The sequence below is a fragment of the Bactrocera tryoni genome, chromosome 1, assembly GCF_016617805.1.
Source record: "Bactrocera tryoni isolate S06 chromosome 1, CSIRO_BtryS06_freeze2, whole genome shotgun sequence".
In the NCBI taxonomy this organism is placed as follows: Eukaryota; Metazoa; Arthropoda; class Insecta; order Diptera; family Tephritidae; genus Bactrocera; species Bactrocera tryoni.
In genome coordinates, this window is record NC_052499.1 from 34,841,447 (window position 1) to 34,963,342 (window position 121,896).

The following is a 121,896-nucleotide window of genomic DNA, read 5'->3' on the forward strand; positions in this document are numbered from 1 at the left end:
TAGTATCGCTTTTATAACAGCCTAAACTTGTAAATGAATTTGTGAAGATATGAAATCAAGACAAAGAACACAGAACAAAATTAGAACAAGCGTTGCTCTGATATACATATGTATTTGTATTTAAAGAGATTAAGTAAACGTATTTAATTTCGATTACATATGCATATAAAATGTGGCTTTAAAATTGATTTTTGACTTTTTTTCGTTCAACGTTGTGGCAATAACGAATAAAACACAGTCAGATTCTCACATAACAACGGAAATTATGCCAAATGGAATATTTGCTTGCATAATACACAAAAGTGGCGGTAATCACGCTTGCCGTAAAATTTAAGAAGCTACAAAAGTCAATACCAAACACGTTAACACTAAAACGAAGGCAGACACTTTTCACAGCTTTAATGAAATAATAAATTTCTGGCTGGTATTTCAAGCTCAAGTAAATAAGTGTGTAAATGCTTCGCGTTTAAATGTATTTGTGTATGAGTACATATGTGAATAAGTGGTCTAAGCGTAAATGTTTTTGCGCATCCGCGCTTGTGCTCACTACACACAACATTCACTCTCATTTCGCATTGATTCATTTCTGTTTGGTATCTGTGGCATGGCATCCAAGTCAAGCTATGTGAAGCAGCAGTTGAAGAAACAAGAAAAATAATAACAACTCCAACATCAATCTTTATAGCAGCAGTAAGCAGTTAGTTGGCAGCTTTAACAGCTTTGGCTTCGTCAGCGAATAGTGAAAGGAATCTTCGAAACTTGAAGCAATTGGTGTTGCGATCACATGAGCGTTCAGCGTTGGCAATATTATGCCACACTATGCGTGCTGTATGAGTATGTGTGTTTGCATTTACCGTGGATTCCTAATTGCTGAGATATTCCATAGCTTTTAATCGTAAAATATACATAACTATTTAGATAGATGTAAGGTGGAAATATATCCAGCTACATTTTCTCTAAGACTGAGCTGTACAGACCTTGACTTCGAAGCAAAGGCCGGGGAAGGTTCTTAATAAAGTTCTCGCATTGAATTCTGAATTTTCAAAAGAATACTATTTATCTTATTATATATCATTACTTTATAAAATCTTTCAGTAAATATATCTTGAGCAATTGTTTATTTATAAAAAGAAAAAATATCGAACCTCAACCCAAAAATAGAATTTCTTTTAACACATTTTCTTGGAGTGATATGGTTTCCTCATTGACATTCTATTAAATTATCACAAACAATTGTTTATTTCAGATGAAGTGTAATTGTTTTTCAAGCCATTAACATTTCAACTTCACTCCATTGTATAAGTGTTGGCCAGAACAGTACATTAAAATTTTAAATCTAAAAATTAAACACTTTCGCAGTTTTTATGCAAAACTTTGTCAGAATCAGTGAAACAAACAAAGTCACGGCTCGAACTTTCAGCGAATTTTGGTTCTTTCGATTTCGGTTCATTTTTGGAGCATCATTCGCTAGATTCTTAGACATAAATCCACGTTTCCTCACTAGTAATTGTGTGTTTGCAGAATGCAGGATTCTCAGCTACTCTTTCCTGACCTCTATTCGTTATTGCAAAAGACTTGAGACTTTCGGTACGACTATATGCAAATCCATAAGGGATGTTGAAATCCTCTCTATTACCAACATGAAGAGTTTCCAGTACCGTCCCTTTAACTTTTTCGATATCATTGTCATTATGAGAGGATGTGAAATGGACGTCAAGCATGAAGCAAGTATTGATTGATTTCACGATCTTCAATGAATACTTTGTGCCACTTAACTACTTTCGTTTGTGATAAAATAGACTCCCCAAAAAGCTTTTGTGCTATTTTCAATGATTCCGTAGCCGGTGATTGCTTCGGAAATGCGAAATTGCAACCAAACTCGTTGTTAAATAGCCACCAACCGCACACTCATTGACATGTGAATATCAAAAGTCAGGCAAATACTGTACAAATTCCTGAACAATTTTTTATTGAAAATGCGTGGAGATATATTGACCAGAATATGTGTTTACAAGTAGTTTCAGAATAGTTTTTCCAAACTATTCGCATTTAACAATAGTTACATAAGTAGAGTTTTTCAATTAACAAAGGCGTCAATTGAATGCGCAGGAGTTCAAAAAATTACATAATTTAATGCGTAAATGGCGTGCATAGTTGGTTTCTCGCAACCCTCAACCTCCTGACAGCTCCATTCTAGCTTCTGGCAGCAGGTGCGTAGAGTATTCTGATTATTCTAAAAAAGTCAAGGTGGTTTACCTGGTCAACAAGTAAGATTGGCTTTCTATTTAGGAGGTACACATAGCAAAATTTATTTATATACACTTATCTATGTATGTGTGTTTAGTTTTTATACCCTGGACAGGGTATGAACAGGCTTCGAAGTTTGTAACATCTAGAAGGAAACGTCGGAGACTTTATAAAATTTATATATAAATGATCAGTATTAGTCTATTTAGTCATGCCCGTCTGTATATACCCGAAGTTTCTCACCTTTTGAGAAATCGATCTGAAATTTTGCGAACGTCCTTTTCTTGCCATGAAGCTGTTTATTTGTCGAAACCGATATCGGACCACTATATCATATATCTGTCTTACAAATCAAATTAACGGAATCTAGTTCTTATAAAGAATCTTTTGTATTTGTGAAGGGTATAACAGCATTGGTACAACCGAATTTGAGGTTTTTTTGTTGTTATGGTATTTGCTCGCTTTGCTGCAAAAGTACATTAGCAGAGTTGGCATTAATAATTTATTGACAATTTTGGGTTGCGGCCGCTGCTAATGATTGTTAAAACAGTATTTGAAAGAACGGCATTTTGTCAGCTGCCAGCATGTTTGCTAGCGTTTCAGCATAACATATTCGCCATAGGCCATGCTATAAGTCGTAATTTAAGTTATCACCTACTGTGCCTTACCATTGTAAAGACATGTACATACATATGGATGTGTGTGGTGCTTAAGAACAACCAGGCGCTCGAATTTATGTGAACTCTATTGCGAGCTCAAATTCTGAAATCTTTGAAGCTTATGTTCTAATTAAAATCAGCAATATAAGCTGGTTGATTAGCTTGCAACGGCGAGACCGCTTTACATAGTCGAGTTTACATTTGGATAGGTATCATTTCAAAGTAGTATGGTGTTGTGTACAATATGAATGGCAAATATTAATGATTTTAAATAATAGCTCCTGCTATAATGGGAGATTTGAATGATATTTTAGATAATTTTAAAGGATTCTTTAATTGTGAATTGTACTTTTATGATTCGTGAATTAGAGTAATAATTTCTGAAGGCTACTTTAAGACGCTGGCCTTATTTATAGAGCTTTTGGATCACAGTTTCTCGGTTGGATGTACCTCTCCTGTTTTTATCTTTAAAAATTTTGCAACACATGTAAAATTCTTATGGCATATGACATTATGAGAAAAATATTTTGAGAGACTGCGGGAGAAAGATTCCATTGGAAGCACTACATTTCAAACAAGCAAAATTAAGATAATTTTAAATATAATATTCGTATTAAAATTGTAATTTTGAAGTGTATTCAGTCTCAGAAAAATATGTGGAAATATATGGACCAGGCAGGTGTTTCTATTTAGCTACAGATTCATATTAGTGCGCAAATGGCATACACGATTGGCTTTTCGTAAACCTTATTCCTTCTTCTGGAAATAGGCGCATAAAGAATTCTGATTACTTATCAATACAATCCCATGACAAACTCCAGCACAGTACACAACTGCAAGAGAGCACTAAGCGCAATAAAAGACAAGCTCCAACTAAACTTAATCTGGGTTCCCGGCCACAGGAACATTTTCGGTAACGAAAAAGCAGACGAGTTGGCAAGGGCAGGAGCTTTCTTCAACGAATCCGAGGCGCAGATAATACCAAGTCCGCTAGGATCAATCAAAGGAGAGACCAATAGACAATTTCAGCAAATTGCAAACAACAGGTGGAAAAACATCACAAAATGCGTCATAACTAAACAATTATGGCCAACATATGACAGGAAAAGAACCAACGACTTACTAAATAGGTCAAGGAAAAGTATTTACAGAGTAACAGCTACCACAACAGGGCACTGGCCATTTGGGGAACACGCATCCAAAATGGGTATGCCCTACAACGACATCTGCCGTGGCTGCGGAGTAGCAGGGAACAAGGAAACAATCTTCCACTTTCTCTGTGAATGCCCAGCTCTAGCACAGATCTGACACAAAACACTTGGAATCCATCTAGCACCAAACCTTGAATAGATTTCCACTAAAAGCATATCGGACATAAGTAGTTTCATCGAAACCTCAAAATGGTTTGAAAGAGAAGGTGAAACGTAATAGCAGATACAGGAGGTTCTACGAACAGTGCATCAAAATGGCACATCAAGTGTTAATTGAGCCCGATAGGGCTGCACTCCTACCTACCTACCCTATCAATACAATATTTTCGAAAACAGATCCCTCTAAATATCAAAAATATAGTTCTTAAATTATGAATATTTTAGGGAAAGTGTCAGTCATAGGCAATTTGGTCCACATATACGGTATGTTGGGACAAATTTTAGATTTGAGGTGGCATACCTCAAAGACATCACTTGTGCAAAGAAAAAGTTTATCCCGTTACATGCGTTTGTGTTTGATTTAAATACTGTAAAGTGAAACAAACATATGGAATTTAAAACTGTGATATATGGGATATTTTCATACTGTGACACAAAAAATTTGAAATAATTTTAGGAACCAAATTTGGTGGAAATTTGTTAAGTAATTCCTGAGGCAATATTATTCCTAAAGTTGGACGGTATTTTATTGTTAACTTTTAACACGGCCTTCTATGGAATCCTCTCTTACCATCTCGGCTGTAAAATTGTTCTGTTTCTGATACATTTACATTTTATATTTCGGGATTTTATGCACTTTTGCATTCGTTTGAACCAATTGTTGAGACATTTTGCCACTCTCAATGAGGAATCTGCAAAATATGTATTTTTAACGCATCAACTGCCTCTTCAAGTGTCAAAAAACGCTGACCTCTGAATTTATTGCAGTTGTGTGAGAGCTAGCATTGTTGTAGTGAAGAGTCCGTCCTTGGTGGTTCATAGGTGATTTCTTGAAAGAAAACTGGCAACAAATGGTACCACTCAAAATTTATAGTTCTGCCTTGTTCCACATTTTTTTCGACCAAACGACACGAGACTTTTTTTGAGCGATCGACAAATTATGTGGGCTCAAACGAGAACAAATATTTCTTACAGTCAAATGTCCATGCAATATTGAGTGCAAGCTAGTCGCACTAATGCCCGTAGTTGTCTCCATCCCACGATAGGTCACTTGACGGTCTTGCAATATAAATTTAAACACAGCATTAATAGTTTCCGGAACAACGACAAATTTTAAACGACCTTCACGATATTCGTCTTGGAGTGATCTACGACTTCGATAGAATTCACCACATCATCAATAAATACTAGCCTTTGATGAAGTTTCATCGCCAAAAGTTTAATTAAGTTCGTCGATTCGTTCGAAGATGTATTGTTACGGAGTTAATCCACGTCGAAAGTTGTAAACAAAAATTGGTATATATCATTAGATGTATGTACTTCTATATCTATGTATCTAGATCAGTTTTAAATGTTAGAAAAAGCCGTTAGGCAAACCAAACTATTATACTCTGAAACAATATTTTGCGAGATCTTAAGAATTATATATTAGTGCCGATTTATACATAATAACTCCGGAAAACACCGCGAAATTTGGTAAATTGTTGAAATTAGCTTTGTTATCTCAGGGTACGTTAGTGTCTTTCTCTTCAAGTTTCTTTCAATCCACAAGAGTTTATACGCAATATATGCCTGTGTTTTGGATATTTGTTTGCTCATTCAGTTTATGAAACGACTGAACTTGAAGAAATTACGCTATAAGCTACTCTTCATCAACCATCTTCCCCAATTTTGGTCCATAAAGACCACTTTTTTTCGCTTACTCAAAAATATTTTAATTATGGAAGGAGGTTGGATATGAAAATAACCTAGTTTGAAGTCCTTGACTACTCACACTATTTAACCAGTATCGAAATATTGGAAGACTGTTACATGAAATGCATTACTTTAACCAGATTTTTCTCCTAAGAATTTTCATTCAAATAATGTTCTTTCATTATTATGCTCATATAGTAATTTAAGTATGTACTATGAACAATAAACACTGATAAGAAGTTCAAATTTTTACGGATAGTAGAAAAAGATTTGCACCCACATACGCACGCCTTCATAACAAACAATAACAGTAATATATGAATGCGGCTGCCACACCCTACAAACTTTCAAAACAACGACTCTTTAGCAATTTACTTCTAAATAGCCAATAACTATAATCTGCCGTTACTGCTGCGGCGTTTCGGGCCAAAATAAAAACTCGTTTTTTGCAGCTAATTTACAGACAAATCGCTTGAGCCTACAGCTTGTAATTGGATACGCGCGTTCTCTGTAATAAGAGCGAAGGCAACAGAATCGGAAAAGTTTAATCGCTGTGGAGCGTACTCAAACGAACGTTGCGCTGCTTACAAACCGCTTCACTTCTGGCTTTTCTATATGCAACGCAGCATAATCGAAAACGAGAACTTATTAATCATACCAATCACCTGAATTGACACTATGTCACCATGTCGACCCAGCGCAATTGGGCTTGAGCTTTTGGTCGGCAATGTGTTGGGATTTTTATCTTTCGCGCTATTAATTTTATGTATGTATGGACATAATCACAAACGAATATACTTTTATAATTCTTTGATCGCAGCATTCGCCGCCCGAATGCATTCGGATTTAAACAACTTAAGGCTCAGTACACATTTTTACTCCCCTCCAGATAAAAATACACAACGACCGAATAAATCACATATTCATTTGAATATTTGGACTTATCTTTGCCAATATTTTTCTGTTTTTTTTTACGTTGAATTTTCATGCTCATGCTATGGCTACTTTATAGGCTGAACGCACTTATTGTGAGGCTGTGACAATACGTGGAGAACGCCATGGTTAACTGTCTTGATTAAAGCTGTACTCTTGTTATTGCCGTTTCATTCGGGGCTATGCAAATTTATGCAGAAAATATGCAAAAACATTACAAATTTTCAACTGCAGCCTTGTTTTTATTCAACACGCATGTCTTTTAGGCGACTCCCATAGCGTTTGCGCACATTTGTGGTCAGTTTAAAGCATATTTATTCTTGTAATTTGAACTTCTTTATATTTATACCCTAAATAGGGTGTATTAAGTTTGTCACGATGTTTGTAACATCCGAACGCAGTAGACCCTGTAAAATGTATGTATGTATATACAAATGATCAGGATGACTAACTGAGTCCATTTCGTCATGTTTGTCTGTCTGTCCGTCTGTATATACGCGAACTATTTAGTCTCTCAGTTTTTGAGATACCGTTCCGAAATTTTGCACACGTTCTTTTTTCTCAAGAAGCATCTCATATAGGACTACTGTAGAATATATTTGTCATACAAATTGATCCATCAAACTCAAGTCGATGTATTAAAAACTTTTTTATTTGACATGAAATTGGGCATAGATTATTGTCTAAGGCAGCGCTACAATCTACTGTGAAGGGTGTTATAGCTTCGATGCAGCCGCACTTGACGTTTTTATTTGTTTTCTTGTAAAACCACCTTAAGAAGGCGTCACCGACACAGAAGCCAACAGTTGCTTTCAGCAAATGTGCGCAAACTATTTCACTTTATGCACTCGGAAATTTGTCCAGCCACACGCACGTTCATCTACATAAATGTGTTAATATATTGGTTTGTCCATTCACACAACCATTCAACGATACGCTCACTCAATCCACCTAAGTAGGTCAAAGTATTTTGCATGCGTATGTACATATGTATATGTATATGGTATAGTACATAAGTAAAATATATATTTAGCTTGTCTATGGATTTTGCGTCCGTCAGCGTCTTTGCCGTCGCACCTGCCCCTGTCGACTGCCACTCGCAGTTGCAGCATTTGAAAACGCTTTTTTGCATAAATCTGTACAGACATAAGGTAGGTATGCAGTGCAAATAAGTGAGATGAAGACATCAATCTGCGAAAAGCGTGAGGCAAATACAAACAGCTTAAACAAAAAGCTAAAACACAAAACCGAACTAAGGTTCTCATTTTGTGGTAAGATCGGCAACGCTCTTTATTCGAATAAAATTTGAATTGGATGTATGATCTTTTGCTAAGAGTTATTGTTCATACTAACTGAATATTTTTTAATTAATACTTTCAGAATGATCCCGTATTGTGAGCGTGGTTATCATTCGACCGTTCCTTTACAAATCTTTCTTCTGTACAAATTGTTATATCATTTTCCGAGAGGATTTTCAACAAAACACGCTCCTCAAAATACAATCGTGAATGTCATTCTAAAAATTTTAAATAATCATGGTTATTAAAGTTAAGCCCAGAAAACGACTCCACTCCTTCTATCGCTTTTATGAAAATTTATAGTATTTTCCCCAGCCGCATGAAATTAAGGAAATATTTAATGCATAGCAATACCAATTAAGTCTCATGAGTATGTTTAATAATCGGTGCACCTTATTTAATGTAAAACTTGAAACGAATTGTAACTTTTCCATAACACTTCCATAAAAAATGTGTCCACCGTAATGCAGTTACCTAATCATTGATTGATATCTCGTGCCAATCATTTGTCGATTTCTGACACATTTAAATGTTAACTGTATTATGCGCAAATAAACATACATTTTTGTTTGTGTTGCATACAATTTGTTGAGCATTATCATTTTGTCGACTTAAACTCACCCTACGAATTTAAGGCAACAAACAAGCGCTCTAATGACCTTCTTGGAGTGCTTTGCAGACTTTCGACACAATTTTACAATTCTAATTTTGCTGCCAATGCGTAACGTTATTCGTATGTATGTACATATGTAGGGCAACAGCTAACTTGCATCGTGACTAAGACAAATGTCAAATGTGAACACGCGTAATGTGGGGAACAATACAATATTTCAATGCACTACATATTCACAAATATTTGCTATGTAGATTTATATTAGAAACAAGTAAGGAAGGGCTAAGTTCGGGTGTCACCGAACATTTTATACTCTCGCATGATAAAGTGATAATCGAGATTTCATTATACGTCATTTACTTATTTTTCAAATACCGTATTTTTGTAAAGTTTTATTCCGCTATCATCATTGGTTCCTAATGTATATACTCGTATAATACAGAAAAGGCATCAGATGGAATTCAAAATAACGTTATATTGGAAGAAGGCGTGGTTGTGAACCGATTTCACCCATATTTCGTACATGTCATCAGGGTGTTAAGAAAATATTATATACCGAATTTCATTGAAATCGGTCTAGTAGTTCCTGAGATATGGTTCTTGGCCCATAAGTGGGCGAGGCCACGCCCATTTTCAATTTTAAAAAAAAACCTGGGTGCAGCTTCCTTCTGCAATTTCTTCCGTAAAATTTAGTGTTTCTGACGTTTTTGTTAGTCCGTTAACGCACTTTTAGTGATTTTCAACATAACCTTTGTATGGGAGGTGGGCGTGGTTATTATCCGATTTCTTCCATTTTTGAACTGTTTATGGAAATACCTGAAGGAAACGACTTTATAGAGTTTGGTTGACATAGCTATAGTAGTTTCCGAGATACGTACAAAAAACTTAGTAGGGGGCGGGGCTACGCCCACTTTTCGAAAAAAATTACGTCCAAATATGCCCCTCCCTAATGCGATCCCTTGTGCCAAATTTCATTTTAATATCTTTATTTATGGCTTAGTTATGACACTTTATAGGTTTTCGGTTTCCGCCATTTTGTGGGCGTGGCAGTGGGCCGATTTTGCCCATCTTCGAACTTAACCTTCTTATGGAGCCAAGGAATACGTGTACCAAGTTTCATCATGATATCTCAATTTTTACTCAAGTTACAGCTTGCACGGACGGACGGACAGACGGACGGACAGACGGACGGACGGACGGACAGACGGACAGACAGACATCCGGATTTCGACTCTACTCGTCACCCTGATCACTTTGGTATATATAACCCTATATCTGACTCTTTTAGTTTTAGGACTTACAAACAACCGTTATGTGAACAAAACTATAATACTCTCCTTAGCAACATTGTTGCGAGAGTTTAAAAATCACCTTTCAATGGGATCACAGTAGTATAACTCGTACAGCTTATCGTTCCATCGAATGCGATATTCACCGTTGGAAATGCGCAAAAAACCATACATCTTCCGCAGAATTTTCTCTTGAAAACTCGTAAGGTCGACTCATAAGATGTTGTCATTGTCCATGCCTCTGCACCATTTAGCAGGACGGGAACCCAATGCCTATAGTTGACTTTTTACTGAAAATATCGGTCAATGTGTGAGATATATAATTGAAATTGAGAGAATCCTTTCTTCATAATATAATAGTATGTCTAAATATCAAAAATTGGTTGCATCGGGTAAATACTTCCTTAACCGCATATCCCTAATATATACACTTTCGAACTTCTGGGTGACTTTATACCGCATATATCGCCCAATATGTGAGTTATATCAATGAAAATATGAAAGCATATTTTACGAACAACAGTGTATCTTTGTGCCTAAAATGGATAAAATAGAGAGAAAACTTGACCTAGTCCCTACATATATATGTAACTCATATCAGAATTTTCGAAGTTTCGGCTGACTGTACTCCAAATAGACTGGTGATAGTTAGTGAGGTACGTTAACGAGTAAGTTCGAAACTTCTCGAAAATACCTCTTGCGAAGAGGGGTATAGATGTTATGTTTCACTAGCGGAAATAGTTCTTCATTTTAATTTCGTTCGTTGTCGAATGTCAGGAATAAGGAGAATACTAATTATTTACTTAACTGGCTTTTAGACTAATTGGTGAAAATGAAATCCTATAACTGCTTTGTTTGGTTTTTTTTTTTTAATTTGAGGCAGTTTAAGACATCAAATTACATCTTCTTTTTAAATTAACCCTAAGTTGTGCTAAGTGCAGAACCTGATCCTGATATCCATACACAAGGAATATAACAAGTTTCTTCGTTTATGGAGTTGTTCTCACAATATTCTTTGTTGTCATTTTTATAAGTTGTAAATACTTCCAGAAATAAAGTATATATTGGGCATCTGCGATAGTTTTAATGATAATGTTGCAAGATGGTAAATGATATCTCCGCCAAGCCGTTAGTCCCAGAAAATAATATTGTACAGATAATATTTAATTATATTAAGCCAAGATCAATTTAATTTAGAAAGTACAAATCGAAAAATATGCTCAATTACGATCCAAATGTAATGTTGTCACAGTTCCTTTCGAAAATATTTGTGAACCAAATACAAAAGAAGTAGCCCATCACAAATTTGTAAAAGTACGAGATACTCTAAGTACACATATACATACTTACGTACTTATTTTTATACATAATAATCACACATTGTTGGGACTTTCACTTCGACACCTCCAATTCAATTAATCTCTGTTCAATTGCATTTAATTGCCCCACAAAGCACTCAGAAATAGCCCATGGCGTAAACCTAAGACCTCCAAATTGTTTTTGTTATGGCAAAATTGAAGGTGAACGTGTTTGAAAAATCTTTGGGCATTTCTTTTCCAAGTGGTCTTCAACAACTGGTATTCACTGTTACTTATCAGCATGAACACACACCGACACATTGAAAAGCTTATTGGCCCTAATAAGCCTTCGACATGCTGTCAAGCAATAAATATTGGGTGAATTCGAATAGCGACCGGAGTATGGCTAGTACCAGCTCAGTATCCGTCAACAACAGGGTGTAACTACCAAGCCAAATACAAAATTGTACTCATTTTTCTAGAGAAAAAAAAAACAAGTTAAAGTAAATATTTGCAGAAATATCGCTTTGAATGACAGCGAATGTTAAATTTCGACAGCTAAAAATGATTAATCACCATCGTCACGCTTGGGTTGATCACATATATCCAATCGATTGGGAAGTAAGTCACTATGAATGAGCGTTTATAAATTGCGCCGTAGATTGTCGGTAAAACAAATGAAGTAGTGACTTCGAGGCAGCAAAAAGTGTATGTGCGTTGCTCTACTTCGCACGTCTGGAAGCCGTGAGAATCGGTTTGAACCGATTTGCGGATATGCATAACAATTTTATATGCCAGAGAAATTTAAACTATTACAAAGCATTGCTTACAACTGTATTTTTTTCTTACAGACTATTATTATTCACCGCGGCCATATTAGCGCCATGTCTCAACACATTTGCACAATTTAACCACTTTGGTGAGCACCTCAACACACATACCGGCAGCGAATGCGCATTGATACTCTCGGGACCCGGACGCTCATCAGTCTATGATTACAATGTGAATCTTTTCCGTGGCACAATGTAAGTTAACTAATACTTTTCCAAATCATTACTGCATATACTTGGTTGTGCTGTGTCCACCTAAAGGTTGATGTATATATAAACGTACCTTTACAAATACAGGTTAATTTTGAGTCAGCGAAATTGATTTCAGTATTCAAACAATTAGAAAATCTGGTCGAGAATATAATATCCACATAACTTTATTGGATAAAGAAAAAGTAAAAATAAAGGCATTGTCATGTTACTTCAAAGCCACAAAAGTGTTAAAGATTTACTTTCTTGTTGAACATATTTTGATAGAAAATGTAATACGCTGATTGTCACAAATATTTATTAAGTGCGATACATAATTTATTATGAGTGGGCGCGTGTTCACAAACTAAAACACAAAAGTCGTAAGACGCTGGTCGCCTCGTGCCTCGGCTTCCAATTGCAGTTTATAACTACTTGTACACTACTGTGCAATAATCCTCTTCCTTAGAACATAGAACATATGTATATATTTATGTTGTTCGCACCCTGCCTGTTTCGGCAGGGCAAGAGTCATTGAGTAATTGCAATTGCCGGCCGCAAATAATGCCAACAAAACTGCCATAAATATGTATGTATTTATTTAATTTTTATTTATTTATTTATTTATTATAATTGTTGTAGCTATAGCGAATGGTGAAAGAGGCTTCTTCAGCAATTCGCCACTGATCAAAGATCCAATTATCTAAATATGTGAACTCCAAATGACCGGCATGGATTTTATGCAAATAATTTACTTTAATAAAGTATGTTGAAAGAAATCTGCCTTTATATATAATATTCGTCTTTCAAAAATTATAACAATCATGGGGGGTTGAGTTCACTGTGACAATGTAAATGTTGTTTGTTTAGACATGGGTTTTTCAAGAAGAAATAAAACGCATATAATTCAACATTTTGGTCAAGAATTGAGGTTTGTTATAAAGATAAGGGTTTGCCATTATTTTTGAAATATGGTGAAGTGACCGCCGCGGCTGGTTCGAATTAATTCCAGCAGAGAGGCCCGATCACTTTCTTCAGCAATTGGGGCCCTATGTCAGCTATAACGCGCCGAATATTCTCTTCCAAGATATCAATCGCATTGGCATTATGTGCGTAGGCAAACGATTTCACGTAACCATAAAAAACAGTCCAGTGGTGTTTAATCACAAGATCTTGGCCACTCCACAGTCCCACAATGCGAAATGCGCTCACCAGAATTTTCCTTCAATAAATGTATCGTTTCACTAGCTTCGTGCTATGTCATCCACACGTCTATAGAGTTCCCCATTGACTGTAATAATACCACATGTGCGGTTGTATTTTTGAAGAAACATGGAACTGCCCATAAGTTAAACTAATTAGTGACTTTTTGGGGATTTAACGATTTCTACAATGGCTTGTGGATTATAATCACTGCAAATGGGATAGTTTTGTTACCCACTCCACCAAAAAAGCAGAGCGCCTACCGAATTATTACTTTGGCAATAAATTTGCGCGATTGTTGTTCCGGAGTAAGTCTGTTTATTAAGAAATGGCAAATCAAATTGAGCATAAATCAATTAACAAAAATATCAACTTCGAACTTTGTCATTGAAAACCACACAGCTGCCCCGTTACTTACTTGAAAATCGCAAAGGGATTCTCGAAAGCAACTGCTTATTATTTTTTCCTGCTCGAATAAACTAAGCTCTACTTAATCACAAGTGTAGACATATACCAAATTGTTACCTATACATATATACAATCTTTTCAAGGATTTCTGTAATTACTTTACCACAATTTTCGCAAACAAATAAAATATCAAGACGATTGTACCTATGTATGTAGTATGTTTAACCGCCAACGAAAGTAAGTGAACTCATTTGCATGTAATGTTCCATATATGTATGTATGTAAAGTGATGTGTAATGAATATTCGAACAGCAATAAAACTTGTAACAAACTAATTTTCTGCTTGATTTTGCACGCTATTAAAACAAATGGAGCGGCAGCTTGTTGGTGTCGTGCAAAAACAAAAGAAACCCATAAGAACTGACAACATGTTCAGGTGTCAGCAGTGCGGCAAGTGCACTAAGTGCTTACTATTGCAATGTGAGCTGATATGAGAGGCGCCGCAAGCAGACGAACAAAATTGAGTGAGTAATTTGAAATAAATACCGTCCTACCAGTTAACATATGTACATGCTCAAGTAAAACCATCATATGACCAAAAACATCTTCGAATGTAACGGCATTGTTGTTGCCGCGGCTGCGCCACAGCCCGCAAACGACGAGATCAGTTTTAAAAGGTATACCGATGCGACGTTCTCATACTGCCACAAGCCATCGCAGATTGCATTGTAAACCGAAGATTCGCTGGTGAATTTCATGCCACGGCAGCTCGCCCCACAGCTTGGCAGATTCAGTTGTATTTGGTTATGTATGAAAGGCGACGGATGCACTATTGCATCATCGCCTGTAACAGCTGTGGCATTCGCTCACCAACCAGACACCAAAGAAACGGCGAATCATAAGACCAAATTATAGCTGCAGCTGGCAGTTCGCTCTAACGACTTTTCGGTAACCACAGAGTCGTGGCACAAATGTATAATGTGCAAAAGGTGACTACTCGGCTAAGTTAGAAAGCGTGTGTTCAGTGGAACTATTTCGAAAATGTCTGCATTTTAACCAATTCTTTTATGATCATTATTATTTAGAGTGAGAAAAAGTTTGGTGTACAGAGTTAACATTTGTTTGTCATCGGATCAGAAGTCGGTGCTTCCTCAACTATTTATCCGATGGAAGTTGTAAGGATTTTTATTACTTTTACGGATTATTCAAGTCGTCATTTTGTAAAGTTAAATTACTTACGCACTCATATATAGTAGCTGTCTATCGCTGCGTATCAAGCAATGAACTTTCTATTAAAACGGAAGTCTCAATTGTGGTTTTGCAATGAGTAGTCCAACTTTAAAGTTGTGTGGGTGCTTTTGAAAACATTCAAAATAAAGATATTGCATAATAGTGTCCACTGTACTTCAAAATTTTAAAACAATTTCGTTTCAATTGGTGCCCTAAGTGGTTTAGTGATTTGCACTTTCACCAATTTCTATCTTTTTTAATTTTGTTTTTTGAAGTCATAGATTTGATCTACTTTTGCATTAGACATTTCACTTTTTCGGAAGCAACTTAACCACTGCTTGGAGCGCTCATACACATTTGAAAGGATTCGGATACATTCAGGTTCATTAGCATTACATTTCTACATATGTACAATAGAGTAGCGATGAGTTCATACATAATTAAGTGAATGTGGGTATTTATACCTAAAGTGGAAATCAATTATTGTCTTTTTTTTACTTTTGCGGAATTATGCACTCATAGTAAACGCCCACACTTATTGTTTCTCGCCAACTAAATGAGGGCATTCATCAGTGAAATCAAGTGGAAAGTGAAGGTATTGAAATGTGTTTTGCTTCGTTGGTAGGGATTTAGGACCGATTTCTACAACTGAATCTGGATTTATTCCGAGCATAACCAAAATATAGCTAAATATTAATTTTCAAAGTTAATTTTAAAGTTAAATGCAATTGGAACTAATGTAAATTATTAATATTTCGGTCAAATTAGAAACAAAATATGTAAAAGGAAGTTACATAAAAATACAACAACTTACATTTAAGGTACACAACATCTATAAGTTGGTAATAAAAATAATCGTAAACATTCAAAAACTTGTAAAAATCCTCAATGCACACTTTATTGTATTAACATTATACCTCAATAATTCCACAATATTCTTAGAAAAAAGGATAAACACATTTTTTTATACTCCTGTTCACCTAATCAGGATAAATATAGAGTTATATATATAGTAAATATATAAATGATCAGCATCGTCTCATCATGAATTTCGCGTGGCTCAGCGATAAAAATTGAGGGGTCTTGATGAAACTTGGAACACATATTTATTGGCATTCCAGATCTCATTACATAGTTTGGGTCTAAAATCGGCTGAAAACTGAACACTTGGCTGACTTTACTCCACATAGATTAATTATGGTATGTGAGGTAATCCAACGAAACCCAGGGAGCATTTAATTAGAAAGCGGCATGTTAATAGCTTGCGGTAATGGCTAAAACAGACTAAACCGCTTCAGGACGATTTAGTGTAATTTTCGCTTTGATTTTGTCAAGCAATGAAGGTGAATCCTTTCGAAGGTATTTAGCCGGCGGTGATTCTTGCGCTTCCTAACTATTATTGACGGATTTTCTCTAAAAAGTCAACTATAGGTACTAGGGTCCGCATAGTCGGTACCCAGGGGCTTGAACAGTTTTGATTGGATTTAGACAATTTTTGGTCACAAAGTGGCATACTCTAAACGCATTATTCGTGCAAAGTTTTATCATGTTATATTAATTGCTTCTTGATTTGTGCAGTGGAAAATGAAAGAACCAAATAAAATTTAAAATTGTGCTATATGGGAATTCGTCGCCGTAGTCCGATTTCGTCCACTTTTGCACTGTGACATAGGGACATGAGATGAATGTCATGGACTAAAAATAGTTGAAATCGGTTCCGCGGGTCCTTAGATATGGTATTTAGCCTAAAATTAGGCGGTGCCGTTCCCATAGTCCAGTGCTTACCTCGGCTCCTATAAAATTCACTCATACCATCTGGTGTAAAATTGTATTCCTCTTACTGTACACAGTACTGTTAAATGGACGGGCTTATATCGAGCATATCGATAGGGATGCTAAAGGTATTTGTCGTGAACGAATTGGTTATTGGAAGCGATTTAAGAGGTATGTTCAGTAAACCAAATAAAGGCCGGGTTACGCCCCCTTTTTCAAAATTTTTAGTCCACTGGTGCCCTTTGCTAATACGATCCCCTGTGCTAAATTACAGTTCTATATCATAATTTCTTAGCGTTCTTCTTTACTGGTTTTGGTACCGCTTACGCGGTTATAGCGAGTTAAGCCAGTCGTTTCTTCTTTTCGATATTTGGCGCCAATTCAAGATACCAAGTGCAGCCAGGCCTTTTCTACCTCAACTTTTCAACGGAGACCTTCTTCCTCTTCCTCTGCTTCCACCGGCGTCTACTGAATCGAAGGCCTTAAAAGTTGGAGTATTCTTTTTCATCCGGGCAACGTGACCTAGCCAGCGCTGTGACCGCTGTCTCTTATCTCGTACAACTCATCGTCCCTTCAACTGCGGTACTCGAAGTTGCCAATGCGCCAAGAGCCATAAACCTTCCGCTAAGAAAAATACTCCTAAGGGGGACTTATCAGATCCATGATACAGTATGCTAAATTTGACTAAAATCGTTTAATGTGATTAATGAATCAGTAAACCTTTAAGAAGATTGGCAAACTTTCTAAAAAAAAACTTTTTTCCGAGATATTGCTATACCTATCGTATTTTACGCATCCCTAACGAATAGAGGCACAAATAAGAGTGTATTCACCTCTACGGTTCAGTTTTAATACTCGTATTTTTGTCTTTTCTCGTGGTCAAGTCGTTGTTTTGCTGCAATGGCGGCTTGTTGCCAACCGGCACGAAGTCACATGACGCACTTGCTGTTTTTACTTGTTTCATTGTATTTTTATTTATATCACTCATTTTGTCTAAGCGAATAGAGCCAAAAGGGAAGTCTAAAAATGAATTTTCCAAGTAAATGTGGTGGAAGACTAGTTTTCCTAGTTTGAAATTCAGTGACTGCAAACGAAAGTGCGAAGCGAGTGCGTGACTACAGAGTCAAATCGCCAAAATTCACTCCGCATTTAATATTTTCAGCAATTACGCACATAACTTTTTAATAGGAAGAGTATAACTAAGCAATCTGTTGATTAAAGATATACAAACTGTGCCAAAGATGTACGAAATGAAGCTGCGATTTAAATCTAGTCGGTATGCCACATTGTAGAGCGAAGAAGTGGGTGCCGGAATTGCTTCGTAACGGTACACAGCGTTTGGTAGGCCCATCTTCCCAGTCCATTGATCAGAAATTCATTTCCACATTGCTCTTAATATCGGCTATATTTGCAATGGTGCAAGGTAACATTCGGACCTTCAAAACGTCCTTCTCTTTCAATTTGAAATGATTCACAACAGCGATGATGTATGCGGTAACCTGCAGGTCGTTTTATTCATCTGACGGAGGCTGGTTAGGTGAGTAATACCTACTTAAAATGTTCTTCTTCTTTTTCACTGGCGTAGAAACCGGTTACGTAGTTATAGCCGAGTTTTTCAATTCGCTGAACTATGTCAATGTCGTGGTATATCTCATGCAGCTCATCGTTCCATCGAATGCGATATTCGCTGTGGCCAACGCGCAAAGGACCAAACATTTCTCTCGACGTCGACTCATCAGTTGTTGTCATCGTCTAAGCCTCTGCACCATATAGCAGGACGGGAATAATGAGTGATTTCTAAAGCTTTGTTTAATCCAATGTCGCAGATGTCAACGGTTTAAAATATATGTATATTCTAAAGTTGTTATTTTGGGTGTGAAGTGAATGGACTTGGGTGCATTCTGCAGCTGCTCCAGAAACCACAAAATTTCTCAAATTGAAATCTATGATTGTCGCTTTGGCAATGATTTTAGTACAAAATGGAATTATGGAGTTTGAACTTGAATTGGATTTAAAATGGCGAGTGCTGTGACTAAGCTATAATTTAAAACGAAAAAGTGATATAAATCCAAACGATTATCTTTCGTTCACATTTAATAATAATATGGAGTTTACTTTTACCCAAGCCTACATAATAGGTGTTCGCTATGTTTATCGTTGTCTCATCATAGTCTGTTGCATAAGTAATCGCATTATCCAATTACTATTACATGCTAACAGTAACGAAATATATTATAAAACATGCATATTTATATGCATGCATGTAAACACACAACTACAAATTTGGTTTCGCGTCGCACACTTATGGACCACATTATAGTAATTACACCGTTGACTGGGACAACAAAACGCGTGAGGCATTTGCTAAAATTTAATTCAACAAGTTACTGGCAAATTTTTATTGCCGACTTTGGCCGTTTTAAATTTTCTCTAACTTTGCGAAGTGTTGCCACGTGACTCTTTAGAAATAACCAGTCCATACCAACAAGGCCTAGACCGAGCAGCGAGGATGTACTTACGCAATGAAAAGTGTAACTTAGAGATTACCGAAAGCGAGCGTTGTAATATTACTTATCTTTCGCCTGGTTGCTATTGCAAGATAGCTTTCTTCGTATCTGCAATGAGATACGAGTACGAACATATGTGTATGTATATAAAATTTTCAGTTCACCAGATTGGTCTGGAAGTGCCACCAGCTGGCTTGGCTGGTCGGCTGGTCGGCTGGTCATGTGGCAGTGCAAAAATGTCGCCTTGCAGACAAAAAAAGTACTCTTGATCCAAAATCAATGGCTAGTTGTTTAACGGCATTTCAAGTCACCTTCAACCAGCCGACACCATTTATGTTGAAATCTCCAGCGAGTTTTTTTTTTAGTTCGCAGATACTTGAATTGAATTAGGGTCTGCGTACTGATGTAAAATTGCACTTAATAAAGTTCAATGCGCGCCTGGAAAAAATGCCGTAATTGACGAGGCTAAAACTAGTTCGAATGAGTAAATCATGATTGCAAATGAGAAATAAATATCGAATACCTCAAAAAATTAATATAATTATCGCGTACTAAAATAGTTTTTTATGCAAATATTATCAATTAGATATTGTTTTATATATACATAATATAAGTCTTGTAGAGGTATTTAATTTATGCAAGTCTTATAGTATAGTTAGATTTAGTATGAAAGCTTTGATTTCCGAGGTATTAACAAGTTATAAAGCTTGCACTTTGTTCATCATTCAACCTCTGTGGTCTTATTCTGGGTAGACGATATTCGTAGTTGAATTTAGTATTGTAATGGGCTGATCTATGAGGCATAAAAAGTATTTTTGTTCCCATGTTTTTGTATGCACTTCTACAAGAAGTACTTCATAACTTAATTTACATAAATAAAATCAGAATGAGTTCCACGACTTAAAAATATCTTGAAATTTTGATTGCAAGAAGTTAAAAGGGTCAATGGCAAGTTGATTGCTCCCAAGCCCAGATACTCATGTACTTGAAGAAATGACCTGGTTTTTAGATAACTTAGATTATGTTTTGAGGAATATGAAATATTATGTTTTACTTTTCATTTATTCATTTTTGGTAGCCGAGTTCAAACCGGATAGTATTTAAAGAGCTTGATATGACTTTTCTACAGTGTATGGTACGTCTTGCTAAAGTATTTTACTGTAGTAACTGCTTTTAAGAAAAATATATACTAATTTATATTGAGTTATTTTTCTTTAACTTAAATATAATATTAGAAATAAATTTTATTTAAAATCAAGCTCATGATTCTCGAAAATGTTTACATGGAACATTCGACATTAATTAGTCATACTCAGCTCCAATGGTAAGACTGATTTCCCCCGGTTGCACGAACGTCTGGTGGTACCACTTATTGGTATCTAAAACAACTAAGAAGATAATAAATATTTTTTAAAATATACCTTTACCTAGGAAAAAAACTTACTTATGTCCCCCTTTCGAACGATGGTGTCGAAGCGTTTACATTTGAAGTAGCATTCCGGTGGAGGTGCGAGTAGCCATCGTTTACTGCCCGACAGCTGTGCTTGCCACGATGGTAGACGCACATTGTCGATCTATGGCAAGTACATTAAAATACTATTTACGAGCTTGCTTCATTTATACTTACATGCATGTGTGCACCCAGTCCAGCTGTGCCGATGAAGAACCAATCTACTGCGTTGTTTTCGGATGTGGGTGGAAGAAAGTAGGGACGCCCATAATGCTTACGAAATTCTTCAGCTGTCTCGGGATTACAATTACTCCAGCCAAAATACCACGGCTGATAGCCAGGCTGTAGCTCCACGCGTTCTTTAGGCATATCCAAGGCTTTGTAAAGATTCTTGAAACCTGTCTGGTAGGGCAGAAACTGGCAATCGAGTATTTTTTGTTTGCGTTTTGCATTGACATAAATGTCACGGAAGTACCAGTAATTGAATTTCTACAAAAAAAATAAATACTCTTAGTCATTTGAAATAAATAAGTCATATCTGAAATAGTACGAAACATAAATATCTGAGAAAAGGTGCGCTCTAATCTTAAAAAAGTACTCACAGTTAGTGCTGTCCAATTTTTTGTGGCATCCTCCACTATGACTGGCCCTCCTCCATAGGCATATCTCGATGCGAATTCCTCACTTGTTATGCCACGTAAACGTATTGCATTTTCTATTTTATCACAAAAGCTGCAGTCTTCAGAAGGTCGAAAAGCATATCGAAGTGCTCTTGGCAACTCTAGTAGACAGCGCTGCAATAATTACTTTATTATATCTTTGGTATTTTAAGGGTTTTCAACAGTTTTTTCTTGGCCACCTTTATTAAAATCATAGTTGATTGATTAACCAAAAGTACCAGTGAACACACTAAGGATACAAACTTGAGAAATGCATACATAACTATATGAATAAGAGATTATCTAATGTATAAAAAAATATTCCCATTCTTTCATTTATTGTGCTGATTTTCAATGTAATACGTTGGTTGCTATATATATTTCTGGCCTTTATAATGTAAATAGGCATATTTATTAACGAAAATGGTAATTTTTTAATTTTTTTTTACTTTTATTTTTTTTTGTCGATTGCTGTTTTGTTTCGGGCTCATACGAATAGATCCATGATTCGTTACCTGTGACGATCTTATAAACGTCTTTTGAAGCACCGCGATCGTATTTTTTCAGCATTTCTTTACACGAGCCTTTTTTTGAGCGATTGTGAAATTGTGCGGGATCCAACGAGAACAAACCTTTTTTACGGCCAGGTGTTCATGCAATATCGAATGTATGCTGTTGGGAGAAATGCATAGGCATGCCTCTATCTGAAGGTATGTTACATGACGGTCTTGCATTATCAGTTCACGTACGGCATCGATGTTTTCTGGCACAACGGCTGTTTTTGGACGACCTTCACGGAATTCGTCTTTGAGCGAGCGTCGGCCACGATTGAATTCGTTATACCAGTTTTTCACAGTGCTATAGAATGGTGTTTCATAGCCATACAAAGATTTTAGTTAATCGATGCACTCTTGTCGTGATAATCCACGTCGAAAGTTGTGAAAAATGATCGCACGAAAATGTTCACGAGTTAATTCCACTTTTTGGCCGAGATGAATTTTTTAATTCCCTGTAAATAAAACAATTCACGATTAAATGACAAAACGTTCTGAGTGATGTTATGCTAAAAAATGTCAAACTTTCCAATGGAAATGTCAGATTGCACCTGGCAACACTTAGTGTTGCCCTAGGCCAGAATATATATAGCAGCCCTCGTACATTTGAAGAATCATCTTCATAGTTGTGCGGCGTGTGTTGAGAAATGGCGGTCATTTTGTGCCTCAAAGAACCAACGTCAGCCTTACAATTTCGCGTACTTATGGTATACGCTGCGTTGACAGTTCCGCAGTCAGTAGGGGGTTTCTTTAGCTATTGCAAGATTGCATGAAGCTCAAAAATCCTAAACAAAAATTTGCAAGAACACGAATACACCTAATTGTAAAAACGGAAATATCAGCGAGATGTATGTGGGCATGTGACAGCTAACACATGAAAGTGAGTTTTGAATTGTCATATTATGCAGCCATTGCATATTTTGTTGTGAGCGTGTTTTGTTGATGTGCCGTTGCACGAATTGGAAAACTTTGCAGAATTCCCGTTTTATACTTTTTATAAGGGTCTCCATTCCATTGGCAATATTGCTAGCAATCCATATTTTTAGCAATCTTAAATTGGCTGCCTAGGTGTCCCTTAAGGAATGTTATAATAGAGATAATAAATATATGTATTAAAATATAATTTTGCATATTTTCGGTATTAAACTATAGTATACTACTATGAGTAAAAAATAGTAAGACTTTGTTTATATTTTTAAAATTCTTAATTTATTTTTCAAAATCTATGGCGTCAAAGTAATCCCACATGGCTCCAACACACTTTTACCAAGGTTTTTCCAATCCTCAAAACAGTTATTAAAGTCAATTACCAGAATAACCTTCAATGATATTAGTTTAAAATTTGGCAAAGAAAACTCATGATGAATCAATGCAGTGCCGGTGCCTTACGTGGTGCAAAAGCAAAAAGTTGTCGGCCCTTGTTAACTTTGCCACGATATTCCGCAGACTGATCGTTCGTTTCCGAGTCGTAAGCATAGATCTAATACTCATCGGTAATAATATTGGTCTACAACTTTGCTTCCGCCGTTTTCCAATAGATGTCTTTAGGGTCAAGCACTGGGCGATTAAATCGATTTAATCGTTTTATATCGATCGTGGACATTTGTGTCAACACTAACCCAACAAAATATTTGTAGAGATCTGTTTGCATCCAAAATTTATTCTCAACTGAAAATGTCACTTTTTGAGCCGAATTCTCGACTTGCGGGAAATTTTGCTTTTATTTTTTTAATTCCAAGAAAAATGAGGCTGAGGCTCATCGAAGGCTTTCGGATACATACGGTGAGGCTGTCCTAAGTGCAAGAACATGTCGCGAATGGTTTCAACGTTTTAAGAATGGTGATAATGAAGTCGAAGACCGGGATGGTGGTGGAAGGGAGAAGATTTTCGAAGATTCTGAATTGGAAGCATTACTCGATCAAGATGCGTTTCAAACCCAAGAGGAATTGGCCGAATCGTTGCAAGTGAGACAGCAAGCCGTATCAAAACGCCTCAAAGCCATGGGGATGATTCAGAAACAAGGAAACTGGGTTCCTTACGACGTGAAACCAAGAGATGTCTTTGCATGTGAACAGCTGCTTCAAAGGCACAACCGAAAGGTATTTTTACATCGCATTGTAACTGGCGACGAAAAATGGCTCCACTACGATAATCCTAAGCGAAGAAAGTCATGGGGAAAGCCTGGACATGCCTCCACGTCGACGGCAAAACCGAACATTCATGGCGCCAAGGTTATGCTCTGCAATTGGTGGGACTAGCTGGGGGTGATATATTATGAGCTGATAAAGCCAAGTGAAACCATCACAGGAGATCGATACCGAACGCAACTGATGCGTTTGCGCCGAGCACTAAAAAAAAACGGCCACAGTACGAGGAAAGACACGATAAAGTCATTCTCCAGCATGACAATGCTCGGCCTCACGTCGCAAAGGTGGTCTGGTATTCTTAAGACGTTGCTCCATCTGACTACCACTTGTTCCGATCGATGGCACACGGTCTAGCTAACAAGCACCTCAGTTTTTATGAAGAAGTCAAAAATTGGATTGATAAGGAGTTCATTCGTCACGGAATACGCATGCTGCCAGAAAGATGGTTAAAAGTAGTAGCTAGCGACGGCCAATATTTTGAATAACATTTTTCTAACCTTTTTTATACAATAAAGCCTTAAATTTACAAAAAAAAAAACGGCGGAAGCAAAGTTGTAGACCAATATGTTTCACAACATTCCGGTAGTCGGAAAGCATTGTTTCACAGACGTTTACTCGACGCTGTTTTTCGAATAAAATTTAGTGTTTTGGACACCATCGTGCTTTCTATTTTCTTAGGGCCATATGATTTTTAAAATAGTTTTCACTGATCCTTCCGTTACTCCAACGATGTCAGTAAAATCTCTGATAGTAAATTGTCGATACTTAAGCACCAATTCCTTTATTTTATCGACGTGGTAATCATGAGCTGATGTTGATGGCCTTTCGTCGGCTCATTATGCACAACATTGTTGATCGTGACAATTACCGACCAGCGTCAACTGATTTGATGCAACACGAACAATCTATGGCCGCCTTTGGTTCAACTCAAATAATATCAGCTTAGTTTCTTCAATTGAACCAATCAATTATTCGAGTAGTGTAGTATTGATTCCAATCAAGTGAGTCATACTCGGGTGAAAATGTATGAACTTTGAGAATGAGCGGTTAGTTTCATGGACATGAATGTTAGAAATGAATTATTCGAAGTATTGCCCATCGCTAATCATGACTTTTTCGATGTCGTCTTGTGAGTGGAACTGCTTTTGAGCCATACCAGATTTGGCAACGTGAGGCTGAGCGTTGTAATGCAGCAGAATCACTTTTTCGGGCCTCACCCGGTATTGAGGTTATAAGGTTATGTAAAGAATCATTCCCTATGAATCTAGTCGCTTTAAAATAGCACAGATTCTCATCGAGCAATATCTCCAATTCTCCTTCTTCGAAGTTGTTTGTGATGTCTTTACGTGTACGGTTGTAATATCGAATTCCGTAAAGTTTTTGGATTTCCCGCTGTGCTTTAACCGCCGATTTCTTTGACTGAAAGATGAGAATCAACACTTCCCGCAAGTGACGATTATTTGGCATAAAATTGGACATATTCGTACAAACAAAAGTATATGACACATAAACAAAGTCACTGTGGAAGCACAGTTTTTTCAAATGTTTAGGTTAAGTTTATCACGATTTCAATTTTTGGATATATCGAAATCGATCACCACTAACGGCTGGAGCCATCTATTGACAAACATCGAGAACTTAGTTGCGCTCCTAATAGATCTCACATACTGACACATGTTTTTGGTAAAAACTTAGCTGTAGGCATTAGAGTCCATAGTTTCGGTATATGACGCAGTTTTAGATCGATCTCGCACTGTAACATAGTAATGCCTGTATAATGTTACCTACCGAATTTACTTGAAATTGGTTGAGTAGATCCTAAGATATTGGTTTTCACTTAAAGATGAGCCTATGTCCCGCTTCTATAAAATTTTGTTTATCATCTCGGCTGCAAAACTTAATGTCTCTGAAGAATTTTTTTAATGAGTTATCGCGCTTTTAGTGCTTTTTCCCATAACCGTTATAGGGCGAGTTTCGATTTCACCCATTTTAACACTGTTGGAGGAGGAGGTTTTGAGCAATTTTGATTGCTTTAGCTAAAGTGGTTTAGGAGATCTGTATTGACGTGGCACGACCAACCAGGACGTGGTTATGGACTGATTCAGTGTACAAAAATATTTTAAACTACAGGTGCCAACGCATCCGTGATCTTCAGTACCAAACTCACTTTGTGACATTATTTGTGACTTAGTTTAAGCAATAGTAATTCTATTTACGATACTTATATATAATATCTCAATATTTACTTAGGTGAATGTTTCCAATGGCATATGCATGGACGATTACCCAGATATCCCGGAGTTACTTCGGTTGATCTCTTTGATTGGTATTTTAAAAAATCATAGGTTGAAAATGGCGATTATACTGTATACCAGGTTATTGGATAAAATTCAATTGGCGGAATTTAAGATTTTTAGATAATGCACAATTGTACGGAATTTTCTATCTCTGCATTGTACCATAAGTATAAAAAAGCGTGTTCTTTCGTTTGAACATTTACATTGCCTACCCAATACTTCGGCATACCTTTGAAGACATTTCCTTGCAGAAATAATTGTATCCATAAGCCGAGAGAATAAAAATCAAGCAAAAATTTAAGAATTTCCATCGTTTACTCGCATTTTCACTTTCAGTTTCACACAAAACTTTCTCTACACAACTGAATGCTTTCGGATCCAGACACCTTTCTTTGCACTTTACTGCCAACTGCTGCAACTTCAACTTTGCGTCGACTTTACCGCAAAACATTTCGCACATAAGCTCTAGATAGCGATACAACCGAAGCGCTACAATACCAAAGGACTACTGTGATCAGGATTACGGCATTTTTACGCAATAGTGCAATAGATTGTCTTACTACTTGCTCCATATGCGAGTGTCGGCATTTACGCCTTCAAACGGCAATAATGTGATTATCAGCTTCCTTACAGTCCTTCTGGCATACGCCTCTTTGTTTGCTCCACAATGGGAGGCATATGGGTATGCACAATTGTATGTGTCCTGACGTAATTTGTATTTTCGTCAGTCTGTTGTTGTTCAAGACATGCTGACGCAGGCATTGAACTCTCCTACGCTCATGTGATATATAGTATACTCGTTTTTATGATGTGTTTCCCGCCGTTTTGTGCTGTGGGCGCTGAGAGTGTCCTTAAACGATAAGCAAGCAACAAGTTGATTGGGTAATAAAGAATAGATGAAGTGGGTTACTAAAGCATGTGATGAAATGCAATTATTAGTCGATTTGTTCGCGGCTATACATGTTGGTGGATGAATGAAATAAAGTGGGTATTTTAACACCCTCGATAGACTTTATTTTACTTGGAAACCGTTGGTATAATGTATATATGTATTTCTAAACATGGATATATTTACATATGTATTTGTGACTTTGTTTTTAACTCAGCTCTAATTATTTATTTTAACTATTTTGCAGAAATCCCTACACAGCAGATAGCACCTGCATTACCTATGATGCAGTGAACGCCGCCTATTTGGATGCTCGAAAGCGAATCCGTATGTATCGTACTTAAACAATTGTAATCATTAACGCTCCCATACATTTATATGTAAAAGTATATATGTATATCTAATATCAATATAGAGGAAGAGTACACAGATCTAGTTATTAGTTATCTACTGCAATTCAATATAAGCTAATGAAACTTAAAATAACGTTATACATATTTATAATAAGTAGGTATAGCTGTAATCCCATTATTTACACATCAAAATTGAGATGTCATCTAAAAGTGAACGGTGTCGGGAAATTTATCTAATTATAAAAAATGCACTAAGCACGCTAGATAATTAAGTCCGAAGCTTTTGTTTAGAAGTTACTAAAGGACCCGTCCACGCTTCACTGTGGCTGATACATAGATAATACTACTACTAACATCTATATGATTTCTATTAGTTGGATTATAACTATTAGTTAATGCGATATAGCATTTTCGTAAAGCTACTTGTGTTAGTATACAAAAAATGGATCATAAAGCATTTCGTGTGTTAATAAAGCATTGCTTTTTTTGGGGAAAATACTGTTGAATTTGGGCTCAGGGAAATCCACCGATGAAAAGATACATATTTGCTAAGCTTAAAGTGGCGAAAGCACTGTGCAAAGTGGGCGCTTCGCAAGTTCGTAATTCAACAAAAACAACGAATAACTGATTCTGAGAAGTATTTGAGTGCTCTTTAATTGTAATAAAACCAAAATTGTTCGTCAGTGATAGAAACATAGCTCCATCATTTCCCACTGGAGCCCAATCGACAGTCATTCCAGTGGACTCCTCAAGCGTGGCAACGAAAAAGGCGGCTGGAAAGGTTATGACATCAGTCTTTTGGGATGCACGTGCTATAATACATACTCAACGACTGATTATTGAGCCAGTTATACTCTATTTCACTGCGTAGTTGGTTGCAGTTCTTTTCTTCTATTCCAAATATTTAGCAATTGTATTATTTTTAAGAAGACTCTGTTTAAAATTGTACGCATATATTCAAATAATTCCTACAAACATGAATTTTGTACAAATGCTTATGATTTAAAATATAATTTTTGTATTTATGAGTTGTATTAAATTTTGACATAAAGAGATAAAAGGTATCCTATGTCCTTACCCTGGTTCTAAGCTACCTTCCCTCCAATTTTCAGCCAAATCGGTTTAGCCGTTCCTCAGTTATAAATCAGAATTGTCGTCTTACCGTTTAGACCTACCCTGGACTACGACAAAGATTTTAAAACCAAAATCAGCCGTTCTCGAGTTTTAATCAGACTAACGAACAACAATTCATTTTCATTTATATAGATTATGTTCAACATTTTGAAAATCTTTGTTCTTAACCATTTCATTCTTTGTAATATGATTGAAATTCGACTAATCCATTCACTATCAAATGTAATGTTACAAAAATAAAACAAGTTTAACTTTGCAGAATATATTTTAAGAGTACAAAAGTAGAAAAACAATATTTGAATATGTTTCCATATTTGGATACTGGAAATAAGGTATACGAAGGTTAAGGAAGGAAAAGTGGGCAATTATTTTACGTGAAGGTACTGCACACTTTTTGAATTCCTTTTCCTTCATTATTAAAAGTACTTGAGACTGAATTCATTGCTAATTTAACATTAATCGTTCATACGAAGCTGTAAAATATGAAGCAAGTTATTCTAACATGCCCAGATAGTTACATAGATATCTACTTTTATTATTGTAAAAAGTAGCCGTTATAAAGTTGTATAAGCGATTTTAATTTGTATGGTTATTAGTTTATATAATTCGCTCATTTTTAATACACACTTCTCTCAGAAGCTTTTCGTGTATTTCGTTTTGTTAATTGAAATGTTGAAAACGGATAACATCGGTTCAAATTAGTTAGACGTATTATCTTGGCTGTATAGGTACCAAAATGGGTGAAATATGACATGCAATGTTTTTCGTTACTCCTAATTATATACCGATTATATCGGTCTATATTGTTTTCGTCCTTCCTTAATTGTTTGTAGTGCAGTTTTGCCAAATTGATGACATTTCATCCCTACGAGATCATTGCAATAATTTCCCATCAACTCGTAAAGTTCCCCCTCGTATGGATAAAAGTGAAATATTTGTTGTCTTGTAAACTGGCACATATTTCTTTATATTCAATTCAACTTGCTGTTGCTAGAGTTGTATATTTGATAAAGCGAATTGACTGGCCTTACTTTATCCAATATAACCACAAGGCCAAACTGTAGTACAATAAACTCAAGAAAAGTAGTTCTGGTAAGAAAGAGAACAAGATTAAAAGCGAATTAGAAATTCTGGATAAAAAGACTAGATTCAAATATGGAGTTTTTCTGTCAGAGGAAAAAGTTTAAAACAGTTTTTTCGACGAGTTAATTTTAATAAAAAGAAAATAGTTGATGAGATAACTGCTGGCGGGGTCAAATCGTAAACAATCTGTTCGTTTCCAAATACTGACTTTGTGTAGTACTAAAAAGCTTTAGTTGGCGTTAATTTCAAAATACTTGTCTTATTTGCTCGTGTTAATGACAAAATCAATTCTTGATACTATATTTTAAATCTTTTTGACTTTTTTACACCAACGCATGTTATGATAAGACTAAAAGTATGCATATACATATACATAGATCAACGTAACTGTATATTCTAAAATACTTTGGAATTTCAGATGTGGCGCAGCCGAAAGGTGATTGGAAAACGGAAGAATTGGCTACAGTCGGTGAGCTGCTGCTGGACATTTCGATACAGTTAGCGAGGACGTAAGTAGAAAATATTCGTAGCTATTTTACTTATATATAAATATTTCTCAGTACTCTTACAAAATGCATTTGTCATTAACGAGTGGGAGCATAACACCAAAAACTTGAACACAAACCCAATTTTTTGCGTATATTCAATTCACAACAAATGTTACAGAGGAACAGAAATGGCATTGTAAGGTAGTTAAAAGAGAAGTAAATGAACGTGCAGCTCTCTAAACAATTAGTATTACATTATTTGTGTATAAATTTAATTGTTTATATACACTGAATTTTCACTTTTGGGTTACTCGAAAATTCATAAATAAAAATACATAAATTGCTTGAAAATGTTTTGAAACAAATTGTCCATCATTTATACTCTAACATTTTAAATAAAATAATTTGCCATCTTTTTGTCAATACTGACACTGGACGACGGCGATTATTAAATACTCGTAGTTATCCGAATATGTACAGTTGTTCATTGATCTATTAAACGTTTTAAGTAAAAGCTAAAAAATAATTGTGAGTAGAGTAATCGAATTTCTCAATTAAGCTCCAAACGTATTTGTTTTTAGCAAATAACGCATATTGGCAGCTGAGATACATATTTTCTGTTTAATTATTCTCTATGTTATTCTCGTTTCCTTTTCATATTGCCATATAAGGATTTGGTTAATTGCATATTTTATACTTAACGGTCAGCTGCCGGCCACACTTCAAACTAGGTTAATTTGATAATTTTGCAACATTTACAGTTAGGCAGCAGTTCTGCGTGTGCGAACGGAAGAATAACTTGGCTCGACACTGCTATTATCATTTTCCAAAAAGAGTCAGCGCGAAAAATTCGCATGAATTAGAAGCGTAAAGGTTTAGCGATTGGCATTAAGTTGTTAACTTGGAGGCTCAACAGATGTTGGTTGAAATGAAAAGAGTAAATAGCCATTAATGTGGGTGGCATTTCAATATATTTGTATTGATATACATATGCTGTAATTTCTGACAAATTGTCGGCGCGCAATACTGCGTCTAATAATGCTATTGGCAATTATTGGTAATAAATACAGCTGTGGCCAAAATGTTAGAAATAGCGCGTCTGTTCATACTATAACTATGTACTATACTATAACAAACATACCTCGCTTCGATTTATATGGTTGCTTAATTATGCTTATATATTAAACTGTATGATAATCATTTTACTTGGTTTACTCGGTGTGTAGAATTAATTACCACAATAAAATGAAAACACAAGAAAAACATGTTTCGCTAAGGGGGCTTACTAGTTTGTGGTCCTTTTAATAAGGGCCAGTTGCAATTGAAAAATTTAACTTCCCAGCATTGACTTGGCATGCTTGAAATCTCCAAGCTAAAGCGTGTATTGAGTGGGTCCAATTTTTCGTGTATTTTTCGGAATAATTTAGATGATTGCCTTCAGATAAAACCATTTTAACACAGCACGGTAACACAGTGAAATTTCACCTTATATTCACTACTACGTAAAGACTACTTAAAGACTGCAAAAGAATTAACTTTTGAATTGCCCCAAAGCATTAGACGCCTTTGAACGTTTGCTCTAAAAGCATCATCTACGTTATGTGATTTCGATTTTTTTTCTTTTCAATACAACATTTCTTTGCGACTTGTCCGAAGCTCTTATTTAGGAGAGTGTTTTATAGGTAGACCGTTTGTGGAACGTTTATCGGTTTCAGTGAAAAACATATGCAGTGCTTACAGTTTGCGCATGTGTCTATTACTTTATAAACATATAAGTTTGTTCATACTACACTATATTACCATGTAGGCTTGACCCATTGCATTCGTTTGGTAATTTGCTGCTTATGCACTATTGGTATCATTCGCCCTTTATGTCATCCAGGTGCATAATGAGCATGATACATTGTATGTATGTATTATATATTAAACGTATATATGAACTTTTTTCTATATTAGTTACGGCCTGTCTTATGAAGAAATTGAAAAAGGTCTGCCCACTATTGACACATCGAAAACCCTCATTCGAGATGTGTGCCCACCTTTTTTTGCGGGAGTTGAGTGCCGACCGGGAAAATATCGCCGCTTCGATGGGCTGTGCAATAACATCGATCATCCCACTTGGGGTGCCACCATGGCGCCGTTCCAGCGTCTGATTGGTCCACTATATGCGGATGGTATAAATGCACCACGCATTTCAGTGACCGGACATGATTTACCAATTTCTCGTATTGTTTCGCGTACAATGCATCCGGATGATGGTTACCACGACCACGCTGGCACTGTCATGGTGATCGCTTGGGGACAATTCATGGATCACGATTTCACACTTACGGGTACACCGCTGGGTGGGTTTCCTGTTTATACTTCTTGTTGTGCTTTAGATTTTATTGATCTTCGTTTTTCTCACAGATCCTATCAATCGAAATGATCCGGAAGAGTGCTGCAAACGTCCACTACACCTTAAGCATCCATATTGCAATGAGATTCGGGTTCCAGACGATGACTATTTCTATCGGCTCTTTAATGTGAAATGCATTGATTTTGTACGCGCTTTCCCATCACCACGGCCCGGCTGTCGGCTAGGTAAGCATTCGTTACGATTTAAAGCTACAATGTTCTCATGACGAGAGAAGTTTTATGAAATAGCTAAATTAGGGAAGGGAAATACAAAAATTTTTATTCTTATATTTGTTAAAAAACAGAATTATCTTGTGAATTTCTTGAGCACTTTTGAAGTCCGATTAGGCAAATATTCCACTATCTCAAAAAGTTATGCTATAACAACTAAATTCTACTAAACGAAAATTTGAATACTAAAATTACCAACACATTAATCTAATAAATATTCTATTTTCAGGGTCGCGCCAACAATTCAATACACTCACTGGTGTGATTGACGCCAACACTGTATACGGCGTTACGGAAAAGTTCGCTCGAAAGCTTCGAACTGGCTATGGTGGCTTAATGCGTATGAATCCCGTCTTCCAAGAATATGGGCTTAAGGATTTGTTGCCATTGAAGCTCGACATACCCGATGAGGGATGCACGCGCCCGAACAAAAGCATGTTTTGCTTTGAAGGAGGTGAGATTCGGGTGAACGAACAGCTGGTGCTAACGTGCATGCACACATTGATGGCGCGCGAACATAATCGCATAGCGACCGCATTAGGCCAAATCAATAAACATTGGGACGATGAAACGATTTTCCAAGAAGCACGTCGCATCAATATTGCTATTGTGCAACATGTGACGTATAACGAGTTCTTACCGATATTATTGGGCAAAGAGGTGATGGAGAAGTTCGGTTTGGTGCTACAGAAGGATGGCTACTGGGATGGCTATGACTCCAAAGTCAATCCTGGTATTATTGATGCTTTTGCTGGTGCTGCATTTCGTTTTGGACACTCTTTACTACCCACCGCCGTGGAGCGTTGGTCTAAAGCACATAAATTTATAGCCTCGAAACGTTTATCGGATTTAATTCGTCGCCCGTATGACTTGTATCGTGCTGGTGTGCTAGATGAATATTTTATGGGTTTGATGAATCAAGTGGCGCAAGCGATGGATGACTCAATTACACAGGAGGTAACGAATCATCTCTTCAAAAAAGAGGGTGCGCGATACGGATTGGATTTAGTGGCGTTTAATATGCAGCGTGGCCGTGAATTCGGTTTGCCTGGTTATATGGAATTTAGAAAGTTCTGTGGCCTGCCCACCTCGACATCGTGGGAGGAAATGTTTGGTTCAATGCCAAACGACACAATTGTTCGTTACGAAAGCATTTTTGAGTAAGTGCGAATTTCTGTTTTTTTTTTTTTGATTTTGATTTTAATTTTTTTTTTATGTTTTGCTTAAAGACATCCAGCTGATATTGATCTTTGGTCGGGCGGTGTTTCAGAGAAGCCTTTACCGGGTTCTATGCTGGGACCCACCTTTGCATGCGTTATCGCAACTCAGATGAGTTACTCTCGCCGGGGCGACCGTTTCTGGTATGAGCTTCCGAACCAACCATCATCATTCACTCCAGAGCAGTTACAAGAACTGCGAAAGGCCAAGCTATCACGCCTTATATGTGATAACACCGATCTTATCGACACCGTACAGATATACCCTATGGTGTTGCCAGATCATGAAATGTAAGTTTTTATTGAACACATGAAAAGAAGAGTAAATGTCTGTTACTCTCCAAATTATTTACACATTTTTAGCCCTTAAAGGGGTATTCTAGTCTACATAGAAGCATAAATTTCAGGTAATTTTTAAAGTGTCGTAAAAAAAAGGCAATTAATATTTTTATTATCCATTTTTTATTAATTATTTGTTAATTTTAGAAGAGTACAGAAAAACAAACCGAAATTTAAAAATTTCAAAAATTATGAGCTGACGAATTGGGGGGTCTCTAAAAATTCCCAAGTGACCATGCCCATGATTTCAACCCTCCTAGTTTTTTGAAACCAATAAAAAAAAGGAAAAGTGGAAAATTTTTTTTTTTAAAAATGGCGACTGCCTGAAAAAAAAATTTTTTTTTGATCACTTTTTCTGACTATTTCGAATTTTTTAAAAATAATAAAAATAAAAATTTGGGGATGGGGCTAGTTACAACCATAGACAAGCCTATAAAGAAGACTCTATAAAAATTTCAAGTAAATCGGTTCAGTAGCACCTGAGAAATCGTGGGTATCGCGTTTAAAGTTTCGCGTAAAGTCTTTTGTTCGATTAGTTCCGGCCGAACCAGGATGCCGGGTCAGAAAAATGCCTATATCTCCGAAAACAATTTGAATTTGGAAAAATCCTATTGTACACATATTCTTGAATAGTTAAATTTTGGAAATATAAAAAAAAAATCGATTTTTTAAAATTTCGAGACTAGAATACCCCCTTAAGGTATGCCGACCTTATAACGTATTGTTCTATTAATTAACACCGTCCTTCAATTGCACACTTTTCTAAATATATTCCAATTGTTTTAGTAATCCAAGGGTGCCTTGCAAGAGCGGCATAATTCCATCAATTGATCTGACAAAATGGGCCGACTACTCCAGTCCCGAAGTAGGACATCAGCCAGTATACGTAAGAAAAAATGAAATTAATATTTTATTTACTAATCTGATATTTAAACACTTTTTTCAGAACTTTATTAATGAAATACCTGACACATTGCTGAATTTTAAGAAAAAATAGACTGGATAGCTGGATCATGAACAAGATGAGGCAAACGTCTTTTTAATTTGTTGATTTAATTTTGAAATTTAACGTTAAGTATTAAACTTTGGGCGTTAAAACAACTAAAGTATAGAGATTTGGAACGAATAGCGCTATTACATTTACTTTCTTCAATTTCTACATTCAAAAGCAAATACTCACTATTTATGTACAATACATACTTACATTGATAGGTACTAACCTCTCTAAGTCACTTTGTTGCCTTCCACTAGAAAATAAGTGTCAAAATGTTTATCATATTCATACATTTATTGCTTATATAGCAGCTTTATGATTTTCTCACATCAATAGCCTACAATTTTAGGACTATTTTGACCACGTGCATTTGCAAAAATTTTCAACACGCATTTCGTCTGCTCGATACATACATACATATATGTACATAATTATTAATTTTATGGTTATTGTTTTCTCAAATTTCCTTCGTACATGAATGTTTGTGTAAATGTTTTTGTTTTTGTAATAACCATGTACATATTTAGTATAAATAGTGAAATTTAAGCGAACACACATACACATTGCATAAAGATTGTTCTTCGTTTACAAGTACGTATAAAGTGAAATTTAAGATATGATGAATTTGTTATAATCTGCGTAAAAAATAAATGAATATTTTGTATAATTATTATTACAATTGGTAGTATATATGCAAACTAGCTGCGCCAGTTCGTATTGATCTTTAAATGACGTACTAAATTTTTCTCTTCCTTAATAAGAGTGAACATAGAGCTATTGAATTTCAATTGCTGCATTTATGCGCTTCCTCTCAGCGCCAGCTGTTGTTATGTAGCGACCGTTCGACTCATAGGCAATAGATGGCGCTGCTAATTTGTTCACTGTGGTAGAATAAAAGGTGTATTTCCGTTTTGGCGGGTATACAGTGTATCAAATATTGCGGCGCTTTGGGGAAGGTGACGCATCGTCAGTCAATTCGTCGAGAAAGTTTTCAGAGGTTCGATTATTTACTAACCAACAAATGTTTTCTTTTTATTTATTGTAGATAAACAGTTCATCAAAACTCACCATCACTACTTGGACACCAAGCTAAACAAAACTAAGTATTAGGTGAACAAAAAATGTTCCTCAAAAGTAAAAAATCTGGACACAATGTGTACTTCCTATCCCAATTTATTAGAATACTTCATTTTATCCCTACGATACGGTGCGTGTTAATACTCAATGACAGTTCTGGTTTCAAAATCAAAGTAAATTATTTTTAGGTTGCAATTTGAGCGTATTTTATTAATTTAGCCAATGAATATTATACATACAGCTGTTGTCAGATAATTAGAATCAATTTATTCCTGAGATAAGAAAGGAATGTGTTAGACACTCTGTTCAAAAATAATTGGGCTTGCGAAAACGAAGAACGATCGGTCCTTTATATAAGGAGACAGTAGTTAGTGTGGGGGAAGTATGGAACTGAGCGAGACTCGGAGGAAAGATAAAGTGCAGCTTCTGCTGTGTCCCCGAGCTCATGTCTGATATATAAGTATTTATTATATATGATTATATTTTATGGTGTATTCCTTTGGTCGAGGATATTCGGAAAAGCGATGCTTGCTAAGAAGCTTAAACGTGTTTAAAAAGTGGTTCTCTAATAGCACAGAATGCCTTTTCACACATATCATCCTTCCATATAGGCGCCAGGTGCATTTCTGCCAAGGTCGCTGTAACGCTCAGGGAAGGTGGGTACATGAAATAGCCGTAGGATGATAGTCTTTCACAAATGCGTCCAAGCTTAGAAGGAAATTTGGTGGGAAACTCTTCCTCCAGCAGAGTTTTAGGCTGTCTAACCACTTTAGCGTTTTCCTGATTGCATCGGATTGGGAACGAGTTTAGTTTCAGTTGTGCCCTTGCGTTCTAGCTCCGGTCCTTTGGACTTCTAGTGAACTTGAAGCTGGCGAATCTGCCGAAATAGCTGGAATTGATATACGCCGCCTCTTCTAATTTGTGGCAGGCTCAAAGCAATTTGCCAATTTTTGAGAGTTTTTTCGATCAATACTTTGTATTATTTAGCAGTATTGAGAATTGACAGGTGGATATTTCCTTGTCAGGTGCCTACTTATTCCCAATGTATACATACATACAAATTTTGCGCTTTAATTAATTGGATTTTGAAAATTACACTTTTATTTGTTTAATCTTTTTATGATATTCCGTTGCAAGTTTTACAATATTTCTGTTTACTCTATAATATCCAAAGAAGTAAGCACATGCACACATTTATGCGTTTATATTTGTATAAATAGAACTACAAATTGGGACTACTAAACTACATTTGTAAATATAATACCACAAATTATTTACTTAGGAACTTTCTGATACCGCGTGTCTCAGGACTATTTCAGTGGGTCATGCTTATATCCTTTTGTAGTTGTATGGATCACCGTGGATCCACATGAAGTCGTCAGAGCTTTCGACCATATTAATTATTTTCGATGAGTTCATTTCGCATATGAAATAACTTCAATAAAATATGCAAATCACAATAAAATAAAAATAAATAAGCGAATTTATGTTCGGTGAGCGTGTGGTAAAAGTAGCGCGGTTGCTGACGGTCACATTGGCAATGACCTAAATTAGACGAGTACGTCACGCAAACGATTCAAGTCAAAGTTCAATACACACAAAATTATATACAAAAATACTTTAAACACGCAGTCAAGCTCATGATTTTAACGCTAAACAGTGTGGGTGTGAGGTGAGCAGTGGCGGCGCGCAGCACAGAAGTCAGATGCTTAGAGAGTCTCACTCTTTATTCGAGTGCGTTGAGGAAGGGTGCAATAGAGCCGATGTCCTCGCAGTCTGGAATGGCTTTGCCCTTGAATTTAAGGCAGGACTCGGCACAGGTCTGACCTTGAAAGTAGTCACCAAACATTTTCTTACATTGCGCGCAGTTGTTGAGGCAGATCTGAATGAAATCGATGCCGGACATGGTGTCTGCGGAGAGAGAGCGTAATATTATAGTAAGCAAAATAAATTAGTATGTATGTATGCTTGTAAACTACCAAAGCGTTTGCCGTAGTGTCCAATGGATGGTATGCCCTCAACGGTCGACGAAAACATCGAGATCAGAACAACAGCGATGGCAGCAAAGGCAACGGTCGATTTGTTGATGGAGAACATTTTGTTTTTAGAAAGCTGGTGGAAAAAGAATTAGTCGTTTTTAAGTTTTATGGATGCCAATCTTTTTTATTATTTTCACATTATATGCTTTTATTTACTATTATTATATTTATATTGCACTAAATCCGCTTACATATGATAGTTTCGTCCAAATATTGGTCTATTACCAGACTATATGCATAAAAAAATATTATATCAACCGTTGGTGGATGCTGAGGTGTCTGTTACACCTGCACAGTTTTCAATCAAATAATTTTGAATTGAGCTTGGCGTTTGCTTTTAATCTCTCACACGAATGAATTCGATCTCCCGATTGACGTGCAGATTTAACGAGTTAACAGCAGCTTTACGCGCGTTCGCGCCAAATTTACACGAGCCAATCGAAAAACAAAAGCATAAGAAATACGCACCAGCAACAGACAACAAAGCGAAAAAGCACCGAATCACAATCACTTAACTCGTGCAGGCGCAGGGGCGGCCTTTTTTTGTATTTCAGTCAACACGCTTGTTTGAAGAACTATCATATCTAAGTGAACAATCAGCCATGCGGATCAAATATTATCTAGAAAGCATAATGACGTTCTTCGGATGAAGAACATATCACTATCATATGTATTCCATTCCTGTTGTACCATCCATTCGAAACCGTTTAGATATCAAAGAGAGATATGTACATAAGAAACTTATCGGTTTCACCATTTAAAATCATTGAACAGTCACAGTTTAATACTAACTTATTTAACGCGGTCATGATTCCAACCCGCAACCCTCCAAATAGTTTCGAAAATGTGTTCTTTCCAAACCCGCCACTGAGTCTGTTCGCCAGGTAAGAAACGGGGGTTTTCCTAAATTTAGAGGAAAGAAATGTTTTCGCTAAAAGAAGGAAGTGTATGTTATTTGTATGGAATATTTTCTGTTGTCTAAAACGGTACATTTTCTGTCGGTAGAAGGGAATTTCCATACAAGCGAAACCGAAAAAAGAGTCAGGAAAAAATTAATTAAGCGCCACAAGCTTCTCGCCATAAGCGCACTTTATCAACGCTTTGTAGTCAAGTACTTCTACGAGTATGTCTGTCCGCTCGTGCTTCGCTGAAGAAATGTGTTGTAGTAGCAACAAATGAAACCGGCAATTGAGCAGGAAGTGTAAAATGCCGGCAACAAATTGACAGCTTCTTGTTGCGAATAAATTCATAATTTGCATTCACACTTACAAACGGCACATACTTACACACACGCATGCATCTTTTAACGTGTGCTTTGTACTCATACGTATTTTGTGCATACCTTTGTACACACATTTGATACGGGCAGCTGTAGGAGTAGATAATAACAACGGATGGTTACGCGAGATGCCAATGTAAGTATGTCGATAGGTGCATACTTAAATGCTTTGCGGCTCTCATTCGCGACTGGCACTTTTGCGCATGCCCCCAGGGCGTTTTTTAAACTTCACGAGTTGTTATCGCTACGCACGCATATTCGGTTTCTGCAATGGCGCTAAAGGCAATTTAAGAGGCGCGTCACAACATTAACATGCAGTAATTAAGACACTTTAAAGCGGATATATGCGCAGCATCTTTCACAAGCTGTGGCTGGAGCTTTTGTTCATCTCGAGCATACGCGGAATATTTTGACGTATGAATCATAAAAAATATGTATATATACTTATATATATTTCCATAAACGAATTTACTTACATCACGAGTAGTGTGCGTAACACAATTGTTAATTTAAAGATGTGTACGTCACAACGCATGCGCTAAAATTGCTTCGGTATTTACAGGCGAAATATTTTAAAAATAACTTAATTATTATGCGCATTTCATTAGCACATTTATTTATTAGAATCAAGAAATACTGTCGTTTCTGAATGCGAGTGTATGAGGCACATGGCTACTACTCAGCATGTAGTGATTTCATCCCCTAAGTGGTGAAGGGGGGAAGTTGCTGCTGTGCAAGCAATACTAAATGTAACTGTTAACATATCATTCGACGTCAGCTAGCTTGCTTTTTGTGGCGTGCGTCTAGCAAATGGGTGGTTATGACGTTTTAAGCCATTTTCGTATGGTTGGTAGTGTATGTTTTTCTTTGATAGGTATTAGCCAGAGATTGACAAATAAGCGTGGTTCTGCGGAGTATGATTATATTGGCGCCTTGGACAAAGTTCTACTCAACGCCGATCTAAAGGTACTAAAATTTAAAAAAAATTATTTTTCAATGCAAAAATCAATCTATCTAAAAGCTTGGCCAAATACCTGACAGTAACAAGTGCCGTTTAATTATGGTTGTTATTTTAACATTGTACGTTTCGATCTGGTTTTTCAAGAAGGTGAGAGATCCAAATGTTTATTTTAAAGTTGTGTACACGTTCAATATAAATATACATTCTACACCAGATCAGATTCTGTCGTGACTTAAATTTCATATAACTCTAAAAGAAGGGGACGTCGCGTATTTGTGACATATACATATATACATGTTTATACATATGTACATGAATAAACTTTTTTGTTCGCAATCATTTTATATCATATTTTATATCAATGGGAATGATATATGTACGTGTACATATCGTACACTAACTACAAAAGTGACAAAACTCAAAAATTTTCAAAACGAATTTTTTTGGGGGCATTTTCTTGAAAAGAGTCAACAACAGATTTTACAAGTGGTTAGGATATCCGATGTTTATTTAAGACTGAGAGACTTGGGCTCTTTACGAAGTTGCGCCAAGTGGCGAAATGTCTTTTTATATTTTGAGCTTGCAGTTGTTTGATTTCATGGCACCGGTTATTTGGATTTTCATCCACTCTTTTAAACACTTGCACTCCGGCATATTTATAACCATAAAACACACACAAACACGCTTATATTTATATATTATAAAAATAGCAGTGACTGCATCTTTGACGTCAGCCCTGCAACGATCACATCTTTCTCTTTTACTGACTTTATTCAATTTCGAATTCAAATTCGCAAGCAGTTGGCAGCCAGCCTTTACTTACTTGACTTGAGACTGGATCCAAAGTAATCACAAATATTTGGTGCAGTTCGGAGCGAACGCTAACAAGTGCTTGATAAAATCTCGCGTTGACGACTGTTGTCAGTGTTATTTAGTGTTCTGGTATTTATACAAAATCTCAGCAATTTGAAAAATAGTCAAATTACAATTTTATTACATTACTCGATTTAGTCTGCTAAGTGTAAAGAGATTTGCATCGGTTAATTGCCTTTACTTCCGTTGCCGACAGCGTTTGGCTGTAGCTTTTTAAGTGAAATTCTCGGCAGGACAAGAAGGGTGCATTTGAGCAATTATTTGATAAAACATTAGCGTACAGGATATGCTGAAAACCCTGTTAAGTAAATGTTGGTGCATTACACTTTTACATATAAAGCTTATTTATTAATTCTCATATGTCATGTGCACAACACAAAGTTTGGCAGCATATATGGGAAAAAGGTAAGCACTACTTATGCATATAGCTCCGCTACGTTAAATAGAAACATGTATGTGGGTAGTGCCTGAACAGTAAACTTTTATTATACTAAATACCCTTGTTTGTGCCAGGTCCGATTCTACCTCTTCTGGCGGGCCTCAGTAAACACTCCTCTTCGACCGATACATACTATAAAGAATTTAAAATCAGTTTAATAAGGTATAAAACAGAAATTTATGCTTTCGGAAGATCATAGTGAAATCTTACAATAAAATTTTTGCCTCAGAAAGCTTTTGCTTATTAAAAACTTCTTCAATAGTAAATACTTTTTCATCTGTACAAAAGAGACTTCAATGGCCATGACACTGAAGAAGCCGCTTTCATCCAGTGGCGTAGCTGCTTAGGGACTAGGCGGGGCAGTGCCCTGAGGCCATCAAGCTCAGGGAGTCCTCGAATCCTTACCAGAAATTTCGATCGAACTGAACTTTTGGAAATTTCTCTAATTTTCAAAATAAATATGACTGGTTACAATCCCACTTTAATCATCAGAGAGAAATTTAAAAGTTATTTCTAGGGGATTCCCCTAAATTCTTTCTGTAGGTTGGTAGTTGGTAGTTGTCAACTTGACGGATAGTGATATGTGCGTTTTATTGTGAATTCGAGTCAAACTTTTTTTTTAGAACGGTTAAAAAATTAATGCTGTACCAGGAGTAAGTAAGGTAATGTGAATGAATATTTTTGTAATAGTCAATATTGTGGTTCAATTTTATTTGATTCTACCACTCATATTGCGTCCGTTAAGCCTATAAATCGTGTCATATCTATAGATTTCGGCTACAGTTCTTGTAGTATAATGCGAAATATCGCAAACAAATGCAAGTCACCTGCAGTAGGTACATTAATTCAGATCCGCGGGTAGGAGATCGTTCATGGTCTCCACCGTTAAATGTGGTAACACTAACAGTGATAATTTTTTTCGGGAATTCCCTAACGACACTTGTAGCGGTTCATTGTGTTTCTATTTCCTTTATTTTACTTTACGTCGTCAGTGGACAGTGAGTACCTACCTATTTGAGCACAATCTAATATTGTATTGTTTAAATAAATTAGAAAACTAAAATTATGAATAAAAACCAGAGACTCAGTGGTCCATTTAAACGCAAACAACGCCAAGACAGAGAAGATAATAAACAATAATTGCCCAAAATTGACAAGTTTTTAATCAGCTTTCAACAAGCAAGTACATCTGGCCAAAATATTTCTATTGACAGTGACTCAAATCATGTGGTAACTGCAGTGTTGGTTGAGAAGCCTACTGAACAAGATTCGACAATTATTGCAGTTGGAGATGTGTACCTTCGCCGCCGATCATATGAAGGTGGATAATGTTTGCATGACTTACATAAGAGCGGGGGTTTGGAGGAACCAGAGACCTCTACATTTTTCGCAAATGTCTACCGTAAATCTTCTTATGACTTGAGAAACTTTGCGAACAAAGTATTAAGTGATAACGGAAAACGTCAAATTCTTTATATAGAGCCTTTACAGCCTTCAGGACCTTTTCCAACAAACATCAACCAGAGCAATATGTGTTTTTCAAAAACACACCATGTTCCGTGTTCTAAATATGGGCCAATTAATTTGTTTTGGTTCTGCTATTCCAAAATACTAGACGCTGCCTATTGTCAACCCTGCTGGTTATTTGCTTTACAAAGGAATAATGTTTGTTAAGAATTTTGAAAATGAAATATATGATATTCGATATCATTCTTACCCCAGCAAACAGTTCTTTGGTTTTGAGAGAACATCAAGAGGACTAAAATCAGGAAGGACACCACGCAAATTTAGTGTCCTTTGTAGGGCTTGTCGTCCGATATGACCACATTTTGTGGCAAGTTTTGGATATGCCCAAAGGTAATAATAATTATTTGTAAGTTTTTTATCGTTTAATTTTGTTTATAATTATTAACTGTTTAATATCAGAACATTTTTGAAATTGTGTTTTTTATGTTTTTAGGATCTACAAGATATCTGAGAGTAACAATTCAAAATGAAAGTATTGAGAGCTTGGGGACCAAACTCGAAACCCATTTACTACAACAAATTCGTGCGTCACCGTTTTTTGCCATCATAATGGATACGACACAGGACATGTCAAAGGTAGATCAGCTAAGCATTGTGTTAAGGTATGCAGGAAAATGGACAGCCAATTGATAAAATTATTTATCGAAAAAAATATTGATTTAAAAAAATGTGTGTGACAAAGCTATTATAGAGACAGTGTGATGAGTGGTTTGTGTAATGCTGTACAAAAACATATTAAGGATATCCACCCTAAGGCAGAGTAATTTAAATTTGGTGATAAATGACGTCGTTAGCAGTTATGTGGAAATACAGATTTTTTCGCAACGTTGCAAGATTTGTAAAACTTTACGGAAACAGCGTCAAACGTTTGGATCTACAGTCAAAATTCACGGGCGAATAGGACACCACTCTAAAGAAACTAAATAGGGCTAGTATCGACCCGATTTTATCTATTAACTATTATCATGCCACATACTTAAATTATGTTTTCTTGCGTTTTATTAATGTACTTCACCTACAATCAACCGGATGTTCGAAAATACTGATATCCATTATATGAGGGCTAGGTCGAGGTCTACTTTAGGCACAAAGATACATTGTTATGACTAAAACACGCCCTGTAGTTTTCATTGAGATATCTTCAGGTACCCGGAAATTCGAAATTGATATTAGGTAAATGTGGGCTGAGGGAAGTATTGAACCGATCTAACCCATTTTCTATACACTGAGTTACTATTGTCAGAAAGATTTCTCTTTCCTTTACATTTCAATGCGAAATTTCAAGATATTGGGGCCCACAGTTTCTGTTAGTTTTAGAATTTTTGGTTACAAGGTTGCATACTTTAAAAGAATTATTAGTACAAAGTTTCATTCCGTTATATCAATTGATTCCTCATTTGTATATTGGAAAGCGAAAGAATCAAATGGAATTTAAAATTGTGCTACATGGGAAGTAGCTACTTTCGCACTATGTTATAGGAATATGAGAAGAATGTACAAAATTTGGTCGAAATCGGTCGGTCGGGTCCCGAGATATGTGATTTCGCCAAAAAGGAGGTGGTGTCACGCTCATCGTTCAATTTTCATATGGGCTGCTATACAGCCCTCTCATACCATTTCGGGTGTAAAATTTAATGTCTCCGGAGTATTTAGTTAATGATTTATTGCGCTTGTGCTTATGCCAAAGTTCTACAATATCTTTATTTAGTGCTTAGTTATGACACTTATACACTTTTGACTTATAGCGTTTTGTGCGGTGCCAGTAGTCAGATTACACCCTTTTTTGCCAAGGAACACGTCTATCAAGGTTCATCAAGATTTCTTAATTTTTACACAAGATACAGCTTGCGCGGTAGGACGGACGGACGTACAGACAGACAGTCAATCTCGTCACCCTGATCATTTATATATATACGTATATAACCCCATATCTATCTCGATTAGTTTTAGTTCAAACATGCAACCGTCAGGTGAACAAAACTGTTATACACTGTAGCAACATGTTCCAATAAAGTCGGAAAACATTAAATAGGTTACATTAGGGAAAGAAAAGGTCTGGACTGATTGCACAAACTTTTTACATTACTTACGGACTAGGTACACACCACACAAATACACTATTAATCATACGGAATTTAAAATTGAGCTACATGGGAAGTAGGCGTGGTTGTGGTACTATTCCGCAAGTTTTTGCACTGTAATTTAGGAATATCACGGTAATATTATGCACCAAATTAGGTTAAAATCGGTTTATTAGGTCCGGAGACCGTATATTTTGACCGCGGCTCCTACTCCTGATTTATGCAATTTTAGTATTTTTTTTACAAAGTCGTGATATGGGGAGTGATTTCTTTATTATAGCTTCATTGGTTTAGGAGATATGAACATACAAGCTTTTAAAAGAGCGGACACACCCAGTTTTTCATAATTTTTAAAACTATATTGTGAACGTGACATGAACCTATTCCGCTCTTCTGCAATACCTACTTTTCTTATGGTGCCAACAAAAATAGAAAAATGTGTACCAAGTTATATGTACTCGTATGTTCTTGTAGATATCTTAATTTTTACTCAATTTACAGCTTGCACAGATAGACTGACGGACTGCCATACTTCCGTCTCGTCATCGTGATTATTTGTATATGTTAACATGGCAAATGTTAACAATTGCTAAACAAAAGTAATAATGCGTAATCAGCAATAATGAGTAAAGCATAGCGGAAATGCATCTTTAGTTGCACAATATTTAACACAGCAAAAGCCAGACGCTTTCATTAGCATAAAAGCTCATTTTTCGGTGTGAAGCGGAAGTCCACCACGCGCAACCCAAATAGGTCAATTCAGAGAATTGGCAACAACATGAAGTCAGCAGTTGGCCAGTGCAACTTTGCTTAGCTTTTAAGTAAACTAATTTTTAAGTTTTAGTCTTAGCTCTGTAATCAAACAAAGAAGAACTAAATAAAATTTTTAAAAGAAATTCACTTAAAATTTCTTAACTTATACATATAATCCTATATCTAACACGATGGTGGTACAAACAACCGTAAGGTGAACAAAACAATTTTTTTCGCGAATTCGAACCCTTCAATGCAATTTAAGCTTTGTAACAGAATTTATGGCAGGACTATGTAGTAACTGCAGAGAATGTTAATAACAGTCTCTAACTACGCCCACCCATAGCAGAGAATGTTAAAGCAATGTTAATATTCATTAACATTCTATGAATAACCATTTTAAAATAAAGCGCTGTGGCCGGAAGTTCCGTTCATGTGGCATCTACTGGTAGAAGTGCAAAAATGAGCAAAGCTTTTTGTATCAAGAAGAATTTTTACGTTATGTTCAAGTTTAACTGGCTTTGGAACCAACTACTGTGGTAAGCCAACCAACTATATTGTTTTGTAAAAGTTAGGTTTGCAGCTTCAAAGGGGGAAATATATTGTAGATAAAAAACTTTTTTGGTTTATTTATAACGTTTAAAAAAAATTGCTGTTAGTTCATTGATGAGGGTTGGTATATCTCTGAAGGGTATGCTTGGTGCAACCCACTATATGAAAACTGAAAGAACCAAAACTAAATGAGCAGAATTGGGCTGGAAGATAACATTACATAACGTGAACGGTTGCAATTTCAAACTGAGCAATTGAATTGATTTGAACTAAGACTCTTCGTGTACTGTTACCAGATGAAGTTTTTCCAAACATTTTATTCTTTTGCAACTTGCAAGGATCAAAGGCGGGGAAATACCTTCAGGTGTTAGGTTTGTTAGTTATATGTAGACTGTGGTAAGTTTTCACCCGATTTCTTACATTTTTGCCACAAAGTTATACCGTTATTAGAAAAAAAACGCTCTTTAGTTTTATTAAGATAATTCATATATTTCCCGATATATGAAACTTCGAAACTCTTTTTATTGTATACTAGCTGCCCCGCAGCCGAAAATGAAAATGAAATGAAAACAAAGTTGAATTTAACGTTTCATTTCTTTTTTCCAATGCAACGCAGCTTGATAAACAACATTTTTTGGTTTCTGTTCCGGTGTACAAAAAAAATGGGTTTCCAACTCGTGACCCCGCCACGTATACCTGGACGTGTGAAAAACATAGCATTTCCAAATTTATGCCACACACTCTGCGACTATCCTTGTGTCCTGTTGATTGTCATCTCAATTGCAATTTTCACTGGAAACGGAAGACGTTGGAACTGAAATGGTAAATCGTTAGAACTCAAATCGTAGAATCAAGCATTCTGCCACTTGTATTCGATAGCTACGTCACAATCAGTCGGGTTCCATTACACAGTTTTGGCGCATGAAAATTGCGAAACAACTTTGAGACGTAAATGATGCGGTGGCATACCAAGCCTCTCCAAAGAATTTATAAGTTCCACTGGATAATTCACTGTTAATAAACGGCAGATGGAATTGATTTCCAATTTCCAATGCTTAGCGAATACGATATAGTATGTCTTCGGCAATGTAATTTTTGTTGGTATCCCATAATTGACGCGGGTTTGAAGGCTGATATGTCAAAATGATCATCGCGAAAAGTGTGCGACCTTCATTTGCATTCGAAGTAGCTATCGCATCGTACATCGTTTGATTCCAGTAATTATCATGTTCCAGCAATTGTATTTGCTGTCTTACTTCTCCAAACTGCACACACCGTACCATTCACAATACGCAATGAATCAAATAAAGTTGAACCGCGTACATACATTAATCAGTAGCAACCGAAGGTAGAAACAATAGTCGTTTTTCGGATGGATTGTGTTAATTCGTCCTAATGCATTAGTTGAGAACATACTTGGATGTCCATCTACTGCTGCGACGAAGCACTCCATGTATAATATCAAGGTAGTTCCGAATAGAGCAATGTTCCTGCCTCAGTATATACAGTAATAAACCCTTTCTTTGTTTACATACATATACTCACCTCTAGAAAATCTTAGGGAGTTGTGTTACACTGTTTTTTCTACTTTCATGGTATTCGGGGTGTTGTGTTAGCATTTAAACTACATATAAATTTTAAATTTTGATGACCGAGATATTAAATAATGCAAGTGTTTCCGTTATTTAAGTGATTATATTGAATTACTTCGCATATCTGTTCAATTTTATTGGTTTGTTAAATCAGTTGTTTTTTTGTTCAATTTTTAAACACGCTTCAAGTATTTCCAAATTTTTGCATGCAGTAGGATACAATCCTGGGTGGTAATTTGTCGTTTGACATATACAAATTGACAACTCCTTAGCCGTTATAGGAAAACATCAATTGGAAATTGAGTTTGAAAAGAAAGATATGTCGAAGTTTTTAATAAGAATACATATTAGTATTAATAACAAAGTTTATATTAAAAATTCTAGAGCCTTTTTATTTCTGCGAAAATTCACAACCCGACGTTTTAAAATACTTTTTATAAGAATTAGAACATATTTTTCTTTAAGAATTTTTTCATAGGCAGGCAGCCAGCCCTCATTTTCGGCGCATAAAATTTTTGTGCATTTCACATAGGTAACTACCTCCCCGTCTAAAAGTTAGCTTCTGTATTTTAATATATTTAATAGAGTTGTAGGATTTTGGATTCATCTATTGTGAGAGCTTAGAAATCTTTACTAATTATTAAATTATTTTGTGCAATATTTTTATTTAAATTTTTATGTAAATTATTAATTATGTTTATTTTAAGTTGAAAAGGTGAAAATAGGCCTACCGGGGAACCGAACACCTAAAAAAAGTCTGTAACGCGCTTTATTGCAAACCTCTGGGGTGGTGTGGAAAATGCAAAACTTAAATATTGAAAAATAAATTATCAAAAATAGTATACAGATGAGAATTAGAACGATGTATTAAAAATTCAGCTTCAAATGCCTAAATATCTTCTTTCTAAATTAAAATTATTGGTAATAATATTTCAAAAACTTACGAATACAAACCGTTTTATGTTTTCTGTCTGTCAATTGAACACAAATACATTCAGAAGAAAACTCACCACCGAGAAATCTAAAAACAGGGCTGCTTTTTATTAATAAGAACTCACTACATAAAGAATATCTGACTATCAGTAAATGATATTTTTATGGGCGAAACATGACACACTATGGCGTTTTAATCAAATATTAGTAAATATATGTCATTAATAAATAATTTCCTTTTATATTAAGCAACAATATTTATAGTTTTTGTTATTTAATAGAATAAATTTGCTAAGTATTTACTGCCTCAATATATACAGCACTGCGTTGCTACCTCTGAAAATCCCAGATGACCGCTATTCACCCCTCAGAAAGCTACCACGAAAAGGTTATCTACTGTATATACTGTGGTTCCTGCAAACGGACAACTGACGAAAGTTGAGAAAAACTCGTCTAGGTCGAATTTGTTGTTGGCGGTGTTTCCGTTGTACGTTACTGTACTGTATTCTCTGGGTTGAAATTCACTCTTTGGCCATTCTCCAAATTAACTGCGAGAAGCACAACAGTCGGAAAACGTTCATGAATTGCAAAAGTAAATACTCGTATCCTACAAAGCGCTTTATTGCAGTTCACGTATCGACCGTATCGTTCAGGACCAATATCGCCATGTTGCTTCCTTTGGTGACGTACTTACAAACGTATTTTATCGATTTCACCAAACCGCAATACTCAACATTGATATGAGTTTTGAATGCGAACTCTTCTAAATTGAATGCTGAATGTTCTGCCATTGTCGTCTGGTGAGCGACGCCGATAGAGGGGATATCCATCATTTCCAGTTTGTGTTTCCGAAAGAAACCTGAATTGTGTTTGGTGCATTTATTGTCAGACATACAAACCGAAGTGGGATTGTGGCGTCCGCAAGGTCTATGAATACGTTTTCATCAGTTCGTATAATACTGAATCTTTATCTGCATCAGAAATTTCCGCAGAAATGATTTCATCAATTTGAGTTGGTGTAACCACAATCCACCATCTATAGAAGAATATATGCGTGCGGCAAACCTCTTTTTTGCAACTCAACAGAGTACATCCAGCATCTATACCATACGTTGCTTCAAGATAAAGTCCATCAAATATCGTAGCTGTTGTTTGAAAAGACCTGCTGTGACATTGTGACGATCGCTTGCTGATTGACCGCGATCCATAATTCTGCACGTACATATGTCATCGCATCCTTGGAGTACTCGTTCATGTGGCTTGGGCTGCCATACGTTGATGGCAAAACGAACGCCGACGGATATTAGCGCGACCTCTTCGTGGTATCGTAACAAATTTCAATCTGTAATTGATTACTTTGTGTGAAGCACACATAATGTTTTCACTGAATAATTATACTCTCGCAACAAAGTTGCTAAGGAGAGTATTATAGTTTTGTTCACATAACGGTTGTTTGTAAGTCCTAAAACTAAAAGCGTCAGATATAGAGTTATATATACCAAAGTGATCAGGGTGACGAGTAGAGTTGAAATCCGAATGTCTGTCTGTCCGTCCGTCCGTCTGTCCGTCCGTCTGTCCGTCCGTCTGTCTGTCCGAGATATTAAAGTGAAATTTGGCACAAGGGATCGCATTAGGGAAGGGTATATTTGGACGTAATTTTTTTTGGAAAAGTGGGCGTGGCCCCGCCCCCTTCTAAGTTTTTTGTACATATCTCGGAAACTACTATAGATATGTCAACCAAACTCTACAGAGTCGTTTCCTTCAGGCATTTCCATATACAGTTCAAAAATGGAAGAAATCGGATAATAACCATGCCCACCTCCCATACAAAGGTTATGTTGAAAATCACTAAAAGTGCGTTAATCGACTAACAAAAAACGTCAGAAACACTAAATTTTACGGAAGAAATGGCAGAAGGAAGCTGCACCCAGGCTTTTTAAAAATTGAAAATGGGCGTGGCGCCGCCCACTTATGGACCAAGAACCATATCTCAGGAACTACTAGACCGATTTCAATGAAATTCGGTATATAATGTTTTTTTAACACCCTGATGACATGTACGAAATATGGGTGAAATCGGTTCACAACCTCGCCTTCTTCCAATATAACGCTATTTTGAATTCCATCTGATGGCTTCTCTGTATAATACGAGTATATACATTAGGAAATGAAAATACAATTAGCTTAGATAGCGGAATAAAACTTTACTCAAATACGGTATTTCAAAAATATGTAAATGACGGATAATGAAATCTCCATTATCACTTTATCATGCGAGAGTATAAAATGTTCGGTGACACCCGAACTTAGCCCTTCCTTACTTGTTTTTTTTTATTTTTAGCCCACAAGTGCTCCTGTACTTGCGGTCCCCTATGCCAAATAATAGCCCTGATAATTTATAAATATAACCCTGTATCTATCTCGATTAGTTTTAAGTGATACAAACAATCATCAGGTAAACAACACTATTGTACTCTGTAGCCTAGTGTAAAAGACAAATTAAAAATCCATTCGTTTACTTTTCTCTGATATTCTACTTTATTGGATGATTGGGGTAATATTTTAGGTTTCATATAAGTACGTTTAGAAATGAGTATAATTTTGTAGAAGTGTTTCAATATACATATAATACAAATAATATGAATTTTAAAAGTTTCGAACACACATGAATGTGAAAAATGCTGTAAGGTTTTGAATTATTTCAGGTTTTATTAATAAGTTCAACTTTGTATATGTCATGGTGTAACAGTAATATCTAAAGAGAAATATTGGGAATATTACGTTTACTATCATTTCCAATCCTCGAAATATTTACTTACTGTTTTTAACAACTCAGTCAAATTATTAGCTTTTCTACGAAATTTAGCAAGGATTGCATTCCAATTATTTACTCACGCACAGGAATATTTATGAGGTGGAATTTAACTGGTATTATTGCTAAGTAAACAAGGGAGGTGTGATAATCCCGCCGAGGTTAATATAATAAATAGTACCTAACTTTAACAAAGGAGCAATTTAACCTGCGTTTTCGTTGTGTTATTCGCATTCTCTGTGTGGCATATAAATGAGTTTGGGGGTGAAAAGTCGACGACGCCAGTTAACGAAACCGCATAAATGAGTGCCGACCGCCTGTTTTCGCGCTAAATGTTTAAAATATGAATTATGTATGTGTGCTCGGCTCCACATGTTTGTGTAGAGGTGTGGTGAGGTTGATAGAGACTTTGCGCAACAAGTGCTCACAGCTTTCACAATTGCGCGCTGTTGTGGAGTACAGTTATGGCATTTAAGAATTGCTAAGCAGCAAAATTCGCATTATTACATGAGCAATAGACAAATGTGTATGGTGTTGAGTGAAAACGAGTGAAACTTTTGTTCATATTTTCACCTGCTTTACTTTAAAATTTAAATCCCTGAGGTGCTTTCCAAAATTTCAGCGATTATTTAAGAAAAACATATACAACACTATTATTAAAAGTATTGTTCATCTGAAGCTATAACATTTTCCATTTTTCTGGTAATTTGGGGACTCCATCCCATAATAACTGCGACGGCTCAAGCCAACTTCTGACTCTCTGTACTTATGTGATACGCTTTTCAGTGAGTGCGACAAAACAAATGATAATCAGAAGAAAGAAGATCGGGGCTATAATATGGGTGAGGCAAACCTTCCCAGCTTCGGCTGGTCTTGATACATGAGGTCGACCGTTATTACGATTGGAAACTATTGGCTGGTGCCTAGTCGCAAATTCTGTCTTTTTTCGGCAATCGCTCGTTTGATGATTTTGGAAGGACATAATACAGCACGTATTTGTTGTTGATTTGGCTGGTTGGCGAAAATCGTCTTCAATATCTCTTGGCTTTGATTCATATGACACCCTGAATTTATATGGCTGTTTTAAAAAGTCTTGAATTTGCTGCTTGAGTGACTCCCAAAGATACTGAGAGCTCTTCTTGTGCTTCGCAAAAATCTTGATCGAATAATTGAGTAAATCATGCAAAAATATGATGTCTTTCGGCTGAGGTTTTTCTTGTATTGAAGTAATGAGGAACAACTCCTGCAAAAACAAAGTTTCACACACAATGTCGACATTTATACAGACTGATCAAAAAAGGCTAACAGAGTGGAAAACGCCTGAGGATACGACATAAAGAAGATCAATATATAGTACTTGACGGCAATTAGGCAATAATCTGACAACGCATTATCTAAGGGAATTTTCGTAGTGGCAGAGGGTAGTTATTGTATGTACTGGAGTTCCTGTCCACAAAGGAGTTCCGGAAAACGAAATAGCTGATGAGATTGCCAAACTTACTTAGTATCGTCCGACTGGATACTGAACCAGTACAGGAAATACGGAAATACGAAAGGGCGGACATATGGATCAGGGTGAGATGGAATGCCCAAAAGATATGTAGGATCGCCCCAAATTACGTCAACTCTGGGCAAGCCGCAACCTAGTTATAGACCCAATATTTATACTTTGAACAGGATATAGTTTATATAAATTTTGAATCACCTAGAAGTGAACGTCGGCGACCCTAAAGAGTATATATAATCGTCCTGACAATATTAGTCGATTTTGCCGTGTCCATCTATATGTATATTTATGTATACTTGAACAAGTTCCTCAGTTTTTGAGATATCAAATTAAAATTTTAACACGTCTCTTTCTCCACAAGAAGCTGTCGGAACCGCCGATATCAGGCTATTATAGGATATATTTTACTTAAAAGTGATTTATAGCAAACAACGTGAAAGAACTAGCAAAACAAAACAGGGTACCACTGTGTTGCCGAAGTTTACGTTTTTTGTTTTAATAATTAATTTTAAGACTCCTCCAGTTAGCCAAAGATTATAAATTTCGAGTGACTGACTACTATTTTATTGTTTTCTTAAAGTTATGTGTTTTTTTTAAATTTCTCCACTTTTACTAAAGTTAACGCTTGCTTGTAGACAGATCACCGACGGACAGATATCGCGAAATTAATTAGTTTTGTCCTCTGTCTGAAATCCTGTGTAATTATTTTTCGCCTCTTACCTCAAAACACTTCTCGAAAAGCCTTAAACTAGATGTAAGTTGTTTCAGTAATTACTATTAATATGTATAACAATAACGTGCTTGATCAAAATCCACTCAGCATAGGACTCCCAGCCAACTTCTGCGGGGCATCAGCAGAAAACAACAAAAATCTCTATGAAAGTTGTGGTGGCATGCGTCTCATTATCGTTACCACAAATCTGTGGTGTGACTGCGCCCCGCACACGACGCTCGCACCAATTTACTCAGCACCACATAACAATATGGATGTATGTATGAGTAAACACACAAAAAGCATTGTGCGAGTGTACGAGTATGGCATAACGTGGCTTGGAAGATATTTCACCAGGAAAAGTGAAAAAGTTTTGAAGGCGCCAAAAAGCGTACTAATTAAGTAAACTGAGAAAAGTGTATAGAGACGCGTGGTGTGACATGACGCCGCAGAACAGAATAACACGAATGCGTTTGACAGTGAAATTTCTCGTTCGGCAGGTGCAGCTAGCAATTAGCTGCGGGTACTTTGCAAACTATTCAAGAGGTGACAAATTAATGAGGTGTCAAAATGAGTCTTTCTTACGACAACCTTGTTTTGGAATTTAGTGCCCGTGTACAAAAGTAAGGAGTAAACCCGTGCTCAGCTGTTGGAGCACTCGTCGGTGGTGCTTAGGCTGTGGTAATTTTAAAATGTCAAACGAAAATTTACACTTTATCTCCTTTGTGAAAATGATGTACTTAATACCTTTTGTTTCTTCATTCGCTGCTATCTCTCCTTACTACCAAGCCTAATTTAAAATAATAAACAATTTACTTAGCACCTACACTTTTTTCTATATTCATTATAACCAATTTCAAATTGATGACTGCATTAAATAACAAATCTATTAAGACGGATGACTACTAAAACTCAACTTTAAATGATCTATAACATTCTTCGTAAGAAAATATTCTGCTTAACTTTAAACTAATGGGCTGACGAACTTTAATATATTAGATAGTATTCTCAACTAAGTACTGTAATTATCAAAGTAATATATATTACTGTGCACCAGATAAGCCTAACGTCAATGTTAAAGTGAAATTAAATGTCTCAAGTCGGACGAAAAACTTAGATCAGCATGTTGCATGCCGCTAATATTTTAACCAAAGCTTGGACAATTAGATTGAAGCTGATGTAAATCCATATCAGATACTCTTACTTGCGGATACATTCTTGATTGATTCTTGACATCAAGAGAAGAAGAGCTAGTAGCTGAGTTACTGCCAAGTATTAATGATGCTGAGTAGTTTAGTCCTATCAGTTATATACATATGTATATATAAATGATAGAAAAATTTAAACCCGGTTGACTGTCTGTCTCGCTGTCCGTCCGTCCGTCCGTGCAAGCTGTAACTTGAGTAAAAATTGAATATCTCGATGAAACTTGGTATGTGGCTTCCTTAGAACAAAAATAAAATTACGAGTTCGTAGATGGGCGTAATCGAACCACAGCTACGCCCACAAATCGTCATTAATGGAAACATATAAAGTGCCATAACTAAGCACCTAATTAAGATATAAAGCTGTAATTTGGTACAGAGAATCGCAGTGGCAAGGGGCACCTGTGGACAACAATTTTTGGAAATTACACAATTGGCATGGCACCGCCATCTTTTTGGTGAAATCCCATATCTCATGACCCTACTAACCGATTTCGACAAAATTTTGTACGTGGCATTCTAATTGCATTGTGTCACATTGAACGAAATCGGACAACAAACACGCCTACTTCCCATATACCAGGTTGTTCAATAAGTTTTGTCGTTTGATAATAATAATAATAATAATACCCAAGATTACCCTCCTCCCGCCCAACCGACGCGAGGGGCGCAATCCGCGAACGAGCGGAATTAGCCGAGTCATAAAAGGCAAGAGAGTTTTAAGCGTTGCGATCTTAAGCTGCTCAGCTACAGAAACAAAAATTTCAACAGCCGAAATTAAGAATTAGATTAAAGTTTATAATTATTAAATGTTGCTTGTTAAGAGTAGATAAAATAATTTTTTAATGGTAAAGAGGGAATCTGTTAGATCAAATGTGCTGGAATGAAAATCGAAATCATGACATATACGGCGGAATGGTTCGTTTAACTCAAAATTTGTTCTAGAAAATTTTAAAAGTAAGGGTCTAAACTGCCTGGTAGGGCGAGCGGGAACGTTAAAATTAATATCAGATAAGAGAGATGGGCTACAGACTGACCCATTCATGAGTTTTACAAGAAATATTATACCAAGCATCTCCCTACGACTAGCGAGTGTCGGGAGATTTATAAGTTTTAAACGGTTAATATAAGGGGGAAGATTTAAACTGGAATCCCAATGCAAATGATTTAAGGCAAAAAGTAAAAAATGTTTTTGAACGGACTCTAACTTATCCGAATGGACTTGGTAACTAGGGTTCCAAACCACAGAAGCATACTCCAATATAGGCCTCACCAGAGATGTAAAAATAATTTTTGTGGTAAGCGGATCTCTAAATTCTTTAGACCAACGTTTAACAAAACTAAGAGCGCCTTAAGCTTTAAAAACCGTGGAAGATACGTGAAGATTAAAATTGAGTTTGGGGTCCATAGTTACTCCCAGATCAACAAAACTGCATACTTGCTCCAACCTAAAGTTTTGTATTGCGTATGAGGTAGGGTCTACAGCTCTACGTGAAAAGCACATCGTTTTACATTTTTTAAGGTTCAATGGCATGTCATTTCTATCACACCAAGAAACTAGGTTGTTTAAGTCTGTTTGCAACTGACATCTTTCGCTGTTTGAAGTATATGTTTTAAAAAGTTTTACATCGTCAGAATATAATAAAACTTTTGAAAACTTAACAACAGATGATATGTCGATAATAAATAACAAGAACAGAATTGGACCAAGATGGCTACCTTGAGGAACGCCTGAAGGAACATTGATTATGTCAGAAGAAGTATCTTAAAATATGACTTGTTGAATTCTATTACTAAGATAAGAAGCCACCCATTTTAGAAATATTGGTTGAAAACCAAGAAGATCAAGTTTATTTAAAAGAATTGAATGGTTTACTTTATCAAAAGCTTTACTAAAATCTGTATATATAACATCAGTATTCTTATTCTCCCTAAAGCCCGTTGATACATGTGATACAAATTCAAGCAAATTAGTTGTGGTAGACTTTCCTTTACGAAAACCGTGCTGAGAACAAGAAATTAGTGGAGAGATCCGGAAGGTTATGTCGTCTGTTATAATTGCTTCAAAAAGTTTAGGTATTGCAGACAACTTTGCTATTCCCCTATAATTTTCAATAGATGACCTAAATCCACTCTTATGCAAAGGAATTATAAATGTGACTTTTTCCATATGGATGGAAATAAGCCTTGCTTAAGAGATGAGTTAAATAGTTTTGTTAGGGGTTGGTATATATATTTGGCACATTTCTTAAGAAAGCATGAGGGAATCATATCTGGGCCGTAATTGTATGATTGTTCTAACATATTTAACTGATTTAAGACGTCTGCTTCGGAAATGGTAGGTGCGTTAATGACAGAAATCGGACATAACTTGTACTGATGCGGAACATTTTGTGGAGATTTTGAAGAGTAATTGGACCTAAAGAATTCAGCGAACATATTAGAAATGGTGTGATTGTCACTGGACATACTAGACTTATATTTCATAGCGGACGGAAAATTAGAAATCCTGCGTTTGAAGTTGACGAAACCATAAAACAATTTTGGATTACGTATAATATTATTTTTTACTTTATTTATATATGTAATTACTATAACATATTTTGTTAAGTTCAGCAAATTGTCGACGCAATTTAGAATATTTTGAATAATTAGCAACTAAACCAGTTTTTTTAAAAAGTTTAAAAGCACGAGATTTTCTATTTTTTTAATTTACATAATTCTTTCGAAAACCATAAATTAGAACTAATTTTTTGAGTAACAACACACTTCGAAACATATTTTTCAAATAAGTTTACAATAGTTTCATTAAAGTGGGAAGCACTAAATTCAATATTGCCACTGTAATCTGGCCAAATTACTTTAGAAAAATCTTAATTAATCTTCTTAAAATTAGCTGCAAAGTTGAACCGAAAACAAAGGTCTTGTGTATTATTATAAGCAAAGTTGGCTATGATTTCGATGTTAATTTCCAAAGCAGGATGATACGTGTCCTCTGGCCGAACTAAAGGATCACATCGGACAACAGAGAACATTGAAGCGTTATCGACGTAAACTAGATCTAAGAGCTTACCAAATTCATTTGAAATTAAATTAATTTGGTTAAGACCCAACTCCGACATTTCATCTAAGAACTCGTTAAAACATGAACGAGTACTAATAGGGATGGTGTGATCATCAATAGACTTCCATGATACGCACGGTAAGTTGAAATCTCCCAAAACAATCATGGAATCAGTATCATTAACCATTGAGAAAACATTATTTATTAATGAAGCATGCTGTATATAAGATAAAGTTAAGTAGATATGGCCACTATTAGCGCAAATCCGAATGCACTTAAATTCTATGAAGTCTACATGCGGAACATCGACTTCTTCAGATGGAATTGAAGAATGAACAGCAAACAAGACCCCACCTCCTTTTCTGTTCAGGCGGTCATATCTAAAGATTTCGAATTCGCTGTTGAATATTTCGTTATCAAAAATGTGGGGCTTTAGCCAAGTTTCTGTCAAAGCAATGATTTTAAAGTTACAATGAATGCTATTTAGATACAAATCAGTAAGTTTTGTATTAAGCCCTCTAACATTTTGATAATAAACAATCAGCGAATTATTGTTAGTTTTTTGTATCAACGAGATTTCTTGGCATTTTAGTGATAACTACAGGGGGCTTTTCACGTTTGTGCTCGAATTCGCGCACAAAGACCCCAGATGGCCAGAATGAGTTGTCAAGTATCAATTGAAAATTGTCAGCGGATACGTCGATCTTAAACGAGGACAGGGATATTTCCTTGTATTTGAAATTAAATTTACGGATGTCTGTATCTACCGTTTTTAATTTCGACGAGATGTAACTGTTTATATCCTCGACTGTGGTATCCGCAGCAAGTCTCGAGATAGAAATTGCTTTTTTTCCGCGGTATTACCACTAAGTTTTTATTAGCTGACTTGGAGGTATTTGGAGGCGGATCTTGAGAAGTTTTCCGCTTACCGTATTCAGTAACAGTTTTCTCTGTGTCCTGAGCAGACGGAACCTTCTCTCCTTGAGGACGAGGGGATGCAAGATTTATGAGGTCAATAGCGGGTGGGGGCATAGTTTTTAAGAAAGATACAGTGGTATCTTCATCAGACGGACGTTTTCGTTTAGGTTTTGGATTCTCATCCCGAGTATTTAGGCATTGAAATGATTGAAACAGCGTTTCATAATGCCTAAATTTTTCAGTAAGAGTTTCAAGCTCTCGACCAATCTCCTTGAAACCATTGCGCGCCTGCTTAAAAACTTTAAACAATTCAATTTCTGTTGGTCTGCATTTCAAGCAAGACCAGCGCAAGCCCTTACTGTCAAGAATGGAATCCAAAATCCTACCTGTCAGTCCAGCACATTTAAGATGGGCAAGCCCATCACAAAGCCAACAAGAAACATAGCGTTCCGACTCGCTTTTCACAGAGCAGTTCGGAAAGTTACAAGTCATAATGAACAAAAACAGTATTAAACAAAAATATAAAAAATGTTAAATAATGAAAGTAAAAAGCGCGATGACAAAAATATTTATAACAAATGAATGCAATAAAATAGTTAGTTATCAAAGATAACAACCAATGTAGCGAGCAGTTTGAGATGCACTGTAACACACGAAAAGTAAGAAACGCGCGATCAGCTGTGGACAAAGATGGAAATGAATAAAAACAAGAAAGAAATTTAAGTAAGCAATATAAATTAACACTCACAATTGCACTATTTAAAATGTAGCAACAAAAACAAATTGAAAATGACTCGGCATAATAAATTAAAATTAGCCAGAACAGAATTAAAGTAAAATCAATTGCTTCACTAGCACAATATAACACTGATACTTATCTTAAAAGATCACTTAATACAAAAATTTTCACAATAAAGTTTTAAATATAAATTAAATAAATTCGCCAGAGCACCAAATTTACAGCAGAGCACGAGAAGCGTTGCCAGATTGATAAGGTAAAAACAATTTTATTATTCGAAATACACTTTATTATTCAGTATAATCTCCCTGAATATGAATTCACTTGCTCCAACGATCCTCCAATCTGTAGATTACATCCCTGAAGTGAGAAAGTGAGAAAAACGCTAGCCATGTCCTGATGAAAAAGGATTGTTTTTTCTGCAAACCGGCTTTCTTCCCCGAATGTTTTTCGTCAACTGGTCCAAAAGATTGCACTAATATTTAGAATTAACTGTTTTACCAGTTTGCAAGTAATCCACAAGCAAAATTCCTCTCGCATCCCAAAAAACTGATGCCATAACCTTCTTGGCCGATTTCCGGGCACGAACTCGTTTCGAAGCCGAACAACCAGGTTCACACCACTCTCTCAAGTCTCAACCAAGGTGATGAATCGACACTCAAAATCTATTCTACCCTTTTTAAAACGCTACAAATGTTGCTGAGAAAGTCGCATTCGAATGTGCTTTTGTTCCATTGTTCCATCCAAAATTTCACTTAAAATATAGCTTATACCGCCTAATGAGATGTGTACAGCCTCTACTAAATTTCTCTCAGTCAATCGACGATTTTCCTGTATGTTGGCTATGATTGATGGTGTTGATGCGCTTTCTGGACTTCCTTCACTTGGATCGTCTTCAAGGATTGTACGACCACATTTAAATTCAGCAACCTACCTTTCTACTGTTCTAATTGTAGGTGAACATTCATTATACACTTTAAACATTCGTTCGTGAATTTCTTTTGGTGCTACATCTTCAAAAAATAAAAATTTTATCACTGCACAATATTCACGGCGACACTAAATGGCATGTAGTAAACAAAGAATGAATTGACAGATTGAAATGAAACTTCACATACGTTGAACATGCATATGAAGAGTCTATCAACAAAACAAAAAAAGTTTAGGACTAGTAGCAACGACCTCTCTTATGGAACGACAAAACTTATTGAACACCTTGGTATCACAGTTTTCACTTCCACCTGAATCGTTCAGTTTCCAGTGCATAAACCAAGAACCAAGTGTTTAGTATGTGCCACTTTATCACCAAAAATTGTTTGAATTCAATAAAAACTTTTCAAGCCCCTGATTTTACTCTATATTATAGGTTTCACACCTTAATGTATTTCCCTGGCTTTGGTTCTTGCAAGTTGCAGGAGTATAAAATGTTCGGTTGCACCCGAACTTAGCTTTTTCTTACTTGTTATCTTGCTCTTTATCTACACAATTCTAATAGTCCGCAAATACTTTTATACGTAAGACGATGGAGAACTGTGCTGGAAAATTGGTGAAATGGTGTTAAATAAAAAGGTGAGGGTATATAAAAGTACAAGTACATGCTTTCAAATGGAAGCAAATTTATCCAAGCAAATGTACCGTTTACGCATAAGTGCTACTCTAAGCGCAATCATACACTCACAAACTTACTTCCATCTACATTGTAATATATTCTATTAGCACATAAATGAATGAGAATTCTTATCCTCAATTTGTATGCCAGCGTTGAGGTGAGTTTGGAGCTTTCGTCTCTGGTCCTCGAACCAGAAGCGCGGGCTACTCCTGTCCGAAAGATATAACAACACTTACAGATATGTATGTACATGAACGTGCGGCAGTGCGCAATGAAAGGACATTAATCTCCATATATTCAAATCTTTAAGCATCTACACTTACATACACATATTAAATTTTTTTCTCTAAATGTACACTTTTACTGGGTACTTCTCTGGTCATAAGGCGATCGATAAAATAAATGACCGTAATAAATGCGTGAAAGCGCACGTACCGGGCACTGCAGACCCAACTTCAGTGTGGCAGGTTTGAAGCAGTTGGGTGGAGAGCGTAGGAAATGCTTAATTTACGTAGCTTGAAAATCGCGTGAATGCCTCAAGTCGCGCAAAATATAAATTACATATTTTTAATTAAATTAAATGTTTTGAGAAAAAAGTAAGGGCTAATGAAATTTGTGGACTATACGAAAACGGCAAAAATGCTAATGCAAACTGATTATTAGGATATGATTGCGCAATTCTTTCTACTACATATCAAGTTTCAAGTCAAGAGTCAATATATCAAGTCAAGAGTTTTGAGAAAGTCGTTACCCAACGTTGGTTGGGATGAAGAGATATTGTCCCTATTTAGGAATGTAAAACTTTTTAAGTTCTAATGTTTCTCATAGATATATTTATCTTAACCCTGTAACCGGCGAGCCTGCCTTTAGACGGTGTATAATTAATATGTTGCTATGCAGCTCTTATATTTCAAATCTCTGTTCTAACAGTAAATATCAGCAGACAACAACACAATTCTCTTATTGAAACAAATTACAGTAAGCATTCGTCATTTGGTTGCAAGTCGTTGAGTGCTAAAGTCAATTTTTTGACAAAGTGTGTAAAATAATTATTTGTGTATCACGTGGAGTTTTTAAAATAGTATAAAATCGTTAAAATTCATGATTTGCGTGAACAAAAATAGGTAAATATATAGTCTTTTACGTTTTGTGCTTTGTTGTTAAATTTTTAGAAAAACTTTGTTTGTAGCCGGTGAAAATTGAACACCGTCTAAAGGCGGATCTGCCGGTTAAAAGCAAATTTTGCATACACGTGGCTCGAGTCCATTTTCCTTATCATTTAATTTTTCTTTAAACATTTTTGGGTTTTAAACATTCTGGGAAACAATTAGCAGTTTGAAAATGTTTGCACAAAGAAAAAATTTTGATTTCTCAAAAATAATGGATGAGGAAATTGAAGAACTCATGGCTGAATCGGTGGATGGCGCAGATTCAGAAGACGATTTCGACGACGATAATGATGATTTGGAAGACCCAGACTTTCAATTACCAAACGTAAACATTGCAACATTTCAAGAAGAGTGGGATAATGCAGAAAACAACGATTTTGAAAATATCTTTAGAAACTCAGAAGAACATCTGGCAGAAGTGCATAACAATGTGGAGCAGTCTGACGAGTCTTTACCATCAAAACCTGGGAAAACAAAAACAAAAACGAAAAGGGCACGATCCCCTCTACCAGAAACTGAAGCTGGTGAAAGTCCAGTAGTATCCAATGCGGGGGGGTTTAGCGGAAATATAAAAGATATTTATCTCCAAAATCCAGAGTTCAGAATAATTTTATGAAAAAAAAAATTTCTTGAACTTGAAAAAAATTATGTCGTTTTTCAAGGAGACAAGGAATTGCCGCAACAATTCAAAGAATTAACCATACCATTCCGTTGCTTTAATTATTTTTTCAACGATGACTTGCAAAATGAAATTGTGTATCAGAGCAATTTGTATGCAAAACAGCAAGATGTTTCTACAAACTTTACTTTGACATCGTGTGATTTAGTAAAATATATCGGAATTTTGATTTATATGTCTAATACCGATATCCCAGTGTCGAGAGTTACTGGTCCAAACATTCTTTCGAGCCAGTTAGAAACACAATGACTTCCAAACAGTTCTTTTCAATCAGAAAATATCTTCACTTCAATGACACCAAAAAAATGAAAAAACCACAGGAAGCAGGATTTGATGAACTATATAAAATTCGTCCACTTATTGATAGACTTAATATGCAATTTGATTCTGTGCCAAAAACAGCTCGGTTGTGCATTGATGAACAAATGTGTTCAACAAAAATGTTGACAAAATTTCAACAATATATGCCCGCAAAGCCCCATAAATATTTCATGAAACTTTTTGTTCTTTGTGACTCGAATGGCTTTTCGTACAGATTTGAAGTATACAAAGGAGCTGGCGATAATAAAGTAATACCCAATACTCCTGATTTAGGATCAACAGCCAATGTAGTCATAAGGTTGTCAAGTACAATTCCAGATTTCAAAAACCACATATTGTACTTTGATAATTTTTATACCTCTCTGCCACTTCTTGTTTATTTACGAAGCAGAGGAATTTATGCATTAGGAACCGTCCGATCTAACAGAATACCCAACTGCAAGCTGACAAAGGAAGTGGAATTAAAAGGTAAAGAACGTGGATACTCAGAGGAGTTTGTTCGCCGTGCCTTTGGAGTAGACATATCTTGTGTTCAATGGAAGGATACAAAATATGTACGACTGGTATCCACGTATGCTGGAATTAAGCCATTTAAGACACTAAACAGCAATTCACAACCCTTTAAAATATGCCGTTATGATCGGAAAAATAAGTCCTACGTCGATGTAGACTGTCCTAATATAGTTAAAGAATATAATCGCCATATGGGTGGTTTTGATTTGATGGACAATTTACTTGGTCGCTATCACATCAGAGTTAAGACCAAAAAATGGTCTTTGCGTTTATTTTATCACTTAATTGATATTTCGATAGTAAATTCATACCTCCTTTTTCAGCGTATTCATGGAATTAACTGTAAAGATATTTATCATAAAAAATTACCAAATTTTCGTATTGAAGTGGCTGATGTACTTTGTCGTTATGAGGAGACCTACGCCAAAAGAGCTGTCGGCAGACCTCAGAGCCAAAGTCCACAAATACAAAAATTGAAGAAATCGTATGATCCACCCGATGACATTCGTTTTGATGGAGTTGGACATATGCCTGACGTTTTGAGCCGCAGCGGCAAAAAAGTACGCAAACTTCCGGGATGTAACTCCGACACACAAATGTATTGTACTAAGTGTAAATTAAATCTGTGCCTCTCAAACAATAACAAATGTTTTCAAATTTATCATCAAAACAATAAAAAGAACTGAATACAATTTCAAGTAAAATCATCCTCTAATAAAAGTTTTTTATTACGTTACCAGGCAGGTCCGCCTTTTGGCGGTGAACATATTTTCTCACCTGGAAGGTAAGTTTAGATTTTTTTTTACCTTTTAACATTAACGTATGTTTTATTTAGCCAAAAACTATAAAAAAATAATTTTTTTTACTCGAAAAAAAATTGGCCGGTTAGAGGGTTAAAATAAAGATTAGTTTTATACTCTGAGCAAAATAAGTGTTTTATGTGGTCACTATATCGTACCATATCTCTTATTTTAATTTCCTTCTCTCTTCTTCATTTTCCACTATATATTTCAGTGAGAATAGAGTATTTATTCTAGACGTGTCTAATAAGTATTTTATCGATGTCTAAATCGCCGTATACTCCTTTTACGGAAAATGTGTATTTCGATCTTTGTACCATGAACAGGGTATATTAACTTCGCCACGAAGCTTGTAACACCCAGAAGGAAGCGTCGGAGACCCTAGAAAGTTTATACTTAAATGATCACTATGTTGAGCTGAGCCGATTTAGCCAGGTCCGTCTGTCTGTCTGTCCGTCTGAACTAGTCCCGCAGTTTTTAAGATATCGTTTTGAAATTTTGCAAACGTCATTTTCTCTTCAAGAAGCTGCTCATTTGTCGGAACTGCCGATATCGAACCACTATAGCATATAGCTGCTATACAATCTGAACGATCGGAATTTAGTGCTGGTATAGAAAACTTTCACATTTGACAAGATATATTCACGAAATTTGGTATAGATTATTTTCTAAGGCAACAATGTAAGCTCCGAAGAAATTGTTCACATCGGATTACTATAGCATATAGCTTCCGTACAAATTGAACGATCGGAGAGAAATGCTGGCATTGGATGAAAACCACTGGCCGGTTACGTCTTTAGATTTACTTAAACACATAGTTACTAAAAGAAATGCACCTATGAAGGGTATATTAGCTTCAGTGCAGCCGAAGTTAACAAGTTCTCTTGTTTTGGTTAATTTTGAAATATCTTAATAAAATTATCCATATGTGTAAAATGTGGGAGTACTCAATGTTCGGTTCCTCCCAAGACGAATAATTAAGGAATATTTTGTGAATTTCATAAATATGTTCTAAAGTGTGTTAGAGTTTAGGCATTTTGATGAAAATGGCAACACACTTAAAACTCAAAGAAGCATGCTGATAATGAAATTGGATGAATGTGATTCTCACAATCAAAATGTTGAAAATAAAAAAGGCATCGAAACGAAAGCAAGCAGAAATGGCGCTCCGATTTGACGCTCTTCCAAAAGATAAAAATCCTCAGTAAAAACGGTACATATATTTTTGTGGTGCCAAAAACCGAGCTTACTGACGCGAGTATTAGGCAATATGTATCAAAATATAATATGTTAATTAGATACCAAATGTACCACAAATGAGTGGAATATATTGTTATTCATAATAGCCCTTTGCCATTTATTTTTATAGTCTTGCAACATATTCCTATAGAGTAAATAAGTAGCTTTGTTCACCTAACTAATCCAGAGAGATACAGGATTATATATACAGGGAAAGAAATAGGACTTATTTTCTTCCGCCGCGACTGTACATCGGAGCGTGCGCCTATCGACTGGATTCGGTAGAGGGCGTTCTTAGCTAACGAACGAGCAGCTGGTCATTTGAATCCGAGCACCTGATGAGTCAGAACAAACATTTTCGCGCGACGTGTTTCTGATAGTGGTGCAAGCCGAAAATGCAGCGCTTGTTAGAGCAGAGGTACGCCATTGAATTCTGTGACAAACTCGGTAAATCTGAGACAGAGACGTTTTATATGAACAAGCAGGCTTACCCAGATGTTGCCTTAGCAAGAAGTGGTATGTTTCGGTGGCACCAGGCTTTTTTGGTGGGCCGTGAAAAGGTCGCTGAAGAATGAGCAAATCTAAAGTGAAAACGATGCTCATTGTCTTTTTTGACATCAAAGGCATCGTCACAATGAATTTTTTCCTCCTGGACAAACCATCAACAAAAAGCTTTACGTGTAAGTTCTCAATCTACTCAAACGGAAGGTAAATCGGGTCCGATAAGACATCGCAGCCGACACCACTCCGGCTCATTCCGCCTTTCTTGTGAACAGCTATTTAACCAAGGCCGCCATCCCAATGCTTCCGCAACTGCCCTACAACCCCGATTTAACCTTCTCGGACTTTTTTTTGTTTCCTTGCCTGGAAAGGCCGACGGAAGACAAGCATTTTGAGACGACAGAGGGGATCCAAGCAGCATGCACTCGGGTCTCAAGGCTATTCCGGAAAATGCCTTCCGTGAAGCTTTCAATGCTTGGAAATCGCGCCGGTAGCGTTGCATCAACGCAGAAGGAGCCTATTTTGAAAGTTTTTAAAGAATTGTAACCATTGATTCCATAAATTTTTTTAAATCGACTCAGTCCTATTACTTTCCGGACAAATCTTGTATATACATATATATATGTATGTATATACTCAATGACGAGGCGAGTGGAAATACGGGTGAGTGTCTATCTAATGAAACTTGGTTAACTTATTCCTTGGCATATTAAGGTCGAGTTCGTAATCGGACTGACCCATAAAACGTCATTTTATGAAAACGTTTAAAGTACAATAAGTAATTATGATACAGAACTTAAATTTGGTACAATTTGGTTTGAAAGTGGGCGTGCTCCCTTCGCCTAACAAGTTTGATGTATATATCTTCCAAATCAATAAGGCTATATCAACCAAATTTGCACAGGAAAAATTTTTTCAACTCTTACGCTAGTGTGAAAACAGGTAAAATCGGATGATAGCCCCGGCTACTCCCCATCTAACGTTTTTGTTAAAAACTACTAAAGTGTGATGCGTCGGAGACATTAAATTTTAGATCCAGGATGGCACAAGAGAGCTTTATAGAGCCGGTATCAAATTTGGACAATGGGCGTGCCACCGCCCACTTTCAGGTGAAATCACATATCTCGGGATTTGTTCGAAAGATTTTAACCTAATTCGATACATAACATGTTTCTATATTTCTATGCTACAGTCTGAAAATGGAGAAAATCTGACTACAGCCACGCCTCCTTTTAAATTCCATCTGATTCTTTTGCATTCCAGTATACAAATATAGCACAAATTAATATAGTGAGATAAAGGTTTGCACGAATAGTACTTTAGAAGTGAATATGTGGATCACAATGCTCATAGTAGATTTTTTACCGATCAATATGTGAGATATGTATATAATTGAAATTCGGAGAGAATTATTTCCTGGTAATATTATAATTGAATGTAAACAAGTAAGGAAGGGCTAAGTTCGGGTGTCACCGAACATTTTATACTCTCGCATGATAAAGTGATAATCAAGATTTCATTATCCGTCATTTACATATTTTTTTATTTTGCTGTAAAATTAATTAGATTAGTAGTTCCTGAGATATGGTTTTTGGTCCATAAATGGGCGACGCCACGCCCATTTTCAATTTAAAAAAAAGCCTGGGTGCAGCTTCCTTCTGCCATTTCGCCCACTTTTCCAAAAAAATTACGTCTAAATATGCCCCTCTCTAATGCGATCCTTTGTGCCAAATTTCACTTTAATATCTTTATTTATGGCTTAGTTATGACACTTTATAGGTTTTCGGTTTTCACCATTTTGTGGGCGTAACAGTTGGCCGATTTTGCCCATCTTCGAACTTAACCTTCTTATGGAGCCAAGAAATACGTGTACCAAGTTTCATCATGATATCTCAATTTTTACTGAAGTTACAGCTTGCACGGACGGACGGACGGACGGACAGACGGACAGACAGACATCCGGATTTCAATTCTACTCGTCACCCTGATCACTTTGGTATATATAACCCTATATCTGACTCTTTTAGTATTAGGACTTACCACCAACCGTTATGTGAACAAAACTATAATACTCTCCTTAGCAACTTTGTTGCGAGAGTATAAAAATGGGTCAATACTTCCCTTAGCCCCATAAACCTAATATCGACATTTTCGAACTTCCGGGTGACTTTATACCCGATATATGGGCCAATATGTGAGTTATCTTATTCAAATTGATGTGTGTTTCTTTATTAATAATAATAGTTTGTCAAAAAAGTCTTGCGGTATTTTCGCTAGTTGGCGCAGAAAGCGCGTAGTTCCAGTCGTCGCATCGGGTCATGCTATACCTTTTTGGAAAGCTCATTTCACGCGCTAACACGTATTTGATTGATTGTCATTTCTTTTAAGTCGTTCGTGAGTTATAGCGTCGCAAACATGGTGCAAAATAAAGAGAAAATACGGCATATTTTACAGTACTACTACGATAAAGGCAAAAATGCATCTCAAGCCGCCAATAAAATTTGTGCAGCTTATGGACCCGATACAGTTTCCATTTTTACCGCACAACGATGGTTTCAACGTTTTCGTTGCGTTAAAATCGCTGAATTGGTCGAAAGAGACCGGCTTAGTAGCAGCCGTAGCATCGGTCAAGAGCTGGGCATGAGTAATCAAAAATTCATTTCAATTTCAATAAAAAAAAAATTCAATAAAAATACCGCAAGACTTTTTTGACAACCCATTATTTGTGCCTAAAAATGGATAAAATAGGGTGAAAACTTGGCTTAGCCCCCGTATAACTATTATCAGAATCTTATAATATCCGGCGAACTTTAATACACCATACCATTCGCGATAGTATGCTTCGTAAAGGAGGAGTAAAGAGACTATTAGCTGATACGATGTAAACAAAGAACAGCTGAGAGCTGCCCATGGAAAAATGTCATGGGGAGTATGGGGTTGAGTTTTTATTGGCATCCAAGATGGTCGCTTTTTGATAGGAAAATGGTTGCATATGTTATGTATTTTCTTAAAAGTTATGGAATAGCTGTAATTAAGTTTTATATTTATCCCTGTGGTAAATGCTGTGGTAAATTAATAAATATTCACTGGAAATTGTTAAGCGCAAATAAGCAATCATGTTAAAAACGGGATACTGAAAATGCCAATTCTACGAAACTAATACAAATTTTATTATTTGCTAAATTGAATTTCAAAATAAATGAATGATATCAGGTAATTTTTATAGGAATCATCGGCTCTATAATTATCTTTTCATATATCTTACAATGATAAATTTAATATTAATAATTTAATTAAAACGCACTGCATATTTATCTAGATCAAGATGGTATAATTTAATTTTTGTTGTGTTCTAATATTGTATGTTTATTGCATATATCTCCCAGAGCATTCAAGGTATATCATCCCGATTTGTGTATGACATATTATTTTGACACTTTTAATGACAACACGAAAATAGATGAAATCGAGTGATAACCCGCCCACTCCTCATGTAACGATTTTGTTAAAAACTACTAAAAGCGCGATAAACCAATCTCTGAATATGTCAGAGACATAGAAGTTAACGTCCAGAGTGGCAGGAGAGTCTTTTATAGGAACAGTTTTCAAAACTTGACGCTTAGAGTGGCACCGTCTACATTTAAGTGATAATTCATATCCGAATACCAACTCTACCAATTTCAACCAAATTCGGTATATAATATAACCCTCACATTCCTACAATAGAGTGCCAAATCAAGCAAAAACCATCTACCGCTTGCTTTCCATAGAACACAATTTGGTTTCCAAGTGATTCTTGCACTTCCCAGTATATAAATCAAGAATCATTCAATGCATCTTGATAAAATTCGTTCACAAATAGAGCCCTCGATGTATTTCAACTCGCGCCCAAAAATTGTGGAATAATTTTTGAAGAACCAAAGGTGAAATATGTGGGCTCCACGGCATAGGGCTGCCTTTTTGCCGAAAATTTCGATTATGGAAATTCGGGGAAAATGTCTCTTACATAATAATATATCCTTGTGTAAAAGTTTAATCGGATCAATACTTCCCCCACCCAATATGCCTAATTTAAATATTTTCGGACTTCCAGCTGTTTTTATATCACATACACACATGTACATACATATATCGACCAATGTACTAATTTATTAAAAAGCTTTGCCAAGACCTATGTGCAAGTATAAGTACCTCACCGACGTTTTTCTGAAATGTTTGGTCAAATTAGAAAATTCACTCAGTCGTGCTTTTTTACAGTCCAATGCAATGTGTACATAATATATCCTTTTGTAATTTTTGCTTTAATTGGAATGTGTTCCTTTTACAATTTGTGAAAGTAATTCGTACAGACGCGTTTTTCGCCAATATAAGTTAGTAAATTTTGCGATTAGAACTTGTCTTGGTATTAAATAACTTCTATTTCATTTAAATATGTTAATGTGAGACACGCTCTGCGGTATTTCCCTTTCAGCAATTTTATATGTTTTATTTTACAATGAATATTTATGTATTATCTCTCGGTTTGAATGGCTGCTTATACGTGCGCCGGATAGTAACTGTTATCGCACGTTTCTGAAAAGATTTTCAATTGGTTGCACACATTGAAAGGCAAATGCTTCAGCAATCCCACACATAAATGCAATTTTGAACAGACAAAAAGAAGCATACCGTTTTAAGTATGTATAAGTATAAACTATAAATTCTGTGTTCAAATATATTAATCTATGTACTAAGAAGCAAGTAAGTTTCGAGAAAAGTGCATCTGACGATTTATGAGCATCTGGATATTCAAATCACTGCGATTCCGCTTCATTCAATTTTGCCTCTGAAAGCTACGATTCACAAGCGACAAAAATGGAATAATTGCGGAGAGTTAGAGCAAAGGGGAAAATTAAGAAGCGTGTACAAGCAGTTGAGAATACTTGTTGAATACCAAGACCGCAAAGTTACAGTAAATGTTAAGTTGAACTTTAGATCCCGCTACTCAAATTAAGAAAGGTAGGTATACTTGTAGTATACTCGTCATATAAATATATGTATATTGTTGTTAATTTTCTTTTATACTAATAATAATAAACTTCAAACTTTCTTAGTTTGAGTATGGGAATCTGAAGTTCAAAAAGGATATGAAGAGTACTAAAAACTGTATTAAATTCATATCAAATATTAATTCGTGGTATTTTGTGTCTGGAGAGAGTAAAGTTGGAGCATCAATGGGTCGAGTGTATAGAGCTAAAAGGCTAGTGAGCTAAAAATTGAATATATTGCTTAGTGACTTCAGTCGCAGGTACTAAGTTCTGGATTTATTAACTAAGCCAAGAATAATCCGAACACGTGTGAACTAAAATAGAAAAAACAAGTAAGAAAGGGCTAAGTTTGGGCGCAACCGAACATTTTATGCTCTTGCTACTTGCAGGAATCAAAGCCTGGGAAACACCTTACGATGTAAAACGTCAACCAGAGGATCGGAATCTAAGCAATTTTATATATACATACATACACCATATATAACTTATACACTGACCTACGTATATAATCGGCATAAGATTTGTTAGAAAAACCAAAATCATTATACATAGTCATTGTACAAAATCAGCCGGATGTTTGAAAATCCTGGTAATGGTTATATGGGGGCTAGGTCAAGTTTTCGCCCAATTGTATCCATTTTAGCCAGAATGATATACTGTTATGAGTAAAATACGTTCCGTAATATGTAATGAAATAACTCAAATATTGGCCGATATACCCAGCATAAAGTCACCAAGAAGTTCGAAAATCTTTATATTAAGTATATGAGAGCTCAGGAAAGTATTGACCCGATTCCACCCATTTTGGATACACTACTCCAGCAGGAAAAGGATTCTCTTGACCGATATTTTTGAGCAAAAGTCAACTATGGGTACTGGGGTTCACTTATTCGGTACCTAAATTCTTGAACAGTTTTGGTTGGATCTGAACAATTCTCTGTCATAAAGTGGCATTATTAGTGCAATATTTAATATTAATTGCTTCTTGATTTGTGTTCTGGAAAGTAAAAGAATCAAGTGGAATGTAAAATTGTGCTATATGGTAAATAGGCGTGGTTATTATCCGATTTCGCTCATTTTCACGGCGTAACATAGGAATTTTATCAAAATCGGTCATTCGGGTCCCATGATATGGGATTTTACCAAAAAGTGGGCGGTGCCACGCCCATCGTCCAATTTTTACCATGGTCCCTATAGCCTTATCATACCATCCTGGCGACAAATTTTTACGTTTATGGCGCATTTAGTTATTGATTTATAGCGCTTTTACTAGTTTTGAACAGTACCGTTATATGGAGAGTGAGCGGGATTTTCATCCGATTTCATCGAATTTCACACTATCGGTAGGAATTTTTGTAATATTAGAGCGAATTTGGTTATTGTAATAGGTTGTCAAAAAAGTCTTGCGGTATATTTTATTGAATTTTTGTTTTTTATTGAAACTGAAGTGAATTTGGGATGACTCATGCCCAGCTCTTGACCGATGCTACGGCTGCTACTATGCCGGTCTCTTTCGACCAATTCAGCGATTTTATCGCAATTTTCGACGACAGGCCTTCCGGAGCGTGGCGCATCTTCGACCACCTCTACACCAGAACGAAAACGTTGAAACCATCGTTGTGCGTTGGAAATGGAAACTGTATCGGGTCCATAAACTGCACAAATTTTATTGGCGGCTTGAGATGCATTTTTGTCTTTATCGTAGTAGTACTGTAAAATATGCCGCATTTTCTCTTTATTTTGCTCCATGTTTGCGACGCTATAACTCACGAACGACTTAAAAGAAACGATAATCCATCAAACACATGTTAGCGCGTGAAATGAGCTTTCCAAAAAGGTATAGCATGACCCGATGCGATGAGTAAAACTAGAACTACGCGCCTTCAGCGCCAACTAGCGAAAATACCGCAAGACTTTTTTGACAACCTATTAGAATAGCTTAAGTAGTTTAGGAGATACAAATATACATTAAACTTGTTAGGGGGGCGGGCCAAGCCCACTTTTTCAAAAACTTTTGACCACAGATGCCCCTTGCTACTAGGATCCTCTGTATCAAATTACAGCTTTATATCTTAATTTACATAGTGCTTAGTTATGGCACTTTATATGTTTTCGGTTAATGGCGATTTGTGGGCGTTGGAGTGGTCCGATTTTCTTTTGCACCAAGGAACCAACTCACTAAGTTTCATCAAGACACCTAAATTTTTCCTCAAGGTACAGCATGCACGGACGGACGGACAAACAGACAGTCAACCGGATTTCAACTTTTCTCGTCATCCTGATCATTTATATATGTACATATATGTATATAAACCTATACCTATCTGGATTAGTTGTAGGTGATACGTATAACTGTTAGGTGAACAAAACTATAACCCCCTGAAGCAACTGATTGCAAGAGTATAACATCAAAGAATGAATGAAGCGACAAACAACTCAAACTAGTTTTCTGTACTAGATTTGGATGTGCAAAGTAATGAACACAGCTCTAAGGAAAAAGAGGACTCAATATTAACTGCTACAGTTTCTCACAAACTGGCACCAATTTTTATACCTCAAGAGAGTGATATTAATGAAATGTTGAAAAGCTTTGCAACTGTTATTGGTAGAGAAAATTTCACCTACAAGTCAGGCAGGGACAGACAAGCGAGAGTGAAGACTTCAAACAGTGATTGCTACAGAAGACTTGTGAGCTATTTAAATACCAGTAATATTACTTTTCACACATATCAATTAGCAGCCAGTAAGCCTATTCAATTCCTATCGATGATATCAAACATGACTTGGCGAAAAAGGGCAGACTGTACGAAATATTGTGAATGCAAAAGGCAAAATTTCAAAATCGCCGATGTCAATATTCTTAGTTGATCTTGAATCTTCAGTATACAATAAAAAAACAAGTAAGGAAGGGCTAAGTTCGGGTGTCACCGAACATTTTATACTCTCGCACGATAAAGTGATAATCGAGATTTCATTATCAGTCATTGACGTATTTTTCAAATACCGTATTTATGTAAAGTTTTATTCCGCTATCATCATTGGTTCCTAATGTATATATTATACAGAGAAGGCATCAGATGGAATTCAAAATAGCGTTATATTGGAAGAAGGCGTTGTTGTAAACCGATTTCACCCATATTTTGTACATGTCATCAGGGTGTTAAGGAAATATAACATACCGAATTTCATTGAAATCGGTCTAGCAGTTCCTGAGATATGGTTTTTGGTCCATAAGTGGGCGAGGCCACGCCCATTTTCAATTTTTAAAAAAAGCCTGGGTGCAGCTTCCTTCTGCAATTTCTTCCGTAAAATTTAGTGTTTCTGACGTTTTTTGTTAGTCGGTTAACGCACTTTTAGTGATTTTCAACATAACCTTTGTATGGGAGGTGGGCGAGGTTATTATCCGATTTCTTCGTAAATACGTGTACCAAGTTTCATCATGATATCTCAATTTTTACTCAAGTTACAGCTTGCACAAACGGACGGACGGACAGACAGACATCCGGATTTCAACTCTACTCGTCACCCAGATCACTTTGGTATATATAACCCTATATCTGACCCTTTTAGTTTTAGGACTTACAAACAACCGTTATGTGAACAAAACTATAATATTCTCCTTAGCAACTTTGTTGCGAGAGTATAAAAAACTTTTCAACGTGAATCGCTTATGTAATGCCCTAGTAAGGGTTGCACTAGACCATCCTTCGTCTCTTTGTTCAAAAGATAGAGAAACTCCACCGAAATGCTTCCATTGCCTTCAAAATCACACCACCAATTACAAAGGTTGTCGAATTTATCAGGGGTGTTTAAAAAAGACTCGATTAATAATAAGACAAGGCCCTCCTTGCTCAAACTTACGAATGCCGAATAACAAGCTCACCATAAAAACGTTAGCTATGTTGATGTAAAAAGAGCACAACTTAATTCTACTACAACCGCAAAAAGCCATGAAAAAATTGATAAACTCGAAGAATTGATAGCCAAACAAATTGAGTTAACCACAACATTAATAAATATGATATCTTCTCTCTCATCCAAGCTATGCAATTAAGTCTGAAAATGGCGGTTTGGAACGCCAATGGAAAAACTATTATAACAATGTAGATATATTACTGGTTTCAGAAATCCAGCTGAGTCCTATTTTAAAGTTAGTAAAGCACACGGTAGAAAGGCAATTTTTATAAAATCATCACTAAAACACATTGTTTTAGAGCCAGTTTCAGTACCATCAATTCAAGCAACTTCTTTGAAAATTCAGACCGGCAGTGGATCGATTGTTATAACTTCTTCATATTTCCCACCTCGATTCAATATAAGCAATGACAAAATGGGTCCCAGATTTTTAGCCGGAGGGGATTTTAAAGCCAAACATCCATGTTGGGGTTCACGCCGTACGAATTCCAAAGGCCGCGAACTATACAAGTGCGTTTCTCAAAATAACTGAAATATTTTATCTGCTGGCAGACCGACATATTGACCGACCAATTTAAACAAAATTCGGGATCTAATTGACTTCGCAATTTATACCGGCATAAACCCACATCACTAAGAAATTTCCAATAATATATAATATACAAGTAATTATATAAGATATGAGCTCAGATCATTCTGCCCTCATGATTAAAATGAATATGCCTGTTGTTGTTACATCTCGAAATCAGCATATTTTAAGTAAAAGATCGAACATACGATTCTTCCAAACTTGGCTGGAGTCCCACGTAAACCTAAATGTGGAAATAACAGCAAAGCGAGACTTAGATGACGCGGTGAAAAACTTCACCCAAAAAATCCATCAAGCCGCTTCGTTAGCACTAATTCATCTAAACCATACTGTGCCAATGTGCCATATTCAGATGAGATGCGCTACGTGGATGGCACAAAATAAGAGACGACTTCGAAGAATTTGGCAGAATAGCAGAAATTCGGTTGACAAAACCAGACTAAACAAAGCAATTAAAAGATTAAAATTCAAGTTGGCCATATCAGGAATCCTTATCCATTATCCCATACCCTCAATTTGGTTCAACGTGAAGGTTCAAGGTTTGCGCTCATACAGTGGAATTTCGAAATTCTTTGGAGAGGCTTGGTATGCCACAGCATCATTTGCGTCTCAAAGTTGGATCTGCCATTATTATGTTTCACAATCTTCATGTGCCGAAACTGTGTAATGGAACCCAACTGATTATGACGCAGTTATCGAATACAAGGGACAGTCATTTCAGTTCAAACGTATTCGGTTTCCAGGGAAAATTGCATTTGCGATGACAATCAACAAGACACAAGGATAATCGCTAGAAGAGTGTGGCATAAATCTGGAAATAATATTTTTTTTACACGGATATATGTGACGTGTTGACGAGTTGGAAACCCATCTTCTCTGTACATTTACGCACCAAAACAAAAACCAAAAAACTTTGTTTATCAAGCTGCGCTACATTAAAAAATTGTAGAAAAATCGCAAATAAATGATTCAACACAATATAATTTCAACTTCAGCTAGTTTAAAATAAAAATGCAACTACCATCTCCACTCTACCTAGGTCATACCTGGATTGCAGACATATTTACGTTAGAATTAATGATGACACTTCATACGATTCGAAGTCAAAGCAGGTGTTCCGCAAGGCAGCGTGCTTGGCCCAACACTGTATACGATTTTCACTGCTGACATGCCAAAAATAAAAGACGAAAATATAACTGTTGCCACTTATGCAGACGATACCGCCATTCTTACATCTGCTTACCTGGCTACGAAATTGGAGCATTATGGTAAATGAAACAAAATCAGCGCATGTTACCTTCACCATGAAAGCAGGAGATTGCCCCAGCTTCAATCTCAATTAAACAATTATTCCAGAATGCACTAGCTCTAAGTACCTCGGGATGCACTTAGACAGAAGACTAACTTGACAGCAACACAGAAAAACCAAACGAGATCAACTAAAAATCAAGTCGAGAAAAATGTACCGGTTACTGGGTCCCAAATCGAAACTTAGTCTCAAAAATAGGGTGCTGCTATATAATAGCAGTTTTAAACCGATTTGGGTATATAGAATACAAATCGAACGTAGAACTAATTCAAAGATGTCAGTCGAAAACACTCAGGTTGTGGTCTTCCTTGTTTACATACGCATACGTTGCATACTTTTAAGCGCATATTTTTGGTGAGCTGCTTAAACTTGTGCTCGGCTTCTTACAATGTCGCTCAAATACTAGTATAATATTACCCTCTCTTAGTGGCATAGAAACTGAATTATGCAAAATAGGTCTTTTTACATCGAGAGAATCGTTTGATGGAAACAATTTGAGAGGGATACGCCAGTTATTGCAAAACGTTGAGTTTCTGTTTGTAGGCGAAATTTCTATGGTAACTTATGGATGCTTTGCATGATCGACTCTCATTAGAGCCAACTGAAGCGACTGGTCGCTTGTTTTGGTGGTATAAATTACTCTTTGGTGATGTAATGCAGTTACCACCTGTCCGAGGACATCAAGTATTTCGACAGCTAGAACATAGGAAACTCACTACACATCTGTGGCGACAATTCCGCATGTTTGAACTCCAAAAATATATGCGTCAACAAGAAGACTCGACATTTATAGATGTGCTTAACGCTTTAAGAGTTGGAAAGTTGACGTCTAAGCATCTTAAAGTTCTTTTTGGAAAAGTGTCAACATATACCACTGAAGAATTCTCGATTGAAAAAATCTTTAAGAATTTACCCAACTATTGACCAAGTTTTTAGTCCTAATGATAAAGTTCTCGAGAGTTTTCAAGATAAAGGAACTGTTATTTATTTCATTATAGCACAGAACCAACTCATTGATGCTACTCGAAATTTAGATAATAAGGACCTAAATATTATAAAACCTAATGATATCAATAAAACAGGAGGTCTTTCTAATGTATTGAAAATATTCGTTGGAACAAAAGTGATAAGGTGATTAAGGTCGAACATTGACGAGTTATACGGTGTACATAAGCTTCGTTATAGAAATGATCTATCTTCGCAGGAAAGAAGTATATGCGGAAGTTATCATAAGATGCAAGGTTGTACAGTTGATCATGCAGTAATTTATCTGCGCTCTCGACTGTTTGCTGCTGGACAAGCTCATGTAACACTTTGCCGTTGTAGATCTTTGGGTGGTATTCGAATTGAAGAACTTGACTATGGTACGAGTATGTAATAGTGAAGTCTAAGAAAAAATGATTCAATTAGGAAGTAAGAATTCAAAAAGACCTCAACCGAACTTGAATACCGAACCGAATAATATAACAACTAGTCGCAGAAAGGTTCAGAGTAAATATTAAATATCGATTTACTTTAAAAACACAACATGTAATAGTTAATATTTTAACCAATTTGGAGATTCTCACATCAACCTAAAAAGTGAAAAATAATTCTTAGTATAAACTAACAATAATAATGAACCAAAAATGCGTGTATTATTGTAAGAAAAACGTGATGTACTTTGTGACATATTTCATATATCGAGCATCCCATGCTATTTTCCCAATAATACACGAATTGTTAGTTCATTATTATTGTTATCTTATACTAAATACAAAAAAGATTACGAGTTCGTAGATAGGCGTTCTTGTAACAGCTAATACTTATTAAGATGCCCAGATATACATATGTATGTATCAATGTTGATGATGTTGTTTGATTTTCAGACGATTGTTTGTTAACTGCGAGAGGCTTAAACAACATTTAACATCGTAAAAAAATCGTACACAATTTTCCGTGGCTATCACATATGATTCTTATTTTGGGTATCAGTAAAAACAACGGTAAATACGGGTGCAAGAACTCCCTGGCGTACAATATCGCACCGTGGAGAAAACACATAAGTTGACAACACCCTTAAGTACACCAACAATCAATTTTTTTATTGGTCCTTGTCTGATGGTTTCACAAAATCAAATGAGTACTATTTCAATTATCATTAGAAATCCACTTCATACAACCATATCAATAATAGGTGTACCTAAATACATATATGCACTTTATATTCATTTTGTTATTTTTTTTGGTTTAGAAATTTTGCTTTTGTTCTTAAACAAACTATACTTAGTTCTTTGGCAATTTTAAAATGAGAATGTTGAATTTCGTATCGCACTCCTGTACGTTATATAACCTTTCATATTATAACGTCGTTTAAAAATACCAGTTGTTTTTATGGTAAAAATACAGCCCACTTACTGTAGCACTTTAGGATCATATCAGTTGTCAATTGGTTTACAAATGCTTTTCATTGCGACGTTCTGACACCGCAAGGGATAACATTTTACGAAATGTATGCTATTTTTATTTAAGAATTTCAGACTTTTGATCACCGCAATTGTGGTTTATAAAAATCTTTTCCACAACACAATTATGTGGCACTTTTTCCTTCTAACCGATCTTATAGTATATAGTACGTATAGCCAATAAGGTGGGGAATGTGGCATGAGATTAATGGTTTGTCGCCTCATCAAGCAGGAATCAAAACATCTGTAGTGATCACTGTTGACAGTAAAGTTAGCTACGTCTTTTGTTAAAAAAGGTCAGGGCTATACTGTTTTCTGCTTTCAAACCATACTAGATTTTGTGTTTTATGTATATGCAAACACTCTTGAAGGAAAACTTTGGGGTCCCGTTTCCTTCAAGAGTGTTTGTATTCTTGTGTTTCTGTTGAAAGTCAGTTGGACAGTTTTCTTCTAACAAATTTTAAACCTTTAAAACATCTCGTAATTATTCTTATTTTTCAGAGTGATAAACGGGCAACACAAGCAAAATACGCATGATGAACGATGCTTTAAAAGCAGCACAGACGGAGTACGGTCCCATGCTACAAGGTGAGCAGACGTTCCACAAGGCAGTTGGGCTGAAGCGGAAAAGGTAACAGAAGCAACCACAAAACTAATATTGCTGTCGAATATGCTATTCAAGCAAGCAAATATTGTACATAAGATTCTATCTTATATGTATGTATGTATGTATATGCACACATTTCGGTTAATACGCATGCACGGAGCATTGCTGACGATGTGCGAATGCAATGAAGCGTACCGAGTTGGTGAAAGATAGAAAAGCTTGGGGTGCCTGCCAAAGTATCATCTAACTTCCACATCGACAGTATATATTCTCTGCCTCTTTGCGTCAGAGCATCCATCTACTAAGTGATTATTATATGCGTTATTATGCTGGTAACCTGTGAACAACATGCAACATGTATTGTACCCTGGATACACACTGTCTCAAACGTTAGAGATCCTTACAGTCTCTCAAGATGATGCAACAGAGTATAATATCTTTGTTAACTTAAAACAAAATACCTAAAACTAACCGAGATAGAGTTGAATTCCTCGACAACTGACACGCCCACAAAATGTAGTTTAACGAAAGATATAACTAAAAAAAATCGGGTCAATGTTATGCCTACCTTCTATATACCTAATATAAGATTTTCAAACTTCGAGTTGACTTTCCACCGGACGTAACTATACTATATATACATATGTAGTATTTTAAATTTCGTTGTAACAAACTTTATATCAAATATGTTGGTCAAAGTGTGAGTTATCTTCGAGTATACTCAATAAGGCCCAAAGTTAATGCATACAATGTATAGTGAATAATCTCTTCTATCTGACTTTAATCTATGTATGCTGGTCAAAAGAGTGATTTTGTGATAATGAAATGTTTTTTAAACGAAATGTTGTTAACCCTGAGTATGAAATAAACCGGTCTAGATCTTAGTCTAACATTCATTAACGATTACTTATTTAGCTGAATTTTACCCACAATTAACGCAAGAGTGTTAATATATACTGGGTATCAAAAAATACGCAAGATTTAGATTTACTGCAATTTATGTAGTAAAGTGTTGACAACCCTAAAGAAAACAAGAAAAAATGTTAACTTCGGCTACACCGAAGCACCATTCACAGGTGCATTTCTTTTAGTAACTCTATGTTTAAGTAAATCTAAAGACGTAACCAGTGGTTCTCATCCAATGCAATCAGTTTCACTCCGATCGTTCAGTTTGTATGGAAGCTATATGTTATAGTAATCCGATGTGAACAATTTCTTTCGATATTACATTATTTCTATGAACAATAACTCATACCAAATTTCGTGAAGATATGTAGTCAAATGAGGAAGTTTACCATTCAAGCATTTGATTCCGATCATTCAGTTTGTATGGCAGCTATAAGCTATAGTAAACCGCTCTGAACAATTTCTTCGGAGATTACATTGCTGCCTTAGAAAATATTCTGTGCCAACTTTAGTGAAGATACATTGTCAAATGTGAAAGTTTTCCATACAAGAACTTGATTCCGATCGTTCAGTTTGTATGGCAGCTATATGTTATATTGATCCGATATCGACAATTCCGAAATTCGATGTGAAGCTAAGAGCAGCATCTTGAAGAGAAAATTATGTTTGCAAAATTTCAAAAGGATACCCTTAAAAACTGAGGGACTAGTTCGTATATATACAGACAGGCGGACAGAAAGACGAATATGGCTAAATCGACTCAGCTCAACATACTATACTGATCATTTAAATATATACTTTATAGGGTCTCCGACGCTTTCTTGTGGGTGTTACAAACTGAAATTGGATGATGGGCGTGGCACCGCCCACTTGTAAGTGAAATCACATATCTCGAAGCCCCCCTATCGATTTTAACCAAATTTAGTACGTGGCGTTCACCTGGCACATTTATATTACAGTGTGAAAATGGTCCAAATCAGACTACAGTCACGCCTACTTCCCATATAACACAATTTTAAATTCCATCTGATTTTTTCCTTCCGAGTATACAAGGCAAGAAGCTATTGATATAACGATATAAAATTTTGCACGAATAATGCCTTTACAAATAGAGTATGCCACTTTAGACCAAAAATTGTCCAAATCCAACAGAAACAGTTCAACCCCTTAGGTACCGAATATTTGACCCCCAGTAAATATTCAGGTAATTGAATTTTTACTGAAAATATTTTTTAAAATATATATTATATAAATCCTTACCTAATAGTTGAATAGTTAAACTCGCCCTAAATGCCATATAACTAACGAGCCTTATGTGTCTGAAGGTACTAATCGGCTTTAGTCCTTGCAAGTTGCAAGAGTATGAAATATTCGGTTATGCGAACTTAGCTCTTTCTTACTTTTTATTTGTTTGATTCTACATTACATAGTTTATGTGATTGTCAATCTGACCTTAAGTCGAAAACAGCGTTAAAGAGCTATCCCAGAATTGGTCGCTACATTAGATTTTGATTAGATAGCTATCAGCTTTTAGTGCAGAAATATATTTGCCGTGTTGTTTGTGAACAGTATGATGTCGTATGATTCTCTAGCATTAGTGCGTATAGAAGGAATCGTTAACTACTCCTTTTCTCGTTGATGTTCGTATTAGCTGGTGTAGCTTGTTCCCTTGCTGGGTATTCAAATACCAGAAACATATGTACATATACATATGTATATGCACAAGTCTGCACATATGTCAAACATATAAAGTGAATAATGCAATCACAGTAAGTGCTTTTCAAGTTTTGATATCTCCACAATGCGTGTGGTGTAGAATGTGCGGTTATTCAGAGGAGCTTTCGATTATCGCTGACTGTCAGTGTGTGAATGCTGTTTGCTAAATATTCTCCATTATTCTCTATTTCCGATTATCCTACTTCTTCAAAAACATCAATAAATGTTTTCTCAGTCGCCTGCTATTGGCGTTTTAGTATGCGCTTATGCAGTTTCCTCCATATTTGTATTTTCAAATGGAGCATATAATTTAACATGATCTATTTGAAAATCAACTTGTAATTTGATGAGAGAAGTTGTCTGTCTTATCATTCAAAATAAGATTAATAAGATTATACATGTATAAATAGTCAGGATGACAAGACGAGTTGAATTCCGGTTGACTGTCTATCTATCTATTTATGCAAGTCATAACTGAAGTAAAAATTGAGGTATATATATTGAAAACTAAGTAAACGTGTTACTTGGAATCCTGTTATTGCAAATAGGTCTAAACGGATCACTGTTACGCCCACAATATTATAAACGTAGAGTATAGTATAATTTTAGTATGCTCTGGCGGGAGGGGGGTGTGTGGTGTGTGTCACCCCCCCATCTATGAACGAGTCGGCATTTTCGCATTGACGCATTATTGCTGATTGAAAGCACATCAGCGTCATTCCAACAAATGAATGACGATTCACAAATTAACGCATTGCTAGCGTTGTACAATACTTATTTGATAATAAAATAATGAATTATGCTATTATGTTGTCAAACTTGTCCGTAATACCTTATCAGAAATGAAGATATCCTTATTTTTTATATATTTATAAACATATACATTAAATCGGCAAATTCTCGAAATGAGTCGGCATTTCAAAGGGACTCACCCCCCCATGATCTGGATCCTCGCGACGCCCCTGTGCTCTGGGCATCGGTCACTAGATCATCTTTGGGGGTTCTACAAGAGTATGCTCCGGTCTTGAAACCTTCTGTAAGTCGCCGCATTTTTCGTAGAATTTTCGATCATTACCCTTGTCGGCCAGCTTGTCAAGCTCTTCATACTCACGCATTTCGGCCTCTCTCTTTTTTCGTCTGTAAATGCGTCTCGCTTCCCTCTTCAACTCTCGGTATCTATCCCATCCCGCAAGTGCTGTGGTCAATCGTAACGTTGCGAGGTTGGTAACTTGTTTTCTCTCCTCTGCAATACGGCACTCCTGACCGTACCAGCTGTTCTTTTGGATTTTCCGAAAACCAATGGTTTCAGTTGCAGCTGTACGTAAGGAGTCTGAAATGCCGTCAAACAGTTCCCTTATACCGAGTTGTTTACGAGTGCTCACAGAGTGCAGAAGTGCAAATCGAGTCGAAAATCGTTCGGCTATCTGAATCTCGACATCGAACCTTCCTTGTGTTTGTTGACCTGCGTTTTTTGCTGCACAGAGGTGGGTGCGAATCTTGGCTGCAACAAGATAGTGGTCCAATGTCAGTCTTCACTCTAACGAGGACATCAACCAGCTGGGCAGCAGAAGCTTCCCAATTAAGGAACCGTAAATTCCAGATGTATGCCCTCAGATCGTAATTCTTTTTTCGTTTGTCATGGTCATCATTATTCGAGGCTGTTTTATACTCTTCATCGGGGGCGTTTTTTAGGTGGCGGGTCCCAAACCCAGCGCATAACCTTGTGGAGGGGATGTTTCGCCATCGGACTTTAGCTCGCCTTCAAACGGATGTTCTTAGCCTACCCAGAGGTTACTTGGTCAAAGACCGGAAATCGTGAGCTGTTTGAACCATAAGTAAAAGAATCGTTTCTGGTCACTCCCAAGTGAAAGGCGATCAGAGATCCTCCTAAGCCATAACTAAGCACTAAAATAATATATAAAATTGTAACTTGGCACAAGAGATCGCCATAGCAAAGAGCACCTGTGAGCTATAAGCCCCCTGAACGGTTTAAGGGTAGTATCTCCTCCATCACTCAAGGTGCAATATCAAAATTCGTACTGAACAAATCACTTAAACACTCCAACCCACACTGCAAAAATGGATGAATTCGGGTTATAACCGCACCCACTCTCCATATAACAGTTCAATTAAAACCCGCTAAAAGCGCGATATCATGACCTACTTTACCGATATTGACCAAAATTGGAAAATAATGTTGCCGATTAAAGGGCCACCGTATGAACAAAAATTATCTAAATCGGACCAAAAATATTCAAGTCCCCAGATACAGAATATGTCGATCAAAGCTCCAATGGCAAGCTTTTTATTGAAAATATCGATCAATTTGTTAGATACATTTTAGAAATTAAGGGGAATCCTTTTCTGATAATGGAGTGCCTGTATGTCAAAAACGGGTTGAATTGAATCAATAATTTCTTTAGAACCCATATATCTAATATTCGATTTTCGAACTTCAGGGTGACTATACACCAGCTAATATGCCCAAGGTCCCAAATAACTTACAAATCTTATGCAGCCGAAAGTACATCCCAGGCTTTGAGCCTGGCAAATTCCAAGAATAGGAGATATGTATGTAATGTTTTTAGAGGGCAGGACCACGCCCACTTTTTAAAATTTTTTTGTGGGCGTGACGGTAGTCCGATTACGTCCCTTTTCTTCATTTATGTATAAATAACCCTATATCTAACTCGTTAGGTGAACGAAACTATTATACTCTGTAGCAACATGTTTCTTCTTCTTCTTCTTAATTGGCGTAGACACCGCTTACGCGATTATAGCCGAGTTAACAACAGCGCGCCAGTCGTTTCTTCTTTTCGCTACGTGGCGCCAATTGGATATTCCAAGCGAAGCCAGGTCCTTCTCCACTTGGTCCTTCCAACGGGTGGAGGTCTTCCTCTTCCTCTGCTTCCCCGGCAGTACTACGTCGAATACTTTCAGAGCTGGAGTGTTTTCATCCATCCGGACAACATGACCTAGCCAGCGTAGCCGCTGTCTTTTTAATTCGCTGAACTATGTCAATGTCGTCGTATATCTCGTACAGCTCATCGTTCCATCGAATGCGATATTCGCCGTGGCCAATGCGCAAAGGACCATAAATCTTTCGCAGAATTTTTCTCTCGAAAACTCGTAACGTCGACTCATCGGTTGCTGTCATCGCCCAAGCCTCTGCACCATATAGCAGGACGGGAATTATGAGGGACTTATAGAGTTTAGTTTTTGTTCGTCGAGAGAGGACTTTACTTTTCAATTGCCTACTCAGTCCGAAGTAGCACCTGTTGGCAAGAGCAATCCTGCGTTGGATTTCCAGGCTGACATTGTTCGTGGTGTTAATACTGGTTCCTAAGTAGACGAAATTATCTACAACTTCAAAGTTATGACTGTCAACAGTGACGTGAGAGCCAAGTCGCGAGAGCGACGACTGTTTGTTTGATGACAGGAGATATTTCGTTTTGCCCTCGTTCACTGCCAGACCCATTTTCTGTGCTTCCTTGTCCAGCCTGGAGAAAGCAGAACTAACAGCGCGGGTGTTGAGGCCGATGATATCAATATCGTCGGCATACGCCAGCAGCTGTACACTCTTATAGAAGATGGTACCTTCTCTGTTTAGTTCTGCAGCTCGAACTATTTTCTCCAGAAGCAGGTTGAAGAAGACCCACGATAGGGAGTCGCCTTGTCTGAAACCTCGTTTGGTATCGAACGGCTCGGAGAGGTCCTTCCGATCCTGACGGAGCTTTTCGTGTTGCTCAAGCGTCAACTTTACACAGCCGTATTAGTTTTGCGGGGATACCAAATTCAGACATCGCGGCATAAAGGCAGCTCCTTTTCGTGCTGTCGAAAGCAGCTTTGAAATCGACAAAGAGGTGGTGTGTGTCGATTCTCCTTTCACGGGTCTTTTCAAGATTTGGCGCATGGTGAATATCTGGTCGGTTGTTGATTTTCCAGGTCTGAAGCCACACTGATAAGGTCAATCAGTTTGTTGACGGTGGGCTTTAATCTTTCACAATACGCTCGATAGAACCTTATATGCGATGTTCAGGAGGCTAATCCCACGGTAGTTGGCGCAGATTGTGGGGTCTCCTTTTTTATGGATTGGGCATAGCACTTAAATTCCAATCGTTGGGCATGCTTTCGTCCGACCATATTTTACAAAAGAAGCTGATGCATGCTCCTATTAGTTCTTCGCCGCCGTGTTTGAATAGCTCGGCCGGTAATCCATCGGCCCCGCCGCTTTGTTGTTCTTCAGGCGGGTAATTGCAATTCGAACTTCTTCATGGTCGGGCAATGGAAAGTCTGCTCTATGGTCATCGATGGAGAAATCGGGTTCGCCTCCTCCTGCCGCTGTACTTTCACTGCCATTCAGCAGGCTGGGGTAGTGTTCACTCCATAATTTAAGTTTGCTCTGGGCATCGTTGACTTTATCACCACTGGTGGTTCTACAAGAGTACGCTTCGGCCTTGAAACTTTCTGTAAGCCGCCGCATTTTTTCGTAGAATTTTCGAGCATTACCCCTGCCGGCCAGCTTATCAAGCTCTTCGTACTCACGCATTTCGGCCTCTTTCTTCTTCTGTCTGCAAATGCGTCTCGCTTCCCTCTTCAACTCTCGGTATCTATCCCATCCCGTACGTGTAGTGGTCGATCGTAACGTTGCGAGGTAGGCAGCCTGTTTTCTCTCCGCTGCGACACGGCACTCCTCGTCGTACCAGATGTTCTTTTGCACTTTCCATAAACCAATGGTTTGCGCAGCTGTACGTAAGGAATTTGAAATGCCGTCCCACAGTTCCCTTATACCGAGTTGTTGACGAGTGCTCTCAGAGAGCAGGAGTGCAAGCCGAGTAGAAAATCGTTCGGCTGTCTGTTGTGATTGCAGCTTCTCGACGTCGAACCTTCCTTGTGTTTGTTGACGTGCGTTTTTTGCTGCACAGAGGCGGGTGCGTATCTTGGCTGCAACAAGATAGTGATCCGAGTCGATGTGTTTCAAGAGTATAAAAAGTTGCGAAAGAACTCAACACTTATTATTCGAAGAAATTGTGAGTAAATTATAATAAAATTTGCCATCTTCGTGACTTATAATAATGGAAATTTATTTAGACTTAATTTTATTGATATAATTTAGTTGGCGTCAGCTAAAATTGTATTAAAAACATCTTCAAATGAGAAATATAGTACTATATCATTTTAACTCGACCGAAGAGGCTAACTTTAAAATATATTGAGTTAATGTCAAAAACGTCAACCATAGGATCGGGATTAACTATATTAGGGATATGAGGTTTAAAACAAGGTATAGACGAAATCCATTCTAATTAAGCGCTATACCGTATAATTTTTAAGCAAACTTGTCCATTTAGTTTCATTAAAATAGAGGGTAGAAAGACGGAAATCATTTTATAGGGTATATTGGCGGCAAAGATAAGGAAGGCTGATTGCTCAGGTAAACTTGAGAAGATATTTTAAAGCAATTTTATAAACATATAACTCACACACTGAACGACATATTCGACATGAAAACTAAGTATAACATACTTACATAGATATGTATATAGTATAGGGAGTATTGACCCGATTCAACTTAGTGAAAGAAAGTATGTCACTCAATAGCAACATATTTTAAGATTGGAGATTGAGAAGATCTCGCGGAGATAACTGTGCAGAAACTGTTCGATGCAAGCCACATTGGTATACAATTATATAAGACTCTGCAAATCTGTATAAAAATTTGTTTAAAAAGTTACGTTTGCATTGTTAAGAAAGTTGCTTTCACAGAACGTTAAATAGTCGTTCATAATTCCCTGTACAAACCATAAGAAAGAAACAATGCATAATATACTACTCGAAGTGTAACCAATTAAAAAGCCATAAATCCGGTTTGGAAAATTATTTTTATTTATTTTAAAATACAAAATGTGTGGAAATGGTCATAAATTCAGGATCACTTCACTTTTGTTCGATATGACCACCTTTTGCCTTAATTATGGCCTTGAGACGGACAAAAAACGAATCGCAAGCTGGCCGAATGTGACTTGCCGGTATTTAGGCCCATTCACGGACAATGGTTTTCTTCAGCATCTCGAGACTGCTGTATTTTTTACACCAGACCTTGCTCTCCAGAATAATCCTTTGGATGCGCTCTTGTGAATTCGAGAGCCATTGTGTGGTCGTAATGAAGTTCGGAACGTTGTTTTTCAGCCATTCTTGGTTTACTCAGATTGAAATCTTACCAAAAAAAATATGTAAACAGAGGGATTTGTTGCATTGTTCAAGACCAATTATAAAAAATGTAAAACAATGAAAATTAAATGAAGTTTTGAAATATAAATGCATTTGATGAAACATTTTGTAATGTGAAGCATCATAGTATTATTTTCAATGGAAAATTATTAAAAACATTTATTGATTAAGAGCTAAAAACCTTAAATCCTTTTATTGGGTATTGAAATGTCAAAAGTCAGTTGTTTTAACATACCATAAAAAGATTAAAATAGTTTCTTTATATATTAATTAACCACTATATAGTAATTTTTATTCGTACTAAATGTTGGGTGTTTTAATATAAATGCCCAAAAATTATTATTTTGTCCAATCTGGCCATAATGGAAAATGTTATAAAAGCCGCTAATTTAGAAGCGCTCTCATACTGGATTAGTTGGACATCCCTTTATTCCTGCTGTATACTATAATACAAAGTAAGATTAAAGCTATTACAAAACATTCACGTGTTAGGTTTTCATTTCCACTACATTTTCGAACTCAACAGGTACTTGTACATATATGTATATTCAATACATGGTTTTTTTTCGGAAAGTAATAGTACTCATTTTCTTCCGCTGCGACTGTACTTTAGAGCGTGCGACTACCCACTGGATTAGGTAAAGGGCGTTCCTAGCTAACGAACGAACATTTTCGCGCGACGTGTTTCTGTGAGTGGTGCAAGCCAAAAATGCAACGTTCGTTAGAGCAGAGGTACGCGATGTTGCTTTAGCCAGAAGTGGTGTGTTTCGATGGCACCAGGCCTTTTTGGAGGACCGGGGAGGTGGTCGCTGATGAAGATCATGCTGGGAGACCTGCGACTTCGACACCGACAATGTGACTCGTATGCGCAAAGTTTTAAACTCAGACCGTCTACTAAGTATTCGTTTAATTGCTGTTAAGTTTATCTAAATCTGTGGTGCATGACATTGTGACGGAGCATGAACATGCACAAGGTGTGCGCGAAGATGGTCCCAAGAGTGCTCACTGACGACCAGAAATTGCGCCATGCCTGAATAGGCCGATGAAAGGCAAGCCTATTTTAAAAGTTTTTAAATCATTGTAACGATTGGTTCAATAATTCTTTTTTTTTTAAATTGACTCAGTCCTATTACTTTCCGGACAAATCCTGTATATATAAAGCGTTGATTTCTCTTTTGCTCACGCTCCCTGAAGATTCAGAATATACGAAAAAGACTACGGTCTATATTTTGAATTTAAACCGTACGTAAATCGAGTTTCTTTCCGATGGATATACTATGATATTTTGATATCAAATTTTGTGCTCTACAAAAAAAATACATTTAATTTGTTCCATAATACATCATGATATATAATCAAGAGTGTAAGTAGAGCAAAATATCAGAAATACCTTCTATGCACTGGTGAAAAAAACACCATTTAGACACAATTTACATTCAAAATAAAGGTTGATTTACATTATATATCAGGTTTTGAGGCAAAAATTAATATTAAGGTGGTGTTTTGGTGAGAAATCACTGAACCCGTATTATGTCTGTTGCTAAAACGATCCATTTTCAAAATATGATATATTTTAAAGTCTACTTCACAGTGTGAAACACCTTTCTGCCTGTGTGCACCTCTATATATGTACATATATGTAATATGCATTATGTGGATATATGTAATGAGAACAGTAATGAGGATAAACAAGCGTAAAATCACGCTACGTGTTGCGAAATAGAATTTATCTTCATAAACGATAGCGTGTGAATTTGCTAAACAGAAAGATTTTATTCTGTAATGCGATTGCAAAAAAGTGCTCGCAATGTAACTATATATTTAACCTGCAATTAGCAAGCAATTGTAATATAATGGGTTGTCAAAAAAGTCTTGCGGTATTTTTATTGAATTTTTATACTCTCGCAACAATGTTGCTAAGGAGAGTATTATAGTTTTGTTCACATAACGGTTGTTTGTAAGTCCTAAAACTAAAAGAGTCAGATATAGGGTTATGTATACCAAAGTGATCAGGGTGACGAGTAGAGTTGAAATCCGGATGTCTGTCTGTCCGTCTGTCCGTCCGTCCGTCCGTGCAAGCTGTAACTTGAGTAAAAATTGAGATATCATAATGAAACTTGGTACACGTATTTCTTGGCTCCATAAGAAGGTTAAGTTCGAAGATGGGCAAAATCGGCCCACTGCCACGCCCACAAAATGGCGAAAACCGAAAGCCTATAAAGTGTCATAACTAAGCTATAAATAAAGATATTAAAGTGAAATTTAGCACAAAGGATCGCATTAGGGAGGGGCATATTTAGACGTATTTTTTTTTGGAAAAGTGGGCGTGGCCCCGCCCCCTACTAAGTTTTTTGTGCATACCTCGGAAACTACTATAGCTATGTCAATCAAACTCTATAGAGTCGTTTCCTTCAGGCATTTTCATATACAGTTCAAAAATGGAGAAATCGGATAATAACCACGCCCACCTCCCATACAAAGGTTATGTTTAAAATCACTAAAAGTGCGTTAACCGACTAACAAAAAACGTCAGAAACACTAAATTTTACGGAAGAAATTGCAGAAGGAAGCTGCACCCAGGCTTTTTTAAAAATTGAAAATGGGCGTGACCTCGCCCACTTATGGACCAAAAACCATATCTCAGGAACTGCTAGACCGATTTCAATGAAATTCGGTATATAATATTTTTTTTTTTAACACCCTGATGATATGTACAAAATATGGGTGAAATCGGTTAACAACCACGCCCTCTTCGAATATAACGCTATTTTGAATTCCATCTCATGCCTTTTCTGTATAATATATACATATGATAGCGGTATAAAACTTTGCACAAATACGGTATTTGAAAAATATGTAAATGACTGATAATGAAATCTCGATTATCATTATATCATGCGAGAATATAAAATTTTCGGTGACCCCCGAACTTAGCCCTTCCTTACTTGTTATTTATCTCTTTAATTTTAGTTTCTTTGTTTTGTTGTGTATCTAAGATTGGTTGTCCGGCGTAAAGAAATATGTGAGCTGGAGTTTGTCTGGTTGTGTCGTGTTTAGTTTTGTGATATAGAGTATTATTTCCATCTTATTAAATTTAGCTTCATTGTCATCTGAGCTTTTAATAATACGGATTTTTTCGGTTATTGTTTTATGGAGTCTTTCTATGTCTGCTACGCCTGGCTTTGTTGTATAAAGTTGTATTTCTATGTCTTCGTTTTCGAGCCATCGTATGAGAGCTAAACTAGCGAATGTGCCGTCTCCATCTGCTTTTAGAATTCTAGGTTTTCCTAATTGATTAAATATGCGCATAAGTGTATTTTTACATTCTAGTCAATCTTTTGTTTTTATCTGTTCGAGGGTAGCAAATTTAGAGTAGATGTCTATGTAGCTTAAGTAGTGATTGCCTTTGGAATAATAAAGGTCTTCTACGAAATTATCGCGGCAGTGTTCGGGTTCGCGTGAGTTAATTCATATATGTATTTATGAATGGTTAAAAAATACATATGTATATATTTTCTTTTGCAGAATATGATCTTTATTCTTAGAAATTCACATACTTAATGAACATGTTTTCGTATTATGCTATGGGTTATATATTATTCGTTAAGCTGATAACATATTCATGTTTTGTGGCTTAGGTCTAAAGTCTAATTTTATTATTTCTTGTAAACAAGTGCTTATCATGCGGCCTATGCATGTCTCGCATTCGGGTATGGTGTGGTATGAGTTCAAAGTCTTGTGTTTGATACTCTTGTTTATTTGATTAGGGCAGAACTGGCTTTATCAGCGTTTATGCTTGTGTATACTGGTATTAACTCGAGCGATTTTCATGGGCAAGCTTGTGTTACGATGTTCTGTTTTTGTTAAGTTACATATTTGGCATTCGTTAATTTCGGCGAAAAGTTTTGTAGTTTTTTTGATTCCTGGGTGTAGAAGTTTTTCGTGAGTAGTTAGTACTAATTCTTTAAATCCTGCATATGTTGATATATTTTTTAATAAAACGAGGCCTCGGACAATTTTAGTATATTTCGGATTTATAGTTTCTCTATATGCACCTTGAATTATTTCGAAATCTGCATCACTATTTATGTGAAGGGCGCTGGTTTTGGAACAAAAATGGTCCATTAGATATTGTTTGGCTAATCATCTATTCATGTCTTTATAAGAAACTAGCTGATCCCGCAGACGTTGTCCTGTGTGAAATTATGTGTTTTGAAATGAAAAGAAAGTTGAATTTATATTGTGTTAAAAATCATTTATTTGCGATTTTCCTACATTTATTTTCAATGCTTTATAAACAACATTTTTTGGTTTCAGTTCCGGTGTGTAAATGTACAGAGAAGATAGTTTTCCAATATTTGAGCCCGCCAATTATAACTGGCCGTGTGAAAAACATGGCATTTCCAGACTATCCTTGTGAACTGAAATGGAAAATCGTTGGAACTCAAAGGAATGCGTAGAATCAAGCATTCGTCCCCCTTTTATTCGATAGCTGTGCCACATTCAGTCGGGTTACATTACACAGTTTCGGCGCATGGAGACTGCGAAACATAATAATGACAGATCCAACTTTGAGACGCAAATGATGCGGCAGCATACCAAGTCTATCCAAAGAATTTAGAAATTCCACTTGATAATTCACGGCTTCGTCTTCATTGTCAAGACGAGCGATCGATTTGTATGAGCGCAAACCTCCCAGACTTTCACTTTGAATCTTCCAGTTTAAGTCATTAACATCGTTATTTTGAAAGCTAAAATTGCTCTCAAGCAATCGTAGTTACGGTAATTTAGCCAATATTCGTGATGAGTTTAGCTTCCGTTGAAGTGAATTGACAAAAGGCAGATGGAATTGATATCAAATCACTCGAAGTATCAATCGAATTTTTCTCATTTCCAATTCTTAGCGAATGCGATGTAAAATGTCTTCGGCTATGTCATTTTTGTCCGTGTCCCATAATTAACGCAGATTTGAAGGCTGATATGTAGAAATGATCTTTGCGAAAATTGTGCAAGCTTCATTGTCATGCGAAGTAGCTATCACATCGTCCATCGTTTGATTCCAGTGATTAACATGTTCCAGCAATTGCAACTCCTGGCATGCTTCTCAAAAAGTTGCACACACCGTATTATTCACAATACGTAATGATTCGAATGAAGTTGAGCCGCGTACATTAATCAATAGCAACCGAAGATAGAAGTAATCGTCGTTTTTCAGGTGGTTGCATTAGTTGAGAAAACACCTGGATGTCCATCTTCTGCTTGGCTTTGCTTTCTGTGTAACCATTTCTTCGACGATGCATTCCATGTATAATATCAAAGCATTTCGGAATAGAGCAATGTTCTTGCAGACGGATTACTGACGCAAGTTGAGAAAAAACTCGTCTAGGTCGATTTTGTTGTTGGCGGTGTTTCCGTTGGCTGTATTCTCTGGGTTGAAATACACTCTTTGGTCTTCTCCAAATGAATTTGATCTGGTTTAACCACCATCCATCATCCAAAGAAGAATGTGTGAGTGCGGCAAACCTCTTTTTTGCAACTCAACAGAGTACTTAAATTAATGTGGGCATCGAGAAATCCGAGATGCCCAGTAACATAAGATGCGTCCAGATAAATCTGCAGCACTCGAAGAGTGCTACAGCGAATCTGACAACCCTCGTGAACGAGGGGCGCATCGACACCAGCGTAGTACAGGAGCCCTGGGTCAATGAAGATACCATGAAAGTTCTAAACAGCAGCAACTATAACCTGTTTTACACACGGAACAGAGGTAAACCTAGGGCATGCATTCTTATCAATAAAAGTATAAATGCATTTCTTTGTCCTAATTACGGCACCGCAGATATCACAGTGGTAAAGGTGGAACAGAAGGAAAAGCCCTTCTTCTTGGTCTCGGCCTACTTGTCCCATGACGAAGACTTACCACCGGCCCCGCTCAACAGACTAATAGAGGAGAACAGGAAGGATGATGTCCTAATAGGGTGTGATGCAAACGCAAGGCACACCGTATGGGGAAGCTCCAGTATAAACACCAGAGGTGAGTCACTCTTGCAGTATATTTTGAATAGTAATCTAAGTATTTGCAACAAGGGCGATAAGCCAACTTTTATTTTCCCAAGCTCGGATAGGTTTCCGGGGTGGGAGGAAGTGCTTGACCTCACGCTATCAACAGACACAGACAGTCTAGTTGTGGATAACTGGAAAGTATCCGATGAGCCTTCCATGTCGGATCACTCCTGGATACTCTTCAGCATCCGCGAGAAGTACAGTTCGCCCCTCACATACCGGAACCCTAGAAGAATGGCATGGGGAAAATTTCCGTATGGCAACAAAATGCCTTGAAAAGGGAGGCAATAAGAGTATCAGAAATCCTCAGGAATTAGATTCAGAAGTAGAAAAGTTGGAAAAAATATTAACCACAACTTTTAATAAATCTATTCTCTTCCTTGGTGGAACAGTGAACTCAAGAATTTGAAAACACAACTAAGGAAAGCTTTCAATGAGAGTTTTTAGAACCAAAATCTGGCAGCCATATAAAGACATTATGGAAGAATACAAAAAAGCAGTCAGGAAAGCTAAAAACGACTCATGGCGATCTTTCTGCACATTGATAGAAAGTTGCAGAGAAGCCGCTAGGCTGAGTAAAATGCTATCCAAAGATCATATTAATACTGCCTACATTAGGGAGGAGGGAAGTGATTGGACCTCCTCGGCAAAAGAGTCTCTGGAGGTACTAATCACAACGCACTTCCCCGGGAGTCAGCAAACACCTTCAACGAGGGTTCAACCAGAACCACCGTTGAACGCAGCTGACTATCGAAGCCAAATAGTAGACAAAAGAAAAATCAAATATGCCATAAATAGTTTTGCACCATTTAAAGCCGCAGGTCCTGACGGGATTATGCCCATAATGCTGCAAAAACTGGTAGAATCAATGGTTCAAAGGCTTGAAAATATATACAAAGCTAGCATTCAACTATCTTACATCCCAAGAAGTTGGAAAAGCAGTAAAGTTGTGTTCATTCCAAAACCAGGCAAAAGAACATACGGGAATGCCAATGCTAATAGATCTACACGTAAGAACAATAATGGCGGAAAAGTTATCGAAGTCCCAACATGCGTACATGAAGGGCCGAGCAACCGAAACCGCCCTTCACGAGGTGATAAGTGTAATTGAAAAACAAGTAAGGAAGGGATAAGTTCGGGTGTCACCGAACATTTTGTACTCTCGCATGATAAAGTGATAATAATTTACATATTTTTTTATTTTGCTGTAAAATTAATTAGATTAGATCAATTTGTGTACTTTGAGTATTGAATTGTATTTTCATTTCCTAATGTATATATTATACAGAGAAGGCATCAGATGGAACTCAAAATAGCGTTATATTGGAAGAAGGCGTGGTTGTAAACCGATTTCACCCATATTTCGTACATGTCATCAGGGTGTTAAGAAAATATTATATACCGAATTGCATTGAAATCGGTGAAGTAGTTCCTGAGATATGGTTTTTGGTCCATAAGTGGGCGACGCCAAGCCCATTTTCAATTTTTAAAAAAAGCCTGGGTGCAGCTTCCTTTTGCCATTTTTCCGTAAAATTTAGTGTTTCTGACGTTTTTTGTTAGTCGATTAACGCACTTTTAGTGATTTTCAACATAACCTTTGTATGGGAGGTGGGCGTGGTTATTATACGATTTATTTCATTTTTCAACTGTATTTGGAAATGCCTGAAGGAAACGACTCTATAGAGTTTGGTTGACATAGCTATAGTAGTTTCCGAGATATATACAAAAAACTTAGTAGATGGCGGGGCCACGCCCACTTTTCCAAAAAAATACGTCCAAATATGCCCCTCCCTAATGCGATCCTTGTGGGAGTGGCAGTTGGCCGATTTTGCCCATCTTGGAACTTAACCTTCTTATGCAGCCAAGAAATACGTGTACCGAGTTTCATCATGATATCTCAATTGTTACTCAAGTTACAGCTTGCACGGACGGACGGACAGACGGACGGACGGACAGACAGACATCCGGATTTCAACTCTACTCGTCACTCTGATCACTTTGGTATATATAACCCTATATCTGACTCTTTTAGTTTTAGGACTTACAAACAACCGTTATGTGAACAAAACTATAATACTCTCCTTAGCAACTTTGTTGCTTGAGTATTAAAATCACTACACCACAAACAATACACCATGGCTGCATTTCTAGACATAGAGGGCGCCTTCAACAACATAGAAGTAAGTGCGATAATTAATTCTCTGGCACATGGTATCATAGACGACACTGTGTACAGATGGGTACTATCGATGCTTGAGAATAAGAAGATTATAACTTCAAACGGCGCTGCAACACAAACAAGCTATGTGGGTAGGGGGGCGCCTCAAGGGGGGTCCTCTCTCCGCTTCTATGGGTTGCAGCGCTGAACAAAGCACTACCCCAACTAAACGGGGGAGGAGTGAAAGCAGTAGCGTATGTAGACGATATAATGTTGTTGGTATCAGGCATGTTTCCTTCAACAGTCAGCGAGATTATGGAAAGAGCACTTCGTAGGTTAAACCTATGGGCTAAAAACAATGGTCTAGGAGTTAACCCGAACAAAACAGAACTGATGCTATTCACAAGCAGAACCAAAATACCTCAGTTTCAACTTCCGGTACTAAACGGTACAACACTCACTCTATCCCCCACAGCTAAATACTTGGGGGTGGAGATTGACACCAAACTGTCCTGAAAAATAAATACAGAAAAAAGAATAAACAAAGCATACATGGCCTACTATACTTGTAAGAAAATCGTCAACAAGAATTGGGGCCTTAAGCCAAGTATATTTATGTGGATGTATACGGCTGTCATAAGATCTATATGGAGCTCTGGTATGGTGGCCAGCGCTAAACAAACAATACAACATTAGAAAATTAAATGGAATACAACAAAAACTTAAATTACATACTTTCAATAATTTACCTTTTCAATAGCCGAAATAAAGAAAGCAAACGACCGAAAATTACAAATAATTTACAAATAAATCAATTGGAAAACAAACAAAAAAAAAATTAAAAGAAGAATTTGTTTGGAAAAAAAGTCACTTTTTGAAATATTCCAATTTTCCGACTTTTCCTCATGAAAAGTATAAGGGGTTTTTATTTGTAAACCTTCCACGATACACAACGAATGATCTCTAAACATTTCAGCAAGATTGGTGAATTCGAGAGCCATTGTGTGGTCGTAATGAAGTTCGCAACGTTGTTTTTCAGCCATTCTTGGTTCACTCGCGCTTTGTGAGATGGTGCTGAGTCTTGTTGAAACGTCCATGGTTTGCGACCAAAATATTTGGTTGCCCACTGCTTTGAGGCAGCCTCCAGAACACTTTCCCGATAATATGTCGCATTTACTTTGACGCCAGGCTCGATGAAAACAATTGGAGAGCGCCCATCTGCGGTGACAGCGACCCAAACCATTATCTGTGGCGGGTGCTGCCTCCTGGTGGCCAACCGATGACTTAAATTATCGTATGAACGTTCGGTCAAGTAAACCCTATCGTTGTGAGAGTTTATGAATTGCACAATTGGAAAAATTTTTTCCTCAGAAAACACAATGTTCGGAATTTGACCGCTTTCGGCCAAGCGAAACAACTGCTTCGCTCTCTCAAGTCTTACTTGTTGCTGCTTCGGTGTGAGATCATGGGCCTTTTGGAACTTGTAAGCCTTGACGTTGAGCTCATTTTTCAACATACGTCGGATGCTGCGGTCAGATATTTTCAGTTCTTTAGCTATTTGATTGGCACTTCATCGTGGGTTTCGCTCAAGTCGCTTCTTCACTTTCCGAACCAGTCTTTTGATGACCACCTCCCTGGCGTTTTGCGATGCTACCAGTATCATTGTAACGAGTGATGGTGCGATAAACAAAAACTTTATTCAGATTAAGGTGTTTGAGGTTACGAACAATTGCTGGCTGTGATTTTCCAGCTAAATATAAAGCAATCACACTATTAAATTCCATCGCTGATCACTTCTTTTTGCGTTCACTTTTGGCAAAACGCTTTTGTACACTTGTGAACAATACTCCGAACTGTCATCCAGCAAATTTATAAACAGCTGATTCCAGTGCGACAACTGCGCGAACGGCACTTCGAGTGCCGGACCCTGTATGTTCATGGGACCTTTAGAAAATATGACTTGTCGCTTATAACATTTTATGGGTTTCTCGGACAAACTTATTAGATTACTACTATCTTCTTCTGCGCTATATTTCGTGGATTCTCCAAAAAATGCTTGTCCTATTTTTACTGTAGATAGGGCATCGGCGACATAGTTTTCTTTTCCTTTAATATATTTTATATCAAAGTCATATTCTGAAAGCCTTATTTTTCATATTATTAATTTAGAGTTGGGTTCTTTTAATTTGTGCAACCAACACAATGGCTGGTGATTGGATGCTATTTCAAAATCTCGTCCTAATAAATAATGTCGAAAAGTTTTAGTTGCCCAGACTATAGCTAATAAATCTTTTTCTATGGCACTGTAATTTACATCGTGTTCATTGAGAATTCTACTGATGTAAATAACAGGGTGTTCATCTTGGGAGAGAACAGCTCCCAAGGCTACTTTGCTTGCGTCTGTAGTTAATACGAATTTTCTTTCAAAATTCGGTATTTTTAAATTTGGGTGTTCAGAGATTAGTAGTTTTAAATTTTCGAATGCTTCTATGTAATCCTTTTGTTTGGTGTCTATTTTGGCTCCTTTTTCCAAACATCTAGTCATGGGTTTAGCTATGTCGGCAAATTTGGGTATGAATTTTCTGTAGTAACCTGTGAGTCCTAAGAAAGCTTTAATTTCTTTGGTTTTACTTGGCAGTGGGTATTGTACTATGGCTCTTATTTTGTCGGGGTTAGGTTTAATTCCATCTTTAGTTATGACAGGTCCTAAAAGGTTGTTTCCTGTTTTAAAAATTCGCATTTATCTAGTTGTAGTTTCAAATTAGCTTGTGAAAGTTTTTCAAAAACTGCCTGTAAGGATTGTAAGTGTTCTTCTAATGAGGTGGAAAAGACTATACGAAGTAGGTTGGTCATACATCTTTGAAACGTAGCGGGGGCATTTTCAAGCCCAAATGGCAATCGTGTGTATTCATAATGGCCATGCTTGGTTGAAAACGCGGTCTTGGGTATTGATTCTGAATCCATTTCTATTTGATGGAAGTCTTTTGCATGATCTATTGTCGTGAAGTAGTTACATTGGCCAAGTTTGCCTAATATTTCGTCCATGTTCGGTAGAGGGTATCTGTCGGATATAGTGATTTTGTTTAGTTTTCTATAGTCAACTACAATACGGAACTTTTTCTGTCCGGAAGCGTCTGTTTTTTTGGGTAAAAGCCAGATGGGGCTACTATATGGTGAGTTACTCTCTCGTATAATTCCTTGTTCTAACATATATTGAATTTGTAGCTCTACTTCTTTTTCGAAAATCTGTTGGTAGTTATACTTTGAATATACAAGGGCGTTATGTGTAGTGTTAATAGTGTTTCTTCTCTTTTCTTTGGTTGGTAAAAGTCGGTTTATCACCTTCGTGGTATTGGATATTTTGGAAATTTTTTTAGCAGATTAGTTATTTTATATTTTTCTTCTATATTTAAATGGTCTAGTCGAAATAAATTATCTTGCAATGTAGAGTGTTCTAAAAATAGGTGGTCTTCATGGGATAAAGGATATTCCTGTATATGATTTTGTTCCATGATCTTACTTGTATTGATCAGCTTATGTTATTTAAGAAATATGTTAACTGTTCCTTTTTGATAGTCTATTATGGCGTTAGCTTTTAATAACGAATTACGTCCTATCAACATATCGTAATTGTCTGAGAAATGGTGAATTAAAAATTCTTGGGCAATAGGGAAATAGTTGTTCGGTGGCAGGGTTGTAGCTTCATTTATTAGCCGTGTTTTATTTCACCATCACAAGCTAATAGCTAAGTCTTTGACAAATAAAACGTTCATAGCTTAATTCATATTTTCGCTTAAGAATGAATTATGTTGGCAACGCTGGCAAGAATAATAAGGTGACATTCAATTTGGTGCGACATTTAACATGGTGGAAATTGTTAAATTTGTAAACAAACATTTCACAAACTAAATAATGATTTATTTTGTTTATATACAGCATAAGAAAAGTTTGGACGAAGGCCGAGACGCTCCTATTCCTGAAGTGCTACAAATAAAGGAAGGATGAGTTCCTGCATGCGCGGAAGAAAAAGTTCGCTTATGAAAACATGATATTTTAAGGATTTACAGTAAGAATATTTTAAAGTTATTTTGTAAATATTAATTACACTTGTTTCTACAGGATACAACGGTTAATGCGGCTGCCCTTGTAGCAAAAATGCGATCGTTTTTGAAGACGTATAAAACAGCGAAGGATAATGATAGCAGGCTGGAACTTCTCCGTGCACAATACTGTATATATCGGAAATGGACGAAATTTTTGGTGAAAGTTGTTTAGTGTCCAACAACCACACTATAAACATTGGGACAGATTCTCAAGAGCCATTGATTGAGTCAAGTGGTTAGTTAAAATTTAATGTTCATTATGTATTGCTTATATTGAATTCGACTTTTTTATATTTTTAAACAGTAAATGAGCTGTTAACAGAGTCAACTGATTTTTAACCAATGCTCGACGATTCGCCCAGTACTTCTAGGCAGAGCCGGTCTGCACTAAGCCATAGTGAAGTGTATCCACAAGAGCCGAACGCAGCAAATCCTATTCAAAGTCGCCGTTATCGTGATAGCGCTAGAGAACGATATTTGACCGAAAAATCGAGCTAAAAAGAAAAAGTGCTGCAGAAAAGGCGAAGTTTTACGCGAACATACAAAAACAAATGCAGGATTTGGTCGAAAAACGAGATATGCAGATGGAAATTGAACAAAAAAAAATTAAAATAGAAGAAGAAAAATTGAAAATTTTACAGCAGTCTGTTATGAAAATTTAATTGATTTCATAACGAATATATATTGTTTTATTTAACGAAAATACATAATTAAGCTTAACATAAAATGAACATTTTTTACATACAAATCTTGAACAAATGCATACGTACTCGTATATGTACGTATTTATATAAAACAAATATGTCGTAAAATTATAAATAATTTTGTTATTTGAGATTGAGTCAAGGTATGTATGTATATGTACTCGTGATTATTTATACATACATATGCACTGGAAAAATGTTGCTCTAAAAGTGCATTTTTAAACATTTATTCATTTCTCGAATTTCACGATCTCCACTTGCTTCTCTCGCCCCTCATTAGTGGTTCTGGCTCCGGTTGGGCACTTTCAATTTGATGGTCAATAATAGTATCGTCGTTTGTAATAACACATACATATGTATATTGTGCATAATGCATGCACTTGCAACTAAATTTGAAATTGGACATACATTTCTGTGCTCCGTAAATTTAAGAAGCCTTCAAAAAAGTCCTTTCAGTGCTCTAAATGCATTTTCAACAACTATTCTTGCTGAAGAACGTGTTTTGTTAAAGCTGATTTGATTAGGTGTTAACGAACCATACTCTTTGGACACCGGAATGAGGTAATTTCTGCAAAGGTATGCCGAGTCCCCAAGAATAAAAGTGGAATTTGGAAATAAACTTTCTATATTACTTTCCGCTTTTCTTTAAAATGCTGAACTTTATAGCACTCTACAGTCATGATATGATCCGGGTTCACCGAAATAAATAAATACATTTTTTATCAGCAGCGACAATGGCATGTAGAACAATACTATAATTACGTTTACGATCAAAATATATACATATGTTTTGTCTTTACTCATAAATACTCATAAAGAAAAGTCTCATAACAAAAACAAATCATACCTATTAAGTAATCTAAAGTGGTGCGACTCAATCGAAAGGGAGATTTGAAATCCTCATCTTCAAAATTATCAATGGTGCCCACAAAATTTCAGCATTTTGAATGCTCTATCTGTTCTTGTTCTGAATCCTCCGATAACGAACTTGATTCAGCAGCTAAACCAGCCACGATGTTCAATATTTCCTTATCCTCTTAATCAATTGAATTTGTGTACACTGTACCAAGCAACTGGAAAACACACAAAGTTTAATTTTGTCTTAATTTTAATTCAGAATCCCTGCTTACCGCATCTTTTATAAAATTTTCCATTTCGTGCACTTCTATATTTTTCATTTGTTCACATTTTTATCTGTTAAAATGAGGTTGCTCGCTATTGCCAACTATTTTTTTGGGAAAAATCATAACTAATGTGAATGAATAAAACCGATGAACTGGCAATGCCTCTAGTTCAATATACAAGCTATGATAGCTTATGACAAGCCAACATAATTATATTGGCTAAGTCTTCCATTCAAAGTAAGATAATAGCTTAATTTGCTGGTCAAATAAAACACGCTTATTGTTAAAGGGCCATTACTAGTGTGAATTAAATGTTTAGTTTGTTGGATAGGTGTTTTGAAAGTATTTTTGGTCAACATATTTATTGTGGAATCGGTGTCAATAATGGGGGGTCAACTTGAGGATAATATGGATAATAAGGATAATTGGGGTGGGCTTGATTATATGGGTTTTCAGATGGACATGGTGTTTCTTCCTGGTATCTCAGTTCTTCTATACTCATTCTTGACTGTCCGCTATCTGATGGTCTCTGTCTCTTAACGGTGATATTAGTTGTCATATTTTCCTTTGGTTGGAAATTAGTCGGTACACCTACGTAATTGAGTCCAAAGCGATTCTGGTCAAATATACTATGCCTGTTATATGGTGGTAGTTGCATCGTTGGTGCACTAGATTGTGAGTAAGTATAAAAAGGTGGATGTTGGGGAAAAGGCATCGGAAGATTGGAATAGGGTGGCTGCGGCATCATTAGTGTGTTGTTTTTGGCCAAAAAGTCGCGCACAAGTAACGATGTGTGAGCAGGGGCGTTATCGTGGTGCAAAAGCCAATTTTTGTTCTTCCACAAATCCGGGCGTTTCCTTATTGACCGTTCTTCCCTGTGGCAAGAACTCATGATGCACCACGCCCCTGCAATTTCCTACTTTTTTAAAGTGAAGCACACAGATACGTAAAATTTGATGGGGAATGTTCTGTTGCATATTTATGGATAACGATGTGATACCATACGGTCTTGGTAGCCAATCGACCCAAAAAGTGAAATTATCTGCTCACCGAAGGGTTCTCTCAATAAATCTATTGATTGGTGCGATGTGTGGAAAGTGGCGCCGTCTTGTTAAAACCAAATATCGCCGAGATCACGAGCTTCAATTTCAGGCATCAAATATTCAGTTATCAAGGCGCGATAACGGCCGCCATTGACGGTTACGTTCTCATTGGTAACATTTTTAAAGAAATATGGACCGACGATTTCACCGTCCTACAAGCCATTCCAAACCGTTGCCTTTTCTAGAAAAATGCAGCTATTGAATCTTCTCAGGCTGATCTTCGTGTGGAATGCAACAATTTTGTTTTTATACATTCCCATTTAGCCAGATCGGATATTCTTGAAACTTTTCAAGAGCCCATAGAGTGAAGCGATGTCTCTTGGGAAGGTCAAATTTTATTTCGCTTAAAATGTGCCAAGTCCTTCCTTACGACAGTCCGAGTTGCTGTGAACGAGATGGTGCAAAAGAGCTTTATAGAAGCTGGTTTGAAAATTGGACGATGGGCGTGGCACCTCCCACTTTTTGGTGAAGTCCCGTATCTCGGGACCTGACCAACCGATTTCGACAAAATTTGGTACGTGGGATTAAGCCTATGTCACGTTGTGAAAATGATCGAAATCGGACAACAACTACGCCTACTTCTCATATACATAGCACAATATTAAATTTCACCTGATTCGTTCAGTTTTCAGTGCACAAATCAAGAAGCAATTAATATAACAAAATAAAGCTTTGCACGAATAATGTTTTTAGTATGTGCCACTTTATGACCAGAAATTGTTTAAATTCAATAACAACTGTTTAAGCCCTTTGGTACCGAGTATATTTGACTTTTGATCGAAAATGCCGATCAATGTGTCATATACATCCAACTCGTTTTTTACACGGTAGATACGTTCCTCAGAAATCCGTGTAAAAAAAAAACGTGTAAAAAAGAGGCGTTTCCTATAGTAAAATGGGGGATACGTTCCATGTCATCTGAAAACCGTGTAATATGAAATAAATAACTATATTTACTTCGAAAAACCGTGTAAAAAATGTTGAAAACTATAAAATTTCAGATTTGCATACAAATTGTATATTCAGATGGCATTGTATTGAGCATCAAAACTTAAAATACATAATTCATACAGGTGAAAAATTGGTAGACTAAGCCAAAAACAGAAGAAATCTGTTAATCCAGAATTAAGAACAGAAAAATTAGAATAGAAATAAGGAAAAAATATTTACATAGCTACATAATTATTCGTCGCCACCTTATAACAAGCGCAACAGTTTGCGAAGAACTGGACTAAAGTCGGTATCATCGCTGGAACGCTCATGCGAACAAAATGTGTACGTAAGATTTATCGCATAAGGTTACTACTATATATGTTCATTTCAGCAATGGTGCTAAGTGTGGTAAAAACAAACATAATTACAAGACAGTGATTTTGAAACAGTACTAGATTAAAAACTTTTTACAAAAAGAAAAAAAATTTCAACCGTGTAACTTTAAAACCGTGTAAAAAAAGTATGTATGTATGTAACTGAAATTAAGTTATAATCCTTCTCTTATGATAGTATGTCTGTATGTCAAATATGGGTTGGATCGGAACAATACATCCTTTAGTCCCCATATACCTAATATAAGAATCCGGCTGACTTTGTGCCCCATATATCGTCCAATATGTGAGTTCTAGGTTCTTACAGTCTTTGTGCCTAAAATAGGTAAATTTGAGCGAAAACTTGGCCTAGCCCTATATAACTAATATCAGGATTTTCGAACATCCGGCTGACTTTAATCTTTATGATTGGTTTTACACTTTAAAGTATTTATTTATTTAGTAGCCCTTCCTTACTTGTTTACTACTATTATTTTCCAGTTGGATCGAAATATATTTGTCAACAAGTTTAGTTGACGGAATTTATTATGATGAAAATAACAATATACCGAATTTTAAATATCAGAGAGAAGCACGGAGAGCAAAATTCGTCGTTTAAATGTGAAATATGAATTGTCAAGCAAAGCGAGTAAAGTTTTTGGTGAATTAGCCGTTTTTCGTGTAACCCGTTTATAATGGGTGTATCGTTGTTAGAACTACTATATTTTCTCAGCATAGGGCGCACTAATCGCAAACACGACACCATAATCGCATCATTTAATTTATTTTTGTCAAAAATTGTTTATAAAACAGGTAAACACGAGAAATGTTCGGATGTAATCGAAGTTTTGGTTCTCTTTCAACTTGTCAGGATAAAAACCAAGGGAATACCTTCAGGTGCATACGGTTTGTAAGATATATGGGGTCCAGGACAAGTTTGATCTGCTATTAAAACAACACAATTTCTCAATTTTATTAAACTAACTCACATATTGTCCGCTCATATACACGATATAAGGTACCCCGGAAGTGCGAAACTCTTTATATTAGGAATATAGCGGCCAATGGAGACGTACTACTATCAGGAAAGGACTCTCTCTGAATTTCAAATACATATCTCACACATTGACCGATACTGGTGAAAAGTGAACTATAAGCGCTGGGTCCAAATATTCGGCACTTAGAAGCTTGAACAGGTTTTTTTGGTCATAAGGTGACATACGAGTACTTTCTGCCGTTTGGCACTATTCGTGCATAGGTTTATCTCGTTATATTAATTGCATTTTGATTTGTATCCTAGAAAGTAAAAGAATCAAATGGAATATAAAACTGCATTATATGGGAAGGAGGCGTGGTTATAGTCTGACCTCGCCCATCTTCGCATCGTAACAAAGAAATGAATGTAAGGGGAATGTTACATACCGAATTTGGTTGAATTTTATCATGCTGCTGGATGTAAAATTGTATGTCTCTGGCTTATTTAGTTATTGATTTATCGCGTTTTTAGTAGTTTTTAAAAGTAGTTTTATATCAAAAGTTGGCGATGTTATAATCCGATTTCATCGATTTTTATAGCACCAGTAGAGGCACTTAAGATATTGGATTTTTGCGGTACCAGTTATACTATATATTAATTTAGTGCTTAGCTACGCTTCATGCTCTTTAAGCTTGTGGCAGTGGTTCAATTACACCCATCTGCGGACTTGTCCGTACTTTTGTGGCAAGGATCTATAAAAAATATTTAAATTAGAATAATCAACTAAAAAATAACCATATCACATTAAGTAGTCTACACCTAGGCTATCTGCTCTTGTGAGCATATACGCAGCTGCTGTGATAACCATCAACACATGCTAAGTCATCGATTGATGTTTGTAACTTTTCCTCGCTTTTACAAACACAAGCAATTCAATCCATACTCAATATGCAACAACAACTTCAATGGAAGAATGAAATTGATATGATGTTTTATATCCAATCTCTGGCCACTCCCAGCTCATGTTGCAGACATAGTCACAATGTTGCAACTTGTGTACTGGAAATTGATTTTGAATGTCATCAGGCAAAGCTGGACATAGCAGAATGGAATTCGATCCTGTTGCCGTGTGGAGCGTGCCGAGCATTTTAAACAAGCAGCTGCAAGTAGCAAGCTAAGCAAATGCTTCTGTTTGGCGTGATGCGTTACTACTGTGAGTTTTATTGCCCAGCTAGGAGGTTTCCGATGTCTTGGAATTATATTTCATTTGACATTGTCCACCTGCATAGCATTTAGAGATAGGTCGTGAAGCGTAGCTACAAGAGTACAACGCCCACTAGCTGTAGAACTAGTAGGTGTATATGAGTGCCTGTGTGGCTAAACAGCATAGCAAATTAAGTTTACTTTACAAAAGCAATTTAAAGCTAGCTTCCATTACATCACCACACATACACGCCTTATACATAGTATATATGTATGAATGTCAAAAGCTGTAGTGACACTGGACATTGCAGGTTGCTATGCCGAGGCCGTAGCAGGCCATTCCGACACTGTTAAAGTTGAAAGACCAAATGCTGATGAATTCATGGAGAAAAAATGTATATACATAACAAAAATCTAAAAAGCATTGAAGATTAATGATAAAATCGGAAGCTGCATGTGAGTGCATAAATGAAAAGGCCATTTAGTCAGCCGGATGTGTGTTGTGAATGAGCAGTGAGGCAACGACACACACGCATTTATCATAAGCTTCCAACACTCATATCATATAGATTACATACAAAAAACTTTTTGCCATCAGTTTGTAAACTCTAATAAAAAACCACTTAAAGTCGACAAACAAAACAGACAAAATGATGGAAATTGCAAATTTCATAAAAAAGCAAAACCAGAAGAGAAGAAAAGGAATGTTATTGGATATAAGCATGGCACTAATTGAACACTCATATGTTTCTCAAAATCTCTTAACGAAAAAGTTTATTGATCGTCTGAATATTCAAAACTCGATTCGACGGAGTCGAAAGTCTTTCTATGAGATTTCTGTTGATATCAAGTTGATTGTTTTCAAGAGAATATACTCACTTCCTAATATGTACGGTTCGAAGGCAACTGGAACGTTCTACACTGACTTGCTCTTTTTTCGGACAGAGTAATCTCAGAAGATTTCAAATAGAAATGGGCGAACTTTTGGCCAAGCCAAGACACTAACAATAACTACGGTAGAAGGCGGTGCATTGCGATTTCAAGTTTATCGGTTTAGGATCGAATTCTGCCCTCGAGATGGAATTTCGAACTAACTTACCAAGAGTAAGAAGAAAAGTGTGCAAAACTGTTGGTGAAAAATAGTAAGACTTTTTAATTAAAATTTTCCGCGAAAGCCAATTCGTCGAAATATTACGCTTGTCTTTCTGAAGTACACAAAGTGCAATCGGCGATTTTGACGATGAGTGAAATTATTCAACAAAGAAGTTCGATTAAATTTTGTGTGCGGAAGAAAATTTCTAGTGCCGAAAAGTTCAGAATGTAGGAAAAGGCCTTCAGTGATAATTGTTTGTCGCATATCGTGCGCCAACCACCTTATTCGCTTGATTTAGCTCCATTTGACTTCTGGCTATTCGACCACTCTGGGAAAACCATTTCGTTGGCATAAATGTATTGAGGCCAAGGAGGGTTACTTTGAGGGTAGCGACATATATTTTGAAGAATCAATTAATTATTTTAAAATTATAAACAAAGCCTTATTATTTTTTGCTCATCGTGGTATGTATCTAAATTTTTATTCAAGTAAAACGCTACTTGGTCAATAGGTTGGACATACAGCTAGAACACCCGCTCATTTGTCGGAACGACCGATATCGGATTACTATAGCATATTGCTGTCATATCATCTGAATTGGAATCAAGTGCTTGTATGGAAATTTTTTTTATTTGTCCAATTCAACGGTGAAATCTACGAAGAAATTGTTCAGATCGAGTTAGTACAGCGTATAGCAGGGTATTATAGCTTCAGTAGAAACGAAGTTAACGTTTTTTCGTGTTTAATGCGTTATTTACTACCCTACAATATGGTATGAGTTTCTATGTATTTGAGTTTAGCTTGAGCGTGGAATGATGTCTCACGGATGCAGTGAAACACAAGGGGAAATGCGATATTGATTTCATTTATATTTGCCGCAGTTTATTCATTTTTCTTTTAACTCAACTTTTTGCCACTTTGTATGACTTTCCTTCGTTCTTCATTATTTATCTAAATATGTACGTGCATTTTTGCTTGCTTGCTGATTTTATACCCAATACATTATGTATACTCAGCTGGTTGTGAGCCAGCCAACGCCAAAACGTAATAAGGCTAATGTAAATCGTGCAGGCTTGCAGAAGCCTGTGCTTTAGCATTTTTATATCCACAACTAAAGCGCTACCAGCAAAGTTGTCGTTTGTATGTACCTGGCGCTCACCCGGTAGGAGTTTGCGAAATATGATTTTCAGAGAGAACGTATTTCTGTTAAATAAAATAATTCAATCCCCTGAGATCTTCGTACTGCAGCAAATGTGACAGAAATTTCTTGATTCCTTGTGAATAAAATGCTCAGGAAGTTACTATTTTACAGCTAATCTAGAGTGCGAAGATTGCGGAGAAATACATCCACGTGCTAGCTGCTGAGCTATGCAGTGCTTCATGCCTGTTGGATACGTACTACCGTTACCGAGGTTGAGCGTTGTTGTTGTGCTTGACTAAAATCGGTAAACTAGCATGAGCCATACAGGCCCTCTATGATATATGTTTCCGTGTTTTTTTATGCAAGCTTGTTTTCCGCTCCGAATGTCTGTCGTGTGCCGTTGACATTGCAATATCTGCTGCTAAACCAAGCACAACGACATCAATAAATCACCCAATAATGCGATGCCAATGCTACTCGCCCAGCGCCATCGTAATGTTCACTGGATTACCCGCATCTATCTGCACTATGTTGGTATATAATAAACATACATATGTGTATGTTCGTAGAACTGTAGACATCCCAGACTAGTTTTTAGTGCGCTGATAAATGGTATTAAAGTGGGTACATATGTTGGGTACATATACATGTATGTATATGTGTACATGTGGATGTAAGTAACTAAGTATATGTCAGACTTTAAACACTCTGCTTCATAAAACTGTCACATACTTGTATTTAAGAACAAAGCTGGCCTTAATATTGCACTGCCAAGTTTTTACTCATTGCAGTAATCGCATAAACCAATAATCATATTCAGCTTAGTAGTTCATTTTGCTTTTATTACGAAATATATTCATAAGTATATGAATATTTAGAAATTACTTTCTCGTTCGAATAAGGCTACTTTACATTTATTGATAATGTAATAATGAAGGGGACTAAATTATCTCCCATCTATTCAGCCTTTCCTGATAAATAATCGAAGGTCAACATTTTTTTCTTCCAATGAAAACTAGACTACATTTTTTTTTTTGTTTTTTTACCTTTTCTGCTAAAAGTTTCTTTTACCATATACTTGTAAAATATCGTATAAATATATACATACATAGTAAGGTCGCAACTAAGGTCATACTAAACTCATGAATGGCACATATTTTAAATTTTAACAATATTAAGTCGATGTGTCTGGATTCCAAATATGTGCTACTCGGAGTTCCAAGGCTCACATATATTACTTCAATTTGAACGCGAATACTTCGCAGACCCACGGAACTAGAACAATAACTTTTTACATGGACTATAATTAAGTTACAAAGGATACTCTACAAGAAAATAACAGTCGGTAAAAAAATAACCGTGCTTCTGCAACACAATTAATCTTTTCATTCCCATCATTCAGACTAACATAAGTCAGGAATTAGCCAACTTGTAGCTGACTAATTTTTATTGACTTTCCTGTTGCTATAGTCCGAAACGAAAGAGCCACAAAGAACGGGTTTTGCTGGAGTGTTAAATTGGACGAAAATAACGAAAAGGATGTAGGTTTTTACTTATAGGTCGAATAAAGATATCCATTGTTTGGCGAAAAGGTTGACAGTAAAACCTATTGAGAACATGCTGTGAAAAATTCAGACCGAAATTCATAGTATTTGATAAGTTGCAGCTCATAGTCGCGACGTGTCGTAAGCGACTGTCTACCAGGCGCCATGACACTTAAAACTTTAAACGCATTTTTCTCGAATCATCATTTTCTGAAACTGTCATGGCCCTAAAAAAAAAGTATTCAACCGATTGCTTTAAAATTTACATATGTTCTTCTACTCATTTATAGTTATCGTCCCTACCAGAATTGCTTATTTTCGAAAATATTTTCATATTTTTTTTTAACGATTTTTAACGAAAAAAAAGATTTTCGTGACTTTTTTTTGAAGTTCGACATTTTTTTTTTAAGAAATTTATTATATTTGGTAGGAACGATAGCCGCAGAACTACTGAATAATAATCCATTAAATTTTTTTATTTCAGACAACATGAACAGCCGCTATCACCATGACCAGTGAACTACTTTTTTGTTGGGGACTACTTTGATTTAAAAAATAAAAATATTAAAAATGTAAAAAATGAAATTTTTTTTTTTGTACATTTCAAAATACAAATAGAAATATATTAAAAAATTAAAATGATTGAATTTTGTTGTCGCATAAAAAAAAATTTCCTAAAAAGTGGTAAAATGTATGCGTTCACATGAGAGTACCCCCTTAAGAAAATCGTAAAATGAGAAACTGTTTGTTTTGTTTTTCTTTTCATTGAACTCCTTTGAGGCTTCGCTCAAAGTGCTCTTTTTGATTTTGCAGGGGTACAGTCAGGCTTTATATGTATATTCAGTTATTGAATACAGTACGCCACGAATTCATATGAAAACAAGTGAGGAAAAGCTAAGTTAGGGTGTATCCGAAAAAAGAGGCCTTAGGTGATAACTGTTTGTCGAGAGCAAGTCTTTTTGATTGGTAAAAATTATTCAAGGAATTGGTGCTTTCGAATCGACGATTAATCAGAGATCTTACTGGAATTTTTGGAATATCAGAAGGAACTGACGATAAGTTTTTGATTTATGCTTACGACTTGGAAACAGATGATGAGTCGGCCGAATATCGTGGCAAAAATGAGCCGAGCCGAAAAAAACCACGTCCAAAAATCTATGTTATGTTGACAGTTTTCTTCGATTATCGAAATGTGGTGCACTCCGAATTCCTTCCTACCGGCCAAACAACTCAACAAGGAATGCTATTTTAGTGTTACGCGTCGTTTGCGCGAAGCTACTCGTAAAAAGACGACGGAAATATGGGCCGATTCTTATTTAGCAAACGATGAGTCGATTGAAGACATTAAACGTGAATCGCTAGGAATACTGAGGGTTATTCCGTTATTGACTTTAACAACTGTTGCGAGGAAAAAATACGTTGGAAAAAGTGTATTAGGCCAAGGAGCATTACGTTAATGGGGAGGATATATATTTTAAAGAATAAATTAAGAACTTGAAATTGTGAACAAAGTGCTACAATTTTTTGCTACATATTACTAATATACAATATACAAATAAAATATTCCCTGAGATTCCCCATTATATGGAGGATAGGTCAAGGTTTCGCCCATTTTTTTTTATCCATTTTAGGCACAAAGACACACACTTTTATGAGTAATATACGCTCTCTCTTTTTCATTGAGATAACTCACACGTTGGCCGATATATGCGGTATAAGGTCGCTTGGAAGTAGTCTCGTAAATCGTTGCATTAGGTACATGGGAGCTACAGGAAGTACTGAACTGCTTTGACCCATTTTTGACACATAGACATACCATTGTCAGAAAAGGATTAGCGCTAAGTTTTAATTATCTCACACATTAATCGATATTTGTGGGAAAAAGCCAAATGTATTGGGGTCCACATATTCGGTATCTAGGCGCTTGAGCAATTTTTCGTCATAAGATGGCAAACTTTAAATTATACGTGCAAAGTTTTATCCCGTTATATCTAATTAATTTTATCTTGATTTATACACTGGAGAGTGGAACACTTAGATGGAAATTAAATTTCGAGCTGTGACATGTGAGCGGAATGTTATATACCAAATTTGGTGTGATTTTGTCTAAAAGTGGGCAAGACCACACCCATCGGCCATTTTTACTCCGGCTTCTGTAAAGCTCTCTCTTATTATCACTGAGGTATCAGTTATTGATTAAGCGGACTTTAAGTTGTTTTTAACAGTAGAGTTATAAAGGGAGTGCACGAGTCTGTCTTCCAACTTCATCTATTTGTATAGTGTCAGTGTGGAGTGCTTAAAGGATTTGTTCTGAATGAATTTGGTTATTGTAGCGTAAGTGGTTTAGGACATGTGTATATTAAACCAATGAGGGGACGGGGACAATTCCACTTTTTTTTAGCCTACAGGTGCCTTTAATTACTGTGATCTTCTGTGCCAATCACATTAATTTAATTTAGGGCTTAGTTAAGGTCGATAAGTTTTCGATTATAGGCATTAGTGGTCCGATAAAGTCCATCTACTTACGATCTCGTACTTACTTTTTGTCAAGGAACATGTGTACCAAGTTTCATTGGGAATCGCAATTTTTACTCAAGTTACAGCTTGCACGGAAGGACAAGTTGAAAGAGTATAAAAAGAACGTGCTGTTTCACCAAGGTAATGCTTCGTGTTACAATTCAGTGAAAATGACGGCAAAAATCTATAAATTGAGTTTCGAATTTTTTTCGTATCCACCATATTCTCTAGATCTGCCCCCAGCGACTATTTCCTGTTATCTTGAATGATGTCGTGATCGCCGAAACTGAGGCTTACAAGGTGCGTTCCAAAGTAAACAGGACTTTAAAAAAAATAGAACATTGTTTTTTCGGCAAAATCAATCTATTTTATTCAAAATAGTCTCCTTCTGCTTCAATACAGCTTTTTTCACAGTCCAAAAGCAAGTCGAACGAGTGTTTTAGCTCGTTGGCCGGTATACCGCCAATATGCCGGTGCAAGCCTTTTGAATGGCCTCTACGTCTGCATAACGTTTTCCTTTCATGGGCAAATGCATTTTTCCGAAAAGGAAGAAGTCGCACGGTGCCATATCAGGTGAATACGGGGAGTGGTTAATGGTTAAAATGTGATTTTTGGTCAAATAATCGGTCTCAATCGATGTCCTTCGAAACTTGGATTCTCAGCAATTTTTGGTCGTCAGTCAATTTGTGCGGAACAAACAGCACCTACCTTACCAAAATGTTTAGTCAAAATGCGATAAATCAATGTTTTGGAAATGTTCAATTCCATTTCCATTCAATGATAATTTTGGCTGATTTTTGATTAATCCACGCACAGTTTCGATGAAATTTCCGGTGATCTCTGATTTGATTAGCCCACATGTTGATCGCCATTTATGTCCTCACGACCACTTTGAAAACGTTGAAACCACTCGTGCACTCTGCTACGGGATAGGCAATCATCGCCATAAACTTGTTTAATCAATTGAAACGTTTCGGAAAAAGTTTTATCAATTTTAAAACAAAACTTAATGTTGGCTCTTTGATCGAAGCTCATTTTCGCATCGGTAACACAAACATATTGACACTTAAAACGCAATAACTTCACTTCGAATCAATGAAATGTCATGAGCTTCTCACTGCACAATCGATAAAGATAACAGATTCTAACGCACTAGTCGACAAATAGATGGAGCCACCAGGGGGCGCTAGATTCAAAAAGTCCTGTTTACTTTGGAACACACCTTGTATTTCGAAGAAAACGACAAACCGTACTGCAAAAGTGGTATCTAAAAATTGGAGTTGTAATCAGTGTATCAGTGTATGTTGCATAAAAAAACGAATATTGGCAAAAAGTTGAAATATAAACAAATATGCGGAGTAAAGTCAGCTGGACGTTCCAAAATTGTGAATATCAGTTATATGGGGGCCAAGACAAGTTTTCCTCGTTTTTATCAATAACTAGCATTTTGGCCGACATATGTGATATAAAATCAATTGGAAGTTCGAAAATCTTTATATTAGGACTAAGGGAAATATTGAGCAGATTCAACACATTTTGGACATAAGACTATGTTATTATCAAAGTAACATTTTCCCCGAATTTCATTAATAAATCTCACAAATTGACTGACATTTTCAGCAACACGCACTGAAACACACAGTTATAGTCGGATTTCGGAAATTTTTGGACGAGAGATGAAATAACTTAGGAGTACTATTTGTGTAAAGGTTTATTCAGATACATTGATTTTTAAACTGAAAAGTATTGGAACCAGTTAAGATTTTATGAGAAAAAAATACTTTGCGGTGTTCATCACAACTCGGCTGGAATACCCGATTAACTAAAGTTTTAAATAAGTCTTGCGCTTAGTCTTTTCCGACCAACTGGCGTTTACTTTTCCCAGCGAACCTTTGGCTGTTCGAGTTTATTAAATGAGGTATGTGAGGTTTTGAGTACATTCACATGTATACCTATATTTATTTATGTCATGGAAATCAGCCGAAAATGCATTCGAGTATTGATTTCAATACGGATTTGGTTTTAGAGGCGCTTCATGCTGGTTCTGGATGCAACATACAAATCGCGACCGCGTTAGCAATATTCAACTCGTTTGTAGCACCCTAAATACATACTACACCCTAAATGTATACTATACATATATACGGCAGCCTCGTTTGGCGAAATGAAGCATATGCACGCCACAATGTCAGTTACTTAAAACGGTTTTTATATAAAGTGGTAACATTTGTGATTTTCCTCCTTACGTTTTTTCTCTCTCTTTTTTTACAGTTCGCTAGAAGAGCGAGCGAAAGCAAAAAAGTGCCAGAGTAAAAACGAAATTTTAAAATAAAAATATAAAAAATGTAAAAATAAATGCATAAAAATAAATGCTTTTCATACAGATGAGCCTTTGCACGTAAATATGTATATACGCATATGCAAACATACTTTATATAAACATACTTATCTATACTATGACCATCTGTGCTTGCGAATATTTTTACGCAATTTGCTGCAGCGCATTTTTCATAAAATCCTCACTTCCGTTCGCTACAATTCACTGCTGCGATGCGGTTGCTTGCTTTATCGTGTGTGTTGCACGCTCTGCTTGTGGACTTGGCGCTCTAAATACTTTTCAATTGCATATTATTTATTGTGACTTTTTTGTAGAGCGATTTTTATTTAAAACGTTTCATTTTTTTTTTAACACTCACACCAATTTTCCTGAGTCACCATTTTTATATCTTTGCGTTTTTGCGTAATCTTTTTATTTTCCTATTAGGTTAATGCATATCGAGCTAGATTAAATGAAAAAGCTTGCAATACTGTTGCTCTAGGTTGTTGCCGTTGTAGTGCATCAATTCATCAGCGCAAACGGAAGCTAATCATTTCGCGGTAACGCGCTTGGCTACGGAAAATGCACAGACAACATCGAACTTTTCGTAACTTTTCACTCGCTCAGCAAACTGCAAACGTCGTTGTGTGCGTGGTTGCCATTCGTGTGTTCGTCAAGAGATTTTAGTCTTCGTTTAATTCATACATATGATAAAATGGCATGATATACTATACATGTATATCCGTTTTCTCAATTTGTATTTATTGAATTGAAGATTTGCTGCTACCAAATAAAATGTTACTACTAAATCAATAGAATGTAAAATATTTGTGAAAAAATATGTGTGAGTGGTAACCCTGAATCTATGTAGAAGTATTTATGTTTGAATTAGTGACTTTTGCTGCAGTCGTCTGGGACAACCTGTTGTGAGACGTCGGAGGAAGCTTTGCTCCCGACGACTCATAGGTTGCGAACATTGTCGACGTTTAAACACGCTCACAACCTGAAAAAAAATTTTCTAAATGCGATTTTAATGTAATCATTGACGTTAGTATCCGTCTGACGCCTGCCGACATTGGCGGGGATCTGTTGGCGTTTTGTTGCGTTTGCTATTAGCGCATAAGTTGTTCTGTGGTAAAGTGCAACGCATTTTCGTTCGGTGATAAGCGAGTGCAAAAATCATTTTAAAATCTTTTAGCATTCTTCTTTTTGAGAGTTTTTCTGCATATACATACATATGTAGATTTCAGCTAATATTTCCATTACCGTTGATTTGATTTATTGAGCAAATCCGCATCAAAGCAAAGTTTTTCAACATATCGCTGATTTGCGCCCACGCCCCGACGGAAGAGAAGGCAAAGTGATCAAAGATGCCCCTGCCACGATGTCAAAATCGTGCTTGGCGACTTCAACTACAGGGTGGGCAAGGAAGGTATCCTAGGTACAACAGTCGGTAAATTTAGCTTCCACGAGGAAACATCACTAAATGGGTTGAGGCTGATCGACTTCGCCAGGGCTCGAAATATGGTAATCTGTGGTACTAGATTCCAGCATAGAAAAATTCACCAAGCTATCTGGCTGTCTCCGGATCGAAAAGCCACCAACCAGACCGATCATGTTTTGATAGACGGAAGGCACGTCTCCAGTGTTTTAGAATTGCGTACGCTCCGAGACTCTAACATCTACTTGGACTACCTCTGTGCAGTAAGCGCACGTCAACAAACACAAGGACGATTCGGCATCGGAAAGCTGCAATGACAACAGACAGCCGAACGATCGGTATAAAGGAACTGTGGGACGGAATTTCAAGATCCTTACATACAGCTGCAAACGAAACCATTCGTTTTTGGGAAATGAAAAAGAACAATTGGTACAATGAGGAGTGCCGTGTCGCAGCGTAGAGAAAGCAGATTGTTACAATCGACCACAAAGCGTGCGGGATGGGATAGATACCGAGAGTTAAAGAGGGAAGCGAGATGCATTTGCGTGCGTGAGAACGAAGAACTTGACATGCTGGCCGACAGGGGTAATGGTCGAAAATTCTACGAAAAGATGCGGCGACTAGCAAAAGGTTTCAAGACCGGGGCATACTATAGTAGAACCACCAGAGGTGATCTAGTGACTGATGCCCAGAAAATACTAGCTTTTTTGTAAAATATGGTCAGACGAAAGCATTCTCAACGATTGGAATTTAAGTGTGCTCTGCTCAATCCACAAACCGTGGGATAAGTCTCCTCAACATCGCATATAAGATCCTATCGAACGTATTGTGTGAAAGATTAAAGCCCACCGTTAACAAACTGATTGGACCTTATAAGTGTAGCTTTAAGCCTGGAAAATCAACACCTGACCAGATATTCACCATGCGGCAAATCTTGGAAAAGATCCGTAAAAAGAGAATCGACACGCACCACCTCTTCGTCGAACTCAAAGCTCCTTTTGACAGCACGAAAAGGAGCTGCCTTTATGCCGCGATGTCTGAGTTTGGTATCCCCGCAATTTCTGCTTTCTCTAGAATGGATAAGGCAGTGAAGCAAATGGTGAGGTGGTGAACGAGGGCAAGACGAAATATCTCCTGTCATCAAACAAACAGTCATCGCACTCGCGACTGGACACCCACGTCACTATTGACAGTCATAACTTTGAACTCGTAGATAATCTTTATCTATAAAAATCACGTGTCACGTTGTTTGTCCGCGATGGATGCCTAAACTACTGAACCGATTTCTAATTTGATTGCACACCATTGGCAATTTAATCCAACTTGAGAGACAGGATAGCTTACTTCTCAATTTATAATCGCAATATTATATTATTGCAAATTATTTGTATATTATTTGTTTATTAATTTATAGTCATCATTATTTGTTAGCTCCAAAAGATTCTAACAGATGGCGGTAATTATTGATTGGATCCAGTAAGTATTCAACAGATGGCGCTTTTATTTCGATTACTTTGACGGAGGGGTAAAAAAACGAATTTGCGTATAAATGGGATATGTGCGGATAGGGAAGCTTCTCCGGAGGTGGAATATGCAAAAATAGTGTAAAAATAACTTGTATTTGTTTTAAATATTCCCTATTAAAAATTCAAAAATGTTTTACTAAATTTTTTTACATTTTTCATTGGTATATTTAAATATACACTCTAAACATCGAAATAAGTTCACATTTCACCTTTATTTTGTAATATTTTACCTAAATTTATTAATTTAAAAATCACTTAATTATGAGGAAAACGAGCATTGCCACATCTTAAACACCAAATATGTAGGATTCTTAACGATTTTTCTTTATTTGTTTTTTGTGTGATTCTTTTTTCTATATTAACTATAATAAAAATTACTTTCCAACATTTTTCATGGTATAATTGAGTTGTGAATACTTTTTCAATATACATATGCATGTACATGTATAATATGTGATTTATATTTAATAAACACAAATAAGTAAAAATCTGTGATAATATTGTAAAATTTATATCATATCGGGTTGACCGAAGTACTTTCGCGTAGTACTCCTTTTTGAGTTCTCGTTAATAAAATGGTTAAATATTGGTATATCTGACAGCGATTTCCATTTTTTTTGACTATACGTTGTTTTGTGTTTTAGGTGGCAATATATATAATATTTTATAATATTATTATATTTATATTTAGTATTACTTAATATTATATAATGTCATTGTATCAGTATATAATATTACTTATTTGTTTATTAAATTTAAATATTGTAAATACTACTAGTCTTAAATTTCTCGGTTTAATATTTGATAAGAGACTTACGTTTAAGGAACATTGTACAAATCTTCGTAAGCAACTAGTTTCTAGGCTTAATACAATTAAGTGTCTATCATCAAAACACTGTTTAATTCACATTTCTTCTCTCATCAATATTACAAGAGTTTAATTTTATCTAAGATTGATTATGGTTTCCCTATCTACGGCAATGGTGCCAAAAGCAACACAAAGCAAATCTTTGCACCATATCATGCAGCTGTTAGAAGAAGTATTCGGGCATTCCCAACATCCCCAATAAAGTTCACATTAACGGAAGCCGGACTCCCATCCATCGAGGAAAGAGTTACATACATACTTCGCAGAAGCTTATTCCAAAACTTCTATTATGCATTAAC

The 121,896-nt window shown here is 36.5% G+C and overlaps 3 protein-coding genes and 2 pseudogenes across 4 annotated transcripts; 2 read left to right on the forward strand and 3 right to left on the reverse strand.

The window, feature by feature from the left end:
• The first annotated feature begins 11,206 nt into the window (after positions 1-11,206).
• On the forward strand, positions 11,207-35,945 carry LOC120766781 (peroxidase). Its single transcript, XM_040092473.1, has 10 exons — positions 11,207-11,232; positions 12,254-12,427; positions 27,786-27,865; positions 30,527-30,617; positions 32,553-32,941; positions 33,006-33,179; positions 33,454-34,384; positions 34,454-34,732; positions 35,567-35,666; positions 35,727-35,945. The coding sequence occupies exons 1-10, from the start codon at positions 11,207-11,209 to the stop codon at positions 35,775-35,777; spliced, it is 2,295 nt and encodes a 764-aa protein (XP_039948407.1). The 3' UTR covers positions 35,778-35,945.
• Positions 20,769-27,146, reverse strand: LOC120778235. The gene is made up of 5 exons (XM_040109996.1): positions 26,879-27,146; positions 21,595-21,786; positions 21,170-21,481; positions 20,987-21,116; positions 20,769-20,930 (listed from the first exon to the last, which is right to left on the reverse strand). Exons 1-5 carry the CDS (start codon positions 27,107-27,109, stop codon positions 20,845-20,847), a joined length of 951 nt encoding a protein of 316 aa, XP_039965930.1. The 5' UTR covers positions 27,110-27,146; the 3' UTR covers positions 20,769-20,844.
• A 2,044-nt stretch (positions 35,946-37,989) lies between the features above and the next one.
• Positions 37,990-118,176, reverse strand: LOC120782214 (eclosion hormone). Of its 2 annotated transcripts, none has more exons than XM_040114374.1 (3): positions 117,891-118,176; positions 38,831-38,963; positions 37,990-38,762 (listed from the first exon to the last, which is right to left on the reverse strand). In XM_040114374.1, exons 2-3 carry the CDS (start codon positions 38,946-38,948, stop codon positions 38,578-38,580), a joined length of 303 nt encoding a protein of 100 aa, XP_039970308.1. In that variant the 5' UTR covers positions 38,949-38,963; positions 117,891-118,176; the 3' UTR covers positions 37,990-38,577. The 2 variants fall into 2 exon arrangements, with proteins under 2 accessions (XP_039970308.1, XP_039970307.1); XM_040114373.1 differs by lacking the exon at positions 117,891-118,176 and adding an exon at positions 41,954-42,030.
• LOC120782213 lies at positions 102,789-103,371 on the forward strand (annotated as a pseudogene).
• On the reverse strand, positions 103,685-104,575 carry LOC120766783 (annotated as a pseudogene).
• Positions 118,177-121,896: the final 3,720 nt, after the last annotated feature.

Bases quoted from the DNA above. Each gene is read 5' to 3' on its own strand.
- LOC120782214 (XM_040114374.1), bottom strand. From the start codon at position 38,948: ATGTTCTCCATCAACAAATCGACCGTTGCCTTTGCTGCCATCGCTGTT. The intron at 38,763-38,830 runs GTAGTTTACAAG...CTCTCTCCGCAG, and splicing joins ACACTACGGCAAACGCTTTG to ACACCATGTCCGGCATCGAT.
- LOC120766781 (XM_040092473.1), top strand. From the start codon at position 11,207: ATGGTAAATGATATCTCCGCCAAGCC. The intron at 32,942-33,005 runs GTGGGTTTCCTG...TTTTTCTCACAG, and splicing joins ACTTACGGGTACACCGCTGG to ATCCTATCAATCGAAATGAT. The intron at 33,180-33,453 runs GTAAGCATTCGT...TTCTATTTTCAG, and splicing joins ACGGCCCGGCTGTCGGCTAG to GGTCGCGCCAACAATTCAAT.
- LOC120778235 (XM_040109996.1), bottom strand. From the start codon at position 27,109: ATGTGCGAAATGTTTTGCGGTAAAGTCGACGCAAAGTTGAAGTTGCAG. The intron at 21,787-26,878 runs GTATGCCGAAGT...TAATTATTGCAG, and splicing joins GCAAGGAAATGTCTTCAAAG to CGCTGTCTACTAGAGTTGCC. The intron at 21,117-21,169 runs GTAAGTATAAAT...TACTTGCCATAG, and splicing joins GACTGGGTGCACACATGCAT to ATCGACAATGTGCGTCTACC.